The sequence below is a fragment of the Leopardus geoffroyi genome, chromosome B2 (assembly GCF_018350155.1).
Source record: "Leopardus geoffroyi isolate Oge1 chromosome B2, O.geoffroyi_Oge1_pat1.0, whole genome shotgun sequence".
Lineage (NCBI taxonomy): Eukaryota > Metazoa > Chordata > Mammalia > Carnivora > Felidae > Leopardus > Leopardus geoffroyi.
The window spans coordinates 41,441,623-41,583,411 of NC_059332.1; the positions used below are offsets into that span (position 1 = coordinate 41,441,623).

At 46.9% G+C, this 141,789-nt stretch overlaps 4 protein-coding genes and 1 non-coding gene across 15 annotated transcripts; 2 read left to right on the plus strand and 3 right to left on the minus strand.

Annotated features, from left to right (window-relative positions):
• The first annotated feature begins 901 nt into the window (after positions 1–901).
• Positions 902–41,857, plus strand: TTBK1 (tau tubulin kinase 1). Of its 7 annotated transcripts, XR_006717225.1 has the most exons (17): positions 902–966; positions 4,083–4,244; positions 9,096–9,243; positions 9,482–9,555; positions 9,730–9,870; positions 11,083–11,187; positions 11,609–11,674; positions 12,094–12,186; positions 12,272–12,397; positions 13,996–14,150; positions 15,071–15,326; positions 15,555–15,733; positions 16,678–16,791; positions 18,436–18,997; positions 36,277–37,862; positions 38,528–40,892; positions 41,254–41,857. XR_006717225.1 is itself a non-coding variant. In XM_045498304.1 (16 exons), exons 2-16 carry the CDS (start codon positions 4,137–4,139, stop codon positions 38,916–38,918), a joined length of 4,104 nt encoding a protein of 1,367 aa, XP_045354260.1. In that variant the 5' UTR covers positions 902–966; positions 4,083–4,136; the 3' UTR covers positions 38,919–41,857. The 7 variants fall into 7 exon arrangements, 6 of the variants coding, with proteins under 6 accessions (XP_045354260.1, XP_045354262.1, XP_045354264.1 ...); XM_045498304.1 differs by having other exon boundaries at positions 38,528–41,857; XM_045498306.1 differs by having other exon boundaries at positions 15,071–15,302; positions 38,528–41,857.
• A 7,711-nt stretch (positions 41,858–49,568) lies between these two features.
• Positions 49,569–55,602, plus strand: SLC22A7 (solute carrier family 22 member 7). Of its 2 annotated transcripts, none has more exons than XM_045498314.1 (10): positions 49,569–50,092; positions 50,736–50,839; positions 50,973–51,127; positions 51,248–51,416; positions 52,215–52,338; positions 52,703–52,812; positions 53,278–53,492; positions 53,666–53,774; positions 54,482–54,685; positions 54,895–55,091. In XM_045498314.1, the coding sequence occupies exons 1-10, from the start codon at positions 49,700–49,702 to the stop codon at positions 55,043–55,045; spliced, it is 1,734 nt and encodes a 577-aa protein (XP_045354270.1). In that variant the 5' UTR covers positions 49,569–49,699; the 3' UTR covers positions 55,046–55,091. The 2 variants fall into 2 exon arrangements, with proteins under 2 accessions (XP_045354270.1, XP_045354271.1); XM_045498315.1 differs by lacking the exon at positions 54,895–55,091 and adding an exon at positions 55,114–55,602 and having other exon boundaries at positions 49,583–50,092.
• A 291-nt stretch (positions 55,603–55,893) lies between these two features.
• On the minus strand, positions 55,894–59,594 carry CRIP3 (cysteine rich protein 3). Of its 2 annotated transcripts, none has more exons than XM_045498316.1 (8): positions 58,763–59,594; positions 58,417–58,511; positions 57,928–57,985; positions 57,700–57,831; positions 56,844–56,915; positions 56,616–56,719; positions 56,469–56,526; positions 55,894–56,294 (listed from the first exon to the last, which is right to left on the minus strand). In XM_045498316.1, exons 1-8 carry the CDS (start codon positions 58,803–58,805, stop codon positions 56,233–56,235), a joined length of 624 nt encoding a protein of 207 aa, XP_045354272.1. In that variant the 5' UTR covers positions 58,806–59,594; the 3' UTR covers positions 55,894–56,232. The 2 variants fall into 2 exon arrangements, with proteins under 2 accessions (XP_045354272.1, XP_045354273.1); XM_045498317.1 differs by having other exon boundaries at positions 56,625–56,719; positions 58,763–59,589.
• Positions 59,595–76,011: 16,417 nt separating this feature from the next.
• On the minus strand, positions 76,012–110,022 carry ZNF318 (zinc finger protein 318). 3 transcript variants are annotated; one of them, XM_045498310.1, is made up of 10 exons: positions 109,295–110,011; positions 106,619–106,770; positions 99,713–100,352; positions 97,303–98,745; positions 95,532–95,631; positions 93,327–93,631; positions 88,003–88,206; positions 87,444–87,543; positions 86,370–86,488; positions 81,652–86,079 (listed from the first exon to the last, which is right to left on the minus strand). In XM_045498310.1, exons 1-10 carry the CDS (start codon positions 109,748–109,750, stop codon positions 82,771–82,773), a joined length of 6,828 nt encoding a protein of 2,275 aa, XP_045354266.1. In that variant the 5' UTR covers positions 109,751–110,011; the 3' UTR covers positions 81,652–82,770. The 3 variants fall into 3 exon arrangements, with proteins under 3 accessions (XP_045354267.1, XP_045354266.1, XP_045354268.1); XM_045498312.1 differs by lacking the exons at positions 81,652–86,079; positions 86,370–86,488 and adding an exon at positions 87,796–87,893 and having other exon boundaries at positions 87,443–87,543; positions 109,295–110,022; XM_045498311.1 differs by lacking the exons at positions 81,652–86,079; positions 86,370–86,488; positions 87,444–87,543 and adding an exon at positions 76,012–76,839 and having other exon boundaries at positions 109,295–110,022.
• A 15,091-nt stretch (positions 110,023–125,113) lies between these two features.
• LOC123610071 lies at positions 125,114–125,270 on the minus strand. Its single transcript, XR_006718096.1, has one exon. It is a non-coding gene; the product is annotated as a U11 spliceosomal RNA (small nuclear RNA).
• Between the last annotated feature and the right edge of the window lie 16,519 nt (positions 125,271–141,789).

The following is a 141,789-nucleotide window of genomic DNA, read 5'->3' on the forward strand; positions in this document are numbered from 1 at the left end:
AAAGGATGGAAGGAAGGACCTGAGAGAGACAAAGTGCAAAGTATGTTCAGGGAATGCTGAGCAATCAAATTTGTCAGAAGGGTGGTAATAATCTCTATACGGTATTATTACCCATGTTGGGAAGACTATTTAATGTCATGATAAAGAGTGTGCATCCAATTTGTAAGCAATAAGAAATTTGCTTGACAGAATTTGTCAACAGATGGGAGAGAGGGCCAAAGACAGAGAGGGACAGGTTGAGCCAGGAGGTAAGGCCTATGTGTAGAGTGGTGAGTTCTAGGCAAGGGACGTGTGAGAAGAAATGGCGGACGGGGACTGTGGGAGGATGGATACAGGTGAGGGGAGCGGAGTTTAGAAGCAGGTAATATGAACACATGGAAGATGCGGTGCGGAAATCAGTTGAGGCTGATAGGGACAGGCAAGGAGTGACAGGGAGGGGAAAAGATAAGGGGTGATGGAGACAGGTGAGTTTTATGGGGACAAGTAAGGAGTGATGGGGCACTGCAGGGGTGGGGGCGGGGTGGCGGTCAAGTAAATGGCAATAACCAGTGAGGAGAACCGAAGAGCTGAAGCGGGACCATCCGAAGGAGAGCTCTAAGGCTGCCGGCGTGGCGAGAAGAGCGGAGTGGAATGTGATGTCAGAGAGAGGGCGGTGATGTAAGAGCCGGGCGGTGGGGTGGTGATGTCAGGGCTGGTGCTGATGCTGGCGGCGCAGTGCATTGTGGGCAGCTCCCCGCTCCGCCGCTGCCTCCGCCGTCGCCCGAGGAGGATCGGGGCCGGGCCGGGCCGGGCGGGGATGATCCCGGGCGGGAGGCCGCCACCGCCGCCGCCGCCGCCGGAGGGAGCGGGCCGCCCCGCGCCGCACTGAGCCGCCCCCGCCCCCGCCCCGCCCCGGCCCCGGGGGATGCGCCGCCCCGAGCCGCTGCCTCCGCCGCCGCAGCCGCAGCCGCAGCGGGCACAGAGCAGGTGAGGCGGGGCGGGGCCGGCGGCGGGCCGGCGGGGTCGGGGCGGGGGCTCTCCTGCGGGCTCCGCGGGCCTCGGGCCCGGCTCGCCTCCCAGCGCAGCCTTCCCCAGCTCCCCCTCCCCGCGCCGTGTCCGCCCGAGCCGGGACGCCCGCCGCTGGCCTACACAGCCTGGGCCGCATCCCGAGGCCTGGAACGGCTCCCTGCCCCCCAGCATACGCGCCTGCCTTCGCCAGCCGGCCCCCCAGAGCCTCTGCCCCTCGCTTCTCACCCCTGTCCCCGTCCCCGCGGCTTCACTCGGCTGTCACCCTGACAAGCCCTTCCCCGCTGCCTCCATTACCTCTCCCCCTTGTCCTCAGTCCCTGCGTGCCTCCCTGCCTGCCGCTAGCTGCCTTCCCAACCTCCTTACCCCTTCGGCGGTGCCCAGAAGCCTCTCCCAGGGTCCTGCCGCTTCCTCACCAGTCATTAGGATCGCTCACCTGCCTCTGTCTTACCCAACCCCCTCCTCCGATCCTGTCATCCCCCCCAACCCTTCCCTTTTTCTCTGCCTTCTTCCACACCTCTTTTCACCTGTATCCACCACCCCTCACTGGGCTCCTTCACCTCTCCTTACCTGCGCTCCCAGATCCCCACATACACCTGGCTCACACCTTGCGTAGTTACACATCAACACCTCTACTCACACACCATGATGAGCTCCCTCTCTCTCCCACCCTCCCTGGATGTCTCTCCTTCCCTGTCTCCCCACCCCACACCCACACCCCCACACACATACCCACACCCACACCCACGCACACAGTTGGCCTCACACTGTCTGACAGATATCCATAAAAACCTCTTCCACAAACCCTCTCACACGACACACCCATGCCTCCACACACCCAAAAGGTCCTGAGGGGGCAGTAACGGGGCAGCCAAGTTCCTCGTGGCCTGTTGTCCAACCTAGTCTGACTTGAACATAGTCCTTTGAGGCAGAGTGAGGATGGTGGACTGGGAGAGGCAGGGAAACCTCATTTATCCTCTGGTCTCCATTCTCCTTTTTCCCATCTCACCTGTTCCTTCTAGGCTGCCCATCTATAAACTGGGAGCTGCACCCAAAATTTTCTCATCAACCTATGGAATCCACCATTACAGAATGGAAGACCCACCAGAGGTCACCAGTTCAATCGCTCAAGGCTCCCTCCCTACTGGTTCAATTGCTTCTTCAGTCTTGTCCTCAACCTGTCTTTACCTTTATTCCAGAAGCCCCCATCCCCTCCCTCTCCCTTTATCCTGCCATTGCCCTCACTGCCCTATGAATTCCTGATGCCCCACATGCCACTTTGGCAAAAGGTGGGCAGAGGCCTATTTGACATCCCCACAGCTCTGATACTCTGAAGTTGGGTGGACTGGAGGATAGAGTCAGCTGAGTCACTTGAACAAGATAGGAAAAGAGTGACAGTGTCACTCCTCTTTTCTACATGTCCCTCACGGTACACCATGACCTGTTGAAGGTTGTTTCTGTGCCTTTACTATCCCACACTGCCCCCTGTAGCAGGATGGCTAGACACAGGAGCCTTGGGAAGTATCCTGTCCCAAGGAAAGATTGGTTTATGGAGTTTCTGCCCCATCCATAGATACCTTAGGCATTTTCCTCCTCTCCACCTCCCTTCCACCCCACCCTGTCCCCAGGTGGAGTAACTGCCTTCAGTCTGTGACTCTCCAGGATCATTGTGAGGGTAGAGCAATGTGCTTATACAAAGTGGGGGGGGGGGGAGGGGGGGAGAAGAAAAGATCCTGATTCCAATCCCGTATTGGGTTGCCAGAAATCTCAAAAAGTGGCCCCCTGCCTATACACATGCACATCAAAGACAGACACAAAACCACATAAGCACATGCAGACAGAGGTACAGGCACAGACACAAAGACACACACACAGACACATAAACACACAGAAAGACACACAAAGACATATACGTGTTCACAGAGGGACACATGCACAGATTCACGTGCAGACACGTATGCGTGCACACACTTACATTTCCCGAGATAACACTTGCTGGCTTTCCCAGCCCTCGCTCACAGTTGGGATGCTCTCCTTGATATTCAACTTCTACCTTTGCCAATGCAACCAGAGCTGTCTTCCTTCTTGTTGTTCCTGAGCAGACACAGAAAGGTGTGGTCAGAGCTCTCTCATCACATGCCCACCCAGACCTGCTGCTCCCTGTCATTCCTCCTGCCTCCTGTTAGACCCATCCCACTCCCTGTGGTCCCCAAGCCCCCCCCCCCCCCACTTCCCCAATTCAGCCTGTCTCTCTCCCTTGGAGTAGCTGCAGGGCTGCAGTCCCTCTAAAATCCATGTCATGAGTCCATCACCTTATGTTCACCCCACAGCTCACATCCTTGCTTTGGAACCATTAGCTGTCAGTGGGTTGGACTCTCCCCTGAGAAAGGTGTCTTTCTCACAGCTGCATCCTCCTCACTGGCATTAGCATCATCCTCAAGGGGCTTTCGTGTATCTCATTTTCTTGATTATCCCATGCCCTGGTTGATTAGCAGGTCTCCATCACTCTGGTGTGTGTCTCCCATGGGTCACCCCTTGGTCAGCAGTTCTCCCCTTTCAGACGCACAGCTCCATGGGCATTTGGTGGCACAGGGAAAGTGTGGGTGCCGGGGTCTCAGATCAAGTCACTCAGACTGGTCCTTCTCAGCCTAGGTGTCCCCTACACAAGCATGGGTCCTAGACTAGTATGCACCCCCTCCCCCCACATCTGCCCCCTACCCTCGGGGTCAGCAAGTTTCCTCCACATTAGTTAGCTAATCTCTCTTTGGGAAACGCTTTCCCCATAGCCTGTTCACATGGCATTTTTCTCTCCTTTTTTCAACATGTGTGTTCTGCTGCTGTTTTTCACATCTCCAGTTTGTAGTTTGTATCTCCCTTCCTGTGGATAGTATTTCTGTCTTCTCCTCTGACCTCCACCTGGGTGTTTACACAATGCTTCCCCCAGTAACCCCTAGAGCATCTGCCCACTGGGCCGAGGAAAGATGCCGGCCAGGAGAATGGAGCTGCCCTCCTCCATATCTGCAAGGTGGTCCTGGTCCGTAGCCTGCCCCACTCACAGTCCCTCCCCACTCCCCCAGGTAGATGGCCCCCCCAGGGCAGGCCCTGCGGACACCCCTCCCTCCGGCTGGCGGATGCAGTGCCTAGCGGCTGCTCTTAAGGACGAAACCAACATGAGTGGGGGAGGGGAGCAGGCCGACATACTGCCGGCCAACTACGTGGTCAAGGATCGCTGGAAGGTGGTGAGTGAGTGACCCGACGGGGCCAAGGGAGGGGTAGGGAGAGGAGGGGAGGAGAGTACCTGGAGACGTGTTAAAACAGTTGCCCCCAACTCTTCTACCCTGAGGGAGGTGCCCCTGAGCTCATTTGCATACTGCTTGCAGTCACTATTTTGGCGTACACTGGTGGACAATCGCTTTCTCCCAGAGCCCTCTCTCACCCCCTTCCCCGCTAGGTCACGTTGCTCCGGCCCAGCCTGGAACAACTCTTGGCTGGACGTCGGAGCAGGAGCTGCAGAGCTTAGTGGGGGAGGCGGGCGGGGTGGGGGAGGGGGCTCTTTCGTTGCCGGACCTTGGAGAAGGGCAGTGAGTGAGCATGTGTCCCTCCGCTTCCGCAGAGGACAGAGAGGCCTGGCTTCAGGGAAAGAGGCCCTGCGGGCTGCTCCCACCGCAGCCGCACTCCATCTTCTCCTTCCACCCTCCTCCCCTCACTGGTTCCTGCGGCAGGTGCAACACGCCGAGACTCCATCTCCCAGCGTGCCTTGCTCCTCCAGCCCAGGACTTCAGGCTGTTCGGCCTGCTGGGAGTTGTAGTCCGAGCCTCCTCCGGGTTTGGGCCTGGATGGGAGGGGGACACGTGAGGGGCTTGGGGAAAAGCAGTGTCTGGGGAGCGGGACCTACTGTAAATCAATCCCTGTCCCACCCACCCCCCTCTTTCTTTCCGTCGCTTGAGATTGCGCTGGGGTCCTCTTATTGTGGGGGCAGGATGGTGTAGGGTGGATTGCGGGGCGATGGTGTGTGATCTTGTGGGTCTGCGTGGCAGAGTGGGGAGCCTGGAGGCAGGAAGGGAGAACAGACAGGCCTACACTGAGCCTCTATGTGGGGGTGTGTGGGAGTGGAAGGAGGAGGCTCAGCTCACCTGAGCTGTCAGGCTGAGAGGAGAGTGGGGCCTGGGTGCTGGCCGGTTTCCATGGCAACAACCACGCTTCGGGCAGATCCCCTAGAGTCCCAGGGATAGGAGCAAAGGTGGCAGCGTTGTCATTGTCTCAGAAGTCTCTGGGACTGGGGAGGGCCAGGAGAGCTGAGGGAAGGCCTGCTTGGTCCCAGAGGAGGACTTCCTGAGAGGGAGAGTGACAGGACCGAAATTGGGGGAGGAGGAGCCAGGGCAGTAATCAAGGGAATGAGGGTCTGGCCAACTGAGGAGTATTTCTCCAAGAACCCTCCGGTCCCCTAACATGAGAGCCTAGTTTCTGACAGATTGGAGGCAGAAGGACATTTGCACTGAAGAGGTGAGAAAAAGATGGTGTTCACACCATACTGAGTTTGGATTAGAAGTTTGTTGTACTTTTGAGGGAGGGGATGGGAGATGAGTGGGGAGAGAAATGGCAAGAGGGAGTTGGGGGGGAGGGGCAAGCCCACAATCTTTGCCAGGCTGATCTCTCCAGGTCAGCTGCCAGGCTGACTCCCGAAGAACTAGAGAGGGTGGGGTGCCAGATGGCTCCCTTCAGCCATCTCCCTGTGAGGGGTGGGACGTGGGCATGAGGTAGAGCTCAGGAACCAAGAACAAGCTCCCTGAAGAGAAAAATGAGCTGGCTAGGGGAAATTGAGGGTCAGTGGCACTAGGTGGAGTATTTGCAAATAATAACATTTCACTTTTCTTGAGGGGTGCTTCTCAGAATCAGAATAGCAAATAATAATAATAATAAATGATAAAAGCAGCATTTGTTTTGAGCCCCCACTGTCGCCAGACACGGTGCATTATCTCAACAAACGATGGAGTAGATATTGTTATTACCCCCTTTTCACAGGTGTGGAGACAGGGGTAGGGATTAGCTAACCTGCCAAGTTCTTAAGACTGGGTGGAACCAGGTCTGTCTGACTGCTGGGTCAGCAGCCACTAAGCCATACTGCTTCCAAAGAATTAGCCCACCCAAGAATCAGGAGCACAGAGATGAAGGAGTCTTTCAGACCCGTTCTAGAACAACTCTTTCATTTTACAGAGGAGGAAAAGTGGAGGCACAGAATTTAAGAAACTCACGCCAGGTGACCCAGAGCTAGGCCAAGAAACCAGGTTTCCTTTTTCTTAAGTAAATGTTGGTCCTACTGTGTCATATTGGCCCTCCAGTTTAGGGAGTTCCTTTGACAGGGAAGGGGATCATGAAAACAACTAGGAGAGGAGGAATAGGGTCTGGCAAAGGGAGATTAAGAAAATATTTCTGGGGGCGCCTGGGTGGCGCAGTCGGTTAAGCGTCCGACTTCAGCCAGGTCACGATCTCGCGGTCCGTGAGTTCGAGCCCCGCGTCGGGCTCTGGGCTGATGGCTCAGAGCCTGGAGCCTGTTTCCGATTCTGTGTCTCCCTCTCTCTCTGCCCCTCCCCTGTTCGTGCTCTGTCTCTCTCTGTCCCAAAAAAAATAAATAAACGATGAAAAAAAAAAAAAAAAAAAAAAAAAAAAAAGAAAATATTTCTGTTAGCAGGCTTGGGCAGGGCTACATTATGACTTTCATGGGCCCTGGGCCCTTTTGCCTTCATGGACCCCTTTCTCTATAATAAAGTAGTAAAAATCATATTTTATGACTGCACTGGTATACAGAGGAATGAATTAATATTATATGCTACAATTTTTTGACCTTCTGATTTGAAATATTGAAATGTTTTTATGGCTCCCTGTAAGTATTATGGGCCACTGTGCCTGCTGTGCCCGATGGTTAAGTGGGCCCAGACTGTAGGGCCTGGGGAGGAGGGGTGTTAGGTGAATGGGTGGGTGCAGACACCCAGCTTGCCTCCCTGGGAGGTTCTGTAATGGGGTGGGGGGCAAGGAAGGGACCAAGGGAGGAGAAGAAATAGCCTCTTTGGAAATGAAGACGGTAGAGAAATACTATTGGCCACCCTTGGAAATTGGGGAGCAGGTACCAGAAATGTCTTGGCTGCCCTGAGCCCTCCTTACCACCTCCAGTGAGGATTTTGGAGTCTGGCAGATCTGGGCTTGAATCCCAGCACTCACACTTTTAATCCCTGTGCTGTCAACAGTTTCCTATGATATCGCGGTTAAGAGCGTGGGTTCTGCATCAGATTGCCTGGGTTCAAATGAAACCTGGCTTTGCTACTTACTAGCAGTGTGACCTGGGGCAGAGTACTTAACTCTCTGTGCCTTAGTTTTCCTTCTGTGCAAAATGGTGACTCTTATGACCTTCCCCACGTGTTGTCAGGAACCTCAGGGGATGAGCTGAGATGATCTCTGTGGGTTGGGAGCACAAAGCCTGAGATGTGATTATTGTTCCCTCCCCTCCCCGTCTTCCATGTTCATGTACAGCAAACCATAAAGGATTCTAGAAGATACTATCATCTCCCCTGATTTTAAAGTTCCCCAGGGGAAGACATGACGCTGCTTTCCTTGAGTCTGTATCTGTCCCCTCCTTATTCTGAAATTCTTCGATGAGTCTGACTTTTCATCTCAAGTAGAGAGAGATTCTGGTTTCAGACTGTTCTTCCCCCTTTCCCTTTTCCTGCGTCCTTTCTGAGCACGAGAGCCTTCAAGATGCAGCCAGACTTCCACTTTTTTTCTGAATCTTCCCTTCTTCCTTCTCTCTCTTCCTAGAGTTGTTTCAACTGTAACCTGCTGGGAACTCCCAGTCCTTGGCTCAGCCCTGCGCCCATCCCCCACTCGGTCCCCTTGCTTCAGCCACCATTAAACATTTAATGGGGTCTGAGTGCTGAATAAATGCTAAGGGGAGGGCTTGGAGATGCTAGAGGCTCAGAGTCCATTTACAGGCTGGCTGGTCAGAGCAGCCTCCGCCCAATCACTAGCAAGCCCAGCTGTGCTGGTGAGTTAACAAGCCAACCGGAGGCGAGTGAGGGTTCTGGAATGTGCTCAGCGAGGGCGGGCCACCCATGAGGTGAGCTGTACATCTTTTTTAAACCAAACAGGTCCCGACTTAGAAGTCTGCACCTTCTCCTTGTCCTTTATCATTGCCAGTAGCACACTCCAGGGATCCCGGGGCCTCTGACTTGAAGTGATTTTAATCCCTTCCCATAGCTCAGCTTTGCTCATCCACCCTTGCGAACTCTTCCTCCAACACAATTCTCCCCTCTGCCTTTTCTCACTGCCTGCCCAGGGATGCTGGAGGAGGAGGGCCTAGAGGGTCAGGTCTGTACTGCCCCATCCCCTGGGGGGATAGACAGACTCTCCAAACCTCCATTCGCGCCATGGTCCCACAGTGCCCCCTACCCCCAGGGGAGGCTCACTCTGATTTGAGGCATTTGACCAGGGGTCTAGGGAGTGCTGTGAGCTTCAGCAGCAGGATGGGCATTGAATACCCTTTGCTGAGTCCTCTCCCCCAAATACTTCTCCCCCGCATTACTCTCTCCCTCTAATGACACCTGTCAGGACATTGCCAACCCCAGGAAGGGCCAGCTTCCCTAGAGGATCCACCCTGAAGCTGGGAGGTTCTGGAAATTAGTTTTCCTTCTGGATGGTGGTTGTTCAATCTAGTTTGGGGGATGGGGAGAGTGTAATATTTCTTGTCCTTCCAGAAAAAAAAAAAAAAAGATTTATGGTGGCCCATGATGTCTTCAGAATCCTACACAGGCTCGTCTCCATGTCTACATGGGGTCAGAGGTCACATACCCTCTCCCACCTCCCAGCCTGACACCTAGCCCTGTGTGTGCATGCACATGCATGCATGGGCTGAGCTGTCTCTGGCACTAGGAGGGGAAGTGGGGACACAGGTGGGTGGGGCAAGGAAGGCAGACATAGGGTCCCCCCCTTCAAAACTAGCCCTACCCCCACCAACGAAGGGTATGACCCAGCAGTGTGTGGGATGAGGAGCTGCTCAGCCTGATCCCTGGGTTTCCTATCCCCCTCTTCCATCTCTGTAGCTGAAAAAGATCGGGGGCGGGGGCTTTGGTGAGATCTACGAGGCCATGGACCTGCTGACCAGGGAGAATGTGGCCCTCAAGGTGGAGTCAGCCCAGCAGCCCAAGCAGGTCCTCAAGATGGAGGTGGCTGTGCTCAAAAAGCTGCAAGGTGCGGGCCCTGGGCAGGAGGATGGGAGGGAGGAGGTGGAGCCAGGGGCTAAGGGAGAGCTGATGGGGATGGTGAGATGGAACCAGAGTCTAAGGGCGGTGATGGGGAGAGGGGCATGGGGAGGTGGTGGCAGAAGTGGTCATGGGACCAGGAATCAAGAGGGCACCAGAGACACCTTGGGATCGGAAGTGAGGAAGAAGGAGTGGGAGTTGGGAGACCCCTGTCTGTGCCCCCACAGGGAAAAGCCACGTGTGCAGGTTCATTGGCTGTGGCCGGAATGAGAAATTTAATTATGTGGTGATGCAGCTCCAGGTGAGTCCCTGTGGGATCCTCCCTCCACTTACCCCCCAAAGCTTGGGTTGGGGTTGTGACCCCTGGGGTGAGGAGTGGGCACAAGCCTTTGGGGACGAGGCTGGGCAGAGTGTCACGGTGGTGCCAGTTGGCATGACAGCTGAGCCTGGACCTCCCCCCTCTCCCCACCCTCAGGGCCGGAATCTGGCCGATCTGCGCCGCAGCCAGCCGCGAGGCACCTTCACGCTGAGCACCACGCTGCGGCTGGGCAAGCAGATCCTGGAGTCCATTGAGGCCATCCACTCGGTGGGCTTCCTGCACCGTGACATCAAGCCGGTGAGGGCTGCACCACCTGCCCTCTCTTCCAAAGCACACCCCCCCCCCACCCTCTCCCTCTGTGGGTCCCATGGTTTCTCCTCCAGAACAGTGGTTTGGGCAGGAGCAGCCTCTCCTACCTGTCCCTTCCTCCTGCTTTCCACCCCAAGCCCCTTCTCCCCGCCTGCCAGGAGAACACACCCCTGCCTGCCCCTTGCCCATGTCTCTCTTCTGTTCTTGTCTTCTCCCTTACCCATGCCCTGATTAGTCCTTGAAACTCAAAAGGTGCAGGGGTTGGGGAAGTACAGAGGAATTGATCAAAAGGGGTGGAGGGATGGGGCTCCCAGGTGGCTCCCTCGGTTTAGTGTCCCACTTCGGCTCAGGTCATGATCTCACGGTCCATGGGTTCAAGCCCTGCGTTGGGCTCTGTGCTGACAGCTCAGAGTCTGGAGCCTGCTTCTGATTCTGTGTCTCCCTCTCTCTTTGCCCCTCCCTTGCTCATGCTCTGTCTCTCCCTGTCTCTCAAGAATGAATAAACATTAAAATTTTTTTCTTTTTAAAAAAGGAATGGAGGGGCTGGGCTTGGTAAGAAATTCCAAGTAGCTGATTTTGTGGCATCTTGGATCCCGGTGTTGTAAGAACCTCCAATTTAATAAGGGGTAAAAACTGAGGCCCAGAAAGATTGGTTGAATGACCCAAGGTCAGACAGCAAGAACAATGCAGGTCTCCTGCTGCCTTACAGCAGGACAGTGACCCTAAGCCACACTGCTCTGCTGGGGAGTTCTAAGGATTGGAACCCCCAGCTGGGTTGTCACTTTGCTTTATGATCTTGGAGAAGCCCCGTAAGCTCTTTGGCTTTCAGTATCCTCATCTGTAAAATGAGGGTGCTCCCACCTGCCCCTCAGATGGGATGCCATGGCCTATGGCACATGTTGATGTTTTCTCTTTATGTTTATTTTTGAGAGAGAGAGAGAGCACAGGGGAGGGGGAGGGGAGGCAGAGAGAGAGAAGGGGACAGAGGATCTGATGTGGGCTCTGTGCTGACAGCAGAGAGCCCAAAGAAGGACTTGAACTCTGTGAACTGTGAGATCATGACCTGAGCTTAAGTCAGACACTTAACCCACTGAGCTACCCAGGCTCCCCAAAGCTTACTCTTAAACGCGTTTCTTGGCACGCCTTGAGGTGGGCCAAGTGGGGTTGAAGCCCCACGGTCACAGCCACTGTCTTTCCCAGTCAAACTTTGCCATGGGCAGGCTGCCCTCCACCTACAGAAAGTGCTACATGTTGGACTTCGGGCTGGCCCGGCAGTACACCAACACCACGGGGGACGTTCGGCCCGTGAGTATCGCTGTTCGTGGGAAACCCTGGCCCCCTCACCCGGCCCCTGACCTTCACCAATTTTTCCTGCAGCTGCCTAAGCAAGCCCGGCCCGTGTTCAATATGAGTGTCACCCAGCTCAGTCTACGCTTGGCCCGTCTCCTGGCTCCCTGGGCTCTTGGTGGATGCCACATCCACACCTTGTGATCTGGCTGCCTACCTTGGTCAGAGATGGATACAGGGGCAGGGAGCAAGGTCAGGAGGCAGGTGTAGGACTGGGGTTGGTGTGTCAGGCTTGCCCCTGACCAGGCCAGCATGGGGGTTGGTGGAGAGGGAAAGCAGTCAGGGTTAAAGTAGGCAGTTAGGCTCAGTTAGCAGGGCTGAGATGTGGCCCAAATCAGGGGCAGCGGGTGAGTGTCCTGCTGTGTTCTCCCTTCTACAGCCTCGGAATGTGGCCGGGTTTCGAGGGACTGTTCGTTATGCCTCAGTCAATGCCCACAAGAACCGGGTGAGTGGCAGAGCTGTGGGCCTGAGGATGCGGGGGCAGCAGGGCCCAGGTCAGGGGCAGAGGAAGGGGAAGAGGGTCGGGTGGGCAGCTGTTGAGGTGGGGAGAGAAGTATGGGGCAGGGGCCGGAAGCTGCCACGCCAGAGGCCATGAGTGGAACAAGATTTTGCGGCCATTTCTCCATGACTTTACCTTCTTCCTTGTTTTTCGGGATTCCCTCCTCTCTGCTCCCACCATCAATCTGTGTGGACACAAGTTTTGAGACTCATACTCGATGTGTGTTGGAGGATCAGGGATAGAGCCAGGGTTTGGCTGTCAGGGCTCCCTGAAGGGTCCCCTCCTTGTGAAGGATCAGCCCACGCTCCCAGGAAGGACCTGAAAGGTGTGGGTGACCCCCCTGTCGTCCCCCCCCCCACCCCCAGGAGATGGGCCGCCACGATGACCTGTGGTCCCTTTTCTACATGCTGGTAGAGTTTGCAGTGGGGCAGCTGCCCTGGAGAAAGATCAAGGACAAGGTGAGCCCTGTGCAGGTGGGGCTGAGGAGGTGGAGGGGGCGTGGGGTCGCTGGGGCTCCATTACCCTGTGCCCTGTTGCCTCCAGGAGCAGGTAGGGATGATCAAGGAGAAGTATGAGCACCGGATGCTGCTGAAGCACATGCCCTCCGAGTTCCACCTCTTTCTGGACCACATTGCCAGCCTCGACTACTTCACCAAGCCCGATTACCAGGTGGGAGCCTGCCACCTGGTCCCTGCACCCCCAGACATCTCTCTGGGGGTGACCATCCCCAGCAGCACCCATACTGCTGAGGCCCCACTCCCCTATTGGCTTAGCCTCGTGTATCTCCCCCCGGTCTTCCAACTGCATGAAACTGTTTTGTGGTCCTGTGAACAGTCTTCATGGCTAAGATTTCTTAACAGCTTACTCTGCTCTCAGTGCCTTTCATGCATTAACTCATTTAAGCTTCAAAACGAGCCTTCGGTGATAATGCGTGTTCCTTATGTTACTATTCTAACACTTAACGGTTAATGAAGCCAAGTGCTTTCGAGTACTTTTCACCGAAACTCTGCATTGTCCCCATTTCATAGATGAGGAAACGAAAGCCCGATAGCAAGGCCGTGAGCAGGGCTGGGCTCAGGCACATCTTCTGACTCCAAGTCCAGTGCTTTTTCCAAGGTGCCACCACCACACCCCTAGGGGACCCACTGACCCCGACAGGAGAATGAGGATACATCAGCAGTGTTCTGCCCAGGACCCACTATGTGCCAGGCACAAGTCTGCACACCACAGGGAGCATAGCATCGGGCACACAGTGGGCCCTTAGTGAAGTAGGCCCTGCCAGCAGAGAGAACCTGCCCTGTATTCTGGAGAGAGTTAAGTCAGAAGTGGAATGATCTGGGGTGCCTGGGTGGCTCAGTCGGTTAAGCATTCAACTTTGGCTCAGGTCATGATTTCACGGTTCATGGGTTCGAGCCCCGCATCAGGCTCTGTGCTGACAGCTCAGAGCCTGGAGCCTGCTTTGGATTCTGTGTCTCCGTCTCTTTCTGTCTCTCCCCTGCTTGCGCTCTGTCTGTCTCTCCCTCTCGCTCTCAAGAATAAATAAACATTAAAACAATTTTTTTGAAGAAAGTGGAATGGTCTGGGGGCCTCTGATGTTCTACAGGTGCCCACCGCCTCCAGAGCCTAGAGCCTAGAGGTTGTGGACAGAGATGCCTCACTTGGGCAATAGAAGGCCCTGCCCCCCTCCCCTCGCCCAATCCTCAGCCTCCTGGGGTTCCCCAGACCAGACAGCTGCGAGTGAGCGAGCACACGGTGTGCCGCCCCGTGCTGGCTGCTGAGGAATGCAGATCAGGAAATGTGTGGGTGGGGGAATCAGGGAAGGCTTTTTGAGCAGAGAGGATTGGTGGTAAAGGCGGTGTGGGCGGAGGATGCAACCTGTGCAGAGGCATGACCCCAGGTGGTGGTTTTGGGAAATGACCGGTGCTTCCAGGCTGCGGAGGATTCCTCCCCACCTCTACCCCCGCCCGCCCCCCCCCCATGGTGGAAATGGCAGAGCAGGCTGGGGATGGTGAGCAGGGGACAGATCTCAGAGGGCTTGTGTCCAGCCAGCGGGGCTCAAACCAAGATAGTAATTTGCGTACTGATTTGCATATCATGTGCATGTTTTCATTTAAAATCAATGTGCCCTTCTCCTTCCAGTGCCCCTTCTCGGCCTATCCCTGTCCTGGAAGGCCCCTCTCTTCCCTCTGCAATCCCGGCAACTGTCCTTTCCTCCTGGCTAGCCCCAGGGTCACCTCTCTGTCCTCCCGCCACCCCCACCCCTGCAGTTGATCATGTCGGTGTTTGAGAACAGCATGAAGGAACGGGGCATCGCTGAGAATGAGGCCTTTGACTGGGAGAAGGCGGGCACCGATGCCCTCCTGTCCACAAGCACCTCCACTCCACCCCAGCAGAACACGCGGCAGACGGCAGCCATGTTCGGGTGAGTCTTGGGAGGGATGACGGCCCAGTGGGGGGCCAGGTGACCTCTGCCTAGTGCTGTCACCCAAAAAGCCAGCCCTCTCCTCCTCTTCTCACCTGGACACATCTGGCTGTCTTTCCCATCCAAGGTGCTCAACAGTGGGGTTCTCAAACCCCAGGCGGTCCTGCCCCATCTCCACCTTCAATCTGGGGACAGGGTGCACATCCTCACTTGGAGTTTTTGACTTTACGGGGGAGTGGGGAGCCCTGAGTGAAAATACCTGAGCCCCCCCCCGTCTGTTTCTGTTGCTCACATGCATCCATTTAGTGAACATGTCTCGAGCCCCAGCACTGGGGCCTGTGGGGGCTCAGAGAAGAAACTTGCAGCCCCCGCCCTCAGAGTGCTCTTGGTTGGGTCTGGGATATTTGTAACGGATGGGTCAGCGATTTCAGAACCCTGTGGCAAGCACAAAGACAGAGGCACCTGGGGAGGGGCCAGAGTGAGGAGGGACACCCCACCCTGCCGCGGGGGCAGCCAGGGAGAGACAAGGGTAGGGGCTCCAGGAGAGAGACCCGTACCGCTCAAGGAGTTCCAAAGTGACTCCTCTTTACACCCATTCCTGGTCTAAATGAGGTCAGCCAGTGAACTGCGATCGAAATCTGGCTGGGCCTGGAAAGCAATGGGCCTCTTAAATTAACAGGATGAGGTGGTGCCGTGCCCGTCCTGGGCAGTCACATCTCCTTGCAGCCCTTTGCCAGACTAAGGATAGTCTAGTTGCAGGCTTTGTGAGCCAGGGATGGGGATGGGCCTAGGGACATCCCCACCCCTGCCGAGGCCTCTACTGTGCCTACTCCCATGGGTGGCAGTGATCTCCAGGGCCTGTGCTGGGAGGAGAGAGAACCCCTGCCAGCCTTGCCCATGGCCCCTCCTGGCCTCTCCAGGGTGGTCAACGTGACGCCAGTGCCCGGGGACCTGCTCCGGGAGAACACCGAGGACGTGCTGCAGGGCGAGCACCTGAGTGACCAAGAGAACGCACCCCCAATCTTGCCTGGGCGGCCCCCTGAGGGGCTGGGTCCCAGCCCCCACCTTGCCCCCCACCCCGGGGGTCCTGAGGCTGAAGTCTGGGAGGAGACGGATGTCAACCGGAACAAACTCCGGATCAACATCGGCAAAGTAACTGCAGCCAGAGAGAAGGACGTGGGTGGCCTTCCCCCGCTCCCACCCTGGTTCCCAACCCATGGCCCCCCTCCCGCTCCTCCTGTGTGCCCTCTCCCCAGCCATGTGCCCACCTGCCCTGTCTCCGTGGCCTTGCCCCATGTCAGGATCACCAGCGTCGACCTCCCTCAATCTCCTTCACCCTGGGAAAACCACTTGACCCACAGCCGCCCTGTCAGCCCCAGTTCATGGCACTCCCCTCTCCTGCAGACCCCTTGTGTGGTGGAAGAGGAGCAGAGCCGAGGTGTGGGGGTCCCCAGCTCCCCGGTGCGTGCCCCTCCAGACTCACCGACAACCCCAGTCCGTTCTCTTCGCTACCGGAGGGTCAACAGCCCTGAGTCTGAGAGGCTTTCCACAGCGGATGGGCGGGTGGAACTGCATGAGAGGAGGTAGGTCTGGGGCTAGGGGGACGGCCAAGGGCCTTCTGGCCCCCTCAGCCTTCACGTGGCTGGTCTGTAGGAAAGATGAGATGCAAGGTTGGGGGGCCCCAGGAGTGTTGAGAGGGTTATACTAGGGCCTGGGGTCAGACTTGGTTGGTTGGAGGGGGGCAGATACAGAGGCCCCAGCTCATGCCACAAAGGGATGTAGGGTGGAGGCATGCCACAGGAGTGGGAAGCTGGGTCCCTAGGCCCAGGAGGAGGCCGAGGGGTGAGGTGGTAGGTGGGTGTGCTTCCAGAACCTCTCCCTAGAGACTAATTACAGGTGCCTCAGAGCAGCTGACTAGGCTCCCTTCAGCTGTGGGGGAGGGCCCTGGGAGGAGAGCCCAGGGAGTGCTCAACTCCAAGAGTGGTGGATCAAGTTTTGGGGGTCAGGGCTCAGGGATCTGAATGTCACAGGGGGGGACCTGGTTGGTGGGAGGAGAGTTCAGAGCCAAAACAATCCTTCAGGATGGAGGAGGGGGCGGTGCGAATGTGAGGGTGGTCCATGGCCATCAGGGACCAGAGTCAGAAGCCTGGATGAGCTGTCCAGTGGGTGGGACAGCTCAGGTGGGAGAGGCCTGTGAGAGATGTCCCCACCCTCGTTGGCTCTGGGCGGGGCTTGACCTCACAGCAGGGCTGAGGTCTTCTCCGAACCAGGAAAGGGGTCTTTTCCCAAGGCCCAGCCTAGGAGGGCCCAGTGTGCCTCATCCCCATCTCATTCATGGCCCCTCCTCTGGCTTGTGCTCCAGACTGCACTCTGCCTCTGGGATGGGGCACGGCGCCCCTTTGGAGCATGGCAGTATTCAAGACAGGGGAGCCCTATACCAGTCCCCACGGCACCCCCAGGACAGAGGGATGTGGGCCCTGTGCTCAGGTGGCCAACAGCCCTCACACATACACTCACACTCACACAGGTTGGCCTCCCTGGGACTGAAGAACACATTTTCATCCATGGTAGCCCAGAGGGTTCAGGAAACAAGGAGAACTGAGGAACGGCAGTTTGGAAGGGATATCAGTGGAGAAGAGAGGTGGGAATGCCCCGAACAAAGACAGTCCTGAAGAGCAAACTGGTTTGATTCAGAATGAACACCTTGTTTCAGGGATGATGGGAAGAGGAGACGGCTGAGGAGAGATTTTCTGGAAGGGAAGGTTCAGGATCTCGTAGGCAGGGCAGAGGGTTTGGGTGGGCTCTGGGACACCTGGGAGCAGGAAAAAGTATGAAGCAGATGGGATTTGGATTTCCCTCCTTCTCCCCTTTCCTCGCCCCCCTTTTCCCCTTCAGCCTCTCTCTCCTTTGTGTCCATCAAAACAAACCATGCTCTCAGGAAAGGAAGCAACACCAGCCATTCGCATGGGAGCATCAGTGTAGGACCCTGGGTGGCCCACCTCAGGGATGTTTGTATTTAAAGCCTTATTAAATCAATACAAATCTTGCGGAGAGGGAGGAGTTGGTAGGTCCCACAGACCAGGGCAGGGGGGTGTTGAGAAAGCCCCACAGTGGCTCTGAACTGCACCCCTCTGTCTCACAGGCTCAAGGCTGCAGGAGAAAAAAAAGTCAGCCCCCTGCCCACAGCCTGAGCATGAGGGTGTGCACAACCCCAGGGGAGCTAAGCCTCCATGGTCCTCGGTGGGGGCACCCTGGCCTTTGTGTAGCTTCCTGCAGGCAGCAAAATCTTCACCTTGGCACTGGTACCCTCCCCTCCAGTTGAGAACCTCTGGAAGTAATGTGAGGTTCACAGCACAGTGTAAGGTAACAACGGAAGAGGTGTCCCAAGGTAGGATCACTGCCCCAGAGTGAGATGGGACCCAGTCCCTGGCTGGCAGGGCTCACGGCCTCGTGGGGAGACAGGTATGTAAACACACGTGCTCCACTCTGTGAGGACAGGGGCGCACAGACAGTGCTAGGAAGGCAAAGTAGCCCCCCAGGCAGGATGGAAAGGCTCCCCCCACAGGAGGTGACATCGAAGCTGCTTGGGACAGCAAAGGGTGGAAGGTCAGGCCATGTGGAGAGAGTGACATGTGTAATGGCACATAAATATGAGCACATGCGCAATTTGGGGAAAAGTCAGTGACTCTGACTTGGGTCCGGCTGGGAGAATGGTGATACTGGGCCTTAGTTTGGCTGCTTGAGTGCCAAGCTAAGCAACATAGACTTTGTCATTGGGGCTGGGAGCCACTGGAGTTTGCTAGGGGTGGTGAAACCAGCCAGCCAGACCTGGAGGTGGTGGTAGAAGAAGCTAGAAAGCTCATCTGCAAACTCAAGGGCCAGATGGGTGTGTTTGCCCTGGAGGCAGCCTCTGACGGAGTGTGAGCACTGGACCAGCAAGCATAAAGTGGGCCTTAGGGAGATTAAGTTTCCTGGCTGGTCCAGAAGAGAGTGTTCCTTGGGCACAGGAACCAGGTTTTATTTTCTGCATGTTTGTATTCCTGGAACACAGTAAGCATTCAAATACATGTGTTGAAAGGAATGAATGCATGAATGGATGAATGAAATCTTTGTGGGGAGTGAGGTTAGGGGGTGGTAATCTAGGAGGTGACCGGGCCTGGCCCAGGGTGGGAGAGATGCTGTGGTCAGTAGGTTCTAGGGGTCACATTGCACCTGGCCACCTACTCGAGTTCCTTGGAGATTTGGAGAGGCTTGGCACTGAGCCTCCTGTGGGCTGGCTTTGCAGGTCACGAATGGATCTGCCCGGCTCACCCTCGCGCCAAGCCTGCTCTTCGCAGCCGGCCCAGATGCTCTCAGTGGACACAGGCCACGCCGATCGGCAGGCCAGCGGCCGCATGGACGTGTCAGCCTCCGTGGAGCAGGAGGCCCTTAGCAACGCCTTCCGCTCAGTGCCGCTGGCCGAGGAGGAGGACTTTGACAGCAAGGAGTGGGTCATCATTGACAAGGAGACAGAGCTCAAGGACTTCCCCCCGGGGGCTGAGCCCAGCACATCGGGCACCACGGACGAGGAGCCCGAGGAGCTGCGGCCGCTGCCCGAGGAGGGCGAGGAGCGGCGGCGGCCAGGGGCAGAGCCCGCCGTCAGGCCCCGGGGACGAGGCATGCAGACGCTGGCTGAGGAGGACCCTCGGCAGATTCCAACCCAGCCCCTACCACCCCAGCTGAGCCAAGCTGATGGCCGGTCAGAGACGTCGCAGCCCCCCACGCCCGGCAGCCCTTCCCACTCGCCCCTGCACTCGGGACCCCGGCCTCGACGGAGAGAGTCCGATCCCACAGGCCCACAGAGACAGGTAAGGCTGGGCTTGCACCCACTCCCCACCCCTGGATGCCTATAGTTTTTGCCTGGAGCGCTCTTGATGTGCTCCTTGTGTGCTCTATGGGGGTTATTGAATAGCACCCAACAGTTGCAGGCTGTGATGAAGGTAGACAGATTTCAGGGTCCAAAACCATGCTTGGGGGACAGTCAAAGCTTCCAGAGAAGGCACCCTCAACGTTCTGAGTTGAGTTTTGCATTATGAGCAGTGTCAGCCAGGTGACAAAGCAGGAGAAAGGCCTCCCAGGCCAAGCAGACAGTGTGTACAAAGGCCCGGAGGTGGCAGTCAGAAAGCACTGTGCTGATTGCATGTTGCAGCAGATGAGGCTGAGGGGTAGGTCCCTGGCTCCATCCTGGAGGGCGTTGGGGCTGAGCTAAAGGGTTAGAGCTTGATTCTGAGGACTTGGTGAGCCACCCGAGGCTTTTAAACAGGGGTGTGACATATGTTTACCTTGGTCCTCTTGAATGATCCCTCTGGCTGCTGTGTGAAAACGGATTAAAAGGCACAGAACTGCCAGTAGGAAGGCCACACAGCAGGTGCCAGCAAGAGAGTGCCCTGGTGGCTTGGACCAGGGTGGGCACTCTGGACGTGGGGCAAGGTGGACAGAACCAAGAGGTGTTGGGGAAAGAACTGAGCGGGCTGTGAGCAGAGGGTTCCCGGCTGAGTTCTGGATGGACAGCAGTGCTGTCACTGGTGGTTTTGAAAGGAGCATGTCTCCTCTGAGGGGCTGAGGAGGGCCAAGGAGGTGATGCTGGAGGGCTCTGGGGCTGTGCCGCGTTCCACTCAGTCGCCCCACGTTAGGGGTGTGCACCAGGTGGCTCTGGGAAATCCAAGGAGCAGGGCCGAGGGCCGGGGTCAATTCTGCTGTGTGCTCAGATCGGGAGGCCGGGCCTGGGAGCATGTGGGTGCCCTGGAGAAGGGCAGCTCCAGGCAGGGCTATGTTCAGGCCCCAGCCCCACGTCTAGAAGAGAGGGCCTCTGAGCTGAGATCCCAAGGGGTGTGCGTCTTAGCTGTGCCCTGGATTCTGGAAAACTGGGGACTAAAAAAGTGGGAACTCTGAGAGAGGTCCTAGCCAACCTAAATTGGAGGCTCAGCCAGGGCAGAGTATGGGCTAGCATGACTGTTGTTGACATAGACATTGTGCCCATCAGGCCAGCACTGGGTAAGCAGAAGAAGCAAGATCGGTTTGCGATTCCACCTCGCTCCCCTCTCATTTTTTCCTGCATTCATTCATTTGTTCAATACCTAGTCATTCCACACTTGCTGAGCATGTAGCCTGTGGCAGGTCCCAGAGGCACCAGAGGTCATTTGCACCCACGGGAAGTGCAGAGTCTAGGAGGAGAGGCTGACAGTGGTGGTAGAAGGTAGAGAGAGCCCAGAATCCAAGTCATGAGGCCTAGATTCTGGACCTGGGCTCTCTGCTGGTCCCCTCCTGTTGACTGCAGGCCAGTTGGGTCTCAGAGAGGGAGCTGAGCTATCTGGGAGGTTTTTCTCACCTTCAGATTCCTTCCAGGTCCTGGGAAACACCCTTGCTTTGGGGAATTCCAGCCAAGGGGGTAAGGAGAAAGAGTTGGGGAAGCGGGCGCAGGGGACTTGTTCAGTCTCAGCCTTGGGCTCAGGTCCTGCTTGTGCTGTGGACAGGCAGTGAGTTGTATGTGTCTGGAGGGGGTGTTAAGTGTTTGGGGACTTCGTTTCCCCATAGTGCACGGCAGCGAAGTTGGTTAGCATTCTTTGGCTGCGTGTGTGCATTTCTGTATCAGCTCAGCTCAGGAGCACACATGGGTGTGGGTGTGCACACACAGTGGTGTGTCTGTGGAGCATGCAGCGGGTCTGCAAGAGCGCAGGGAGCCCTGGGAGCCGGGATAGCAAAGCTGGAGGGCTGATGATCATCAGAGCAAAAATTCTGGTGACAGTGACCAGAGATGCATTGCTCTTAATGCCTCCGTATTTCACGTGTGTCTTCCTCACAACAATTAATGCAAATAAGGAGACCTGACCCCCCCCCCCCACCTTCAAAAGGTAAGGAAACCAAGGCTGGGAGGGGCTAAGCCTTTAGCCCAAGATCACCAGGGGGCAAGAGGCAGAGCTGGGTGAGCGCTGTCTGAGGCCTGTGAGTTTAGGAGAGGAGCAAACACAGGCCAGAGAGAGCAGCATCATGTAGGGTCAGAGAGAACCGGAGTACTTATGTGTGTGAATGCACGTGTATGTGTTCACCCGCTGGCTGGGCCACGTCAGCAGGTGTGCCTTGGGCACAGCAGTGTTCACGGTGGCCTGTGTGTGTGTGTGTGTGCGGCTATGTGTGAGCACACGGGGTGTGACATGTTTTACCGAGTATTTCAGTACAGCACAGTCCAGGTGAAGGAGGCAGAGACCCTCCTCGTCAAGGGCAGAGGAAGACGGAGAAGTGGACTGGCACATTTGTTCCTTCTTTCTTGGGTCTGAAAGGAGTCCTGAGTCCAGGCTATGGGGGGGCTCCCAAGACTGGCTGCACACTGGAACCACCCTGCCACCTTTCTGCAGGGAATCCCCTCCTAGATCTAGCTTGCTCTGCTCTGCATCTGATGTGTGAACTTCCTCATAACAGTACTCCTTAAAGATACAAACACCTGCAGCACTGTGGGGAGCAGGGACGAGGATAATGTGGAACCAGGCGCAATTTTAGAGCATCTATTGTTCCTTGGTGTGAATGCCATGATATGTTAAACTTTCTCTTTACACACACACACTGCTTTCTTCTGCAGGGAATTTAAGGTGCAAATTAGTCATGGCTGGAAAGCTAAGGCCGAGGGGAAGGCAGCAGAGGGTGTGTGATTTGGGGGAGAGATGTTTACCATCCTTTGCCGGTTGTCTCTGGCTGATAACACAGCAGGCCAGCATTCTCTGAGTGCATGGACATTTGCTTGGCCGCCACTAGAGCATTTCTCTGCCACGTGCCAGGCAGCGTGCTGGGGGCTGGGGACAAAGATGAATAAGGCTTCACAGTTCTGCTCTTTCAGAGCCTGCAGTTCTCAGGCGTGGGTGGGGATGCAAAGGTGTGGACATGGGTGTTTATTGGCAAGGGCCATAAAGCGGAGAGCAGAGAACTCTTCTTTGCTAGAAGGGGGAGCCTGCCTGGGAAGCTGGGTGGTCTCGCAAAGGTGGCACTTCAACCGGGCATGGAAGGCAAGTGAAGGGCAGGAGCACGCTGGGATTAAGTCCTTCCGGAAGCTGCCACACTCTGGCTGGGGTGTTACACTCAGACTGCGCACGTGTGCTGCGAGGGGAGCTGTGGGCTGGTGTCTCTATCGCTTGGATGGAGGGCCCCGGACCCCTAACCCTCAGTGCAGCCAGGACCGCCAGCTCAGAAGGAGCTGGAAGGAAAAGCAGGGTGGGGCCAAAGACAATCCTATCAGAATCTTCTGTCTCCCCCTCTCTCTGATGGAGGCTCCATGTTGGGTCCCTGTGTCCCCATTTGACATCTATAAGGGGGCACTGGAACTGAGTGTCCTGGGCCCACCCCACCCCACCACTCCTTCAGCTTTCTGGCAGCTGGCCCAGCCCAGTCCTCAGGACCCACCAAAAGCTATTTAAACTGACTTCAGTCACAGGAAGAGCTAGGGGTCAGGATGGGAAAGGTCTGGTGACACCCCAGTCACCATTTCCATCCCCACGGGCCTGGGATGCACAGGCCCACTTTCCCTTTTCCTTCTCAGGGTATGAGGCCAAGAGGGCACAAACAGGATTCTTCCAGATATCTGTGAGGTGGCCAACCCCCTCCCACCGGCTGCCTTGTGGCTCCGCCTTGGAGAGGACTGGGGGAAAAGCCACTTTGGAGAAATGGTTTCTGTTTGCCTCTCCTACCAGTCCTCTATTCCTTTCCTCCTTCTCAAGAGTGACTTAAAGGATAATGGAACAGCTCACATGACACAGCATTTACTCCAAGGCAGTCCTAAGTGCTGTGCCTATTATAAACACCTAATCCTTATAACAACCCTATGAGGTGGGAACCATTATTACTCCCATTTACAGGTGAGGAAGCTGAGGCAGGAGAAGTGAAGTAGCTTGCTTGAGGTCACCCAGGTAGTGAGTGGTAGAGCTGGGATTCAAACGTGGATAGCCGGACTCCAGAGTCCTCCCATTCTGCTACATTTTGTTCACTGAGACCCTGGCATCCCGCTGTGGTACAGGCAGAGGGTGTGCAGGGAATGTTCTCTGGACCATGTCATGAGGAGTAAGGAGTACAGCTGGGGAGACAGATGGCAGGTAACAGTTGCAGAGGGGCCTTCCTGGGGGCGGGGGGAGGGCGGAGGACTCCTCAAGCCCAGAGGGAACTCTGAGCTCCCACCGGCTCAGGCAGGAAGGCTGCCCAGGGGAGGTGAGTGACCAAGGTCTCCGCAAGGAGACCGAGGTGTGAGAAGTGCCAGAGAGGAGGAGGACTGGGAAGGGAGTTGGAGGCCAGAGGCTAGGTTCTGAGGTTGGACGGGGCAGTGTGCACCCCTCCACCTGGCCGACCCTGCCCCCGCCCTGCCCGGGACGCCAGCGCCGCAGGGGCTGTGAGCGGTGGGTGGCCCCCGAGACGGAGCTGTCGAGTCTGTGCCTGACGCCTCTTTTCCCTCCACTCTCTTGGTCTCTTTCAGTTGGAGGAGGACAGACTCTCGGGGCACTCCCTCCCGCGGTACAGCCCTCTGCGACGACTGGCGTCCTCCGTGTTCTCCTCCTCCACGCTGGAGACCGAGCATTACCCTCACCCTGGCGGCGGCGGCTCCTCCGGTTCCCTCATTCAGCGCAGCCGCTCGGCGGAGAGCAGCCCCGTGCGGGCGCCCCACCGGCGCCACGCGCCCCTCGCCGCCGGCAACCACAGACTCGTGCCCTCGGTGCTCCGCATCTCGCGGTCCCAGCTGCAGCAGGTGTGGGCCCGCTTCACCCACAAGACCTAGGCTGGGCTCCCCCCCCTCCTGGAGGGGGCAGGTGGGGGGGGTGGGGAGCAGGCAGAGACCATGGTTCCTTCCCAGGTCGCAATAATCACACACTCACACACCCCATCCCATCCCCATCATGCAATACAGCCCCATATAACGTTGGCCCAAGGTACTGTAATGCCCACCCCCACCCCCCAACGTCTCCCTTTGCTTGGTGCCAGCCAAACGGTGCAGGGAGGGGTGGGGCTGTCGGTGCGCCTTCAGGGACAGGACAGAAGCACTGGGCTGGAGCCACTAGTGGGTCCAGAGTCCGGTGGAAAGCAAGGTGTCAGAGAGAAAAGGCATGCTGGGTCAGAGTCGGTCTGGCATGGAGTTCATTCTGTTTAATCAGTGACTTCTTGGCATGGCGGGGCCGGTTCAGCCCTGGGGGAGGGGGCAGAAGATTGAGACCCTCTCCTGTAATGTGTCTGTTTATCTGTGTGGGGCAAGGCATGTGGCCCTGTGTATGAGCTGGGGGCCTAGTCAGCCAGATTTGGGGCTCGGTAGAGAGTGCCTCCGTACTCAGTGATGTGAAGGGAAAGCAGGATTGTGATCCAGCGAGTCTTTCCCATGCCCTTGTCACAGAGGACAGAGCCCCTACCTCCCACATCTGACCCAGGAGGCCTGAAGCTCAGTCCCCTGTAGGCTGCCCTTGGCCCAGGGCATATGTGCCATCACCCCCTGGTGGGACTGGGTTGCCCAACTCGTTAGGAGCTGAGGATGGACGAATGGGGGCCTGGCGTCTTCCCCTCAGAGGGAGCTGGAGCCTAGGGTGAGGGGGCTCAATCTAGAAGCAGTGGCAGAGAGGGTGGTTGTTAAGGATGAGGCGGCACCTGTGAGCTCAGGACAAATCCCAGACAGCAGCAGCCCCACGAGTGTCCCTCTTAGAGGATGACTACTTCCTGTAAGTGCTCAGCCAAGCCAGTTGGCTCCCAGGGACCATGGTGAAGAGGGAGCACAGGGTAGGCAGATCACACGGGGATCTGGAGATGGGTGCCAGATTGCTATGCCCTTTCCGCTCATTTCTCAGCCCCCAACCTGTCACTGCAGGGACCCCCAAGATTTCCTTTCCTCATTCCTGCCCCTGTCAGCCAGCACCTCTGTTTCTCTGGGTAATGGAGTAGTGGTGGGGAGGGTGCCAGGAAGGGTAGTGCCTATGCCTATTTAGAAAGGGAAGGAAGGGTTGAGGCCTGAAGGTTTGCAAAATATTTATTGCAGTGAGACTGTGTTGGTGTATATGCTTGTGTGCACGCATGTACACTTGTGAGTGTGAGTGTGCTTACATATGAATATTTGGGCATGTGGCAAGGCTGCCATGGACAGGTGCTGAGGCTGTGCACTGCACAATTCCAGGGAGTACCATTTACATAGATCCTAATGTGAATGACACCCACTGAATTTGCAGTGTTGCAGCCCTATGTGTGTGGGTGTGTGTGAGTGTGCATGTGTGTGTGTTAGGGAGTCAGAAAAATATTTGTGCAGTCCTTGATAGTTTCCTATGTACCTGCTCTCATCCTGGCTCCTCTCTCTACCCCCTTTTCCCCTTGACTCTTCTTCCTTCCCAGGTCAACTCCCTTCACCTCTCCAGCTATTTCTGGTTGGAGTAGAGGCCTCAGCATCCTTGCCCCAACTTGGGGGTGTCATAAGTGGGTGGGCAGTGCTGTTTGGCTGAAATGTCCTCACGGCCGGCTGGCACTGTGTATAGCTCATTCACATGAGCTATACCCACACTCACTACGTTCTTTTCTCCAAAATCTGTTCTTATCTGAGGATGTCTGGGCCAAGAGCACCTTCCTAATCTAGGAATGAAAGCCAGACTCCTGCCCTAGTACTTGTGCCCCACTCCCACCTCATCCCAGCTGCTTACTTTTGAACCTCCCCAAGTTCAAGCCTCTGTTGCCCTCCAGTGTGTTTTGGGTGGCTCTACATCCTGCTGTGGCAGAGGGGAGAGGAGCGGCAGGGTAGACCCTTTGAAGAGAAAGGACAGAGAACACAAAGCACAAAGGTTAGGGGGTGGGATGGACAGTAGCCCCACTCCCGCCTTCCACATTCTGGCACTGCCCCCTTCCCTTCCCCCTACCCTCTGGCCCTCTTCCCATCTTCCCTAGCTAGTGGCAGAGGGTGAAATGAAGGGGAGTCTGTCCACCAGCAGCTCTGAAAGTCAGCAGCGGTGGGGGCAGGGCCCCTGCTATCCAGGGTTAGATGAAACCAAGCACTCTGTTATCCGGCATTCCCTTCCAGAGGGTTCTGCTACCTGACCCTGAGCACAGCTCCCACTCGGTGACCAGAACCCTGAGGTACTCTAAGATCCCAAAGTGCCTTGTGACTTATCAAAGATGATGGCACTAGCTTCAGCCTCTGTTTTAGCATTAAATATTTCTGTTTCCAAAGCTTTTGGAGGTGGGGAATCCTGTTAAGCATTCCAAAGGTGGCTGAATTTTCACAGACACCCCTCCCCTCCCAAACTGATACCTGTGGGAGAGGATGTGTCCTTTAATGTAAGATCGTGATTCAAACATTCTGTCCTTTAGGGGACATCCTTTTGGATGACAGAATGATTCAAACATTCTGTCCTTTAGGGGACCACCTTCTGTGGTGATGGGGAGAGTATTTTGTAAGCCATAACGCTCTGAGCCAACAGGAGGTGATCCTGATAACATTATTGTCTTTTGAGGGTGGCTCTGATTTCTGGAAAGAGCGAAGGCCATTTGGAACTACGTGTATTGGGTCAAGTTTATGCGCAGCTTGGTAGAGCCATGCATGCTTTGCGTGCATGAGTATAGTTGCTTGTCTGTAAGGGCCCAGGCTGGGTAGGGAAGTTGTGAGTCTGCGCTGTTGTTGGGCTCTTTTTCTGCAGGGTTTCCCAAAGAGGAGGTCACACACAGCTTCCCCAGGGCCAGCTTTGAAAAGAGGCAGCATTCTTTGCTGTACTTCCAAAATGGTGTCTTTGTACTTTATAGTCACACCCTGCATATAGTGATGGCTTCCAATTATTATTTTTAAATTTTATTTAATGACCAGTGGCACATAGTACTTTATTATGTGCCAGGCAGTGATCTAAGCAGTTCACAAAATTAACTCATTGAATCCTCATAATAGCCTAGGAGGTAGATCCCAGTATTACCTGCATTTACTAGATTAATCAGAATATTTAAGTTACCAAACATTAAAACACTCACCAATGCCGAATAACTGAGGTCTTGTTTGATAGGCATTTTAGAGCATTTTAGTCTGTGTAGTGGTCTATTTACTGTCCTTTCTGCTTGGCTCCTCCTTGCTCTACCTAAGAGGCAGGGAGTTGTCTAGAAGCCAGACTCTCCTCCCTTCTCCATTCCCACTTCAGTGTGGGATGGTGTCCAGGTGGGGATCACTCCAGAGTACCAGGGTCGGTTGCAGTGGCCGACCCTATCTCTCCAGAGACCCCACCCTCTCCATCCCACAACCCCAGGCATCCCAAAGCAGCTCTGGAGATTCAGAGGGTGGAGTAAGAGCTACAGTGAGAAGGCAGGTACTCAGAACCATGACCTTGGAGTATTTTGGACTGGGGTGGGGCGGGGGGAGGGGGTGTTCCTGGGCTTCAGGCTCACAGGGAAGGTACTGGCATTGGTTAGCACTGGCCATGGGGATTTGAGCTGTCACCAACTCACACCTCAACAGGAGCCAAGCAGTGTCAGAGAGAGGGCAGGTTTGGGGACTGTGATAAATGGGAGAACCATCCCCCCATCCTCAGCTCAGCCAATTGTTGCCACTATCTTCCAGTTTTTTTGTGTGTGAAATCTCCCAACTTTTAATTATTGGCATCTAATTTAAAAAAAAAAAACACAACTTTTTAAAGAAAAATCACTGTGAGCCAAACAAAACTGGCTTAAGGGCAGAGACTCTGAACACAGTTTGCATCCTCTGTGAGCCTGAGGACTCCCTACCCACCTCTTCTGTCCAAGGCTGCAGCACTTCAAGGGGGATGATGTTTCAGGAACTCAAAAATCAAGTGGGCTTCTAAAAGGAGGCAGCTCACGGCCAACCAGTGGGGAATGTGTGGCGTGTGCTATGTGTGCATGTCGGTGACCTCATGGTGTGTGTGCCTGAATGTGTGTGTGGTCCAGTGGGCTTGGGGTAAGTGGGGTCCTCCTGATAGGACCAGTATTTTCTCTGGTGGCACAGGACCCTAGGTCAGTGAAAAATACTCTAGTAAATTCTCAGTAATGAGTAAACACCCCCACACACTCAAGGCAGCTTGGGTCACAGCAATAACCACTGATCATTCATCCCAACCACTAGCATCCTGAATCCATCAATCTCCCTCTGCATTTTCCAGTTTGGGGGGAAATGGGCATAGCCGTGCCCAGCATGTGGGGGAATGATGGGACCTTTGAGCCATGCGTGTACATTAACCCTTGCTTCCCCAGCCAAGGGGGTTGGGTAGACCCCTCCAATCCCAGGAAAAAGTAGGGGTCCTCTCTGTAGAGGGTGCCGGGACCCTCCTTTTCTCTCCTCTGCCCTGCCTAGATCCCTTTTTCTGAGGAGGGGGTGGTGCTGTCTGCCCAGGTAGTGGTGATGGGGAGCCTGGGCCACTGGATGGCAGAGGAACTGTGGCAAATGTGTCTATATTGGATGGCCAGGGAAGACCATGCGTAGGGAGTGTGTGGGGGCCCCTGGCTGTGGGAGAATGCAGTATCCTCTGTTCTCTTTGGGTTGATTGGATGCCTGAGAATGGACCCCTAAGGAGAGCCTGAACACCACCCCACCCTACCCCAAACTCCACTAAGATTCCGACCCAAAGGGCAGGAATCTGCCCACTGCCATAGGCAGTCCTTGGTAACAAGGAGTGTGGCAAATCACTCTCCTTTTTCTTTTATGTTTACTTTTGAGAGAGATAAGAGTGTGAGCAGGGACAGGGCAGAGAGAGAGGGGGACAGAGGAGGATCCCAAGTGGGCTCTGTGCTCACAGCACAGAGCCCACCATGGGGCTCTATCCCACCAACCTCGAGTTCATGACCTGAGCCAAAGTCGGATGCTTAACCGACTGAGCCACCCAGGCGCCCTGCAAATCAACTCTCCTTAAGTTGGAGGGCATGTCCCCAAAGTTTGCATTATTCCTATTAGGTACAGAGGTGCCTCCTGGGACTTGTGGGTCAGCCTCTGAAAATTTTAAAGCATCCTTCTCCCTAAGGGAGAGGCTCCCAGCCTGAGGACCACATCCCTCAAATATCCCCAATGGCTCCCCATACCATCCAGTGGGCTTCCTAGCTCAGGGCGCCCCGGAGCCTGAGTGGACCCCTTCCCCCCATGTAAAGAGTTGAGAAGCAGTAGGGGAGGAGAGGCAATGAAGCCCAGAGGACTACGGGAACCTTTCTAGACCTCTCCTTTCACTTGGCTCCGCCGTCAGTCCCGTAACATACCGTCCCTTCTACCTGCACAGGCTTTGCGGGTGCGGGGGGTGGGGTTCACCTTGCCACAACTAACTGGCCCGCACACACACGCACACTCCATTGCTGCGCGCACATTTCATCCACTCTCCGGACAGCAAACTAGTAGCCCCCGGCCGGGAGAGCACAAAGATCGCGTTTCCGGGCACCCCTCGCAGGTTTATAACTACTGTAACGGGACCCCCAACCTCCACTTCCACTCTGTCCCCGCCCCCGGGACCTGCCCCCACACGCCCGTTCCCGCGGCCAGCGCGCCACGAATGTATGGTCCGTCTTTTTAGCTGCTACGCGCGCGACCAGGGTACCGCCCGACACCCCCCCACCCCCAGCCCCGCCTTCCACGTCGCCCCGCCTCCGCGCGCGCCCTCGGGACCTTCGACCCCTAGCCCCCCGCCGAGCTGCCTGCTGCTAAAGTACCCCTTCTCCGGGGTTAGCCCTCCCCGCCGCCCCGCCCTCGCGCCAAGTTTGTGTTTGCTTTCCCCTCCGCCGGCTCGCGGCCACTGGGTCCCCGACCCTGGGGCGGGGGCTCGCCCCTCAGTGCTTCCAGGGCTGGGGTGCAGACGAAGGGCTGGGAGGGGGAGCTGGCCAGTTCTCCCGGCTCGAAGGGCCCCCGTCGCCCCACCCCAGATTCCTGTTACCTCAACTGCCCAAAGCCACCCCCCCCCCCATAATTGGCCTTGCAATTGGATGCCAAAGAGCCCAGAGTTGAGGGGGAGACAAGCTTTGAGCCTAGGTCTCTCAGAGCCACCCAACACCCCCTTTTTACCCACGCCTCCACGTCTGTGTCTCCTGCCCCACCCCACTCCACACTGCGGGCCCTGGGGGTCCCCAAACATGCCCCCACTTCCAGCTCTTCTCCCTCCCCACCCCCGAAAATAAAACTCAGGGACCAACATCTGCTTCCTTTGCACTTGCTCTGTCGACCCCTCCCCTCACCCACACTTGGAGGGGCTTCCGTGGGGGAGCAGGCGGGGTTCGGGGCCCTAATGTTTGCCAGTATTTAGCAAGGAGAGGGCTGGCCCCTGCCCCCTGAGAGGTGGGACTGGTGGGATGGGGGAAGTTCAGCCCCGGGCCCAGCTGAGCCCCTTCCTTCCAGGGACCCAAGGATCCCCTCCCAGCGATGGGAGCTGCTTCCTAATCGTGGTGGGGAGGGGAGTGAGGGATGGGAAGGGGGTTGGGGAGAGGACCCTTCCGGAGGTCCCGAATTCCAGCCAGTTTATTCCTAAGCCTCCCCCCTCCCATCACATCCCCCCCTTTTGTACTGCAATAATACTGTATTATAAGCTTGCACTGTTCCCCAACCCTAGCCGCGTAAGCATGCACGAGAAACTCAAGACCACACACACACACACACACACACACGAAGATGGGACGCTTTTTTTTTTTTCTTCCTCTTTCTCTCCGGGGTGCGTCCTCAGTGTACATAGCGGCGTCGGGGGGGGGGGGGGGGGGGGGGGCCCGGGCCCGGGTGGAAAAGCATGCACTGAGCCCCCGCCCCTAGACTGCGAGTACTGTACAAATCCAACACTTGAAACCGACACGCACACGCGCGGCGCCGCCACGGGGGTGGGACACGGACACGCACCCACGCGCACACGGCCGCGCAAGGGCGGGGGTGGGGGGCGCCCCGCCGTCACGCGTCGCTGTGCGAGGGATCTTGTGCCTTTTTAAGTCCCTGTATGTTAATGCAGACAATCCGGAGAGCTTGTGTACTACCAAAACCTGATTAAAGACGCCTTCCAGGAACCTGCGCCTCGCTTGCTTTCTTTGATACTTCTTCTTAACCCCACCCCTCGATGCAGACCCCAACTCCGGGGGTGCCTGGCTGAGCAGAGGGCAGGAGCTGATCTTGCTGATTCTGGGATTGGGTGGGGGCAAATTCCAGATCAAGGGATCCAGCCCCACCCCTATCTCAGCCGCCCCTAAGACAAGGACCAATGGAGAGGGGGAGGGGGACCCCAGGAGGTTTGGGGCCTAGTTGGACTCTAGCAACCCTCACCCTGTCTTCTTTCATCTGGAGGAGTGGTTTGGGGATGGACCCTGGTCTCTGGGGCCTGAAACCGAATTGCCAACTTACAGGAAGAGGGATGGGAAGTAGGTGGGTGGGCACCTAAATCTGTTCTCTGTGGATCAGACTATTGAGGCCCAGTGCCTGTGCCTGCCTGCAGTGGGAAGGAGGCCAGGAAGCCAGCGACCTCTGTGAAGGGGCCATAGGAGCCTTCCCCTGCCCCTCTGCTCTGATGGGGGATCTGAGATGGCCCTGGCCTGGGGGAGAATGGTCTGTCCAGGGGGATCAGTGTAAGAGTGGATTGTGCAGAGCCTGGGGCGGGGGTGGGAGGCTGACGGATAGAATGTGGGTAGAGGGAAGACCGGGTCCATGAGAGGAGTGGGACTGGAAGAAGGAGGATTGCTGCAGAGAGAGAGAGAGTGCGTGTAAGAGGGGAGGCTCTCCCTCCGTCGTCCTGCACCCGGCTCCTGCAGGTCTGCTGTCACAGTGCCACACTTCACTCCTTGGGGCCTAAAGCAAGTGTGGGGGCAGAAGGGTAAGCTAGAGCTGCATTTCTTGCCCCTGAAGCATTTAGAATGTCCTCATGCTGTGAGCTCCGGGGCAGGCAAGGATGGGTTGGGAGCACTGAGACCTGGGATTCAAGTGTGCGAGGATCTGCTTAGACCCAGGGTAGGCAGCCACCTTCTCAGGTCTTCTTACCCCTCCCCGCCCCCAGATGAGCATCAATGGCCAGTGTGTCCAGGTGGGTGGCCCTGGGGTGGAGGAGTGCAGGGAGGGCCGTGGCTTGGCAGATGTGGTTTGAGAGTGGAAACTCGGATAGGTAGCTGAAAGGTCTGGGAAAGGCAATGGTGGTCAGAGTGCTACACTGCCCACTTCTCATCTCTGGTTCCAGGTGGGGGAGTTACGGCAATGGGGGCTCCCTGGGAGGAAGAGAGATGGGAGGTGTGCGCCAGCCTTGTGGGAGAGGGGTGGGATGTCCCCGTCCATCCCACAGCTTTGGTCACTCACCAGCCCTCCTTCTTTGACCTTGGGACTGTGGGCTGAAGTGCAGTGTGCAATGTCTGGGCTTGGCCAGGGTCCAGGCAGAGCTGCTCTCTGCACTCCATCTAGGGAATGGAGGTATGTAACCCATCCAGTCCCCGGCGTGGGGGGTCACTAGTGTCAAAGGCTGAGGAGAGCCTCAGCAGCAGGGAAAGATCAGAGGCTGGTTCATCCCTCCACTTTTCCTGTTGACTGGAATAAACATGGATTAGGACTGGGCTCTGAAGCTGGGGAGGCCACAGCCTTGGGGTCTGGGCTCAGACCCCAGCAAGGGGAGGGCTGGGACTTTCATTCTCTCTGAGGGTCTTAGCTCCAGTGGCCTGCCTCACCTTCTCCATGATTCACCCTTACAGTAGCAGCCTTTTGCCAAACTCCATCAGAACCACCAGGGAGATTTAAAATAGAGAGATTTCTGGGCCTCGTCTCTGACCTACAGACTAGGGGTGGGGGGTAGGGAATAGGACTCAGGGCTCTTTAGGTTTAAAAAGCACCCTGAGAGACTCCAGTGCCAAGCCACTCTGGAGAGCCACAATAAGTAAATTGGAATCATAAAGGGTCGCTGACCTAGGAAGGGAGTAGGAAAGTGTGAGTCCTCCCAGATGCTGAGTTCCCCTTGCTGACATCCAGCACACTTGCCGCCCTCTGAGCTGGAATGGGAGAGTGTCACTGCTGTCCCCCTCCCACGGTATCCACAAATCTACACGGCCAAGCACACAGAGGCTGTCTAGTGAACTCTGGCTGAATGAATGAGCACAGGATGGCATGGGCAAGTGGATGAATATTCACTGGGCTCAGGCATTCAGGAGAGGGTGGGGGAGGGTGAAGGGGACCTCCCACCCTCTGAGGAAGGAGGAACTTGAGCCCAGGCCTGTCCTTCCCAACATGGAGCCAGATGGGGAGAGGTGGAGGGACTCTGAAATGGAAAATCCAGTATGCCCAGGCCCTGGGTGGGCTTGTCAGTGATCCTTAGGGCAAGTCTGTCCCCGTTCTGAGGTTAAGGTTCTTCCTGCTAAAGGGCAGAAGGTCCCAGGTTTCCCTGCATGGGAGGGTGGGAGGCCAGTGAGGCGATGGAAAGAGTTTGGGGTTCTGGGCCAAGTTGGTTGATGTGCTTTGTGAAATGGGCTTGCCAGTGCCTCTCTCCAGGCCTCAGTTTCCCAATCTGACATTGTCACTGATGCCTGATTTCAGTTCTCATTCCTCCTCCCTCCCATGTAACAGAAGGGGAGGGCTTTGAGATGGAAGGAGAAGGTTCCACCTGTGATCATCTAACATGGACACTGTGAACAGAGGGTCTGTCCTATGGATGGGGCTTTTCTAAAGGCTAGAGGGAAAGGTAGTTGTGCCACGGACGCTCAAAGTGTCAAAGATGGGACAGGGAAAATAGGCAGAGGTTCTGCTGGGTGGGTGAGTTCTGAGCTAGACAGTAGGGAGACATGATCAGAGCTCCGTGTCTGTCTATAGGTACCTAGCACTCGGTACGGGCATCTACACCACGGTGGCAACTCACCCAGGGTCTCACAGCATCCCCCTCACCTCTGCCCTGTCTTTAGCCTTACTGTTGGTAACTAAACATGACAAAGGGCCCCAGCACAAGGCCTGGCACAGAACTAGGGCTTAATATTTGCTGAATGAATGAATGAATGAATGAATGAGAATAGTGTAGAAAAAGAAAACAATTGCTGAGGACTTCCAGCCTGGATGTGAAGGAGAAAAAGCTCTAAGGCCATCTGGTGTCTGGCTCAGACAGGGTGTGCAGGGGTCCTGCCTGGGGTCGGATGCTACCCCATCTTGCATGCCCCCAACCCTCATTACATCCTCATGGATGGTCTGATCCATGCAAAAGATTATGGCAGTTGAGGAGAGGAAAAGTCACAGCCTTGGGCAGATCCTCAGACTTGGGGATTCCCACCTTCCCCTCCACCAGCCTTTGGCTATTTGCAGAAACCTCAGCTGGGAGAGGCCCTCCTTTTCTCACCACCCTATCTCCCATAGGTGTGGCATCCAGGCATTTCTGGGCTTACAGAGGGAGGCAGTGATCTCCAAACCAGAGAAGCAGGGCAGGGGGCAGGAGGTGGGGGTGGGAGGGAGCTGATATTTATTGAGCAACTGCTATATGCCAGACCCATTGCTTATCTGATCTCATTTATGATCACAATCTCTGTGGAGTATGCATTATCCCAATTTCATTTCCTAATAGAGAGATTGCACACTCTGTGAAAACAAGGACCATATCTATCTTGTTCAGTACCTGATGCACAGATGCATAGGCTCTAACATGGTGGCCAGGACAACAGACATTCTAGGACTTCTTCTGGAAGGAAGGAAGGGAAGAATGGAGGAAGGAAAGGAGGAAGGAGGGGGGAGGGAGGAAGGGAAGAAGGGAGGAAGGGAGGAAGAAAGGAGGGGGGAGGGAGGGAGGAAGGAAGGAAGGGAGGGAGGAAGAAGAGAAAAACCCTCAGGGAAAACAAGTAGAAGGGAGGGTGATGATGCCTGCTTGGTGGGTGGACAGGAAGGTGTTTTGGAAGGTTGTTTTAAGCTGAGTCTTGGAGGAAGAATAGGTATTTGTCATGTGCCCAGAGGAAGTGACAGGGACTCAGGCAGAGGGAACTGCCAGAGGGAAAGACAGCAGTGTGAGAACCATCATACATTTGGGGAACTTCTGGTGGCATCAGCATGGCTGGAGCACAAGGCGGGGATCAGAGGGCGCTGATGGGAGTGAGGCTAGAACTGAAGGTAGGAGCCAGACCAAGGAGTGAGAAACAGGATTGTCATGTGCCAAGCCAAGAACTGGAACTGTTTTCTGAGGACTGTGGGGGCTCCTGTAGGTTTGTGCAGGTTTGAAGTGGAGAGAGACAGGATCAGATTCAAGTTTCAGGAAGACTACTGTAGCAGCTGTCGGAAGGATGGGTGTGGGCAGTGCGGGAGGGACAAAACAGGCCACCGGCTGGGGAACCACCAGGCAGATGTGCCCATGTGCTCTGCAGCTGCTGAGGTCCTGAGAAGGTGGTCAGGTCTTTCCAGTCCAGAAGGGAGGAGGCTAAGGGGAGATGTGGCAAGAGCCTAGAAAACCAAGAACAGGCCATCACCTTGCCAAGCCGGACAAAGCTTCAAAAGGGAAAACTTAATCAACTGGAAAGAAACTGCCCTTCGTAAGCTGGCTGTGAATTCCCGAAGGAAGTATGGACTCAAAACACACCTGTAGGGCTGGAAAGTTCTTGACTGACAGGAGGGTAGGGGGGCTGGAGCTCCAGGGGCCCAGCCTGCATTTTGGGGTGTGGAAGACCGCCGAACTTTGCCCTTGTCCTCCACAGCTCTGATGGCCCTGGTGGCCAGCTCCCTGGCTGCAGAGAAACTGTGCCCTACAAGGAGGCAGTGAGGGCTGACCCAGACACTTGCTGCCCCCCTCCAGACCTGATTTCCTCATCTGTCAAAGGGAGGGTTGATCTACATGGCGGCTACGATGCCTTGCAGCTGTCATTGTCTTCTACTGACTGAGCCCAGAGCTGGCCCTGGGTTTTGGAGGCAGGGAGAAGAGTGAGGGAGATGGAATATGGGAGACAGAGAAACTGCCAGGATCAGGGCCGGGGGTCCTCGGGGGAACTGGAGCATGCACATAATCCTTCATCAGAGATTTACTGAGCACTTACTAGGTGCCAGGGACCATTCTAGGCCTTGGGGGACAGAGCAATGAACAAAACAGACCCAGTGCCTACCCTCATGGAGCACACACTCTGGTGCACATGGCTGGGCACGTGGGCCTCCTAGCTTGTGGGCACAGCCCAGGTCTCCTTGGGCCCAGCAGGGTGGGTGACCTCAGCCAGTCCCTGTATGTGCCTCTTGCAGGTGTTCTCCGTGGCATCCCCGTTTGAGGTCAATGGTCTCCCACGAGCTGTGCCTCTGAGCCTGCCCTACCAGGACTTCAAGAAAGATCTCTCTGATTACCGAGAACGGGCTCGGTTGCTCAACAGGGTCCGGAGGGTGGGATTCTCCCACATGCTGCTCACCACCTCCCAGGTCCCACTGGCTCCTGTTCAGCCTCAAGCTAATGGGAAGGAGGAGGAGGAGGAGGAGGAGGAGGAAGAGGAGGAAGAGGAGGAGGAAGAGGAGGAGGAGGAAGAAGAGGAGGAGGAGGAAGAAGAAGAGGAGGAGGAGGAGGAAGAGGAGGAGGAGGAGGAAGAGGAGGAGGAAGAAGAGGAGGAGGCAGTGGCTCTAGGGGAGGTGCTGGGGCCTCGCAGTGGCTCCAGCAGTGATGGGAGTGAGAGGAGCACTGACCGGAGCCAAGAGGGTGCCCCTTCCACGCTGTTGGCTGATGACCAGAAGGAGTCCAGGGGCCGAGCCTCCATGGCCGACGGGGACCTGGAGCCTGAGGAGGGCTCCAAAACGCTGGTGCTCGTCTCCCCTGGCGACATGAAGAAGTCGCCCGTCACTGCCGACCTGGCCCCTGACCCTGACCTGGGCACTCTGGCTGCCCTCACTCCTCAGCAAGAGCGGCCCCAGCCCACCGGCAGCCAGCTGGACGTGTCTGAGCCAGGCACCCTGTCCTCTGTCCTCAAGTCTGAGCCCAAGCCCCCTGGGCCAGGAACAGGGCCAGGGGCCGGGGCAGTGACCACAGGGGCAGGAGGAGTGGCAGTCACCTCCTCACCCTTCACCAAAGTTGAGAGGACCTTTGTGCACATTGCAGAGAAAACCCACCTCAATGTTATGTCTTCCGGTGGACAAGCCTCCCGGTCTGAGGAGCTGGGTGCTGGGGGTGAGCCGGGCCTGGAGGCACCCTCTGACGGGAGGGTTGTGGAGGAGGGGGCCTCCGTGCCCCTGGAGAATGGCATCGCCCAGTCAGGGCTGGAGAGCTGTGTTCTGTCTGGACCCCCGATGGATAGCCCCTTGGAGGTGGCCACAGACTCACTGCCCAATGGCCCAGCCCTTGTTAACGGGCCAGCTCCAGCATCCCCGCTGGAGCCAGGCCCAGAGAAACTGGCCACTGTCTCCCCCAGCCGCCATGCCATGCCAGGCCCTCGCCCCAGGAGCCGGATCCCTGTCCTGCTGTCTGAGGAGGACACAGGTTCGGAGCCCTCGGGCTCACTGTCGGCCAAAGAGCGGTGGGGCAAGAGGGCCCGACCACAGCAGGACCTGGCACGGCTGGTGATGGAGAAGAGGCAGGGCCGCCTGCTGCTGCGGCTGGCCTCTGGGGCCTCGTCCTCCTCCAGTGAGGAGCAGCGCCGTGCCTCTGAGACGCTCTCAGGCACGGGCTCAGAGGAGGACACGCCTGCCTCGGAGCCTGCCGCCCCCAGGAAGGCAGGGCGGGCAGCTACCACCCGGAGCCGGATTCCCCGCCCCATCAGCATCCGCATGCCCACGCCTGCTGCAGCCCAGCAGTCCCCTGGCAGACCCCACAGCGCTGCCCCCGCATCTGACACAGCCATCACCAGCAGGTGAGAAACCGCTGCCAGCCCCAGGGTGGGCAGAGGGTGACCACAGAAGGCCTCCACCAGCAGGGGCCTCCCCAGAGCCAAGGTCAGGGCCTAGTGAGGATGCAGCTACACCTGTTCACCACCTTCCCCATTAAGTGTCTCTTCTGACTCAGGTCCCAGCCCTGTCACTGGGCTCAAGGGAGGGGCTACAGTGAACATGTCTAGAGGGGTGCCAAGGAGGCCAAGCTTGGGAAAGGTTAATAGGGGCCAGTGGAGCTCACATCACAGCCTCAGGTATGTCATGAGGCATTTGAAGCCAAAGGATAAAGGGCAGAGTAGTTGGGAAAAAACACGATTCATATCAATGTAAGCACGGGTACATTATAGAGTAGAATGTAAAATCCATGAGAATTTCAGAGATGAAACAGTGACGTCCAAGAAAGCCTGCAACAAGCTCTTGGGGAGCAGCCTGGGAGAGGGTGGACTCTAGAGGTCCCGCCCTGGAGGATGAAGCACCAGGCCTCAGTTTATTCACCTGTGCCATGATCTCCTCAGCCTCATCCAGCTCTGAAGACGCAGGACTCTAGGGCTCAGTGCCCAGAGATTCTGAAAATGTCTCTCCTTTTTTGTTTCTTTGCCCTCTTTTCTCTTGCCTTCTGCACCCCTCCATCCCCCTCCTCCCGCAGGCTCCAGCTGCAGAAGCCCCCAGGGTCGGCCGTTGCTGCTGACCTCCGCCCCAAACAGCCCCCCGGCCGTGGCCCGGGCCCAGGGCGAGCCCCAGCCGGCACCAGGCCCCCCGCCCCGCGAAGTCCAGGCCCTTCCACCTCCGCCGCGCCACGCCAGCCCAGCGCGTCCCCCCGGAGCCAGTCCCTGTCCCGCAAAGAGAGCTCCTCTCCCTCGCACCAGGCCCGGCCCGCAGGCCCCCCGCCCCGGGGCGCCCCGCAGGCCCGGGCCCAGCCTGATGGTACCCCCTCCCCGGGGGGCCCCAAGAAAGGACCCAGAGGGAAACTCCAGACTCAGCGCGCAGCAACCAAAGGCCGGGCGGGGGTCGCGGAGGGCCGGGCCGGGGCCAGATAATGACGCGCGAGGCTCTCCGCGGCCCCCCACCCTCACCCCGGCCCCCCATCCGCAGCCGGCCACACTGAAACAGCTCCCAGCACAGCCTTACGCGCCTGACGCGCGCCACCCGCGGCCCCAGCTTCCCGCCTGCACCCGCGAGGACGCGCGCCAGCATTCGCCGCGCCCGCCCGCCGGCCCGGCCGGAGGGGGACGCCTCGCCGCGGGGTGGGGGAGGGGGGGGGAGCGCCAGCCTCCCGGTACTCCGCCCCCTCCCCGTGACCCCTGCCATCCCCCTGCCGCCCTTCGGGTGGGGCAGGCTCACCCTCCGCCCCGGGGAAGGCTCAGCCACTTTTTCACTGAGGACTCCACTAATGGGGACGCCCCCTCACCCGCCAGGCCTCTGCTGCTCTTCGCGCTCCCACAGGGACCTCTGCTTACACCTCCTGCGGCGCCTTTTCCTCCTCCCGCCTTCTTCCAGCCCAAGCCCACCCACCTCCACTTTGAGAAAGGCAGCCTCAAATTCCGGAAGTGGAAGTTCCAGCCTCCCCACCAGGGACCAATACCACAACCTCCTGGAAGCTGTGGTGGTCCAAAAGGCCTCCTCTTCTCAGCTGCTAGGCTGGGGTTGGGGAGCTGGGATCCAGGGGCCATTGGTCTACTCAGGTGTGAGGGGGCAGATCTGACCAGCCCCAAAGTCCGCTCCATTCTGGACACCCCTGTGGAAGATGGTGGGCAGGTGATTGGGGGGGGGGGGGCTGCTCTTCTGCACCCCTAGGGTGCAAAGTCCTTCTCCCCATAAATTTGGGTGGGTCCTCAATGGGAACCAGAGAGCGTGTGTGGGCTGCCTTCCTGGGCACATGTTTCCCAATGGGAAGTTGGAGGGGGGCTTTAAAAAAGGTTTCACCCCCTCCCTTGGCCTCCTGATCTAGTGCTCAGGACCCCTCACCATCAGGAACTCCTTCTTGCCATCTAACCTCAATCCTGCCTGCTGCAGTTTCAGCCGACTTCCCTCTCTCCTGAGTTCAGTGGAGGTGGAGAATGGCTGTTTTTCATCTTCTCTGCACTGGCCCTTTAGAGATTCATGGACTCAGTTCTGGCCGGGTCACCCTGTCTGTCCTCCTGGGGTGGAGAGTGGGCTGGATCAGACCATCATCTGGCCTGACAGCTGGCCCCTGGACTCAAGACAGAAAGGCCCTTCTAAGTCCAGATGGTATGCTTGTGTGATGGGTCCAGCCTAAGTCCCCTCCTCCCCCAGCTAACCCTTCAGCCTGTCTCCTCTTGTCTTAACCCCAACCCATGCAGCTGAGCTGTCCCTGCAGAGGGTGAGGGCTGTGCTGCTCCATGAATGGATATGGGGCTTCCTCCTGGGTCTGGCTCCTGCATAGCTCATCCCACCTCATCATGAGCCTCAACTGCCTACATCTTGGCCAAGCAGCACACGGGCTGCAGAAGGGACAGCCGACCCTGTCTATCTGGGACAGGTCCCCTGCAGGCCTTCTCCATCCTCAGCACCCTCAGCCTCTGTCCCCTGGCCTGGCCCCTCTGTTCTTCTGTGAGTCACAGAGAACAAGGCTAGGCAACCAGGGGAAGAGGAAGAAAGGCCCCAGCAAGCCCCAGTGGTCTGGCAGCATCCAGCCACCATCGCTTAGAAGGATGCCCATGAGGAAGTTGGCCCTGGAAGCAGCCTGGTGGTGCCAGCTGAAGCCCCTCTTGGAGAGTCAGCAGGCTTGGGCAGCTGTTTCCACACCAAGGTGGTGGCTTCTCTGCAAACCAGCCCAGGGGAGGACTCCAGGGTGGACGGCCTTTGAGGTCCATCCCATGCTGACGCAGAAGCTCCCAGAACACTCAGGAAACCTCTCCGGACAGAGCCCTCTTTGTCAACCCAAGACCCTTCCAAGGCCTCTACTGCCCTCTGGGTCCAACAGAGGGGGTGGAAGAGGGGCCACTCCCTGCCACCTAGAGCTTCTCCGAATGACAATCAGCTCGTGCCAGGTGGGGACCAGGGCATGACCCCCGGTGCCCAGGTCCTGGGCCTGCTCCTTGCCACCAACCGAACCGTGAATGTAGGGCCCCCAGCTTCACTTCTGCCCCAGGACCAACAACACCCTGGTTTGGTGTTGGGAAGAAAAGGGGGCGGCCTGAGAGAGCCCCAGGCCCATCTGACCCCTAGCTTCACCCAGCACTGGAGCTGGGCAGAGACGCAAAACCCTGTCTGCTCTCGGGATTCCAGACCTCCCTAGGGCTCCCAACTGACCTCAGGCCTCTGCGTCATGGAATGTCACCAAGGTGGGGGAGGAGGGGTAGGGGTGAGTGTGGGAGGGGACTAGGGAACTGACTCTGCTCTTCTCCCCAGGAAGGATCCAGGGCAGAGGACACCACACCTCCCAGTGTCCCCACCCCCAGCTGCAGCCTCTTCCCCCTTGAGCATCCATCCCCTCCACCAAGCCCTCCTGGGTCTGAGCCCTTTCTCTATAAGAGTACCACACCATCACCACCGCTACCACCACCTCACCCCTTGAGCACTTCCCCATCATGACAAACCTGTGTCATTGGCTCAACACAGGTCTGCTCACCCCAGAACATGCCTCCCCTCCCAAGCCACACTGTGCACGAAGCGGGTGCAGGAGAAGGGCCATGTCCCATTCATGTGGGCACCCCCCTTCCGGGCTCCTCACAGGGGCCTGGCTCAGTCTTCTCAGCTCCGGGGATCAGCCCTGGTGGGCATGGAGTGGGGGGCAAGGAGGTGCCCTCCCCCTCCCCCAGGGAAGCCACTGAAGAATGTTTACATGCCAAACAGAATGTAACACCCTCCCCCACCTCTTCCCAGTCACTGCATGGCCTCTGCCCACCCTGCACCTGTCCACCCCCACCCCAACACCCTGGAAGCCGCTGTCATGATTAGATCGGGTCTTGGAAGGGAAGTAGCCATCACACCATTAAAAAGCCTGTGGACCTTTCGTTCTGTTGGCCTGGACTCTTCTTCCTTTGGGGAAGAGGGAAAAGCCTAGGCACTGTGGCTGGGAATGGGCAGGGGAGAAGAGTGCAAGTTGGTGGGCAAGTGGGAATGGACTGCCATGGAGGCAGATTAGATTGTCTCTATGGAGATGGAAACAGACGCTCAGGACAGGAACAGATAAAGGGTCACACAGGTGGAAGAGGGCTACTCTCTGTCTCTGATAGCAAAGCCTCTGCTCTCTCAGCAACTCTGGTTGTCTCTCCAAGGAGGCTCAGAGTCTAGCTTTGTGCAGGGAGGAAGGGAGGAAGAATTTGCATTGCCCCAAAGTTAACAGACACAAGTGAGTTTGGAAAACCATAAAGCTAAAAAGCTCACAGGCAAGGAGAAACAATGGTCATTATTCTAGAAAAATCTATGAAAATTATAAATGAATGCAGCCTATGACCTAGCATTGCCACTGACAGAATCATATTATGGACTCGTAAACTTGTGAAATTCCATGTGTCCAAAGTTACTCACTGCAGCATTTTCCATGGAGCTCCCCAAACCTCATCTGCTATCTCACACTCAAAACATTCTGGAAATGGGAGTTTTTTCATTAGATTCACACAAACTCATGTGGTATCAAAACTTGACAAGACCATTTATAGTCTTCATTAATTCCACTTATCATACATGTTTGCAATGGAAATATCAAGGTGTTTGATCCTATTAGGGTATTTCATAATATATGGAATACGCACTAAGTATGTATGTGTGTATATATACATACACACACACACACAAATATATATATATGTATGTGTGTACATATATATATATATATATATATATACACATAATTTTTAAAATGTGAATTCCAAAAGAATTCTCATCCCAATGGTTTGGATAAGAGACTGTGGACTTGTAAAAGCAAAAGTTCAGAAGCAATCTAAATGTCCACTAGTTGGGGCTGATCAGTACAGCATGGCCAGCCATATGATGGGGACCCTATCACAGTGTACTGGGAGGCTCTACAGTGAAGGAGGTGTAGACACTTTGTATACACTTAAGGACTGGTCTCCAAGACTAAGAATAGGTAAAAGAACCATGTGTATGATGTACAGCTATTTATAGATGAGTGAGGGATCTCTGGTTGCTTCAGGGAGGAAGGCTGTGGAGAAAGGGAGGCTTCACTGCAGTGTACTTGCGGTACCTTTTGTAGTTTGGACTCTGTGTTCACCAGGTGTAAAAATTTCCCCTAGGCAATACATAAACAATTTCTGTCTCAGGACAGGCTTCTGGCTGTGCTTAGGATCAGTGGTAAAAGAGACAGGTTCTGAAGTTCTACTTTACGACTCAGATGCAGCTCTGACATTCCAAAACCTGTGTAACCATTTCCTATTCCCCACCCTTGCCTCCTGGGATCCCCTTTCCTCTGACATGCATGCCAGGGGGCTCTAGGTCCTAATTTACCAGACTTCAGTGGGGCCCCCACATGCTTTCACCTTCCTTCTTGTTTAAAAATGTCAAAAGCAGGGGTGCCTGGGTGGCTCAGTCGGTTGAGGGTCCGACTTCGGCTCAGGTCGTGATTGTGCGGTCTGTGAGTTCGAGCCCCGTGTCGGGCTCTGTGCTGACAGCTCAGAGCCTGGAGCCTGTTTCAGATTCTGTGTCTCCCTCTCTCTCTCTGACTCTCCCCCGTTCATGCTCTTTCTCTGCCTTGAAAATAAATAAACGTTAAAAAAATTTTTTTTAAATAAAAATGTCAAAAGCAGGTCATATTTGTAGTATAAAAGTGAATGTTATCAGCATATAGAATAAAACAGGAAAGCCCCCTGTCCATGAATCTGATCATCGAGAGGTAACTCCTATAAATGGATTTTTTTAAATGTTTGTGTGTGTGTGTGTGTGAGAGAGAGAGAGAGAGAGAGGCAGAGAGAGAGCAGTACAGATCATACCAAGTGAGCTCTGTGCTGACAGCTTTGGTGCTGACAACAGTGAGCCTGATGAGAGGTTGAACTCAAGAACCGCAAGATCACGACCTGAACCAAAGCCGGAAGTTGGACGCTCGACCGACTAAACCACCCAGGCGCCCAATGGATTATTAAAAAAAAAATTTTTTTTTTAAATCTCTACACCCAACGTGGGGCTCAAATTCACAATCCCAAGATCGAGAGTCACATGCTCTAACCACTGAGCCACCCAGGTGCCCCAATGGCTTTTTCTTTATGTTTATAATAACTCTCTCCCTCCCTCTCCCTGTCTCCCTCTCTCTCCCCCTTCATAAATAGAAGAGCATATTATACTTGCTATTCTGAAATTATTTTTATGCCCAACGATATCTTAAAATACAGTTTTTAGTGTATTCACAGAGTCGTGCAACCATCACCACAATCAATTTTAGAACATTTTGATCACCCCAAAAAGAAACTCCTTATCCATTAACAGTCACTCCCAAATCTCCCCAACACCTCCAGCTCTTAGGCAATCACTAATCTACTTTCTGTTTCTGTATAGATTTGCCTATTTTGAACATTTCCTATAATACATGAAATACATTTCATACAATATGTGGCTCTTTGTGACTTCCTTCTTTCACTTAGCATTGTTTTCGAGGTTCATCCATTTCATGGCTGAATGATATTCCATTCTGTGAATAGACCATATTTTGTGTATCCATTTATCAGTTGATGGGCCTTGGGTTGTTTCTACCTTTTGGCTGCTGTGAATAATGCTGCTATTAATATTTGTTTATAAGTGTTTGTGTGGACATATGTTTTCATTTCTCTTGGGTGTATGCCTAGAAGTAGAATTGCTGGGTCATATGGCAATTCTATGTTGTTTTTTAAATCAATTTTTTTTAATGTTTATTTATTGTGTGTGAGAGAGAGTACAAGCAGGGGAGAGTCAGAGAGAGAGAGAGAGAGGGAGAGAGAGGGAATCCCAAGCAGGCTCCATGCTGTCAGTGCAGAGCCTGACACAGGCCTGGACTTTATGAACCATGAGATCATGACCTGATCCAAAACGAAGAGTCAGATGCTTAACCAACTGAGCCACCCAGGTGCCCCTGGCAATTCTATCTTTAACATTTTGAGGAATTACCAAACATTGCACCATTTTACATTCCTACCAGTAATATATGAGGATCCTCATGTTCTTTTTAATGGCTACATAATAGTCCATGGCATGAATGATCCATAATCTATTTAACCTACTCCTTGTTGATTTTTCATTAGATTCTCTCTAACTTTTCACTCTTTCAAGTAGTATCAAAGTTAACATACTGGCTCCAATCTTTGCTTATCTCTGCAAGTCTAGTGCTAGGAAAAATTCCCAGAATAATCAAATAGATGAAAAATGGTATCTTGCCCAATTTTTTATTTCTCTTACTATTACTGAGAAGGAAGGAAGGAATCCCATGATTACTCGTTCATTATTTAACATTCTTTCAATCATTCATTCATTCATTCAACTAATTCTTCAGGCCATTGCTGAGCTCCACATGTACCAGAAGCTATGCCAGACATGGGACATTGTCTGAGAATTGAGGCAAAGCATAGTGGGCTCTCAAGAAGGTGGTTGTAAATTAACTTTCATTTGACATGTGCTATGTGCACTCAGGCAGAGACTCCTAGCCCAGACTGGGCCCTTCAAGGAAGGGCCTCAGATGGATATGATTCTTAGACTGAATTTTGAAGGACAAACTGAAGTTGGCCAGATGACGAGGAAAGGACATTCCTGGCAGAGGGAGTAGCATGGGCCAGTTGTGGAGGAGTGAGAACTACATGCCATTCAGTGTGGTGGTTATAGGTGTGAACTGAGGGATAGAGAGAGGAGTGAAAGGTGGTGGGACTGTGCCAAGGAGGACAGCTTTATAGGGTTGTAGAGAATCCCTGCTTTCCCCATTCTCCAAGCCTGAGACCTGCTGGGCACACTCACCTCCTGAGGCCCAACATGACTGCCACAGCCTACATGATGCTCCATGGGTGAGGAGCTATGAGAGCTCTGAGGACATGGGCACAGAGAAATAAGTGGCTTCATGGAGGTTGTTCGGTCAGGGGCTAGAGAGGGGCCATAAGATCAAGGACATTGGAAGTACATTTGTTAGTAGAGAGAGGTCCCTTGGGTATACCCTGGAGAAAAGAGACAGGGTAGGAGTGAGGTGGGTGGTGCCATGCCTCTGATCATCAGACACTGGGGCCTGCTGAGACTTTCCCACTGGCTACTCAGGAGTCAAGGCCAAGCCAAGACTAAAGGACGGTCAGGATAACCTTCTGAGTCCTCAGAACATGTCATTGCTCATGGTGATGAGGTGATGGGGGAGGGGAGGCTACATGGTCATAGGAATGTGGCTATAGGTTAAAAGGGACACATGACACAAGTTCATGTTCATCACTCCAGGTGGCATTTTCTGCATTCCTTCTCATCCCATGTACCATTAAACCCAAAGTGGCATAACATTACCCATTACCACCACCATCAAATTTACCACAATTAATACCTCTATCTCCATTACCCACCTCTAACTCTATTACCAGCCCCATCATTACTCAAATCACAGATACCCTTCTCCCAAACTAGGCTCCGTCACCACCATTACCATCAACATTACCAGCCTCTGATGACAGAATGACTAACAAGAGAGATAAGATTCTTGCTCTCAGGGATCCTGTACGTCTTCATCATGACCACCACCACCACTTTCACCACCACAATACCATCACCATAGCCACGCCCACCATCACCTCCTCCACCATTAATACCACCACCACCACCATCAGTATCATCTACAATATAACCCTTGTAACCACCACTGCCTTCATAACCACATCAGTATTACTATTATCCTAGCCCCATACCCCTCACCCCTACTCCAATCATCCCCATCACCACCTTTTTACCATCAGTATTCCCATGTGATCACTATTACACCATCCCGTTACCATACTTATCATTAAATTGGGATCCCATCAGTTGGAATTCCACCGTCATTACCACCATCATCAATGTAGGAAATAATTACATGGGTTGCAGTTTAATGGTGCTTTAATAATGCTTTAAGGGAAACCCCAACTAAGAAGGGAAGGTCATCTGAGGTCACTCAATGTAGAGAGGGGAAAAGAGTAATAAGTCTGTAAGTGTAAGAAATCTGTATTGCAAGCAATCCCAAATGGGAACTTATTCTTCTCCAAATCCTCTAACAGTTCTAGCAATAATTTCAACGAAGGAGTTGCTATTTTTCCAGTGCACAAGGCTCCTTCTCCTCTAGTTTGGTATAAATGAATGTTTCCTCCATCTTGGCCTCTGAGCTCAAGTTTGGATTCCCAGGTTGGAGAGGGATGAGAATGGTTAAAAATTTAATCAAAACCAGCTCTTAACTAGTGGTTTAGAGCTGATCTGCCCTCTGGTTAGACCCTTGGCATTTCAAACCTTGCCTGTCTATTTCCATCATCTGCCTCCACACATCATGGTCACTGTCACCACCACTCCTTGATGACATGAGAGAGGAGAGTTGCCATACAGGGTGGAAGCAGGAAATAAAATGAAGACAGGAGTACAATTAATACCAAATCATTCTCTGTAGAAAGTGGCTGCATATTTAGATCTGAGTTTCCTAGGAGTCAATGCAAAGAGGGGAAGGTAACCACTATCCAACTATCAGCTCTTTCTCATATTAAGGCAGGAGAGAAATTCCCATGGTGGAGAAAAAAAAAAAAAAGGCACCACAGCCATGCCCAGACTTGGCTTCATTGGCTGTTTCCTTTGGCTATGAAAACTTCAGAGTATTTCCTATGAACCACGGGGGTGAGATGCCTGCAAAACTTAGCTCTTGGAGCTGCAAATGGTTGTGGTTATTTGTTTGTTTGTATGTATGTATGTGTTTGTTTGTTTGTTTGTTTGTTTGTTTTTAAAGTAGGCTCCGTGCCCTCACCATCCTGAGATCAAGAGTTGCATGCTCCACCAACTGAGCCAGCCAGGTGCCTCGATATTTTATATTTTTATATAAATAATATGATTATGAGGGAGGAACAAACAGGGTAGAAGTCACATGTAGGTGAGAGCAAGAGGGGCAGGGCTGTGTCACTCGTAAGCTGGTCTCCAGGGCAGCTTGGGCATCCACCAAGTGAATAAAAGCGAGGCCAGTGCTGCCCAGGGGACTGCAAGGAGGTGTGAGGTGCCAACAGGCTGGTGTATTGGGGGAACTGGAGGGAAGGGGGCATGGTAGGGAAGAGCCAGTGTGGGGCTAAGGGAGAGGGGCAATCCTGGAGGGGGGAGGGGAAGAATCACGTGGGTCAAATGGAGAAGCTGGACTTTCACCCTCCAGCAGTGGGAGCTTTGCCCTGGGACGCTGCCCTGTTAGCTTTGTGTTTCTAAATGTCCACTGTGGCAGGTGTGCAGAGGTGAGAGGGGTGAGAGGGGTGAGACTGGAGGCAGGAAGCCTTGTTCAGCTTGTTCTAACCCTCTTGCTAGACTGTGTGCTCCCTGAGGGCAGGGGCTGTGACAGGCATCTTTGTACTCTGCAGAATGCTTAGGTTATCTTACTGTTATCACCTCCTGTCACGGCCATTAGATCACTGTCCTCCTCTCATGCTGCCACGTTATTAGCACCACCCTTACCACACATCATGTCAGTGGGTGTTAGTTCCTCTCCCAGAGCTTTCTCGGGGAGCCCAGCCTAGTGCACACGGAACATCCTCAGTGCAGCAGCAGGTCAAAGGCCTGGGCAGAGGCAGGGATCCTGGTCCTCTTTCCAGTTCTGCTGCTGAGTCACTGTGTGGCCCCAGCAATGCCCCCGCCCCACCCCCCATCACCGTTTCCTTAGCTGTTCAAAATGAGGGCTACATTAAATTAGTGGTTTTCAAATTTTTTTTTTAGGTTGGGCCTTTTAGAAGCCATTTGCTTAGAAATCTGGAGCCCTGGGGAAAACAAATTTGACAACCTCCCAGCTCTGCCAACCCTGAGTTTGGAGAAGCAGATGAGAATAAAGCTGATATTGCTGGCCTCTGCTGTGCTTTTGCTGCAGGGGCCATGAATGGGAACTGAGTGGGGAAAGTCAGACAAATCCTGAGTCTTAGGCATTGCAGCTACCTATGGTGGGACCTTGGCAAACCGCTCTCTCTGCCCACTCAGTCCCCCAAGGGGAAGCTCCTGAAAAGAGGGGCAGGGGGAAGGCAGGAGGGACTATGTGTATGGGAAGTGGGACGGTGATAGGTCTGGGATCCTCCAGATTGACCAGGCTGCCCAGTGCAGTTCCAGGTGTGTCTCAGGCCAGGGCATAAGCTCCAGGTGGGGGCCTTGGGGTATAGGGAGGCTTTGTGACTCAGCAGAAAGAACTCTTCAACCTGGTTAGGGCCTAGCTCTCAGTCTTGAATCCTGAGGGTCCAGCCAAGCTGTGGCTTCAATACATAAGGCTGACCTAAATCTTCACAGGACAAAGGGCATTCCTGGAGAGTTGCCATCAGCCCCCAGGGGACTCCTCCTCTTAAGGACTCTTGGAGCTCAGTTGATCCTGGGGCTAGGGGCTCACTTCCTGCACACCTAGCTACCCCATCATGGCAACTGGAGGCTACCCCTGAGCACCAATATGTAAGTCCCAGAGCCATGGAGTCGGTGACCTCTGAATGGACGGCCCCTCACCCAGGCACTGGGCCAAACAGGCAGGGATCCCTGGAGACCTGGTGACCAGGGAGGGCTCAGTCCTGGCCCAGCCCCTGAGGGCTGGATTCTGACGGTAAACTTCAGCTCATCAGTCTACTTGCTCCCGCCTCCAGAGTCCAAAGGTCCAAGTGGTGGGTGGATTGTGCTGCACTGAACGCTACAGAGGAAGCCCGCACTGAGACCGGTCAGTGGGTGGGTGGGTGGCATGAGATTTGAAGAGCTGCTAGATCAGGTGGGAGGCTTTGGGCCTTTCCAACTGTGGAATGTGGCACTGCTGGCCCTGCCCCGAGTGCTGCTGCCCATGAACTTTCTCCTGCCCATCTTCTTGGCTGCTGTACCTGCCCACCGCTGTGCCCTCCCTGGTGCCCCGGCCAACTTCAGCCACCAGGACGCTTGGCTGGAGGCCCACCTGCCCCGGGAGCCCGATGGCACCCTCAGCTCCTGCCTCTACTTCAATCACTCCCAGGCCCTCCCCAACACCACATTATGGGGAGCGGGGCAGAGCCCTGGGCAGCTGGAGGGTGAGCCTTCCACAATGCCCTGTCCTCAGGGCTGGGAGTACGACCGCTCGGAGTTCTCCTCCACCATTGCAACCGAGGTACCTGAGCAGGAGATTGGGGGACACGTGAATGGGATGGGCCTGCCACTGCCGTGGGTGATTAATTACTGTGTGGGCATTAGACCTGTTACCTTACCTTACCTAATCTCAGTTTACCTATCTGTAGATGGGGTCTATGAATTTAAAGCACTGAGCTTAGTTCCTGGCTTGTAGTAAGGAGCCCATACACCAGAGCTGCTATTATTAATTAGGAGATGATTAAGGCAGGTAAGGGCTAAGATGGCTCTAGGGAGTTGGGGGAGAGCTGAGAAAGGTGTTCTGCAGTAGGAGAAGGAGACACAATAGAGGCCTCCTTCTTTCCCTTCTTTTTGGCCCCAGGTCTGGGATTTACATAATCCACCTAGAGGTGAGTGCAGATGGGGCAGAGTCTCTCTAGAGAGGAGCAGACCTGTTGTCAAGGTCAAGACCCTCCACGGAAAGAAGTTGAGGCTACAGAATTGGGGAAGGGCAAAGTCTCTTACCCCTCAAATTGGAGTGAATAGTTGAGGGTTTATTATCTGACACGGAGGTACCAATATGGAACAGTTGACCTCAGGAGACCGAGAGTCTGGAGGTGGGGGGGTTGGTGCTACCTAGAGAGGGCCTGTGCCCATGAGAGGCCCCTCCCTGTCTGTCCCTGCAGTGGGACCTCGTGTGTGAGCAGAAAGGCCTGAACAAAGCCACGTCCACCTTCTTCTTTGCTGGTGTGCTTGTGGGGGCTGTGGCCTTCGGATACCTGTCTGACAGGTGGGGTGCAGTGGGGGCCAATAAGGGAGCGGGCTGGGGCACCCTCTCCCACTGGTTGGGGTATGGGCCTAGTCTACCTCTGTCGTGGGACCTCCCCTCTACAGGGAACTGACTCTGCATGACCCCTGTGCAGGTTTGGGCGGCGCCGTCTACTGCTGGTGGCCTATGTGAGTTCCCTGGTGCTAGGCCTGGTGTCTGCAGCCTCAGTCAGTTACATCATGTTTGTCATCACCCGCACCCTCACTGGCACAGCTCTGGCTGGCTTCACCATCATCGTGATGCCACTGGGTGAGGCAGGCAAAGGACGGGCAGGGCCCAGAAGACTGGAGGGAGGCAGTTGTCAAGGGTGAGATTGAACTCATCTGGCCCTTGCTGTCTTCCTGTCTCTGGCCCCTGCCCTGGGCCCAGAACTGGAATGGCTGGACGTGGAACACCGCACCGTGGCAGGTGTCCTGAGCAACACCTTCTGGACAGGGGGTGTGATGCTGTTGGCACTGGTCGGGTACCTGATACGGGACTGGCGATGGCTTCTGCTGGCTGTCACTCTGCCTTGTGCCCCAGGGATCCTCAGCCTCTGGTGAGGACTGTGGGCAGCTCGGGAGTGGGAGATAGAGGAAGCCAGAGATAGAGTTCATCAGAGTCTGAGATTAGAATACAGAGTGACTGAGATATGAAAAGAAAGAAAAAGTCAGCGACCGAGAAACAGAAAAAGAGAGAAAGAGAGACAGACCAGTACAAAGAAGATGGCAGTGGGCATGAGAAGCAGAGAAACACATAGTAACATATTGAGAGACAGTGGAGAGACAGAAACAGAATCAGTGAGAGATAGCAAGTGGCAGAGACCAGGACTGAGGGGCAGATTCAGGGGGACAGATAGAAATGGACATGGGGGTCACAAGACAGGGATGGAGAGACAGGGCCAGCATAGGGATAGGGAGTCCAAGCAGGACAATAGGAAGCCAGGCAGGGTGGGCATTTCATTGTCTTCCAAAAATGAATTGGCTTTTGATGCCCCTTGGGGATTTCTGTATGTCGGTCTCTCCTTCCTCCTATGCCCTCCGGTCACTTATGGGAGAAGTGGGTGGCTGACGCTGGGGGCTGAGAATGAGACCAATCCAGTTGAACAGAGAAGGGAATCCCAGGCTGTGGAGGAACTTAAGCCTGGGCAAGGAAGTGTGGCAGGGTGGATTTTAAGTTGGGCTTTAAAGGATGAATAAAATTTGTCAGGTGAGGAGGGTTTGAGAAGGAGAGCACATTCCAGGTTGAGGGGACTGCATGAGCAAGAGCCTGGAGGCTGACAGGCTGTGGGGTGTCCAGGAGGGAGATGTGACTGTGGGTGCTGACTCTGCCTGAAGGGCCTCCTGCTGTCCCCCAGGTGGGTGCCTGAGTCTGCACGCTGGCTTCTGACCCAGGGCCGTGTGGAGGAGGCCCACAGGTACCTACTCCGCTGTGCCAGGATCAATGGGCGGCCTGTGGGTGAGGACAGCCTGAGCCGGGAGGTGAGAGTGAATGTGTGTGTGTGAGCACATGCAAGTCCATGTGTGTGGGGACGCGCACATGTGTGTGTGTGTGTGTGTGTGTGTGTGTGGCCGTCCTGTGTCAAGCGTCCCCTTCCAGGGGCCCACTGTATGTGCAGGAAAAGCTCCTGGCCCCCAGTGGAGAGTTTCCAAACTCATTGGGATGTCCTACCTGGCTCTGGTGGGCCACACCCTTGACTCGGAGCCCACCCGACTCAGCCTGCACGTGCATCCCCACCCCCACTATTGGAGAAGGGAGGAGGAACAGAGACCCAGAGAGATCAGTGTGCCTAGCTAAGGCCCACAGCCAACTCTGATGTCACAAACTCTCCTCCTCTCCCACCAGGCCCTGAGCAAAGTGGCTGCCAGAGAGCGAGTGGTCCGCAGACCCTCGTACCTAGACCTATTCCGGACCCCAAGGCTCCGACATATCTCGCTATGCTGCATGGTGATGTGGTGAGGAGCGGGGGATGGGTGGACAGAGAGGCAGACTCCAGAATGATGCTGAGTGTGAGTTGGAGGGACTGTAACCGTGCAGAGCAGGAGGACCAGCCTGTGGGGAGATGGGACACTGGAAGATCACAAGATGGAGCAGGCATCAGAAGCAGGGCTCAAATTCAGGTGCTGCCACTTCCTGCGAGATCTTGGACAGGTCACTTAACCCCAAGCCTCAGAGCCCCTTCTGCAAAACAGGACGCTGTTAGTTCCTACCTCACAAGGTTGCTGTGAAGATTAGGTAAAGACGCTTTGGCCACTGGCACGTGCTGCATACTCCTTGGGGATTATGAGGACAGGGATGGTGGTGGGCAGCGGGCTCTGGAGGCTGGGGAGGTGGTCCCTCTAAAAGGCCAAGGCTCCCTAGGAAGACAGGACAAGGGGGATGAAGAGGAGGGCCCCTGAGTGCATTGCGACCCCTTTCAGGTTTGGAGTAAACTTCTCCTATTATGGCCTGAGCCTGGACGTGTCGGGGCTGGGGCTGAACGTGTACCAAACGCAGCTGCTGTTCGGGGCCGTGGAGGTGCCCTCCAAGCTGCTGGTCTACCTGTCGGTGCGCCACGCAGGACGCCGTCTCACGCAAGCAGGAACGCTGCTGGGTGCCGCCCTTGCTTTTGGTGCCAGACTGCTGGTGACCTCGGGTGAGCCTCACCCGGAGGCCCCGCCCACTCATCGGAGGCCCCGCCTCCTGGCCCAGAGCTCCTGCCCTTTCGCGGAGGCCCCCACTCAAAGCCCTCCATTTGGGCAACCTCCCACCCTGGAGTTCTCGGTCTCGCACAAGGCCCGCTCACTGCCTGAACCCCTTTTCCTCTAGAGATGGGGTCTTGGAGCACCGCCTTAGCAGTGATGGGAAAAGGTTTTTCTGAAGCTGCCTTCACCACAGCCTATCTGTTCACATCGGAGTTGTACCCTACCGTGCTCAGGTGAGGGGAGCCTGACAACCTATGGGGGGGGGGCGGGGAGGGCTTGTGATCACGTCTCTTTACCAACCCCTCCCCTTCCCCGCCGCGCGCGCGCGCGCACACACACACACACACACACACACACACACACACACTGCAGCCCAGTTCCTCCCACCCATTCCTTATACCACACCCAGAATACAGAGCTAATCAGAGCCGTCTGCGTTTGCTTAAGTCTGGGAGAAGGCAGAGCATTTTATCTTTACTAAGTGACCCTGAGCGAGGTCACACTTCTCTGGGGCTCCTTTAAAATAAAACAGTCACAAAAGGCTCCATCTGTACCTCCCTTCCATTTACCACAGCCCAGGCAGAGCTGCCCTATGGGGTTGTCTCTGAAAGTAATTTCTGGGGCCCTTTCAGCTAGCTATTGGCAGGTGGGGAGACTTGCTGGTATCTGGGTATGCTTAGAAAGCCTTGCTCCTCCTCTACCAACATGACAGGGTCTGTAGGAGCTGCTGTCCCTCTTCCTTCCACATCACCCTACTCTCAGAATGAGGGTCCCTGGCCTGGGGACAGGTGGGAAGACCACCTGAAAGAAGCCTTAGCTTTCTTAGCCGTCTGGGGAGAAGGGGACACCAGGGCTTGCCAGCCCAGGATGGGGGAGCCCTGTGAGGCATGACCCTAAGTAGGTGTGAACACCTACCTTCCCCTATCCTCTTTCTGAACAGACAGACAGGAATGGGGCTGACTGCACTGGTGGGCCGGCTGGGGGGCTCTTTGGCTCCACTGGCAGCCTTGCTGGATGGAGTATGGCTGTCACTACCCATGCTCACTTACGGGGGGATCGCCTTGCTGGCTGCCTGCACTGCCCTCCTGCTACCAGAGACGAAGCAAGCACAGCTGCCAGAGACCATCCAGGATGTGGAGAGGAGGTGTGTGCACAGAACTATTTGTGTCTGTGTGAGCACATGCATGTGGGAATGGGTGCCCAGGTACCTGACACCTTAGGTAGGATTCAGAGAAGACCTGTGTGCACATTGTGTATCTGGTGCATATGTGCAAGCGTGCATGGGTGTATGGCCTGAGGTATGCAAACTGCATGTGTAAAAGTACACAAGTCCATATATGTATGTGTACACAGATGTCCAAGATTGTCCAGGAAGAGGTGGATGTGTGCACCCCTTCACGTATGCCTGCACATCAGAGATGCATACAAGCATGTGTGCCAGTCACTGGCAGAAGTATACATGTTTGTTTACCAGCAGCTGGGGAGAGGCATAGGCCAGCCATGACGAGGCAGGCTTGGGTGGTAGGCCCAGGGGCTAAATCCCACCATTGCTCATGACTCCTTCTTCCCCAGTGCCCTGTCTAGGCTTCAGAAGGAAGAGATGCCCATGAAGCAGATCCAGAACTGAGTGGTATCAGGGGCAAGCTCTCTACAGAAGTTCTGCAGCAGGGGCTGGAAGATTAGAAGGGCAAGCCCTGTGGCTGGGGCTACGGGCATCAAGTCCCCTGCCCAGGGCTGGAGTTGCCACCAGTTCCCCCTTCTCTGTGCTCATCCAGCCTTGACTGTTTGGCCTCCAGCAACTGGGCAACTTCCTAGAATGCAGTGGGCTGCTGGACAATTCTGGTACCCCTCTTATTCTGTAAATAAAGGTGTCCCGTGGGTTTGGGGCAGCAGTGAGGAGCTGTGGGATGAGCCCTGGATGGGAAGCCAGAGTCTGGCCCTGGGTTCTAATCCCAACTTTGCCACTGATTTGCTGTGTGACCTTGGGCATGTAGGTTTCCCTCTCTGGGCTTCAGTCTGTTCATCTCTCAAACGGATAATGAAGCCTCTTAGCAGACCTCACCACAGGATCTGTTGTCATGCTCAAATGAGATGTTGAATAATGTGTTTCTCCTAGAGATGGTGCTAAAGAAGGAATTGCCCTATGATAACTTCTGGCACCAACAGAGCTGGTGGGCATGCTGTCCACTCACTGTGTGGTGCTAGGAACTGTCCAGGACCAGGGTTCCAGGAGAACAGAGCTCTTTGTTCCCATGGCCGGCCCTATACCTCCCAGGTAGTTTGCAGGGTAATGCATCCCCCCTCCCTATACTTCCCATCCTCCAACCCATTGATTAGGCCTCATGCCCAAAGAAGCGTTGAAGGCATGGGAGCCAACATTTTATTGGAGAAGCCAAAATAAACACATTTTATAAGTACCTTGAAGTTATAGAATTTGCTAGGGAAAGGGATTGGGAAGGCTAGGAGGCTACCCTTTAAACTAGGGTAGCCTAGTTCCCCTGACCAGATAGAAATGGGAAAGGCAGGAATTGGCAGAGAATGTCTAGACCCCCTGGTCTACCATAGAGCCTAGGCCCAGGCCACCTGAAGCCCACCTTCTCCCTGAGGGGACTGAAGAATTCTGTAGCTTCCAGTAGGACCATGGAGGGAATGGGTGAGGTCCGAGTTAGAGTGACCTCTCCTGTGAGCATCTCATTTGGATTTTATCTCCACAGGATCATAGATGTAGCAGCCCACATCACCAATGTTCACACCTGAGAGAGAGAGCCCCATTACCAAGGGCCCTGGTGCTGGGGGGTGTTGGGCTGAGGGATGAAAGGAATTGGGAGGGGTCTGGGGTGTATTTGACCACAGGGAAATTTGCCCACACATCCCCACAGACCCACATGCCATACTTTAGGCCCACTGTCTGGGGTGTGGCTGCCCACCTTTGGGGCCAAACAGGTAGCCGTAGCAGGGGATGTGGCAGTAGGGGACGCCGTCATGCTGGGACATAAAGAGAAAGAGAGCCATCTCAGCTTGGCTCTCTTCCCATCTCCAGCCTCCCTCCTCCCAACACAACCACCCATCCCTACCCTGTTCACCTCAGCATGACTCCCAGCAGTAAGGGTCTTCCGGCAGCGCTGGCACCTCAGACAGGGTCGGTGCCAATTTCTGCCCAAAGACATCACCTTCTCAGCTGGTGGTGGAGACATTTGGTAGTTCTAGGGACAGGGCAGGGAGACCTGCCTACTTTGCACCACCTCCCTACACTTTGATGCCCATCCTCTGCCCCCCTCCCCAAGCTTTCCATTATCGCTTACCAAAATAGACAGGTTCTTCGCAGCCAGGGCACAGTGAAGTCTCTCCAGTGAATGTCTTCATGTGGGGATGGCCTTTAAGGGGAAGAGGCCCTGGCTAGGGCTGAGGTGGGGGCCATGCCTAAGCAGGGCCCACCAGCACTGGCCCACGCACATGGCTTCTTCCAAAAGCCATGCTCATCCCAGAGCCCCCCACCCAGGTGGCCATGAGTCTGCTTTCTTGGACAGAGCTCAGTTTCCTGTGGCCCCTCGTCCTGCCCCATCCCTATCTGCAGGAAGGACCACCCACTTCCTTCTCCTCCCAGGGGCTCAGGTGCCCACCATCCCAACCCTGTCAGCAACTCAATCCTCAGGAAACTTGAGCTGATACAGGAGCTGGCCAGGGCATGGGTGTCAGGTGTTGGGGAGCATGGTGTCATTGCCCACTCTAGGGGATGGGAGGGAGGAACAGGGAGAGGGGAGAAGTGGAAGAATATGAGGGGCTGGCCCTGTCTCAATGACCCCTCGCTCCTAGGTCATCCTTTCCATGGCCTTGGCCTGAGAGAGGCCCGAATTCCAGGTCAGGTTTGCCTCTGACTAGCTGTGTGACTGCACAAGCCACACACTTTGCTGTCTACACACTTTGTTTTCCTCACCTGTAAAATGGGGATGATAATGCCATCTACCCAATTTACCTCTTAACTCAGCAGCTGACATAAGGGAACCCCCCTCTCCCCCGCCAAAGTGCCATGGACAAAAGAAGACTTTGCCACAAAGTTGTAGGAATGTGAAGCAGAGGACTAGGTGGGAGACTGCCACCTGGTCCTTCCCTTTGTTCCAGCCTAAGGATGAGGAGTAGCTGGGGCCCAACTTCACTTACTTTTCTTGCCCTGGGGGAGGCCAGTCCTGGGCCTGGGGGGGCTAAAGCTGCTGGGGCTGAGGGGAGTGGTGCTGGCAGGGGTGGGAGTGGGGGAGTTGTAGAGGTAGGAGCCCACACCACCAATGTTCACCCCTGCAGAGAAAACAGGGGCAGTCAGCCTTGAGTCTCCAGCTCCCAGCCACAAGGAAGGTCCTGCTGTCCCCTGGCCTCTTCTAGGCTGGTACTTACCCCTGGGTCCGAAGAGAGCCCCATAGCATGGCTTGTGGCAATACGGCCTCCCGTTGTGCTAGGCACAAGCAGAGGAAAGAGGGTTGCTCAGGGCTAAAGGGGGGGGGGGGAGGGGTTCTCCTGTGTCCTACAGGCCTTCCCTCAAGTCCGGTTGCCAGGTGTATCTGTCCACTTGCCTGGTGGGGCTGGTGAGGCTGGGAGGGGTGGAGGGTAAGCTGGCATGCTAGAATTGCCACTGTGGACAGGAGAAAGGGCAAGAGCAGGCCAGAAAACAGCATTGCTTCTCTCCCCTCCCCACCAAAAGGCACCGGGTCCACCAGCACAACTCAGGCTTCCCAAGTCCTGGTTGGTGTGGGGCCCTCCGGGTAGATGGTCTTGGTAGCTGACTGCTGAAGTTGCCTTCGGTGAGCTTCCTGAGCGGAAACTGGGGACTGGTGCTTGGAGAACAGGGACAGACAGAGAGGGCTGTGCGCCCTGGCCAGGCCTCACCTCTGCATGCCCTCCTGGGGACAGGACGCTGTGGCAGCGCTCACATTTCAGGCAGAAGCGATGCCAGTTCTTGCCCAGGGAGCTCACCTTCTCCGCTGTGGGGGACAAGGTGGAACCGGGCTGTGGGGGAGCCAGGCCTAGCAGCGGGCGCCCCCATTCCCCTCCTCAGCCCCGCCCGCCCTGCTTCCTAGAGACTACGAGGAGTGTTCCCGGGAGGCCAGTTCCAACCCGCCCGAGTGCCCTGCTCCCGAGAGGTGGAAAGGGGGTCTGAGAACACACGGTCGCCAGTTCCTCGCGTTCTCAGAGGACGTCCCATCTCCCCCTCCCTCCTCAGCCCGGACCTCACCGAAGAAAACGGGTTGCTGGCAACGCGGGCAGGTCCAGCTCATGGCTCCGCGCAGGGAAGCTGGCGCCGCACACAGTAGGCACCACCTAGGGGGGCTCCGTTCCCGCCCCCTTCGCTGGCCCCTCCCATGACTCAGCTTTGAGCCTCATTGGGCTGGATCCGAGGCGCCTCGGCGCCTATTGGCCGTCAGAAATTTAGAACAACTCTACCTGGGAGACGGTTACTTCCAAAACTAAAGCCTCCGGCCGGTGGAGAAAATAGAGGGACTTGAAGCCAGACTGGAAAGGAAGATAGAAATGAAGACGCCTGGAAGGGTGGCACTAGTTTTTGGCTTGGTACAAGAGGAAAACTATCCAGAGTGTAGACGCCATGAAAACACTATTATTTCCTTAAAGTGAGGGGTCAGGCATTCTTTGAAATGTTTTAATTCAGCCTTGACAGTCTCGCAGGTGGTTGGTTAAGAGCAATGGAATCTGGGGAGCATCTCTGCTATTTACTCTCTGGCTTCAGGCAAATTACTTAAGCTCCTTCTGCATCTGTTTTATTTGTACAATGAGTATAATGACAAATCTCTACCTCATAGGATTGTTGGGGAAACTTAAGTAGGTTAATACATGGAAAGTGCCCAAACACTGCTTAGCACATAACTGCTATAAAAGTGATAGCTATCATTATGATGGATCTCATAATGAACTCAAGATTCTTTGTTTGGAAGCCTCAAAACCGGTATGGATACAATAGCTTGCTTGTGAGGGGCGCCTGGGTGGCTAAGTCGGTTAAACGACTGACTCTTGATTTCAGCTCAGGTCATTATCCCAGGGTGGTGAGACGGAGCCCTGCATTGGGCTCTGCACTGACAGTGAGGAACCTCCTTGGGATTCTCTCTCTCCCTTTCTCTCTGCCCCTCCCCTGCTCACACTCTCTAAATAAACTTAAAAACAACAACTTTTGCTTATGACATTATAATGCTTATTTTTAAAATTTTAAAGTAATCTCTACAGCTAATGTGGGCTCTAACTCACAATCACAAGATCAAAAGTTGCATGCTCTTCCTACTGAGCCAGTTGGGCTTTATAATGCTTATAAATTTAAAGCTATAATTCAGACACTAATTACATATTCCTAATTTTATTTTGAGGTGTCTTAGTATTTGTTAAAAGTAGCCCAGCAGCACCTCAAAGGACACTTCAAGAAAATCCACAGAGAATGGGAGTAAATATTTGCAAACATGTATCTGATAATGATTTAATAATCAGAATATATAAAGGACTCTCACAACTCAGCAATAAAAAGACAACCTGATTTGGGGTGCCTGGGTGCCTCAGTCAGTTGAGTGTATGACTCTTGGTTTTGGCTCAGGTCATGATCTTGTGATTTGAGTTCGAGCCCTGCATAGGGCTCTGTGCTGACAGCATGGAGCCTGCTTGGGATTTTCTCTTTCCCTCTCTCTGTGCCCCTCCCCTGCTCATACTCTCCCTCTAAATAAATAAATTAAAAAAGAGAGAGACAGGGGCGCCTGGGTGGCTTGGTCGGTTAAGCGTCCGACTTCGGCTCAGGTCATGGTCTCGCAGTCTGTGAGTTCGAGCCCCGCGTCGGGCTCTGTGCTGACAGCTCAGAGCCTTGGAGCCTGTTTCGGATTCTGCGTCTCCCTCTCTCTCTGCCCCTCCCCTGTTCATGCTCTGTCTCTCTCTGTCTCAAAAATAAATAAACATTTAAATAAACAAACAAACAAATAAATAAAGAGACAACCCAATTTTAAAACGGGCAAAGAATTTGAATAGATATTTTTCTAAAGATACACAAATGGCCGACAAGCACACGAAAAGATGCTCAACATTAGTCATTAGAGAAATGAAAATCAGGATCACAATGAAATATCATTTTAGACCTATTAGAATGGCTATAATAAAAAAGAGGAGTAACAACAAGTGTTAGGGAGGATGTGTCAGAATTGGATTCCTCATATGCTGTTGATGAGAATGTAAAATAGTGCAGCCTTATGAGAAACATTCTGGCAATTTCTCAAAAGGTTAGACAATTACCATATGACTCAGCAACTGCAATCCTAGGTATATGCCCAAGAGAAATGAAAGCAAAGCACGTGTCCGCACAAAAACTTGTACATGAATGTTCATCGTACTGCTATTCACAATAGCCAAAAGTCCATCAGTTGATAAATGGATAAACAATGTGGTATATCTGTGATAGAATATGATTTAGCCATAAAAAGGAATGAAGTACTGATGCACGCTACAACATGGATGAACCGTAAAAACATGCTAAAGAAGCCAGACACATAACACCACATGTTGTATGATTCTATTTGTATAAAATGTCCAGAATAGGAAAATCCATAAAGACGGAAAGTGGATTAGTGGTTGCTAGTGGTTTGGGGTGGAACAGTTGGGCATATCTGCTAATGAGTATGAGATCTTCTTATGGGGAGATAAAAATGATCTGGAATTGGTGGAGGTAGGTGCACAACCTCATGAATATACTAAAAATCAATGAATTGTATACATTAGAAGGGTGAACTTTATGGTGTGTGAGCAATTTCTCAATAACAATGCCTGAAGAGAACTTATTTTTTTAAAAAGGTAGCTCAAAGGGTCACCTGGGTGGCTCAGTTAAACGCCCGACTTCAGCTCAGGTCATGATTTCACGGTTCTTAAGTTTGAGCTCTGCATCGGGTTTTGTACTGACAGCTCGGAGCCTGGAGCCTGCTTCAGATTCTGTGTCTCCCTGTCTCTCTGCCTCTCCCCTGCTGTGCTCTCTCTCAAAAATAAATGAACATAAAATATTAAAAAATAAAAAGGTAGCTCAGCAAGTGAGGGGCAGGAAAGAGAGCTGATTACTGTGTGCCAATGCCCCAGCAGTGAAAAGAATACCTCGATGAAGTATTAGGTGGTAAAATTAAGACTTTTCTGGAGTAAACTTCTTTGTTTTGTCAAGTCAGCTCAGAAACAGCTGAAGGGGACTTTGTGCTAAAGTTATCCTTCAGCTGCAGTGCTCTGCTCTGCTGGGTAAGAGGAGTCTGTTTGTGTCTCAGGAGTCAGAGAACCCTCTCTGGACTTGAATTCCCTCAACTGGGCAATGGAATGGGACTGGTGTCTATAACTTCCACTTAACATTCCTGTTTCTTCACTTGTCTCCATCAGTACTTTTTTGCTTATAACACTTGTTTTATCCTCCTTGTTGAATTATAAAGGTGCAAGGCTGCACACCGTGAAACAAACTTTTCTATACATTTTCATTGTTTCTTGTTTTGGGAACTATTTCAAGATCCTTAGTTTTGTTTTTGTTTTTGTTTTTAATGTTTATTTTTAAGAGAAAGACAGAGTACACATGGGGGGAAGGGCAGAGAGAGAGGGAGAGACAGAATCCAAAGTAGACTCCAGGCTGTCAGCACAGAGCCTGATGTGGGGCTCAAAACTCACGAACCGGGAGATCATGACCTGAGCTGAAGTCGGATGGGTAGGGGAACCACCCAGGTGCCCCTAGAGTTTTGTAACTTTCTTGATGGGCTTCCTTTTACAAATTTGCAAAATATTAGTTTTAGTCTCCACCAATATTTACTCTTGTGTTTCTGCCTCTCTCATTCATTTCTTCTTAAAGAAGGCAGCTTAAGATTCATTGCTTTTTGTTCTCTATGGTTCTCATGGAGGTCCCACTTCAGGAGGCTGGGAGGACTTCGTTGTAGTTATTCTTAGACATTGTATGTATTCTCCTTTAGGAAGGTTAGCTTCATTTGTCCAAGGATCTATCCTTTGAATTTCCAGAGCAATCCTTTCCCAAGGCCCTGTAGCTCTTTGTGCTGGATCACCTTGGACACATGCCTCAGCCTCCTAGAGAGGTCTTTACCCTTGCATCCAGCACAGGGCCCCACACAAAGAAGCCAGTGTTGCAGTGTGAGCACCATGCTGCTTTCACACAACTTGCACTGAGTTGGGGGGCAAGTGCTTTGCTGCTCCTCTCTTCTGTGGCCTTCCTGTACTGTATGGCTGTAACAAACACAGTATGCCTTGTCTTTTCTATGTCAGTGCTTAGGAAAGACTAGTTGAAGCTCTTCCTTTCTAAATATTGGCCATCCATTTGTACATACAGTAAATCACAGTATTCCACTCTTCTTCCTTGCCTGGCTGCTATTATTCTGTCTGTTTTAAAAGGGGCTTTATAAAGAATGTTAACAGGGAAAATGAACACTTCTTGTAGAAATGCACTTGTTTTACTGACAGTGGCTGTTTTGAATACTTTGTGTGACTAAAGCCTCTAAAGTGATATTTTAACAAATACCACGCGTGGCTAAGTCCAGTTGAGTGTAGGTATTACCCATTCAGTTGTCAGGGTAGAGTTTGTGTCATCTAAGAGGCAGGTTCCTCTTTCATAAAGATGATTGTTCCCTTGGTGCTCCACCATTACACCCTACTTTTTTTCCTGCACAGACCGGTTACAGTATCTGTATACTTGTGTTACACTTATTTACTTGTGACTGAGACTCATCTGTTTATCTATAGCACCAAGTATAGTGTGGGTGCTCAGTAAATGATAGCTACTATTATTATTTTTTAAGATTTTTAAGTAATGTCTACACACAGCCTTGCGATCAAGAACTGCATGCTCCACTGACTGAGCCAGCCAGATGCCCTTTTATTTTTATTAAAATCTATCGCTAACACTTTTTACTTCATGTTTTCAAGGTCTATTGTTAGGTACATGTATGCTTTAGGACTGCTGTCTTTCTTGATATATTGACCCTTTAAAAAAATTTTTTTTAATGTTTATTTATTTTTGAGAGAGAGAGAGAGAGAGAGAGAGAGAGAGAGCAGGGTAGAGTCAGAGAGAGAGGGAGACACAGAACCTGAAGCAGGCTCCAGACTCTGAGCTGTCAGCACAGCAGGGCTCGAACTCACGAACCATGAGATCATGACCTGAACCAAAGTTGGATGCTTAAATGACTGAGTCACCCAGGTGCCCCTGAATTGACCCTTTTATTGTTGTTGTGAAGCTGAAGAAATAAGCTCTTCAACTCTAGGTGGTGGCGAAGATAATGGCCTCAAACACCTGAGGGCTGTCACATGGACAAGGCATTAGGGGCACTACTGAGACCCCTGGAGAGAGGTCACAGGGAAGCAGATTTGGATTCTGTCCAAGAAAAGAACCCTTTTGCAGAACCCAAACATGAGTGGATGTTTCAGACAGTAGTAAGCTTCCTGTCCCTGGACGTTATAAATAATGCTGGACAACAAACCAACTGATCGCCAGCGTTGCAGAAGGGATGCAAGCATCATACACAGGCAGACCTTCGGGGTTTCTTCACAATTTGACAGTACAGTATATGATTTTGTGATTCTATTCCCAAAGAAGAGTGTAAAATTTGTGTTAGCAAGAGAACACTGTTAAAATAGAGACAGCTACCACCTATGGAGTACCAGTCATAGGCACTGTACCTGTTATTCCTGACCCTACAACAGCCTGATGAGGGGTTTAAATGCTACATTATCAATTGTACATAAAAGGAAAGTGGCCTGGAGAGGTTAAAAGATTTGTTCAAATCATACAGACCCAAGACTCTCAAGCTCTAAAGCTCTTTCCACCCCCTGCTTCTAAGCATGGTTTCTGCTATGCTGCCGGTGTGTTTCAGTCTGAAAAGATACTACACCTGTCTGCACACCACCTCTGTAAAGATAAGAGGACCTATCCAGGTAAATAATGGGTTACAGGAGACAGGGAAATGTCACTGAAACTTTTCCATGGCTTCTCAGTACCCTCAAGGTAAAGTTTTTAACTTGGCTCTAAGGCCCTACACCTTTCCAATTCTAGCCATTTCTCCTGTTTCTCCCTCCAACCATACTAAATGAGCTTCTTAAACCTGCCAAATTCCTTCCTGCCTCACGACATTTGCAAATGCTATTTCTTTTCTGAGAACTTGCCTCCTTAAGATCACTAATTCCTCACTAATTCCTGCCTAACTTTAGGTTCCCCTCACCTACTCAATACCAGGCTACTGGCCCCCAGCACTCTCTCCTACAATATCCTGTGCTGGAGGGCCCAGGGGGTACAATTGATGATAACTGTGTTTTCCTTGCTTGAGAGTTCAACCACACAAGGGAAAAAAGACAAATGGAGACTCATGATAAAGTCTACATTGGTAGCTTAGTGGGAGAGTAAAACAGGTCTGACAACTTCCTGCCACCTTCCCCACTCCAGTCTAGGCTTTGTCTACTCATTAGTCTGTGAGCTCCATAAGGGCATGGACCAGGAATGCTTTGTCAACCACTGTGTATGTTTCCAATACCTCGCTCAATCTCTGATACACAGTGCTCAATAAATATTTATTGGTGAAAGAATGTTAAATGTTATATACAAGTCTCCCTCAAAAAATGGGTAGATGAGGGCTAGTGAAGAGATGTGGAGTTAGGAGGGGACTGGTAGGAGTTGAAAGTTTTGGTACAACAAAAGCCCTGGAGCAAGGGAAGCTTAAGTGCCGAGGAGTAAGAACTCAGGAGTTTCTCTCTTAATATTCATGAGGATCAGCGTGTATGATACAAACCAGAATATGATTTAAGCTGATCCTGATTATAAATACTAGGTAACTAATAAAATGAGAACTGAAAATTTGCTTTGGCAGCAAACCAGTTCCACTAATTACAGTCATTCACAAGAACTTACTAACTAAACTTAATTAGTATGTAGCACAATTATGTCTATCATTAAATATATGGCAAATGAGAGAATGTGGCAAAGTGTTATGTAAACTGTAAAGCACCATACAAACTTGGCTGCCATATTGCAGTGGGTTTTGATTACAACTATAAAGTCCACTTATTTTATATCTTTGTAGATTTGTTCAAGTATATGAGCACATGCTTGACTTTTAAGGCATTATCAAAAACTTTGTTCCTAGATGACTCTTGAAAGGTTTCATTCAGTTCTGGCATGTTAATGAAAAATTAGTCTTACCTCTTGATCATTGTGTTTCTTAACCTTTATTTCCCATAACCTGTGTTCTCACTCCATATTCTGAATATCCCCTCCAGCCAGTAAACTTTGTCATTTATATTACTTTAAAAAAATAGAAACATATACACAAAACAAAAACAGACTGAAATGCTTTCTTAAAAACACACCAGCAAGTCTGACCTTTTCCTTTGTTTTCCACTTGTCATTACACAAACCTGGAGAGCCCCCTGTATACAGCTACTTGTGGTTAGCTGCTTAGGGTTATTAAGTGGGCTAGATTTTGTGATTTAGTGGCATCAGCTGTGCGCTAACTCAGACTGAAGATTGTAGGAAAGGACCCTCTAATCCTTTACCACAGTTGCCTTCAATTTATGCTCGTGAAGAAATCAACAACAGCTTCAAATGGTGGTTTTCCATAAAAAGATGAATTTGGTTTCTCAAATATCACTTCGAAATGTATATTTCATCTCAAAGTATATAAAAATAACTATATCCAAATAATTTGCAGCATGAAAAATGTATTTATATGCTGGAAACTGAGAAGAAAACAAAAAGAGTGAAACTTGGTGGTCAGCCTGCTATAGACCTGATATTCATCGGCAACTTCCTCATCTAAGGTGTGGTGGGTAATTTTTTACAATATATAAGAACAGTCCTTCCAGGTCATGAGACCATGTTAATGAAACTAAAATAGTTTAATCTTATGAATTCAGAAAAATGCAAATGCTTACCTTTTTATAGAGGAGTTTCTCAGTTCCTCTATGAAACTCAAATTCAGAGAATCAGGAGTCAAGTTCCAGGCTCTTCCCACTCCAAAATGATTGGCTTTTCCCCTTCTTCTCTGGGACTTTTGGAAGAGGCAGAGCTAGAACATCTTTATTCATAATCTCTTACCACCACCACCCTCCACCAAGGACAGGGCAATAATTATCATATCTTGTGGGGACAAGAACTTGAGCATCCGTATTGTGATAAAAAGCCACTAAGAGAAAGGTTACAAACGTAAAGACAGCACTGAATCTTTGCAGCTCTACTGAGGACATTTTATTTTCTATTTAGAAGCATTTCCTTTGGGGGTGCCTAGGTGGCTCAGTCAGTTAAGCATCCAACTGTTGATTTTCACGTCAGGTCATGATCTCACGATTTGTGGGTTCGAGCCTCATATTGGGCTCTGCACTGACAGCGCGGGGCCTGCTTGGGATTCTCTCTCTCCCTCTGTCTCTGCACCCCCCCTCAAAAATAAACGGGTAAACATTTAAAAAAAAAAGAAAGCTTAAAAAAAAAAAGAGAAGCATCTCCTTTGAGGAATCTCACCTTCCCCCATTCCACATGAATTCAACTTAGTCTAGATTGTTCTATAGGGTAGAGCCTGCCTTTCCATGGTGAGCTTATGAGCAGGGCCTGGTGTGAGTACTTCATCCACCTGGCCATAGTAACTGTTCAGGGATAGGAATGTGGACCAAGTCACACTTGTCTTCATCCCAGAGATTTTTGGTGTTATTAGGAAAAATACATTTTTCATTTTCTAGATAGAAACCTATAAGGACCATGGCAGCTTGAGACTGTAGGGACTATCCTGCCCCTGAGTGAAGAGAGAATGAGGCTAAGCAAAGCTGAGGGAAAGGGGAAGAGAGGGTCCTAATGACATCTCTGATCTCCTGGATATAACGCTGCCCCAGTTTTCCAGTTACCAAATAAATTATCCCCTATCCATTTTTTTCTTAAGCTTGTTTGAGTTAGGTTTCTGTTATAACCAAGAGTCCTAATTAATATAACATGCATCTTTACACAGGTAGAAGTGCCTCTTCTTGTACTTAAAAATTACGTCATGTTGTATAAAGTTCTGACACTGTAGATACCTTTATATACATGTTTTCTTAATACATGATTTTTAGGATAACCATGTAAGAAAAAAGACTAGACAATGATATATTAAAAAATGGATCTTAGACAAGTTATCCAATTAAAAAATGGGCAAAGGATTTGGAAAGTTTTCCAAAGAACATATACAAATGGCCAACAAGCACATGAAAAGATGCTTGACATCTTTAGTTATTAAAGAAATGCAAATAAAAACCATAAGGATATATCCTTTTACATCCACTGGGATGGCTGTAATCAAAGAACAATAACAGAAAATAACAAGCGTTGGGAAAGATGTGGAAAAAAAAAACCCTCCCACTTCTGGTGGGAGTGCAAAGTGGTGCAGCTGCTATGGAAAGCAGTTCAACAGTTCCTCAAAAAGTTAAATATATTGTGATGTCACAGAAATGGCATGGTAGAGAGTTACAAGAATCAGTCCTCCACTGAAGCTATCATTAAGCTGGCAAAAACTGAAAGAAGCAACTTTTTCAGAACTCAGGAGTCTAATAAAACTTACAATGGAGTCTAACCAGTGGGGTGCTTAATGAAGGAAGCAGCTATTAAATATCAGTAACAAAACGTGGCATTTTTGTTTACCTGTCTACCATCCCCTCTTCCCCAGTTTGGTGGTGGCTGTGGGACAGTGGCCCACATTCCTAGTGTGGCTTGTTAGTGCCAGGGGAGGATATATGCATCCTTGCTCTCAAAAGATTGTGGCTGTAAATTCTGCCCTGTCTAGTGGTTCCCCAGGGGACCCATGCTGAGTCTGACCTCTTGTTTTGCCCGCTCAGGTTGAAGCAGATTTCCAAGTAGCATCTGTTGAAAGTATTTAAAGACATATATACTACTGGTGGTTACCTAAAGCAAGAGATGGAGAATGGAATAAGCAGCAGATGGATTTAAAAGCCTGACAAGTAGGAGCATGAGGAGAAGCTACATGGGAAAATAAGGACTCTGAAGGGTTATCATGTGATTGGGGAAACCCAGCATGAAAGTGCATGTTCAGAAAAGAACTGAGAGGACCCTAGACTTGCACCTTTGGATGATCTTTGGGCTCCATGCAATCAGGAGGTGAAGGCTAAGGCAGAGTTTCAGACAAGTTGGTTTAGCACTGAACTAGTGCCCCAGCTCAGAGCCAAACTACAAAAAGCTGGTGGTGGTGGTGTTTTCACTCCAGGCATTTAAGGAAATTTCTGTCAGGTCACTGGCTGACTACTGAGATAATGAAACAGTTTCAGTAGTCACACACAACAAGAAATACAGTCTTAGCAAAAAGAGTTTGGAAAAGTTAATAAACAAATGGATGACAACAGTCTTCAATAATCAACAGCAGCAAACCCTGGGAGGGCGATCTGATTCCCAGACTGACACACTGTAATATTCAAAATGTTGTTTTAAACAAAAAAATCACAAGGTATAAAAAGAATAAAGAAAGTATGATTCATTCACAGAAAAAAAGTTTATAGAAGCCATCTCACCAAGGAAGTTCAGATGTTGGACTTAACTAGGCAAATATTTTAAACCAAGGTTTTCAATATGCTCAAAGAGCTAAAGAAAAAAATAGGCAGGGCCACCTGGGTGGCTCAGTTGTCAAGCATCTGACTTCTGTTCAGGTCATATTCTTCCAGTTCATGAGTTGGGATTCCCACATTGGGTGATCTCGAGCCCCACATCTGGTGAACACAAGCCCCAATTCAGGTAAAACATAAGCCCTGCTTCAGGTGAGCCCTGCTTCTCTCTCTCTCTCCCTCTCTCTCTCTCCCCCCACCTCCCTCTACCCTTCCTGGGATTTTCTCTCTCTCTCTGCCCCTTGCTCACACTTTCACTCTCCCCCCCAAAACAAAACAAAACAAATAACAATAGACAAAAACACTAAAGGAAACTAGGAGAATGAAAAAATGAATAAAGAATACTAATAAAGAGAAATTATTTAAATTTATATTATTTTAATATACATTTATTATCATAATATTATATAAGAACTAAATAAAATTCTAGAGCTAAAATGTATAGTAGCTGAAATGGAAAACTCACTACAGGGATTCAAAAGCAGATTCAAGCTAGCAGAAGAAAAAAATGAGTGAACTTGAAGATGGACTATTGAAATTATTCTGAGTAGAAGAATAAAAGACTCTCAACCAATATTCTATATCCAACAAAACTATCCTTCAAAACAAAGGGGAAATTAAGACCTTTACAGAGAAACAAAAGCTGAAGGAGTTCATCACTAGTAGACCTGCCTTACATGAAATGCTAAAGGGAGTCCTTTAGGCTGAGATGAAAGGGCACTAGGACAATAACTCAAAACCATACAAAGAAAGAAATCCAGTCAAAGAAAACACATAGGTAAATATAAAATCCAGTCTTATTCTATATGTGGTTCGTAACTCCCCTTTAGTTTCTCATATGATTTAAAAGGCCAATGCCCAGGGGTGTCTCAGTGGCTCAGTTGGTTAAGTGACCAATTCTTGGTTTGAGCTCAGGTCATGATCTCACTGTTTGTGAGCTCGAGCCCCGCATCAGACTCTGTGCTGACAGTTGTGGAGCCTGCTTGGGATTCTCTGTCTCCCTTTCTCTCTGCCCCTTGCCCCTGCCCCTCCCCTGCCATCTAAAATAAATAAACATTAAAAAATTTTTTAAATAAAAGGCAAATGAATAAACATTTGAACAACACTGAACTAAGTAGTCCTAACATACAGAATACTTTATCCAAAAACAGAATACACATTCTTCTCAAGTACACATGAAACACTCTCCAGAATAGATATGTTAGTCCACAACATATCTAAAAAATAAAACTCGATACATTTAAAAATACTGAAATCATACAAAGTCTCTTCTCCAATCATAATACAATGAAGCTAAAAATAACTGAAGGAAAACTGGAAAATTCACAAAAATGGAAATTAAACAACACACTCTATACAGTAACCAATAGGTCAAAGAAGAACTCACAAGAAAATAATAAAATACTTTGATGAATTCATCAAAATGTTTTGATGAATGAAAATAAAAATACAACATACCAAAACTCATGGGATGCAGTGAAAACAGTGCCAAGAGGGAAATTATAGCTGTGAAATGTTTTAAAAAAGATCTTAAACAATAACCTAACTTTACAGCTTGGGGAAACAGGAAAAAAAAAAGAGACAACTAAAACTAAAAGACAGTAGGAAGAAAGAAATAATAACGATTAGAGCAGAGATAAATGATATAGGGAACAGAAAAACAATAGAGAATCAATGCAATCAGTCAAGAGTTGGTATTTTGAAAAGACTGACAAAATTGGCAAAACTTTAGCTAAATTTACTTAGAAAAAAAGAGAGAAGGTGCAGATAACTAAAATCAGAAATGAGGGACCTGGGTGGCTCAATAGGTTAAGCGTCTGACTCTTGATGTTGGGTCAGGTCATGATCTCATGGTTGTGAGATTGAGCCCCACGTTGGGCTCCATGCTGGGCATAGAGCCTGCTTAAGATTCTCTCTCTCTCTCTCTCTCTCTCTCTCTCTCTCTCTCTCTCTCTCCCTCTGTTCCTCCCCCACCCCCAAAAAGAATAATGGCTTTACTAAAACTGATATGTAGTTGGACAAAAAATTAAAAAAATATAAAATCAGAAATGAAAGTGGGACATTACTGCTGACCTCCCAGAAATAAGAAGGTATTATAAGATAACCCTATGAACAACTGTGTAATTAAGTAGGATTTATCCCAGGAATGTAAGGGTGGTAAAACATAAGAAAATCAATCAATGCAATACACAACATTAATATAATGAAAGAAGAAACCCCACTCATAATCATCTCAATTAAAACATAAAAAGTATTTAACACAATTCAACACCTTGTCATGATAAAAACTCTCAGAACATTAGAAACAAAAAGGAATTCCTTCAATATGATAAAGGTCATTTATGAAAAACCTAGAGCTAACATCACAATGGTAAAAAGCTGAAACTTTTCCCCCTAAAATTAGGAAACAGACAAGGATGTCACTTTTACCATTGCTTTTAAACATTGTACTAGAAGTTCTAGCTAGAGCGATTAGGCAAGAAAAAGAAATAAAAGATATCCAAATTGGAAAGGAAACAGTAAAACTATCTCTATTCTCAGATAACATGATCTTATGTATATATAATATATATTATACTATATTAATAATATGTATTTATTTTTTAATATTAATACTATAAAGAGTCCACACACACATTCAGTCAAGTTTCAGGGTATAAGATCAACACATAAAAGTCATTTGTGTTTCTATACCTGCAATAAATAGTCCAAAAGGAAATTAAGAAACAATTCCACTTACAACAGCATACAAAAGAATAAAACACAGAGGAACAGGGGCGCCTTGGTGGCTAAGTTGGTTGAGCATCTGACTTCGGCTTAAGTCATGATCTCGTGGTTTGTGGGTTCCAGCCCCACGTTGGGCTCTGTGCTGACAGCTCAGAGCCTGGAGCCTGCTTCAGATTCTGTGTCTCTCTCTCTACCCCTCCCCCACTCACACTCTGTCTCTGTCTCTCTCTTTCTCTCTCAAAAATAAACATTAAAAAATTTTAAAAATATATATTAAATTAAAAAATACAGAGAATCAAATTTAGCCAAGGACGTGAAAGACAAACACAAAAAACTATAAAATATTGCTGAAAGATATTAAAAAAGACCTCAATAAACAGAAAGGCATCCTATCTATGTTCATGGATTGGAAAATTTAATATTGTCAAAATAGCAATGCTATCCAAAATGATCTACAGATTTAAAACAATTCCTATCAAAATTCCAATGACCCTTTTTGCAGAAATGAAAAGCCAATCTTCAAATTCATATGAAACTGCAAGAGGGCCCGAACAGCAAAACAATCTTGAAGAACAAAGTTGGAAGACTCATACTTCTCAATTTCAAAACTTACTACAAAGCTACAGCGATCAAAATAGAGTAGCACTGGCATCAGGACAGACATATAAACCACTGGAATAGAACTGAGAGTCCAGAAATAACCATATATCTACAGCCAATCAATTTCAACAAGAATGTCAAGACCATTCAATGTAGAAAAAACAGTTTCTTCAATAAATGGTGCTGGAACAACTGTATATTCACATACAAAAGAATGCAGCTGGACCCCTACCCCACACTATACATAAAAGTTAACTTAAAGTAGATCAACAACCTAAACATAAGAGTTAAAACTAAAAAATTCATAGAAAAAATTGATGGGTGAATCTTCATGGTCTTGGATTTGGCAATGATTCTTAAATATTACACCAAACCAACAATAAAAGAAAAAATGGATATATTGGACTTAAAAAAAATTAAAATCTTTTGTGCATCAAAAGAACAAAGTGAAAAGACAGCATACAGCATGGGAGAAAATATCTGCAAATCATGTATCTGATAAAGGTCTAGTATCCAGAACATATAAAGAATCCTTAAAATTCTACAACAAAAGGGTGCCTGGGTGGCTCAGTCAGTTGAGCATCTAACTTTTGATTTCGGCTCAGGTCATGATCACAAAGTTGTGAGATGAAGCCCCGCGTTGGGCTCTGCACTGAGTGTGGAGCCTGTTTAAGATTCCCCCCCCACCTCTCTCTCTCCCTCTCTCTCTCTCTCTCTCCCCCCGCCCCTCTCCCCCACTTGCACTCCCTCTCTAAAATACATACACACATACATACATACATACATACCATTCTACAACAGAGAGACAAACAACCCAATTAAAAAATGAGCAAAGGGCTTGAGTAGACATTTCTCTAAAGAAGATATATAAATGGCCAAATAGTATATGAAAAGATGTTAAATATCATTAGTTATCAAGGAAAGGTAAATCAAAACCACAATGAAACACTAGGATGGCTATAATATATAAAAAAGGAAATTAACAAGTGTTATGAATATGGAGAAATTGGAACCATTGTATATTGCTGAAAGGGATGTAAAATGATTCAGGTGCTATGGAAAAGTTTGGCAGTTCCTCAAAAAGTTAAACATAAAAATAATCACCCAGCAATTCCATTTCTAGTTATATACTGAAAAATAGTGAAAACAGGTACTCAAACACATACTTATTCATGAATGTCCATAGCAGTACAATTCACAATAGCTAAAAGGTGGAAATAACGCAAATACCCATCAATGAATGAATGGACAAACTGTGGTATACACATACAATGGAATATTATTCAGCTATACAAAGTAATGAGCGACTGATACGTGCTACAAAATGGATGAACCTCAAAAACATTATGCTAAGTGAAAGAAACCAGACAGAAAAGGTCACATATCCTATGACTCCATCTATGTGAAATAACCAGAATATGCAAATCCATAGGGACAGAAAGCAGATTGGTAATTGCCAGGAGCTGAAGGGAGGTAGGAATGAGAACTAACTGCTTAATAGACACAAGGTTTTATTTTGGGGTGATGAGAATGTATTGGAACTAGACAGAGGTGATGGTTTACAACATTGTGAATGTGCTAAATGTCACTTGTTTATCTCACCTCCATAAAACAAAAACAAAACCAAACAATACCTCAGATAGCAGTCAAGAAAAGTGGTTACATTTCTAAAATGTGTGTGTGTGTGTGTGTGTGTGTGTGTGTGTGTGTATAATGTTTATTTATTTTGAGAGAGAGTGCAAGCAAGGGAGGGAAGAGAGATAGGGAGGGAGAGAATCCCAAGCAGGCTCCACATTGTCAATGCAGCGCCCAATGCGGGCTTGAATGAACAGTGGTTACACTTTTGAAAGTGTAGTAACTGGATGAGGACATGAGAGGGGCTTCAGGGGTGTTGGTTATATTCTATCTTTTGATTTGGTTGTTGGTTACCTAGGTGCATTCATTCCATAAAAATTTTTGAGCTTAACACTTGTGATGTGTGTGCTTCTGTTTTCTATATGCACCTTATACTTTAATATAAAACTTCATTTTTAAAATGTTAGAGAGTTGGCCATAGGACCCAGGATATACTCAAGAGAACTGAAAAACTTGTGTCTGCAAACACATGCATACAAATGTTCATGGAAGCATTAATCATATTAGCCAAAAAACAGAAATAACCCCAAATCCTGTCAATTGGTGGATAAACCAAATGTGGTATATCGACGAAGTAGTGTATTTTTTAACCACAAAATACAATGAAGTACTGACACACGGGACAACGTGAATGAAGTTTGAAAACATGTTAAATGAAAGAAGCCAGACACAAAAGACCACACACTGTATGACTCCATTTATACAAACTACCCAGAATAGGTAAAGCCACTGAGATGGAAAGCAAATTGGTGACTGCCAGCAGCTTTGGGGTAGGGAATAGTTGGGAGTGTCTGCTAATGGGTATTTTTTTTTAGGGGGGGTGGTACAAATGTTCTGGAATTAGATAGTGGTGATAGTTGCACAACCCTGAATATATTAAAAACTACTGGACTGTATACTTTAAAACGGTGAATCTTATGTTACAAAAAATTTAACGTTATATGAAATATATTTCAACAAAAAGGCCTTAAGTATCTTATCATTATAATATGTGTGAACTCTAGCATATCAAATAAAAGTTCAGAGGGAAAATATTACTCTAAAAATGTTCCCTTTCTAGGGGTGCCTGGGTGGCTCAGTCGGTTAAGTGTCCAACTTTGGCTCAGGTCACGATCTTGTGGTCTGTGGGTTTGAGCCCCACGTCAGGCTCTGTGCTGACAGCTCGGAGCCTGGAGCCTGCTTCGATTCTGTGTCTCCCTTTCACTCGGCCCCTCCCCTGCTCACATCTGTCTGTCTGTCTGTCTGTCTGTCTCTCTCTCTCAAAAATAAACATTAACAAATTAAAAATTTTAAAAATAGTAAAATAAAATAAATAAAAATGTTCCCTTTCCCCCTGCCCATCCCCCAGATCAGCACATCTTAAAGGTGGACCTCAGATACCACTGGAGAATGCAAGCAGGAACAGTTAGGAATGAAAGCTGTGACCAAACACCTGATTGTCCCTGAACAGAGGAATGTGGTAGCTGATGAGAAACAGATCTTGGGTTGAAGCAAGGGAGAGAAAGTAGAAAGTGGTGGTGACAAAGTGTTGGCAGCCCTGGCACCAGAGTGCTTTCCATTGCTTCATCCACAGGGTCATACCTTAGGAATGAGTAGTCCTTAACTGACAGAAGCTCAACAGCCAGAGGCCCTGAGATACTTTTTACCCCTTATCCCCTTACTTCTTATTCCTTTGGTGGCTTTGGTTGTATATTATGCAGTTCTTTGTACTTGTAGTGTTACAAGTATTCCCAAAACTTACCCAAACCACAGATTTATTTGGGTAGTAAATTAGACCTCTGGGACTCTAAAAATGCCTGGGTTTACAAATCATGAACAAAAGTAGGCTAAGAGTTTTAAGGGCAAATCTGGATCAGGGGGAGCTCAGATTTAAATGAATCTCAGAGTTTAAAGGACTTAAAGGTCAGCTAAAATTTTATTTGATTTTGGTTTTCTTCCTCCACAGTCCCAAAGTGCAAAAAGGAGTAAATAAAGTACCTACTAGCATTTTAGATAGAGAGTAAGGGGTTTCCCTGGTAGTTTGAAATGATGCTTGCCTGCTTCTGTGTACTAGATGTTTCAGTGAGTGTAGGAGAGGTAGTAAGTCTGAATGAAAACTGGTAGACAGCGGTCCTGAAGTCAGAAATCCTGAAGTCAGGATTTTTCAAACACTACCTTTTGTGATTGTCTCCCCATCCCTCTGCCTCGTTTGTCCATTCATACCCCACTCCTCTAAGGACATGCCAAATTTTTACCTTGATTCTTAAATGGACAAGAATGAAACTGAGACAGTAGATGTTCTACTTGCTGGGAACACTGGGGCCCCCGGATCCAGGACGGATGAGAAGATCTGAACTCCACAGCTTTAACGTAAGTGTGGCACAAAATGAGAGATGGAAGTTAGGAGATAATTGGAGATGAGGAGTGGCAAGTTTAAAATATACATCTATATGCCTATCCTTATCTCGTCCCTATTCTACTGCTACAAAAATACAGACATACATACTTGCTCACCCAATTCACCACTTCCTGGCAGTTAAAAACACAGGGTCTTCTCCACAACCCATTCCTGCCCCAGCAGTCATACCCACCTTCTGAAAGTCAGACCTTAGAGGTGACTACCTACTGGCCCCAAGGGCGCTCATCATTTCTTTGGTCTCTGTGGCTTCTATCCCTGCCTCCCTGAGGCAGAGATGTCTTCTGCAGTCCTTCCTTCTGGAAATCTGAAGACTTCTGCAATTGCTCCTGAAAAGAAAGGAAGAGAGGTGGGCAAAAGTCAGTAAACATCTTCATAATCATCCTTATGTAGGTAGGCTGTTGGAGAGCTGGGTGGAACTTTAGCAGGGGCAGAGTATCAGAGGAGATGAAAGAAAATACCTCAATATGCTTGACTTTCCCTCTTTGCCATCTTTCTCCATATCCTCTATCATGTAACTCTGCCTCTACTTTCACCCTGCTTATTCACTTCCCTTAAACATGCTCATTTCCATTGTTTTCTACAAAACACCTTTCTCTCCTGATCTTCCACCAGTGGAATGGACAAAAGCCTATAAAGCTTTTAATCAATACATCTAGATATGAATTAACTTTTATCCTCTTGAATGCAGCAAAGACTTTGTGGTATCTTTTGTGTACCTGCATTAAAGTAAGCTTTGTGAAGACAAGTAGCTCACTTTATAGTATTTTATGGCCAAATGCTTGTATACTTGGAAATACATAAACAGCTAAACAGAGGTGGGGGCAAGAGGAAAAGAGAAACAAGAAAAGAATAATATTCTTCAAGAATGGAGGCTGAAGAATGTACATTGCCCAGCCTTGATGGGAATACAGGAATTTAGGGAGTCTTGAAGGAAAAGCAGCAGGACCTATTTATAATGATAGAGAACTGGTAAGAGGAATGAAGACAGGGATCCACTGAGTGAGAGACACGTATTTAAAAATACACACACAAAGGAAAAAAAAAAAAAAAACCTGGTCTACAATTCCACAGCACCAGATAACCCTTACTGACATAAAGTTACATATTTTACGTGTGTGTGTGTGTACTTATTTTATATGTGCGTGAAATATTTATATTTTATATAAAATGGTCAGGATGTTGAAACAAAAATAGAGAGTAAGAAGTGAAAGCATCCCTCCTCCTTCTACCAACAGCAAACTTTTTGCTTTTTTTTTTTGTTTCCTTCCGGAAATCAAATGGCAGCTTGACTTAGTTTTTATGAGGTGACAAAGAGGATGTTGCGCCAAATCAGAGATGTGGGTTTGACTGACTGACTTCAACGCGCCTATAAAATCTGGCTGGAAGGAGAAAGGTAGCCATCTGAAAATTAGAGTCCAAAAGTCTTTTATTGGTAACTCTAAGGTCAGTTTATCCCCATTACTACCCTCAATTTTTCTTCTAGGAGCTTCAGGGGCAGTGTGTCCCTCTCCTGGCCAGAATGCTGTTCAAATGAAGAGGCCACTGGCAGCCTTGATATGCATTTGCTGTTATAGACAGTGCTTTGTATACAAAGATCCAGGACAGAAGCAGTCTTTTGGAGTGCTAAGTACCCAACAAATACAATCAGCAGTTTGCAGCTTTTACCCACTTATAAATTGCTGAGTATTCAAAATCAGTTAACAAAAAATAGCTACTATTACCACATTGATTCTTTTAACGAATTTTTATTGAGCACTCTTATGTGGGTCAGGCAACTGTGCACTGGGAATACAATCGTGAAAAAACTGTAAGCAAAGACAAACTTCTTGCTTTGGAGAGTTTATAATCTAGTTGTGGGGGAAGGCATATATTGATCAAATAAACACATAAATGTAAAATTAAAACATTAATTGCTACAATGAAAACATACAGAGTCCTCTGAAAGTGTATAAGCATTGAGGGCAAACCAGGATGGGAGTGATTTTTTTTTTTAAATGATAGATTTTCATTATCAGTTCCAGTGCTTGGCTTATCAATGAACAGTTACCATATACAGAACTTTTTTGGTTAAAAATTCCATAAACGTTATTACAAAATTAAACTCTAAAGAAATGTGTTCACAATCCCAAACTATTTTCATTTGTCCATGTTCTCACAAAATTGTTAATAAATGAAGACCTTGCTTAGGTTCTCTCTTATCTCAAGCTTGGCAGGTATGTTTTGTTAAGGTGAAAACCAAGGTTTAGGGATATTTATTTTCTTTTTTATTTATTTTTTTATTTTTTTTAATTTTTTTTAATGTTTATTTATATTTGAGACAGAGAGAGACAGAGCATGAACGGGGGAGGTCAGAGAGAGGGAGACACAGAATCTGAAGCAGGCTCCGGGCTGAGCTGTCAGCACAGAGCCCGATGCAGGGCTTGAACTCACGAACCATGAGACCATGACCTGAGCCGAAGTCGGACGCCCAACCGACCGAGCCACCCAGGCGTCCCGGGATATTTATTTTCTACATAAGCTCTAGATCCAACATAGGGCTTGAACTCATGGCCCCGATATCAAGAGATGCATACTCTACTGACTGAGCCAGCCAGGTGCCTCGGGTATATTTTTTAAAAACCCATCTCACAGGGTGCTTTGATGGCTCAGTTGGCTGAGCATCCAATTTTGGCTCAGGTCATGATCTCATGAGTTCAAGTACCATATCAGGCTTGCTGCTGTCAGCACAGAGCCTGCTTCAGATCCTCTGTCCCTCTCTCTTTGCCCCTCTCCTGCTTATGCTCTCTCTCTTAAAAATAATCATTAAAAAAAAAAATACCCATCTCACTTCTTTATAGGCTGTCTCCTCTCTGAACATGCCTCTGACTTTTTATTTTTTAAACACATACTTAATGTCCCTATAGGATGCCTGTTTTTGTATGTCCAACCATCCCTGCTGCCCAACGCCTCACCATTCTTCCGCAGGCCCTGAATCTGGCAGTTGATAAATGGACATATGTCCTGGCATGCTTTGGTACCAAAGCATTAGCTAGCTTTTTGATTTTAATTTTTTTAGAGATGAAGCTGTATTAGGTAAAAAGGGAATACTTACCACAAAGATTAAGAGTATTATTTGCCCTGTGAATAGGAGGAAGATGGCTTACGAAGCAAAAGGTCTCCATTCACAAAGCCAAGTGGAATTTGGGGGGGTTATTTACACAAATTAGGTAAAATTAGGTTTGCCCAAATTTAAACCTAACTACTGATAATTTGTTTTCACAGTTGAGAGATTCCAATAAAAACTTTCTGATGTTTGCAGAATATTAAAATAGTTATCTCTGACACCACAAGCGACATATAAAGATTAGGGCCCACTCCTTGCATGTGCCTGTCTCCTAAGGCGAACATTTATTCAGTGCTGTGATAGTGCTGAATAAAAATAGGCCCTACTTTTAGATGCTGGCAACTGGGTTAGAGTTCTGCCTTTCCTATCACAAGGCTTCTCTGGATGGGCTCAAAGCTAGATCCTACTGATCAAAGAGAAAGCCAGCAACACTTCCTGCCCAGACTACAGAATCCTAAAGGCTCTCCTTCTGCTAGTTCAAGGCAGATATGAAGAATACTATTGTTTCTTACAAGGAGGAATCCACTCACTATTCTAGAAAAAGCCTGAAGTTATCAAGTACAAGAAAATAATTCAAAGTACTCCAGCCACAGCTACTTGAATTAGTTCTGTACTGCCTAGATTTTGCCTCTTTTCTCTTCCCTACTGTTCTCCAGTGTCCCTCTCCTAACCTAAAGAGGAAGATTCTGACTCCCTCAGATATAGAATAAGGGTAAGAGATCTGGACAAGATTAACCCCTCTCCACTCTAAACCCAACCATCTGTCCCCAAAGGGAGATGAACTCACTAAGTAATATCTCGCATTTTAAACTCTTAGGTTCTCTGATTCCTGTAGATAGGCTGCCAGAATAGGGAAGGAGTAGGTCTCCAGAAAAACAAATACATCTCTGAAGCTCACCTGGGTTTATGTTCATCTAAAGGGCACCTTCTGAGTCAGTCTATGGTTTCTGGGCCAGAAAAGTGCATTAAACTCAAGCTTCAGCCTAAAAAGCAGGCCTAGGAAGACTACTAGGGATGGCATGACCCTGGATACATTTGGTGCTGCAATGGAGATAATGATCCTCATCTTAAAGGAGGGGAAAAAAAATCCCTGTGGCACAGGGGGTGTGGTAACTTGTCCAATATCACAGCAAGGCAAATGGCTGAGGAACATTCAAGGACTTAACTCTCCCAAATATGTGCCCTTTCCACAACATGAACAACAACAAAGGCCAGGACATCTTCTAAATAGACATTAGTCAAGGCTTTAGAAAAAGTAAATAGCCTCCCCAAACTCAACCTAGGATTCTGCAGCTCTGCACACAAGTTAACAGGGAAAAAAAATTCCTAGGAAAAAAGATCAGCAACTTTGCATTATTTTTGAGGGAGTGGGTAGAAAACAAGACTCTGAAGCCTCTGTTGAGCCAGGTTATAAATTTCTGACAACAAGAAAGTAAAGAGGAAACTGGGACAGAGATCAGAAAATCTGAGGACTGGGGGGATGGTTAAGCACCCGACTTTGGGTCAGGTCATGATCTCACGGCTCGTGAGTTCGAGCCCTGTGTTGGACTCTGTGCTGACAGCTCGGAGCCTGGAGCCTGCTTCAGATTCTGTGTCTCCCTCTCTCTCTGCCCCTCCCTTGCTCATGCGCTGTCTCTCTCAAAAACAAACATTAAAAAAAAGAAAAGAAAAGAAAAAAATCTGAGGACTAAGCTTTCTGATCCCCAAGAGCACCTTCAGCAAGAACATCAATGTTCTATGGGGAGCTCAGCTTCCAGAGCACAGGGAGAGCCAATATAAGAGTTTATGAAAAGCTTCACAATAGGAAGATACCAAAACCAGACCACTATTGCCTACTCACTACCCACCCAGGTAGCACTGGGCACAGACTACATTATTTAACAATCTGACATGATGGAAGCAGCCCTAACAAATGGGGGGGAAAAAACGACTGGGAGGGAGGAGATAGACAACAGGACGGCAGGAGTTCATTGTTCTAGTTTTCCTGTGGAGTTCAAATGTGTGTGGTTTTCAAAACAAAATCCAGAAAGAAACATGAGGTTAATGCATTTATTCCAAGTAATTAACACATTAAAAATAAAATTAAACTTGTCCAAGCCAACTTATAAATTCTTTAATCTTTTGAACAAAATGTACAACCCCAAACATCACACTATGGTGGAAATAACTTGGGAAAGGGAGAGGTAGAGGAAAGAACACATATGGATTGTGGAACAGAGAATGAGTCCAATCCCAAAACAAGTTTCAGCTCTTCTACCTCTTCAGAACAGAAATGGCTGCTACACAATTTAACACAAAATGTTACTGGATCACAATACAATGAACACAAAGGCTGTTTCAAAAATAAAAGTGACCCAAAAAGCATATCTGCTCCTGGCATTGAGCCATGAATAAGCCTTACCGATTTGTCGTCTTCCAAAAGTGAACCTGCTAGATTTTCTTCATTTATTGAGGCTATTTCCAAACGGGTTTGTGGGTTAGCAGGACCATTTCAAGCAAAGGCAACAGGATAAAGGAAGTGTGGGGTTGACATGGCACAAGGAAGTAAACAGTAAACAAAAGAGCTACTCACGCTGCATTTCAAACAATGTTAAGGCAGGCCCATCCAAATGGAAGCCTAAGAGATGAACAATCCTTCCTTCATTAGTAGTTTTCCATTTCAGTAGGCTTTCTGGTGTTTCTCCCAGAGATCCATCAGCTGCCCAGGAAATTGGGTAGGAATACAACATAGCAATCGAAGTCAGCTCTCTGTCTCCCTCCTCCCCCACATTCCAGAAATGGCAGAGTCAAAGCCAAAATACAATCAATCAAAGCACACTATGTGGTGAGCCAGACAGACATTTGATTTTAATGACAAAGTAGGAGAAAGCAAATTGGCAAAAAATAAAAATAAAAATAATAATAATAATAACAGAAAAATACTTTTTTACAGATATGTATAGAAGTTATGACTGATTTGTCTGGTATCTTAAGAAAAAAGGAAAAAAAAGGAAAGAGGTAAACTTTTGGCTTCCATGAACATTTACTGTAAGATGCTTACTGCATCTCTTGGTGTAGGTTCCAGATGAGATAGCCAACTAGTCCTGGATCATCTGGGCACCTGATTTCTAGAAGCCAATTTGATTCATCCACAAGTAGCTCTGGATGTGTACTTTTAGTCATGAACACTGGATTCTGTGTGGTCCTGGGTGGCAGCAACTGAAGCTTCTTGTGCAGTTATTTCCTGAGGGACCATATTGCCTCCAACTATTTGCTCCCTTGTAGGAGACCCTGAAGCCAGAGATTTTGCCAAATTCAAAGGGTGGTCAGTGTCCTCATCTACTTGAGGAATTGCTAGATGTGTGATGGATACTTTCGGTATTTCTAGCTGTAGTGGTCCTGTCTCCGGGGAACTACACTTAGGAGGGTCACCTGGCTCAGAAAGAGGAGAACATATCTTCTCTTTTTGAACTCCAGATGTCCGTGTGACAAATTCAACAAGGTCTGGAAGGCAAGGAGATGGCCCAAGGCCTGCAGGATTAATTGTTTCCGATTCCAATCTGAGTGAATCTTGTTTCTCTAATTGAGAAGTTTCTTCCACTTCTTCAGGCATCATTCCTCCTGCTAATAGGTCAAGTGCTTGGTGTGTTCCCTCTAAGCTCCCCAAACCAAGGTTAACATTTTCTATAGGAAGTCCAGTTTTCAAAATGTTAGGGGTGATCCTTCCACTTCTGGGATTAGAGGACTTTTGTTCACCTTCTGCTCCAAAGTTAAGCACCAGGGTTTTGGGAGAATCTAATGGAAACTCAGAAAAGGATGGGATTGGTTCCAAGTCAGGGAGAGTGGAGGGATTACATCCTATAGGTGACATAGAATTTTCTTCACACACTTTCTGAGACAGGGCATTTGGGGATCTATGTGCTTGGTCTACCCGAGTATTGCAGAAATCAACACCCATATCCCCCAGGTTCCCCAGGGCAGCAAGCTCTTCTACTTTTAAGTCTGTAACTGCAAAGTCTTCTAAGGCCTTGCTTTCTATTGTCACTGTTAATTCTGGATGGACATCTTGTAGCTCCAGGGTTTCTGTTTCTGGTTTCTCCGGGCTCTCCCAGGTCTCTGACTTATTATTTTCATCCCAAACAGTCAGTTCATAAATCATTTTACCCTGCAAGTCTTTTGATCTTTCTCTCTGGAGTTTGAGGCTTCTGTAACTTGTTCTGGAAGAAGATTCTGGAGCTGAATTTTCTAGCCACTCTTCATTACCAGTTGAAACTCCTTGTTCCTGTGCACTATCTGTTAAACACATATCTGATCTGGCTGGGGACTGGAGAAGCAATTCCGGAACAGAAACTTTCACAGGTATATCTTGTGGGTTCTGGAGTAAAGACCTAGCTTCTGGTGGAAATGAGTCCATTTTTGCCTTTGTGGAAGAGAGAGCCTGTGCACTCAAGTCACTCACTACTTTACTCTGAGTTTCACTTACTGTCATCAATTTCCTGGACTGTTCAGCCTTTTTGTCAGTCATTTGCAACTCAGACTGTTCTATTTCTCCCTCCCATGTACATCTGTCCCCACGGTTCAAATTAGAATCCTCTATGCTATTGGGCCCAGCACTGATACCTGTTTCCTCTCCTACCATCCCTTCAGAAAGCTTTGGTCTCTTTTCTCTTAGTTTATTGTTTACCTCTACCTCACTTTCCTCACAATCCTTAGATTTGTGGAGCTCTTGAATTTCCTCATCCTGGTTACCAGAGTCTATAAGGTGGGTTTCTACCAACTTCTGAGATTCCATGATATGACAGTGCATATCTGACAGCTGAGGGGCTGGCTCTACACCTGGTGGTCCTGGTTCTCCGAGATCAAGCTCGATTTTTCCTCCTGGAGATATATCCCTATTAGTATCACTCTGGAAGGAGCTAGAAGTCCACATGGCCAAAGTATCTGTCTTTGGGGTAATAGTTTCGTAAGGCCTGCTTTGGCACAACCTTGTCAGAGGCTGTAGGAATCCATAGCCACTGCCTCTGTTTTCTGAGTCTGTGTGTTCTACAACTGACCATTTCCCTAGGGACACCAGAGTTTTTGCAGTGGGCTTTTCAGGAGCAGAGATCAAACTTCTATCTGGAGGCAATCCCTCTTGGGATGTACTGTTGTTCAAAGTGGAAGTGGAAGAGGTGTCTGAACTTTCGACTCTAGAAAGATTGCTATTTTCCCCATTGGCCAATAGACCGCCACTCAGTTTAGTCTCAGGGGCCCCCTTTCCACCACTACTGTAGAATATATCATATAGGTCCTTAGCATTGGCTGTGGCTAAGCATGAATTTCGCTTTTCCAATTTTTTGGCTTGTTCACTGAACACACTTGAGAGGGGAGGTGGAGGACGCACTAACACAGAGAAGAGGGTCTGGTCTCGGTCACTCTCACTCACCCCAGGAGCTGTCTCATCGGAAGGAATGGCAGCTGGCTGTGCCGACGCCATGATGGCTACTGGCAACACAGGATTCAAAATGTTAGGACCCAGGAAGCCAGGGCTGAGAGTGTGAGATACAGCTGGGTTTGATTTGACTGGAGCCAAGACAGCATTTGTCTGAGCAGGAGATGGAGAAGCTAGATGAGGTATAACTGGGGGTGGCGGAGGTGGTGGCGGAGGGGGTGGTGGAAGAGGTGGTAGCACTTGTTCAGGTATATGGGATGGTTCATTCTTTTCAGCCAGTACCATTTTTTCCTCTGGAGACCCTTTTAGAATCACCTCTTCCCCACCAAATGCTTTGGAGATGATATCAGGAGGCAAGAGAAGATCAGCTGAAGACTCTTTAACCACTGGCAGAGGCTTAGCAGTAGTTCCAGAGGACTTGATGGACAGAAAGGTGTTAAGAGGAGCTGGCTTGCTCACTGTGGCTGAACCTGACTTGCGGAGTACTGTGGATGGGATAGGCAGGTTGGGTCGGATCTTAGTCTGGGTTGAAGTTGTCACAACGGGCATCCAAGGGCTCGTATGTGCAACAACTGTTTTCCCAGAGAGCTTGATTTTGATGGGCTTTGCCTTCCCAGCCTCAGCTTTCCCATCCTCTTTGTCCTTACTGTTTTCCACAACCTCTTCCTTAGGAATACTGGGGACCATTGAACTTTTTTCCTCCTCTTTTTCTGGCTTCTTCCAGCTGAATTTCCCAAAAGATGTTGGTGATTCCTTCTTTACCTCTTCCTTTAATTGCAGTTTGATGCTACCCTTCCTTTTATTTTCAGCCTTTTCAGGGGAGTTCCCACCCTCAGAGAGTTGGTCCTCTAATTCCTCAGAGACTCTGTCATCCTCTTTTACTTCCTTCAAGACCTTTGCCTTTTTTTCTTTCTTCTCCTCCTTTGGTTTCTCACTAAGTTTGCGCTTTAGCTCGTTCTGCCGTCGCCGTTCTGTCTCTAGGACCACAGCCAAGCCAGCTTGGCGGTCTAGATTCCGCCGCTCCTCATACAATGGGTTTTCAACCACATATTTCTGGGAAGAGAAAACATAAAGGCTCAACAACTGGTCAAAATACAGTAAGAAAGAAAATCTTGGCCCTGCTACTACTGGAATTCAATTGGTAGAAACCCCTAGAGTCATCTTCTTCAAGGATATAGATGGTTCTACCAGGTCAGCATCTCTTATTAAGACTGACAAGAACTTCCTAGAGATTACACGGAATTTGAAGTATTAACAACTTTTTCTGGCTCTGAAGTGGTTTGACAAAGTCAAAAGGATTACTGGAGAAAGTAGGAAACTCCACAACTACTACAAAGACCAACCTTGTATTTCTCATTGTGTTGGTGACCCTTCACATGTTGCTCTCCGGAAATTGGATCCCCCAAAAACTCCTCACAGAGCTGGCAGTAATATCCAGTGATGGGAATCAGAAACTCAGACCCTGGAAGAAGTAGAAGTCAAGAAAATAAGTCATTCCCACCCAGGACGTCAGTAAAGGAAATCCCACTTCCCTTTGCAGTAAAAAAGTTAATGGTATATAGGACCTTACCCACTTTCCAGTCAGAAGTGGCATTTAGATGAATCCAAATGGCACAGTTTTCCCAATTTAAAGCTTCAACTCAGGACCTCTATCCCTTCTACCTCTTGGGAACACTAACTGGTTAATTCAGGAGTTTTCTGTGCCAGAATCACTTCTGTTGTTGACTCTCCTCAAACTCCAACTACCACTAAGCATTGTAGGATGCTAGCTCAGTACCATTTGTATGAGGATCTCTCATGTTGGTATTAATGACTCAGGAATCTACCTTCTATAGATCTAAAGGATGGAGCAGCATTGACTACTTACAAAGGTAAGAAATTGAGAAGTAAAAAGACAAAAGAAACTTTCTACTTCTCAACTTATCCCCAATAACAACTATTCAAAAATATTTTCTGGTTCTTAGTTGAAAAGGCAGTTAAATTACCATACCTTTTACTGTTCTTTATTTACGTGGACTCTAAATAAATGAGATTTTAGTGCATAAATCAGTGACGAAAAAAAGTATACATATATTAAAAAAAAATGTTTTTAAGTAGGCTCCATGCCCAACATGGGGCCTGAACGCATAACCCTGAGATCAAGAGCTGCATGCTCTACCGACTGAGCCAGTAGTATGTGGTATGTATATGTAACATGTGTTAGAATTTTGGCCATATGAGTAGAGAGCATTCTTGTCTTACAGATCTCTATTTCTTTAGACTCTAGTACACTGTTTTGCACATAGAAGGCATTCTTACACCGTTGTTAACAAAACAGTTATGTCTCATCCTATGCTGCTTCCTAGTACCTAGTTCAGGGACACCTCTTCTTTGGCTAAATGTAAGGAAACTACAAGTGGAGCCAGGGGGGAACATACCTTTTGCAGGAACAGTTATCTTGTCAGTACGTTTTACAGCATCTTGCTTGGCCTCACTCTGGGTCTTTGAAGCCCAAGGTCTGTTGTAGGGATCCAGTGTCTATTTGCAAGAGGCAGAGGTGCTCACATAACAGCACTAAAACTCAATGACCCCTTTTCTTTCCTTTTTCTCCCCCACACCAGGGGGGACCAGAAGCCCCCAGGTACCCACCCCCACCCTCTCTGCGAACTGTTTAAACGGAAATCACCTGTGGAAAAGGTAAACACATGTTAGAGCAAGTACTAGCAATAGATAAAATGAAACAAATAATCAGGTACTCAAGGAATCAAAAGAGGCAGAAGCCTCACTTACACTTGTCATGGTGTTTAGTTACAGGCAGGTCCCCTGGACTGAGCCCTGGGGATGGTGTCTCCTTTGTTGGTATCTCTTGGCTCTTCAGATTGGGGCTCCTGCCCATATGAGAATGTTTCATTTTCCAGCTTTGTAATGCAGATGGGGGTATAGACGTTTGAGGGGAAGAAGGGCGAGAATGGAAAGAACAGTGGGCATGATACCTACCTGTGCGTGCTTCTTATTGTGCATATGAGTGAAGAAGTCAAACATGGTCCCACAGATGGTGTTGCAGTCTTTGCACCAGTGATTGCCAGCATCATAATACTCATAGGCAGCAATGGGCTGATCAGAATGCTTAGTAGCTGGCTGGAGGCTCTCAGCAGGCTTGGGGCTCTTAGTATGGGAATTCTCACTGTTTATTTTGGATTCCTAGAGGGAAAACACCTGCACTCAGAAGGAATTCAAGGTAGTCTAGACCTGTCTTCTCTCAGAAAAAACAAGCAGCTTACCACTATAATAGATACAGGGCCATATGACCGTATTTCCAGGGCCTAAATCTATATAAACCAGGGAAAACCCGAGAAATCTGTCTGCAAGGCTCAAACAGAACTAGACTCCATAGTGCTGCCTTACCAGGGAGAATACATCATAATGGCAATATATTTACTTATGTATCCCAAAATATTTAGAAAAATACTCAATATTATGGAAACACTGGCTGCCTCTGGAGAAGGAAGTAGAGAACAAAGATGGACAGGAGTCTTTTTATTATATACCCTTTGGTAGATGTTGAATGTGTTCTCTATGCAATTAAATATGTTAAATTTAAAAATCATAATGACAACTACGAAGAAAAGAAAAAACAATATGGAAAAGGTAACTGACAGGTTAAGCAAATGCAGAAAACAAGTCAAAGTCACATCCAGGGACACAAAACTGGAGAGCAGGGTGGGCACTGTGCACAGATAAAGCAGAAGTCATCTACATGGAATGACTTAAAAGAATCTGGGTAAAATATTTCAAACTGCCTAAAATACCATCTTTAGAATTTAACACCTTTGAGTTAATGTGAATCCTCTTTTAAAACATATCAACTCCCCAGATTAAGTTATCAGTAATAAATACTTTAATATGAATTCATGTGTCAGCAAGCTGGGAATAAGGTACTTAGGAAGTGAGAATCTTGGTTAATGTTGGGGAGTGAGGCACAGAAAAAAATAATTTGGAACACAGGGAGGGTAAGTATGAATGAGGAGACAAGGTCAGAGAACTAGGCACATGGGTTAGTAGGGAGAGGAAGAGATAGGCTGGAGAAAGGGAAACAATTAGGACTTCAAAGAGAATCTTTCCTTATTAGAGTCTTATTCAAGAGTCACTAAAGAGGGGTGCCTGGGTGGCTCAGCTGGTTAAGCATATGACTTTGACTTAGGTCATGATCTCCTGGTTTGTGGGTTCAAGCCCCTCATTGGGCTCACTGCTGTCAGCGCAGAGCCCACTTCAGATCTTCTGTCCCCTTCTCTCTATACCTCCCCTGCTTGTGTTTCTCTTTCTCTCTCTCTCTCAAAAATAAATGAACATTTAAAAAACTTTTTTAAAAAAGAGTCACTAAAGAAATCACACCCAGCAGGTAAGGGATGGGTTCGTGTATACACTGCTGGCAAGTACTGACTGGCGCTATCTTTCTGAAAAATAATCTAGGAATACATATTACATATCTCAAAATTCTTCATACCCTTTGACCTAGCAATTCTACTCCTTGACATTTATCCAAAGTAAATGATTTTGTCAAACAGGAGGTGATTTGACTGGTTAAATAAATTTTGGTATCCATACAATAATTTCAAATTAAGGTTATTTAAAATATTATAAGGGCACCTGGGTGGCTCAGTCACTTAGGAGTCCAACTCTTGATTTCAGCTTGGGTCATGATCTCATGGTTCATGAGATCGAGCCCCGTGCAGGGCTCTGCATTGACAGCATGGAGTCTGCTTAGGATTCTCTCTCTTCCTCTCTCTCTGCCCCCCTCTCCACAATTAAATAAACTGTAAGAAAATATTTTAAAAATAAATTATAGAAATCTATTTATTAACATGGCAAGATGTTCATGATATACTGAAAAAGCAAGTAACTAAATACATTTGAATAATCAAAAAGGCTATGCAAATAGGACACAATGTCAAATATCATCTTATCCAAACAACTTTCTGTAACTACTCATATTCCTTTATCCTGTTTTCTTTTTTTTTTTTTTTTTTAAGGCATTTATCATTGCCTAACCTGTACTTGCTTTTGTATTATCTTTTTCTATTTCATGAGAGTTAGGACCTTGTCTATATAGTTCATTGCTATACTTCCCTCTATCTAAAATAGTGCCTGTCACTTTCTTGGGAGATCAATAAATATTTGTTTAACGAATTATAAACAGAAAATGAATAGCTGGAATAATATACACCAAGGTATTAATGACAGTTGTCTCTAGCTAGATGAATTGTGGACTTGTGTGTGTGTTTATTTTTACGAAATGAATAGAAAGAAAACCTCAAGCCAGCTATGCATTTTAAAGTGAGGCAAAAACAGAAAAAATACCAACCAGAGGAAGGAACATCATTCCCTACTATTGAAATGAATACTGACTTGTAACATATCCATATTAGCTTCAGTGAAAATGAAGCCAAATTCAAATCAAGATGACAGGCCATCACGGGGCTGGTGCATAAATGGACCCCAAACGATGTATAAGTCAACTATAAAGGGTCAGAACTTTTAAGTTCTTCTCCCATCAAAGGCCCTGAACTCAATGACCCTGGTATAAAAAAGAGCATAGTCCATGGGGCGCCTGGGTGGCGCAGTCGGTTAAGCGTCCGACTTCAGCCAGGTCACGATCTCGCGGTCCGTGAGTTCGAGCCCCGCGTCGGGCTCTGGGCTGATGGCTCAGAGCCTGGAGCCTGTTTCCGATTCTGTGTCTCCCTCTCTCTCTGCCCCTCCCCCGTTCATGCTCTGTCTCTCTCTGTCCCCCCAAAAATAAATAAACGTTGAAAAAAAAAATTAAAAAAAAAAAAAAAAAGAGCATAGTCCTACCTGGTTGAAAAGAGGACTCTCCCAGGAAGGCATAGAAAAATTAGAGCTTGGACGATAGAGGATACAGAATATCCTCTTCTCTACCTCCCCAACATTAACTGAGCACCTACAATGCCCTAGACAAAGTGGATACCATGGGAAACACAAAGATAAATGAGTTTTACTCTTTTATTCTCAGGAAGTTCTTACTTAGTGGAAGAGACAGGCATGAGAACAGACATGATCTTAATTAAGTTTTAAATAAGATAGAATGAGGGGCGCCTGGGTGGCGCAGTCGGTTAAGCGTCCGACTTCAGCCAGGTCACGATCTCGCAGTCTGTGAGTTCGAGCCCCGCGTCAGGCTCTGGGCTGATGGCTCAGAGCCTGGAGCCTTTCTGATTCTGTGTCTCCCTCTCTCTCTGCCCCTCCCCCGTTCATACTCTGTCTCTCTCTGTCCCAAAAATAAATAAACGTTGAAAAAAAAAATTAAAAAAATAAAAAAAGAAAATAAGATAGAATGAAATAAATCTTATACGGTAACCATAATACATTATGAGAGAGCTCACTACATATTTAATATATTAAAGAAGGGGTGGGGTGAGGCACCTGGGTGGCTCACTTGGTTAAACGTCTGATTTCGGCTCAGGTCATGATTTCATGGTTCACGGGTTCAAGCCCTGTGTCAGGCTCTGTCTTGACAGCTTAGAGCCTGGAGCCTACTTCAGATTCTGTATCTCCCTTTCTTTCTGCCCCTCCCCTGCTCACGCTCTGTCTCCTCCTCTCTCTGCCCCTCCCTTGCTCACTCTCTCTTGCTCTCAAAATGATTAAACATTGTAAAAAATAAACTAATTTTTAAAAGTTTATTTTATTTATTTCGAGAGAGAACATGAGTGTGCACACAGGGAAGGGGCAGAGAGAGAGAGAGGGAGGGAGACAGAGAATCCCAAGCAGGCTCTGCCCTGTCAGTATGGAGCCTGATGCATGGCTCAAACTCACAAACCATGAGATCATGACCTGAGCTGAAACCAAGATACAGCCACTTAACCGACTGAGCCATCCAGGCGCCCCAAAAGTTTATTTACTTTGAGAGAGCGTGCATGTGAGCAGGGAAAGGGCAGAGAGAGAGAGAATCCCAAGCAGGCTCTGTGCTGTCAGCGTAGGGTCTAATACAGGGCTCTATCCCACAACCCTAGGATCATGACCTGATCTAAAACCAAGAGTCAGACACTCAACCAAATGAGCCACACAGGTGCCCCAGCCAGTATGAAATTATAATGAGCAAGGGGAAAAAGAAGCATGAAATGAGGCTGAAGAGGTAGGTAAGGGAGTATTACAATCACTGGCTTATACTTGGAAAAAGGATTAAGAGTATAGCCATATGAGCAAAAATTGAAGGGGGCTTGAACTTGGATGGAAACAAAGATGGTGAGATGGATGAAACTGAGATTTACTTTGCAGGGAGAACTGAAAGAATCTGGCATTGATTTTGTATGGAGCAGTTAAGGAAAAGCAGCCCTAAGAAAGCTTTTCAGGTTGTTGGCATGAAAACTCTTGGACACTGGGGCCCCTGAGATGGGTTAACAATGAAGGCAGAAAAGAGGGAGGTTGAGCACATCATTAGTTTGTTTAGTTTAGTTTAGGGTATGTTGACTTTGAAGTGTCTATGAGACAATGAAGTAGAAATGGTGAGTAAACCATTGGACCTCAGGTTTGGATCTCACCAGACTCCTTTGAGTTAGAATATAAAACTAGAAGTTGTCAGCATGGTATTTCGGCATAGACCTGGATGAAATGACCTAGGGAAAAAGCAGAATTCTGGAGAACTGGGCTATGACTGATTCCTGAAGAACTAAAATATTTAAATATCAGGCAAAACACAATAGGCAGCAAAGGAGACTAAGCAGCAGCAGCCAGCATACTAGGAAGAAAAGAAATGTGAGAGAAGCCAAGGGAAGAAAGCATTTTTAGAGAGAGTGCTTCCCTGTATTAAATACTGCTTTGAGAACTAAAATGTATTCACTGGCTGTGCAGCATGGTGGTGACCCTGTTGCTAACCATGAACCCACGAAATGGTATACATAAGTTACAAGAAGATTAGAAGCCAGGCTGGAGTGGGTTAAGCAATAAAGGCTAGAGCAAGAACATGGGGGGCCCTGAATGCTGAGGATTTGGGATTCTATTCTGTGGGCAATGAGAGCTGCTAAAATTCTGAAGTAGAGTCCCGTTGTCTGACCTATGCTTTACAAAAATAACTTCAACAAGAGTAAGAACAGGTTGGAAAAGGAATCTAAGAAAATGGTTAGAAGGCTTCTTTAGGAGCCCATGGAAATAAAAGATATAACAGAAACAGAAAGGGGCACCTGGCTGGCTCAGTCAGTAGATCATGCAACTCTTGATCTTATTGTTATGAGACTGAGCCCCACACTGGGCATGGAGCCTACTTAAAATTAAAAAAAATTTTTTTTAAAGAAATGGAAAAGTTGAATTGTTACCTTGCTATTTGAAGAGGAGCTTGAAGTTGATGACACTTTTTCTGGGCTCTTAGATTTTTCTGCTTTCCCAGCCTTCTCTGTAGTCTCTTTACTGTCATTTGAAGACTTTTGGGATTTATCCAAAATGTTTATTCCCAAGATCTGAGCCACTTTGTCCAGTTCAGACTGCTTCTTTTCTGCCTCTTCTGCTTCTTGTCGAAGTTCTGCAATGTCCTTCATGATGTTATCCTGAAGCCGACTCACCTCCACCAGGAGTGGGTCTTTGTGGCCATCCTTCTCCCTTCGTTTCTTGCGCAGCATTTCTCCTGAGCAGACGAATGTCAAAAGAAAGAAACACAACGAAAGTAAGACAGGTCATTTTTCTGTCACAAGTAGTAATCTCCCAAGAGTCTATGGTCAGAAAATCTTTTCCCTTACAATTTTCCTTTATAAAGGCAAGAAAGACTCTCCTATCACATGGGCTAGTTTAGGTGAAGCTTCTATGGAGGTAAAGGATGAGTGATTACATTATCTCTTATGTAGGAGTTATTAGCTAAGGATCTACAAGCAGGCTTCAGGAGATCCATGAATCCCCAAAATGGTATATATAAGTTTATGTGCATTTGTCTTTATGTTGTTAACTATGAATCCAATGACGGTCTTCTTCAGAGAACCAAGGAATTATTCAGAGGGCGAAAAGAATTCAGTTACATATTTGACTTTATCTGATTTAAGGACCCTTTACCAGTACCTACACTGAGTGTTAGGTTTTGCCTCAGGTTCACCTAATGTTATCTCCTATTCCAAACAGAAGGTCCTCATGAAATAATCTTCACAGGATTAATAACTAAATTTCTTATCCATAAACAGTCCAAATCCAAACAGAAGAAAGTGTATCTTCTCTCACTCTCTATTATTCCAAGCTGTCATCAAACTATAATATTTAGAAGCCTTATTATGTTCTTTCCTCAGTGTGCACGTGAATTCCTAAAGGCACAGATGAAGAGATGGAATCAAGAGGCATCATGGAACATCTTTTTGTGCAAAAAATAAGGAAGTACTTAAAAAATGATGGAGACATATCAAAGGACACAGGAGACCCTTTAAGGGCTCCCACTGGCCAAATCTGGGGCAATTTGGGCATGAAAATAAATGACAGTATATAATTATAACTTGTTAAATGAAGAATCCATGACTTCACACCAATATAAATGACCAAGAGATGGGAGAGGAGGGATGGGTAGGAAGCTCTTCATCCTAGTAGAAAGTCAACTAATAAAGGTAGAAGGAATAATGAGATTAGAAAATCACTATTTAACAACCATCATAACAAATGATTTAGGCAAGAATCACCAATGAATGCTCAACTAGTGAGAGGAAATTTGAGGACTGACTAAACATTTACACAGTCTAGAAGTATCTCTCCTATAAGTTACTAATTATAAAGGGTAAAATAATAACTTTGCAGCAAAGAAATTCCTGAAGACACCATCTTAACCAAGTGATCAAAGTTGACATCACCAGTAATGGGACAAATTAATACATGATACAAACTCAGCATCACTTCTGTGATGCTCTTGTCAAAAATGGATAACCTAAATTTAATCATAAGGAAACATCAGACAAACCAAAATTAAAGGACATTCTATAAATATGTGACTTCTTTTCTACAGTGTCAATGTCATGAACTATAAAGATCCAGGAAATGTTATAGGAAAAAAAAAAAAAAAGAGTGAAAGAAATGACAACTGAATGCAACGTATAATTTTCCATTTTCTTTTGCTTTAGGGCATTATTAGGACAGCTAGTGAAATATAAATAAGATCAGTAGACTAGTAGTACACTATGGTTAATTTCCTAATTTTGACAAGTGTACTATGGTTATACAAATGAATGCTTTATTGTTAGGAGATACACAATGAAGTTATTTAGGAGTTAAAGGAGTATCATATATAAAACTTAAAGAATTCAGGAAAAATCACACACATACACACATTGAAAGGAAAAAAAGGATATAGAAAATATGGTAAAATGCTAATAATCATGGAGAATATCTGAGAATTTTTACACTATTACTGCAACTTTTTATGAGTCTAATTAAGCCAAATTTTTTAAAAAGTGAGGCTTCAGATCACTGAACTTATCTGAGAGTCCCCACAGTTCTCCATTTGGGTCTCCTACTCAAGTTACTACAAAAAGGCACTTATGCACAGGAATGTCTGATACCTTGTTGTTTATGAAGCCGCTCCAATTCAGTCCTGAGGTAGTACATCTTTTTTTGGCGAGCTTCCCGGTCACTCTTTAGCTTTTCCCTCTCTTCAATAACCTGCAAAGTACATAATAGTGTCCTTCAGCCTCCATCATTCTCCTTTTTCTACTACTCTCTTCTGTAAGTCCTCATGCCAGATGATACCTGAATCCAAGGACCCAAATGTCTACACAGAGAAGTTCTGACTTTATAGCAAAGTTGGTATTTCATTCTGATCCAAATTCCAGAGTAGAATTATCCTTTTCAGAACTACACTGCCCAGAAAGCATTATTTTTATGCAGGAAGCACTGTACTATTAATGTTAACCTAAAGGCACTGACAGCAACTATTAGACAGTGGTTCTGAGCTCAAAGGGAACCATCAAGAAGTGAACTAATGAGTGTTACAGGTGACACATTGTGTTAGTTGCATTACATACATCAATTTATTTAATCCTCATGACATTATCCTTGTTTTACAGTAAGAAAACTGAGGTTGTGAAAGATAAAGTAACATATCCAAGGTCATACAGTAAGAAAATTTAAAATCCAGGTATATTAGATAGATAGATAGATAGAGAGATAGATAGATAGATAGATAAAATCCAGGTATATATAGCCTAAAGCACAAGTTTCAACTGTATTACTACTAGTTGATGGAAAAAACAAATATAGTTTGTATATAATGGACTAGTGTGGAAAACCTGTATATTATCAGCCCTGACTTAAGTGCTAGGTTCTTGAAGGAGAAGTAAAAGGAAAGCACTCAATCTCCAAACAGTGTCTGTACAGTCTCAGGTTTTGTCTATATTGAACCTTTCCCTCCTCTTTTCCAAAAGACTTCAACAGAACAAAAGACTGAAGCTCAGAGTATCTAAATGCAATAAAAAGAGGTGATTTTTGTTTTCTCAAGAATCAGCTAAACTTCTTTTAAACTGGAAAAAAATTGACCCTCTAATTTTTCCTTTCCTTCTTTTTCTTTAGGTTTTAATTACTTTATTAGCAAACCAAATTTAATATATTACATTTTTACGCCCCTAAACAAAGTGAGACATTAGTTACTAAGGACCTTTACGTTAAGAATACGCATTAATTTTTCCATTTGAAATTCTGCTATTCTGTATTCCTCATCCCTAATTTTTACCTGCTGTTTTAAAATATCTAGAATTATTACATCATTACCCCAGTCAGTTCCCTTCCTATACCTGAGAACCCAATGAACTTTGTAGTATAAAAACTACTGTTTTTTTTAAGTGTCAAAAAATATGTTGTATTCTTGGACTCTAAAACAAACCAGAAAAAGCAAAGCTGATTTTTTAATTACCAAGCAACAACCAGGTATTAGCTTTTAACCCACATAATCACTACAGGAAATGGATCCAAAATTCACTAAGATGAAAACACATTTACTGATCGTCCTTCACCCAATCCAATTTTGGTTCCTCACTCCCTGACGAGGTCATATTGAAAACTTCAAGGCTCTCAACTCCTACCCATAGTATTCCAAGGCCAATAATTCTGATAGAGAAATAAACTTAAAAAAGAAGTCAAGAAATCACAGTGGGACCTAGGGCTAGAATTTAGTTTAGTCCTAATGAGAAAATGTGAGAAAAACAGAGGGAGTATATACATTACTTAGAGTGAGGACAGCAGCCTCCAAAAACTTAAAAGGGCCTTACGCCCTCTGAAAGGCAAATACCAATTTATGTTAGAAGACTCAGGCACAGGATGCCCAAAGCTAATATTCACCTTCTGCTTCTGGGAAGCACGGTTCTTCTCATCAGAGATCTTCTCCGGATTATATCTTATGAGTGATGGGATGGACACCTGGACAGGCACTTGAGCAGTAGGAATTGAGCCTAGCACTGACTCCTCCTGCTTGGGCTCATCAGGAGTCACAGTGGGGATCACACGGAGATTGGGACGGCTACGAGTAGGCTGTTTGGTAACTGGCATTACCCTGTGTGGTTCAGGTAGAGAGTGGTTTGATGGTTGAGAGGCAGGGTACATGGGCCACCTGGAGGCTGCATATGCCATGTAGTGCCTATAGGCATCAAAGGAAGCAGGGGGAATGGCAGGTCCCTGATAGTTAGGAGGTATCCGAGCTGCAGCAAACTGAGAGGCCCTTGGCATATGAAACTGTGATAAAGAAGCAGGATGTGGAAGTCTAATTGGGGCAGATGGGGCTGATGGTAACATGCATCTGACTGCCACAGATGACTGAAACCCACTGCCAACCACCTCTGGTCCTGCAATATGACCCACTGAATGGTCAGACTTTAGAAATGGGGGGCTGTTTTTTGTGAGCAGGTAAGGGTCTACAGGGGAGACTGGATGTGGATGGGACACCTCTGGGGAGTGGGTATTGCTATGGTGTGCCTCTCTGCTCTCCAGTCTGTGAGGCTCTGAGGAGTGCCGATCAGCTGAGAAATGGTGGTCAACTGAGGAACAGCGTTCTGCTGAAAAGTGTCGGTCAACTGATGGACGGCGGTCAGCAGAGGAACGTGATGGTTTCTTGCCATGAAGTCGTTCCTGAGTGCGTGCGGCCAGTTTACTAATCTCTGCTACCCCAATATCCAGCCCTATGGTCTTGAGCAAGTCATGAATCTTGGCATATTCTGGATTGGTGTCTTCTATTGATTCTAGTTTTACAGCTGGAGCTGAAGAGGGCAGGGAGCTTGCCTTCTGTCTCATGACTTCATTCTCAGAGCTCCCAAGGGGCTTTGGTGGAGATTCTGCCTTTAAATCCTCTTCTTCGTCCCCATAGAGAAATTTCTCCTCATCCTCAATGTCAGGGAAACTACGGCGCCTTTTTTCCTGTGTACTGGTAGAATCTGCCAACATGCTCAAAATGCGGGAAAAACCACTGCCATCCTGGCTAGCTCTCTCATGGGGCAGCAAGAAGTCTGTGTGTCGTTCAGGCCCCTCAGGCTTCATATTCAATTTTTCCTTGTGGCACAGAAAACTTCCAAACTTCTCTCTGAGAGGACTGTTGTCTTTGGGCATCCCAGGGAGGGGACCCCATTGATAGAGGTTGCCCTGAGGTTCTTTCAAGGTAGTCTCTACCATAGTCCCCTTGTTTTCAATTTCTGAGGCAAAAGCAGCAATAGCACCACTTAGTGGAAGAGATGGGTGACCAGAGTAGACAGGGTGATCCTGGCTGGGGCTGGTATTGCTGGAAAAACTCTCAAGCTGTAAAGACAGACACAACTGATTTAGCCTCTATATAGAATCTCAGAAAACTAGTAACTGAGACAAATACTTAAATAGTTGGTTCTTCTTGAATAAATAGGGGGATGCTAAGTATGAATGAAAGGGAGGTACAGTATCCTTAGGCGGGTTCAAGATTTGGGTCTCCATCTCTCCAGATGTTTCTGCTGTAGCAAGGGGAAACAGGAAATAAAGTAGATTGGCATGAATCTTTACCTTTGCCCATTTCTTGTACTCCTTACCAAGCAATACGAATTCAAAAGGATTTTAGAGATATACTCTAGCTTACTTGTTTCTTTTCTGTGGGTCCCTCAAAGTGGGGGAAAAACATATAAAAGTGGAGCCACATTGAAGTGAGATAAGGAAACTCTGAAACCTAACTGATCAACCTCCCCTTGCTTCCTTACATGCCCTTAGGTACTTCTTCAGAAACTTTTAGCTCCTAGGAGAATAGCTAAAAACTAGCGTTCATGCTTGACCATCTTTTCAAAGATGAGGAAAAAACATCAGGGCCCAGTAACTTGTCTAAAAATCACACAGCATGTAGTGGCAGTGGGATCAGAATCAGAATCACCTGGTTTCTGGTCTAGTGCCTAGTGTCTACTCATAAATCTTTTCTCTAAAGAGAAATGAGGAAAATTCAGATCATCTACTCTCTTTGCCCTTCAAACTTCACTTCCAAGAAACCCATATTCAAAGATTCCTTGAGGGCTATCCAATTTAGAGAAAAAAACTTTCAATAAATACTCTCCAAAATGTTTACTTAGCCTAATATATGACAATAGAAGCCCTCTACTGATGCATTATGAGGCCTACAGTTTACTCTGGAGAATCTTGGAAGATACTATATTACAAAGATACCATTAGGGACACAACCCTCAGGAAAGTAACCAAGTTTTAAGATATTAGAGGGACTAGCAAGAGATTCTAGAAGAAATGCAGCAGAGACCTGAATGGAAGGCTCCATGTCCACCTCAATCCGTTTCTTCAGAATTGACTTCTTGGGCATAGCGGATACTTCCTCAGGGCGATGTAAAGAATACCCTGGCTCTGGTGTTGTTAGGACACCTGATAGTCCAGGAATAGAACAGCTAGTGTCACCACCATCAACTCCCACTAGCTCCTGACTCAAGCTCCTACTTCGTTCTTCCTCTTCTTCTCGTTTTCGCCTGGCAAGGTCCAGCTCTCGAAACTCAGGATCTAGAAACCTAGGGCTTGGGCTTCGTCTACGCTGTCGATAGTTGCGGGTCCCTGATGAAAAACCTGAGTGATCACCGCCCATGCCATGTATCTTCTCTGTGTCATCATAACGGGGCCGTTTGGCCTCCCGGCTCCTTTCCTCAGGTCGTACAGAGTAGGAGCCTTTGAGTTTATCTCTATTCCGCTCTGTTCCCCGCAACAGCTCATCATGACAACTGATATGGGGACTATAATCAGAACGATGCAAGAAAGTTTCTCTTGTCCGGTAGTCCTCATCAAGTTGTCCCAAGAAGGGACTGAGAGGTCCCTCCTCCCGAGAAATATATCGTTCAAGACCTCGAGAGCACTGGGAACTTCGAGTGAAGACTGAATCATCAGTCAGGTCATCCCTAAGGAAAGAGACAAGCATCAGTGAATACAATGGACTTGGAAAGAGCAAGAGCAAACAAGCCTCTAAGAGGCTGACATTTAGCAAGGGGGCTACAGAATGCTTAGGACAAAAGACAAAAATCATGAAATCCAAGAACAAATCTATGGAACATTTCTTCTCCCTTTCCCCTGGGCACAAGCAGCTTCAATCTCTAACCAAAGGGAACTATTACTATCTATCTAGACAGAACTTTTAGGCTAATCTCTTTGACTAGACTTTGGGGATGCAGAATATCACGAGAGGGTCTGGGAGATGTGAAAACATCACTACCAGACTACAAAAAGTGTGGGTTACACAATTCCACGCTAGTTTAAATTCTAGCTCTTTGCTATCAAAAGTGTAGTTTCAATTAGCAGCATGAATATTACCTAGGAACTTTTTAGAAATGTGGATCTCAAGCTCCATCCAGGCCTACTGATTCAGAAACTGCATTATTTTAATAAGAGCTTCAGATGATTTGTATGCACTTTTAAATGTGAGAAATGGGAACACCTGGCTGGGTGGCTAGGTCAGTTAAGCATCCAACTCTTGATTTTGGCTCAGGTCATGATCTCATGGTTCATGAGATCAAGCCCCGCACTGGCTCTGGTGCTGGGTGGGGTGCCTGCTTAAGATTCTCTCTCTTCCTCTCCCTCTGCAACCCCCTCTCAAAAAAATTAATCCATAAATGAAATGTGAGAAATATCAGGCCAGGTCAATAATTTTCAAGCTGTGTTCTACAGAGACTCTTAAGAGTGCTTAGGAGATGCCTAAAGGAAGGACATGCTAAGAAAGCAGAGCCTGCATGGCTCTGGGCCTTCCACCTCACTGAAATCATACTGGCCCCAACTTTTACTGTTTGTTATGTAAAGTTCTGTGTAATATACCATTTGGAAAAGAAGTATTTCACTGTGGGGAAGATTTTTTTTTTAAACTACTGGGCTACCTAATTGGCACGATTTTCTCACAAGTTTTAGAAGATTCTCCAATGTTCTGTTTTGCTAGGTCACATATTAAAAACCATAAAATCCCTTTACAGCCTGTTTTGTTCTCTCTTTTCTACTTTGCTTGGATATCCACAAGCACTCTGCTAATCCTGGGTCTATGAAAGAGTATGGAATGATTTGGCTCACTATATATTTTTATTTTCATAGAAATAAAATGGTCTTTAAAAAAAAAAAAGAAATAAAATGGTCTTGGACCTTTGTGGCACAAAGATAAAAATACAGGATGGGACACCTGTCCTTTCAGCTCAGAGCTCTTTATCACACAAAATCGTCCTAATCTTTTTGGGTACTATGGTCACAGAGTTTCTACTGTCCAAAAAAGAAAATTTCTGATTCAATCATAGATAGAAATAAAGATCCTCCAGCACTCTAAGTAATCTGAATGAAACATTTACATGTCATGGCACCTGTGTGGCTCAGTTGGTTAAGCATCCAACTCTTGATTTCGGCTCAGGTCATGATCTCACAGTTCATGAGCTCAAGCCCTGCATTGGGCACTGTGCTGACAGTGCAGAGCCTGCTTGGGATTCTCTGTCTTGCTTTCTCTCACCATCCACCCCCTGCCAACTCCTGCTTGCACATGTGCTCTCAAAAATAAACATTTTTTAAAAATGTATGTGTCATTCACACTCCACTCACATTGGTGTTTTCTAGTTTCTAGTATGTACTTTTGTGTTTTGTAGAGTTTCTGAGAAATAACTTTTCTTTGATTTTGTTTTTTTTTAGTTGCTTTCTCTGGGACTGAGCAGAACACCAAAGAGTTGCCTTTTCTAGAACTTTGTTCAAAGTTTTAGACCTGGGTAACAGCTATAAATAATTTTACGAAAGACTATCATAGATAAACTTTATCACTTCCTCTAAAAGAATGCCACCCATGAGAATCCAGGTTCCTGTTACCCACCTCCTCCCCAAGAATCTGGGGAATTTTGAGGTCTCGATATAGTATAAAATAGGAAAAATGGGAATGAACCAAGGATGATCTCTGAAATCAAACATAACTAGAGTAATATATTTTACTCTATGGGTTTGTCAGCCATGAACACGCCTATTTCCAGGGAGGAAATGTCCATGAGCCACTCTATTACTACAACACCATCTACCATGAAAAAGTCTCTGATTGTATTAGTGTAGAGGAAAAAACACAGGCTCCATGGGGAGTGGCAAATTCATCCATACTTCCATGTTCAGCTCCCCACTAGAACTATTACATATCACCACCAAATGGCATACTAGCTCAAGATCTAATCTAGCACTAAATATCAAGAAACTAGAAATAATGAGATGACTCCCAGACAGTATCAATCCAGACTTGTAACCTTCAGCAAAAGAAGGCAAAAACAACACAATGAAAAAAGGTATGTTAACAGTTAAAAGAATAAACTGTCATATGTATATCATGCATATATATCATGCAATACAGAAATCATGGATTTCTATACAGGCAGAAATCAAGATGCTTATTAGAAGCTCATGTCTTCCTTCCCCAGGTCTCCCAAAGGATAAGAGAAAGAACTGGCTATGGTAAAAGTGAGCCCTAAAAAGGGTCCCATCCTCTGTAGCTTAGAATAGTCCAGGGACAGACTCTCTCTGAAAGTTTTAGTTAAGTCCAACTCTTTTCTAAGGTTTTAAATAGTATATAAGGTCTATCTATTTAAAAAACTGACAGGGTGCCTAGGTGGCTCAGCCAGTTAAGCATTCAACTTTGGCTCAGGTCATGATCTCATGGTTTGTGAGTTCAAGCCCCTCATCAGGCTCTCTACTGACAGTGCATAGCCTGCCTGGGATTCTCACTTTCTCTCTCACTCAAAAATGAATAAATAAACTTTAAAAATAAATAAATAAGTAATTGATTGTTGGATTGCTGGATGGGTACATGGGGCTCACTGTATTATTCTACTTTTTTTTTTTTTTTAAGCTTCTCATGAATTGGTCAGCATCTCATCTAGCAAGTAGATGGGAGCTCCCTCTCTGTACTTTTGTATTTATGAATTGCATTAAACAAGTAAAAAAACATATAACATATACCCACATAAAACTTTGTACACCAATGTTCACAGCAGCATTATTCACAATTGCCAAATAGTGGAAACAACCCAAATTTATCCATCCAATCATCTCTGATGAATGGATAAACAAAACACATACAATGACATATTATTGGTAACAAAAAGAAAGGAAGTACTATTATATGCTACAACATGAATGAATCTTGAAAACATTATGCTAAGTGAAAGAGGCTAGTCACAAAGGACCATATATTGTATGATTCTATTTATATGAAATGTCCAGAACAGGCAAATCTAGACAGAAAATAGATTAGCAATAAGCTATCGTGTGTGTGTGTGTGGGGGGGGGGGGGGTTAACTAATAGCTAAGAGTGCAGGTAATAAAACTTTTCTAAAATTAATCGTAGTAGTGGATGCACAACTCTGTGAACTCAGTGACTAAAAGTCACTGAACTGCACACATTTTTTTTTTCTTTAAATAGGTTCCATGCCCAGCATGGAGCCCAGTGCAGGGCCTAAACTCACAACCCTGAGCTCAAGACCTGAGCTGAGATGAACAGTTGGGTGCTTAACAGACTGAGCCATCCAGGCACCCCTGAACCATACACTTTAAATGGGTGAATTTTACGGTATGTGAATTATGGCTCAATAAAGCTGTTAAAAAATGTATACGATTAAGAAAAAGAAGAAGAAAAAAGACCCTGTAGAGTCCAAACTTCCCATTCTTCTGCTGACTCCCTAAAATGCCTGAAGAAAGCTCTTTGCTTCTGTCTTTTCCCTAAGGCAAATCAGAAAGAAAAAATTCTGCTCCTTCAACCTAAGTCAGGGCAAGGAAGAGTTAAGATAAGAATTTTGTGAATGGAACGTGCAGACTACTTTGTTAACAGGGTAAACTGAACTCACATCCACAAGTCTTTAGAAGCTTAAATTAGAGCACGTGCTCTCTCTCTCTCTCAAAATAAATAAACTTTACAAAAAAAATAAATAAATAAGGGAAGAGAAAGATTATCAGGGTCCCAGGAAAAGTTTATTTTTAAAAATTTTAAGTAATCTCTACACCCACAACCTGAGGTTCAAACTTAACACCCCCAGGAACAAGAGTCTCTGGGAATAAAAGTGGCATGCCCTAGTGACTTAGCTAACCACATATCGCCAGGAAAAAAATGTAAAGCACCTACATACAAAGGATGGAAATGGCCTGTTTCATTAGCTGAATTGGATACACTGTCAGGAGACATCATGAGAACGCCAGTGGTCCTATGGCCTGGTATTACTGGACAGTAATTATCCACACAAACCATATAGAGAAAAAATACAGGGGACAAAACAATATAAAGAATGGGTTGCTACCTCTTTTTATTATTATTTTTTTCCTTAAGTAATCTCTATGCCCAATGTGGGGCTTGAACTCACAACCCCAAGATCAAGAGTTGCATGCTCTACCAACTGAGGCGCCCCCGATAGCTCCTTTTAGAACCTTAGTCTCATTTTCTCTAAAACAGACTTGTCTCTCTGAAACACATGATTCTGGGAAGACAATTACTATCCCAAACTCCCTAAAAGGCAATTTTTAATTTTTACAACTTAAAAAAGGACAATTCACTATCTGAAGCACACGTGCATAACGAAGCTTATAGAAAGGGGAGGTGACAAGAGGAAATGCTATAGTTATCTCAAAACCTTAACAAGGAAGGAAGAGAGTCACACCTGACACCACCTACTCAATCATTTCCCAAAATAGAAATAGCCAGAAGGGCAAGAGCTTTTGCCTCAATTAAGGGATATAGTCACATAACTTAAAGCGCTATATTCAGAAGTTTCTTTTTTTTTAATATATTTTTTAATGTTTTTAGTTTTTTTTGAGAGAGAGATAGAGCATGAGTGGGGGAGGGGCATAGAGAGAGGAGACAGAATCTGAAGCAGGCTCCAGGCTCTGAGCTGTCAGCACAGAGCCAGACGGGGGACTCAAACTCGTGAATCACAAAATCACAACCTGAGCCCAAGTCGGACGCTTAACCTACTGAACCACCCAGGCGCCCCATGAAATTTCTGTCATATGACACAGAACTCTCCCGCCTTGGTCTCCCACATCAAATTGCCACTGGAGCTTTGAAGTAAATATCACCAAAGAGTAACACTGGTCTTCAGACTTCCTGCCCAGCCGTCCCCCACCTGTCTGTCTATGCTCAGTGTACCACTACATGGACAGTCTCAGTTTGAAAGAATATTACATTGACTTGTTGCTACTGCTAATCATTTGTGAAAACTCCCAATATGCTGGGCAGAGGCCACAACAGACATGGTTCCCAGCTCTCAGAAAGCACTTTCCCTGTACTCCCATTCTTATTTATTTACTTTTGTGAGGAGAAAAACACCTAATGTGATTAGTTAACTTCCCACGTGGTGAGGTTCCTAATACCTAAGATCTACATTTAATACTCTGTGGAGTGTATTTGTCTGCCCTCAACATTCAATAGTTGTAAAAACTGAAATTAAACATTTTTAAAGAGCTTTAACTTTTCTACTAATGCTTAATATACTTAATATACTGAATTTAGATACATGTTAGATATGAATTTATCTAAAACCTTTCTGAATCTATATTTCAGCCTGACCAAGCTGAAAACGCCATTTAAAAAAGATTTCCTAGGGGCGCCTGGGTGGCGCAGTCGGTTGGGCGTCCGACTTCAGCCAGGTCACGATCTCGCGGTCCGGGAGTTCGAGCCCCGCGTGGGGCTCTGGGCTGATGGCTCAGAGCCTGGAGCCTGTTTCCGATTCTGTGTCTCCCTCTCTCTCTGCCCCTCCCCCGTTCATGCTCTGTCTCTCTCTGTCCCAAAAATAAATAAACGTTGAAAAAAATTAAAAAAAAAAAAGATTTCCTATTTTGTCCAGAACTTTCTTTTGCAGAAAGGATCCTAGTTCCAGTATTTTAGAATCCTTATCATCTCAATTGTTTACGTTTATGTCCTGTTTATGTCCCCTCAGCCTTCCCCTTTCTAGATGGACCAGGATGACATTCTAAAGTCTTTTCTTCTATGTAATTCTTTCAGCAACAGAGTCTACGTCAATACACTCTTCCCACTTAGAAAGCCTTTGCCAATGCTATACTTTGTACTGGACACAGGGTGTAACTTCAGGGCTGGCACCACTCTTTCAAATACATTATTCAGAAAAAAGCAACTTTTCTAGCTTCAAGCACTATTATAGTGTGCCCTACCCCAAATGAAGCCTACCTGTCCACGTCCTCCAGATTATCCACTGGTGACCCCAGTCGATCACTAAGCCGCCGCCGTTCTGGTATGCCAACACAGAAATGGTCATTGCCAACAGTGATTCTTAAGCTCTGTTCCAAAGAAGAGTCAGAACGCAGACCAGGAGAGCGTCTCTACAAAAGTAAAAGATAATGTAATATTCTATAGGATCAAGACATCCCTATACCCAAAAATGTACTCCTCAGAGGTCATAAAATTGTCACCCAAAAAGGAGAGAAATGACTATGGTAAGATACTACTCCAAAAATAAAGCATATTTTTAAAAATTATCATTTTCTTAGATGAAAGACCATACTTCCAAGCCTCCCAATCAGAGACCTCTCATTCTTTCATTTACTAGTACTGGGCATGGGACTAAAAGAGTAAATCGAGTCTGTTTTCAGAATCTATACATTTCTGGTGAAGTAAGCAAATAACAGGTTTTGTGTGTTTTTTAAAGTACTTCTGATAGCAGTAAGTGTTATAAAGTCATTAAAAAGTGATAATATGAAAGAGATTAGAGAAAAGGAACTACTTCAGATAGGATGGTTAAAGATGGCTTTTTCTGAGGTGATATTATTTAACCTGACCCTTGACTGATGAGATGTCAGCCTTGCAAACAGATGGAAGTATGTTTCTGGCAAAAAGAACAAGCTGTGGAATGAGCTTAGCATGTTCTGAGTAACAGAAAGACAGCCAGTGTGACTGTAGCAAAGTGACAGAAGACAGGAAATTTGGATTTTATTCTTAGTGTAGTAATAAACCACAGAAGGAGTTCAAGCATTAGAGTGATATGATCTGACTACATTCTTCCTCCAGATGCTTGCATTGCTCCTACTCTCATCTCATTCAAGTCTTTATTGAAGTCACCTTCCCAAGCCTTCCTTGGCTACCCTATTAAAAATGATGAATTCCTTTCTGTTTTTGTTTTTACTTAGTACTTAATCCCATTTAATATGCCAAAATATTTTACTTCTCTTATTGCCTGACTCCCCCTGGTAAAATATAAGCTCTACAAGGGCAGGGGTTTTTGACCGTTCACTGTTGTATCCCCAGTGCCCAGAACAGTGCCTAATATGGTAGATGTTGAATAAATACTTCTCAATTGTATAAAATGAAGATTAACAAAAATTATCTTGATTGCTAGGTACAGAATAAACTAGGTGGTAACAAGAATGGAATGTAAAGGAAACTAAGGCAATAATCCACTCAAAAGGCAATAGGGCTTAGACTAATGGCAGGTGGACAGTTTAGGGGATGTATCTTGGAGGCAGAGCTGACATGTTGACACATGGAGTGAATCTGACAGCTTAGACTTGGGAGAAGGGAAACCATCACTATTTCTAGCTGAGCAATGGGTGATGTCACTGACTTGAGAAGAAAAGCTTGGAGCATTGAAGAAAAGGGAGGCTGTGGGAACTAGTATTCAATTTTCTTTGCTTCCTCTGTAGAACTTCTTGCTTCCTCAGACTATAGCTGCTCAGCTGTGAAAATCTTAACATAGTGACAAGTCAATTCACCTAAGACCAGAGTACCTAGAGCACGTCAATACTCTTAGAGAGCCAGCAGAGAAAACAGAAACTTTGTCATGGGGTTTTTTAAAAAAAAATTGATGAACTGAAAATAAAAACAAATTCCAAAACACCAGTCCCAGGCCAGAGGCAGTTACGGTGAGAGGTCAATATTATGTCTAAACTTCTATCTTTTTTAAAAAAGATTTTATTTTTAAAGTAGTCTCTCCACCCAATGTGGGACTTGAACTCATGACCCTGAGATCAAGAGCCCTATGCTCTACAAACCCAGCCAGCCAGGTGCTCCTAAACTGAACTTCTTAACCTCATGTCCCATCCCTTTAGCAGGGAAACATAACCGTTAAAATTATAGATGGTGGGAACCGGGTACGCATGGACTGAATCACAGCTACACCACTTCTTAGTTGTATGACATTTTTTAAAGTTGCTCAAACCTCTCTGGATACCTCAGCTATTCAATAAGGCAAAATTTTAACTTCCTCGCCTCAAAGGGTTGTGAGTGTTCAAAGGAAATGTGTAAATGAAGGTCGAAGCATAATCCTGCCACATAACTCAATAAGTGGTGGTACTTATTAATGACTGTGGGTATGCACAGTTCATTTCGGAGTAGCGCCAATTTGCTAACAGTTTACACTCTAGGTGTCTTCGCTGATGAGGTTTAGGCAACCCTATCTGGCCACAAAGACATTTCAGCTTCTTTTCTAAGATCCACGGGGCAGCTCAGGTCTAAGGGGATACCAAACCACGCAACTCTGAGGGAAACATCGACTACTGAACAAGTACCAGGCACACAGTTTGGAGGACATTCCCCTCGCCCTGGCAAACTTTTCCGCATCTCACCCAGAGTGAGACAAACAGCCTATTCCTGAAATGATGCACTGCCTCCCGAACGAGGCGCCCGTCTGGGTCCCGAGTCCGTTATTGTGTAAAGCGGCTCCCAGGGCTGACGGGGAACCTCCAGGTTCGGACGTCGCCGAGGGAGCCCGAGGGGGGGTGGAGGGCCTTCGATCCTGGGACTCTGGCCTGGAGGCCTTGGGGCGCCTGTGCTGCGGGCGTTTCTGAAAGCGGGAAGCCCGGACGAAGGGGCTAGGGTATAGAGGGAGTCCCGGTCGAGGGGTGGGATTACCCGGCTGCCGCTGTCGCCTGGATGGTCTCCACGGCCGTCCCGGGCGAAGTCCGCGCGGGACTCCCCGCGGCTGCTGCCTCGGAAACCGGCCGGGCCCGGCGGGAAGAGTCGTCGGCCCCGCGGCGGCGACGGGGAGCCGCGACGCGCCCGCGGCGGGGAGGGGGAAACGCGACGACCCCGCGGCGGGGACGGCGAGGCCCGGCGGCCGCGGGGCGGGGACGGGGAGCCACGGCGACCCCGCGGCGGGGACGGCGAGGCCCGGCGGCCGCGGTGCCCTGAGGGCGAGCGGGGACGGCGAGCCGGGTTCCGAGACGAGGAGGAGCTGGAGGGCAGCGGCGAGGTGCGGCGAGCCGGGCCTGAGGAGGAGCCGGAGCTGCGGCCGGTGCGCGGGCCGCCCCCGCCGCTCTCTTTAGGCCGGTGCGAAGAGACGGAGGAGCGGGCGCCGCTGCGGTACATGGCTCCGGCAGCAGCAGCCACGGCGGCAGCTCCGACCGGGGGGCGCCCTGGACGCGGGGCCCCAGCGCGCCGCCGCAGCTGCAGCCACGGCCGCCACGCGCCGCCCCCGCAGCCAGAGCCGCCCCCTCCCCTCGGCCCCGCGCCGCCGCTGGGGCCGGCCGAGCGCGCGGCCGCTGCTGGCGGTTGGAAGCGCGAGCACGCGTCCGACACACCCCCCCGCCCTCCGGGGCTCCCCGCTCCTCCACTCAGGGAGCGGCCACAAGAGCCTGAAGTGGGGAGGAGCGCAGAAGCCCGAGCGAGGCAGGGCGAGGGGAGGGGAAGCGGACGCGCGACCTGCGCCCCGTACGCTCCGCCTCCGAACCTGCAAGATGGCGGCGGCTGAGCCACCCACTTCCCCGTCCCCCGGCGACCACGTGACTTCGGGAGCCTCCGCGCAGTTAGGCCCGGGCGGAAGAGGGGATTAGCGGGAGCTGAACTGGCTTTTCTGGGGTTGCTCGAGGCGTGGGGTGACATCTGGTAGCATCTTCGCCCTTCTCCTGTCCCCCAACCCTGTTACTTTATGTGGGGACGATAAATGGTTATAAGTGATGGGAATATAAATAAACCCAAAACGTTAGGTATGGAGAAGGTTATGGCACGTAGTGACCACCAACGCCCCGGACCCCACAGAAGACGCATCATTTTACTTTCCATTTTATCTGATCTCTGTCGATTGAAGTTGGGGGCGGAGAAATGCGGAATGGGGACGGGTCTGGGGGGCGAGAGTCAAATCCAAAGCAGACATCAGAGTAAATTGTTCTTTCAACCAGAATACATACGGTCATGGGGAAGGTCTCATTGCCAAGGGGTCCATATCATGACAGGAAGACTGGAGAGTTTTTTGAGCGATTCAGATCCTCCAATCTATGACCAGAATTTTCCTGGACACCTGACTGTAGTAGTCCCCAGTCTCAGGGCCTGCATACTTAATACAAAAGTCAAGAAATCACCACATGAAAGAAGAAAAACCATGGTCAAAACAGAAAAAAAAGTTGACCTTAACCAAACTCTTCCAAACAAAACAATGCTTTTGACAGTTTTCATCTATCAGCTAGAAACACAAAATGTGAAATTGGTATGAGAATTAGACTTCTGATTCCCAAGCAAAGGCAGAACAAAAAATTTTAAACATGAAAGATTTCTATCTTCTAATTTATATATTACAACATTAAATTTAAAATATATCCAATTTCATGATGTTTGCTTATATCATAGCTCTGTAAGAATAAATTTCTTACTAGTTAATTTCTCTTGCACTCAGCTTAGTTCCCTCAACATTACAAGCTTGCTCCCAATAGGCATTTGAATTTTTGATTCCTGACTTTTGGGTTTCATGGCTTAAGGTCTTCATCATGTCAAGGTTATTAATGTATTCCGCATATTTTTTAACACTTGAATGATTTTGTTTTCCATATTTAGTTTATCTGGGATTTTACGTGTGAATTCCCCCATAATCAATTCATTAAGTTAAAATTTAAAATTACTTTTCACAGATAACCAATTTTATTCAAAACATGAGTTGGGATTACCTGTATAGTGGGAAGTCAGAGTGAGGGAGTGAGTTACCCAGCTAATGAATGAACCTTGCCAAGGGTTCACCATCCACGACTCCGCCCATTTTCTTTTCTTTTAGTTGTGTAATTTAACAGTAAAGAGATTTTGTTAATGGGATTTCCTTGTGAAAAGAAAACAAAATATCAGTGTTGATGATGGAAGTAAAAGAAAGTAAAGCAGTCTGAGAAAGCAATGGCTCTTAAACAGAATATATGAGTTATTCATATATTATTCGTTATTCATATTTCACATATTATTCATTATTACTCATGAATTCATATTATTCATTATTCTTATATTATAACCATAATATATGAATGTAAGGTTTTTGTACAGTTTAGAACATATTTCATAATGTGTGCTGTGCAGTAGAGACCTCTACTCAGAGATTTGATTATACCAGCTAAGTAGCATAAAAGACTTGTCAGATTGAAAATGGGGAAAATTCCTGCTCAGACTATAACCTAAGGCCCGTTTTTTTTTTCAATATATGAAATTTATTGTCAAATTGGTTTCCATACAACACCCAGTGATCGTCCCAAAAGGTGCCCTCCTCAATACCCATCACCCACCCCCCCTCCCTCCCACCCCCCATCAACCCTCAGTTTGTTCTTAGTTTTTAAGAGTCTCTTATGCTTTGGCTCTCTCCCACTCTAACCTCTTTTTTTTTTTTTCCCTTCCCCTCCCCCATGGGTTTCTGTTAAGTTTCTCAGGATTCACATAAGAGTGAAAACATATGGTATCTGTCTTTCTCTGTATGGCTTATTTGACTTAGCATCACACTCTCCAGTTCCATCCACGTTGCTACAGAGGGCCATATTTCATTCTTTCTCATTGCTAAGGCCCGTTTTTTAAAACAATAAACTTTAAAACTGCCTCTGAACAGCAGACAGTCCAGGTAAAATATCATAAGAATGTATAACTGCTTCTATGTATGAAATGTCTCTGAGGTACAAGTCACAAGACACTTAAGCTTAAGTTGTCTTCCAGGAACTAAGAGGCCCACTTTCATCCAGTTCAGACGGGTCAAAACCTTCCTCCTGGGCCCGCACAAATCTCCATAGGTGACATTTTGATGTCAAGGAGCCTGAAATCTCCACCCCCTAATCTTGTCAATACCCCATCTTTGAGCATGTGATATATGAAGAAGCAAGATGATGGACTGTGCCTGCATAGATCAACAATTCCCTGACCTTTATCTCACCCTCTCTAGCTTCCAATCATATCCCCCCACACTGTCCCTAAAATCCCATAAATACTCAAGAGACCTTTTTTTCAGGAAAGGTGATATGAGACCTGTTCTCCGTCTCCACGCTTGGCTGCCTTGTGAATAAATTCCTTTCTCCGCCACATATCTGCAGGTCTCAGTGATTGGCTTCTGTGCATAGGGCAAACTGAACTGGTTAGGTAACAACTGAAGGGTGACAGTCTATGTAAGTTAAATTGCCATATAAAATAGTCCAGAGAAGGGGTGCCTTGCTGGCTCAGTCAGTAGAGCATGCAACTCTCAATCTCAGACTTGTGAGTTCAAGCCCCCATATTGGGCATGGAGCCTACTTTAAAAAAATAAAATAGTCCAGGGAAGATGATTTTAGTCATCCCTGGGTTGGTGAGATTCAGAGATCTGGGAGACTTTAGCAGGGCTTATTGATAATCTGTGTTTCCTCTCATTTAGGGCACAAAGAAAAGGACATTTCCTTCCTTCTTTCAGAAAGGGGGTCACGTGACTATTTCTATCCACTATAGACTGAATGGAAGCACTTCCAGGCTCTATCAGGAAGGAATGGTTATAAGATTTCCATGCTCTTTCCTCCTTTGCTGTGGCAAATGAGGAAGCCACATGTTACAGATGGTACAACCTGTCAGCCTAGGTCCCTGAGTGACTGTGTAAAACAGAGTACCACCCCCAACCCTGAGTTGAACGTACACTATGAGCATGAAATGAAGCTTTGTTGTGTAAAACACTGAGATTTTGAAGGATAATTTACTACCACAGTACAACCTTGACGAATGTGACCATTATGAAAATGTTTTTTTGGTTGTTTTGTTTTGCATCTGTATTTTCTGACTCTATAAATTAAAAATTAAAAATTTATAAAAATTAAAAATCTATAAAATTGTTTAAAAAAATAATTAAAAATCTGCCAGAGAGGTGTGCCCTGTCTTTGTATTAGCCTAAACATGAATTTCAGTTACTCATGTTTTTGGTGGGATCTAAATAAACATGAAGAAAAGTTAAAAGATGTTCACAGACACTTGGAGTCAATACATTTTATTTATTTTTTTACACTTGATCTTAGCCATAAGACTGAGAAGCAATTACTATTACACTTTTTTAAGATTTTATTTTAGGGACGCTTAGGTGGCTCAGTCGGTGAAGTGTCCAATTTCGGCTCAGGTCACAATCTTGTGGTTTGTGAGTTCAAGCCCTGCATCAGGCTCTGCCCTGATGGTGCTGAGCCTGCTTGGGATTCTCTCTCTCTCTCTCTCTCTCTCTCTCTCTCTCTCTCCCTCTATCTCTGTGACCCTCCCCCATTCATGCATGTGGTCTTTCTCAAAATAAATAAACTTTAAAAAAATAATAAAGATTTTATTTTATTTTTATTTATTTATTTTTGAGTGAGAGAGAGAGAGAGAGAGCGAGCAGATGAGGGGCAGAAAGACAGGGAGAGAAAGAATCCTGAACAGGTTCCACCCTGTCATTGTGGAGGCCAAGACAGGGCTCGAACTCACAAATATGGAGAACATGACCTTAGTCATAATCAAGAGTCAACGCTTAACCAACTGAGCCACCCAGGTGCCCCTAAAGATTTTATTTTATTTACTTAATTTTTTAATGTTTATTTTTGAGAGAAACAGAGTGTGAGCGGGGGAAGGGCAGACAGAGAGGGAGACAGAATCCAAAGCAGGCTCTAAGCTCTGAGCAGTCAGCACAGAGCCCGACAGGGGCCCAAACTCACTAACTGTGAGATCATGACATGAGCTGAACTCAGATCATGACATGACATGACATGACTGAGCATGAACTCAGTCGCTTAACTGACTGAGCCCCCCAGACGCCCCTAAAGATTTTATTTTTAAGCGATCTCTACACTTAGCGTGGGGTTCGAACTCACATCCCAAGATTAAGAGTCACACACCCCACCAACTGAGCCAGCCAGACGCCCCTGGAGTCAATACATTTTAAATCAGGATTAGTTAGGGGCACCTTGCGTGGCTCAGTTGGTTGGGCATCAGACACTTGATTTCAGCTCAGGTCATGACTTCTTGGTTCATGGGATCCAGTGGGCGAAGTCAGGCTCTGTGCTGACAGTTTGGGATTCTCTCTCTGCCCCTCCCGCTTCCCCACTCACGCCCACACACTCTCTTTCTCAAAATAAATCAATAAACTTTAAAAAATTGATAAATTAAAACAAAATAAATCAGGGTTAGTTATACTCTATATCAAATTCTCCTCTTCAATCCTTCTCCCATACTGAATAGCTATTTTTACCAAGGGATTTGGCCTCCATGGTGTAAAATTGCAAAACTCTTCTGCTTCTCCTTCACATCTGCCTTACGCATAGTTCTTTCCATGTCCCGCATGAAACCTCTTGCAGATTCCTTCACTTTTTAAGTATTTTTCAGTCACAAGAATAGTCTCATTGCAGTAGTGAAAATGTTTTGTCCAGGGTAACAAGTACCACTCTAAACCTCAGTTTATGAGGTTCTCCCATTCCCCAGCTCTTGCCTGCTACAGATGGGAAATTTGCTGTGATGAAGGGAGGAATGCCAGGCTTCTCCACATCCCTGCCTTTACTCCTCAGTGTATATTGCTCCTCTCCCACTGGCCAGCTGCTGTTTCTGAACTGCCCTCCTCCAGCGTTTGGTGCAGGAAAAGAATGGATTAGGGGGAAAGGGCCGTCTTTCCTGGGTGGTGCAGAATACTGTTATCTTTGAAAGTTGGTTTCCCATGCACGTGGAGGATTCACAAATGTTGGCTCTTTCTCTTGTATGTCACCTTTGTGGGCTTTTTTATGGCTCTCCTGTTGGGACCGCAGTGATGCCTCTTCTCTGGTTGACTGCCTGTTACTTTTCTCCCCACAGTCCCTGGCCTTCTAGAGATTCATCCCACATAAAACTCACTCTCCTGGGGTCCCTTTCCTCTTTGGGCACACATCATGGGAAAGATCCTTTCATTTATTTGCTTGTTTTAAGTTTTTATTTAAATTCCAGTTAGTTGTCATACAGTGTAATATTAATTACAGGTGTACAATCTAGAGATTCAACACTTACATACAATACCTGGTGCTCATCACAAGTGCACTCTTTAATCCCCATCACCTATTTACCCTGTTGCCCCATCTGCCTCCTTTCTGATAACCATCAGTCTGCTCTCTATAGTTAAGTGTCTGTTTCTTGGTTTGCCTCTCTCTCTCTTTTTTCCCTATGCTCCTTTGTTTTATTTCTTAAATTCCACATGAGTGAAATCATGTGGTATTTGTCTTTCTCTGATTTATTTTGGTTAGCATAATACTCTAGCTCCATCCATGTTATTGCAAATGGCATGATTTCATTCTTTTTTTATAACTAATATTCCATTGTACATATACACCATATCTTCTTTATCCATTTATCAGTTGATGGACATTTGGGCTGTTTCCAAAATTTGGATGTGATAGATAATATTGCTATAAACATTGGGGTGCATGTGTCCCTTTGAATTAGTATTTTTGTATTCCTTGGGCAAATACCAAGCAGTGCAATTGCTAGATCATAGGGTAGTTCTATTTTTAACTTTTTGAGGAACTTCCATACTGTTTTCCAGAGTGGCTGCATCAGTCTGCATTCCCACCAACAGTGCAAAAGGGTTCCCCTTTCTCCACATCCTCACCAACACCTGTTTTTTCTTGTATAGTTGATTTTAGCTATTCTGACTAGTGTGAGGTGACATCTTATTGTAGTTTTGATTTGTATTTCCCTGGTAATGAGTCTGTTGGACATCTGGATGTCTTCTTTGGAGAAATGCCTGTTCATGTCTTCTGCCCATTTTTTAATTGGATTGGGAAGGATCCTTTTAAAATGATTCCATGTTGGTTTCTTTGTGGGGACACTTGGCCCACCGGACCACTTATGCATCTTTGCCCTGCTAACAAGGGCAGTGCAGTTCACTCTCTATCCCACACACCTTACTTGCCATGTCAGTCAGCTGGCATCTTGCTTTTGAACTTCCTCAGGTGGGAGTTAGGATATCATTCCCTATGGACTTCCAGACCCCAGGAGATATATGCCAAACATTCTGAGAGGTGCTAGTGGAAGCCTCTGAGTCACTTGGCCTTAGGCGAAGGGAACAACCCTTTTCCCTCCCCAGAGTGGCAAAAAGGAAATTCAGAGCCCACAGGTAACTCCCAACACAATCCTCATTCTCATATACAAACTGTAGAACATTAGTAAAGCTGGCCAACTGGATCACAATCTCTTCCCATCTCCCTTTGAGGTGGATGGTGGGGGAAGGGGGTGCCTGGCATCTATTGTGTTCCTTTCTGCTTTTGAGGCCTTCGCTGAAACTCCAAAGACAACAGGGAGAATCTAATTAACATCCTGTCACAACTGCTGTCTGTCACCAGTTCAAGAAACTCTTACTAGACCCCCAATGAAAATGGTGAAATGGGTACACACACACACACACACACACACACACACACACACACTGCAGCAGACGTATAGCAATGACAGATAAAACCTGAAAAGGGAAAAGACCTAGACTTTAAGACACAATACACATTCCTTGTGAATATGTGCAAATCCACAAACTTCTGAGGCTTTGAAATAAGTCTAGATAGAAGTAAGGGTAGCCATCAGAGATTTCACTCCTGTGTGTGGAGATATAAGTGCCTCCCAGGAAGTGGAAGACCTGGGCCAGGTTTTCAGCTTGAAGCCAAGGACACTCCAACCCTATGTGCAACCTGAACACAACTATTGCCAAACCTCTGCTTGGGGCTATAGCTTTATGGGAAGCTGTGTGCCAAGTAAGCGGGAGAACAAAGTTGTTGAGTCTTTAGATGAGAACTGAGCTTAGGCACTGCCTGTTCAGTGAGTGGAATGGCTGTACCTTTATATCACCAGCTCCTATATGCTAGCAATAACCAATTAGAAAATATGATTTTATGTTAAACATGGTGGATTCAATCCATGCATTATCACTATTAAGTCCCTAAACCCCTCTAAAATGACAGTAAATGTTTCATTTGTCTGTTTTTTAAGGTGTATACTCCTACATGCAACCTGTAAATGTGAGGGAGATAATGCTCCATGGTGTGGAATTTTGACCAGTGGGAGACAAGAGCCTGTGAATAATTTATCTCCATTTCTTCCATTATCTCACCTCTCCCAGGATGGTTTTGAGAAGCCATTATCTCACCTCTCCCAGGATGGTTTGTTTATTGAGGACACGGTGTCCAGATCCAGCAATCACTTTCATTTAGTGGCCGCCAGGTATCTGATGAAACATCCTCCTGTTGTTTCTCCTTTCTTTCCTGCATCACTCTCCTTGTCCCTCACACCTGCACCCTGGACTCCCTAATAATACAATGAGGCTCTGGTTTAGGGGGAACCAGGCTAACACAAATGACAACAAAAAGAATGATATACTTGACTTCACCACAATGAAGAATTCCTGCTCATCAAATGGCACCATTAAGAGAATGGAGTTGGATGGGAATGCAAGCTGGTGCAGCCACTCCGGAAAACAGTATGGAGGTTCCTCAAAAAACTAAAAATAGAACTACCCTATGACCCAGCAATTGCACTACTAGGCATTTATCCACAGGATACAGGCGTGTTGTTTCAAAGGGACACATGTACCCCCATGTTTATAGTAGCACTATCAACAATAGTCAAAGTATGGAAAGAGCCAAATGCCCATCGATGGATGAATGGATAAAGAAGATGTGGTATATATATATACAATGGAGTATTACTTGGCAATCAAAAAGAATGAAATCTTGCCATTTGCAACTACGTGGATGGAACTGGAGGGTATGATGCTAAGTGAAATTAGAGAAAGACAAAAATCATATGACTTCACCCATATGAGGACTTTAAGGGACAAAACAGAGGAACATAAGGGAAGGGAAACAAAAAGAATATAAAAACAGGGAGGAGGACAAAACAGAAGAGACTCATAAATATGGAGAACAAACTGAGGGTTATGGGAGGGGTTGTGGGAGGGCGGATGGGCTAAATGGGTAAGGGGCACTAAGGAATCTACTCCTGAAATCATTGTTGCACTAGATGCTAATTTGCATGTGAATTTAAAAAAATAAATAAAACAAGTTCAAAAAAAAAGAAGACATACAGATTGCAAGTTTGTGCATAAAACAATGTGCAAACATCAGGAAAGGTAAAGTAACAGTACAATGAGATAGCACTAGAAAACTATTAGAAAGGAGAAAAAACTGAAATTTCAATTACTGGTGAGAACACAGAGTAACAGGGGCACTCATACATTACTGGTGGGAATATAAAATGATATATCAAATTTAGAAAACATATATACTTTCAAAAAATAGGTGTGTACATGTTTAAAATTGTTATATCATCTTGGAAAATTGACCCTTTCTGTCATTTTTTAATATCCTTTTTATTCATGATAATTCTCCTTGTTCTAATGACTATATTGTCCTTATACCCATTGTAGTTTTTTTTGGCTGTTTGAATAGTATATCACTTTTACTTTTTTTACTTAATATAATTTTCCTTCTTAAAATATTAATCATATTCACATAACATGGTTGAATACGATTTTCTTAATCCACCCTGAAAATCTCAGGCTTTTAACTTGTATATTTAGATCATTTTCATTAAAATCATTGCTAATGTGAAAAATAAATAAATAAAAATAAATAAAAAGTCAGTATGGCTCTAAATCATACACTGATATATACAGAAACTTAATACAAGGAAAGAAGCATTTAATATCACTTCTGAGATGCCCTCACTGACCATCTGTAATAAATTAGATTCCCCTTGCTGACATCCTTATAATATCTCCAGTATAATTATAATTGCTTGTTTAATATCTGTCAGCTCTGTGAGACTAATGGCCATGTCCATTTTGTTCAAACTTGTAAAATATACATGTAGCACAATACCTGGTTTATAGTAAAAAATACATATTTATAGTCAATAATTTTGTAATATATTTACTGTGGTGAGAAATTGGAAATGTGTGAGCTGCTAAATCATTATGTTGTACACCTGAAACTAATTTAATATTGTATGTCAACTATACTTCAATTAAAAACAAAAAATAAAAATAAGTTTAAAAAAAGAGAATGGAGTTGGAAAAGATATGGTACACGTAAAAAGGACTCGTATATACAATATATAAACAACAGTTAAAATACAAGAAAAAGACAGACACCTCGATCAAAACATGGACAAAATATTCAAGTGCTCAAAAGTGGAAATCCAAATGGCTAGTAAACATGTAAAACCTCACAAATAATCATGAAAATGAAAAGTAAAACCATAATGAAATAACACTTTACACTTACTAACAGGGCTAAAATTCCAGATGTTGGTGAGGAGGTAGAACAAAGGACATGCACATACACTTCAGATGGGAGTGTAAGCTGGCACAGCCCCTTTGAGAACAGTTTGGCATTATCTGCTAAAGTTGAAAATGACTATTTAATTCTATTCCTAAGTATATATCCTAAGAAAATCATGTGCAGGTATACTGAGAGATGTGTGTAAGAATGCTCACAGAGGGGCGCCTGGGTGACTCAGTTGGTTAAGGGTCCAACTCTTGATTTAGGTTCAGGTCGTAAACTTCTGGTTGTGAGCTGTCTCCTAACAGTGCAGAGCCTGCTTGGGATCCTCTCTCTCCCCCTCTCTCTCTGCCCCTGCCCCACTCACATTCGTTCGCTCTCTCTCTCCCTCCCTCTCTCTCAAAATAAATAAGTAAACTTTTTTTTTTTAAAGAACCCTCACAGAAGCTTTATTTGTAATAGACAAACAGTCCACATATTCTTCAACAGCAAAATGGATTCACTTTGTATGTTTATAGAATGGCATACTATACTGAGTTGAAAATGAACGAACTGCTTAATTCAATAACAGAAATAAATCTTAAGAACAATATTAAGCCAAAGAAAATAGATACAAAAGTACTACATACTGCATGATTCCATTTGTAAAAAATTTTTTAAACTGGCAAATTAAACTATAGTGAATAGGAGTGCATTCTTAGGTGGTACATTATAAAGAAAAGTAAACTGAAAACCCTAAGAATCAGCATGGTGGTCATCAAAAGTGTGGAAGGCGCTGTGATTCAGGAGAATGGAGAGGGGTCTTTTGGGGTGTTGGCATTGTTCCAGATCTTTACTTGGGTGATTGTTTTTCCACAGATATCAGCTTTTTCATAACTTAGTAAACTGCACATTTATGTTTTACGCACCTTTTATGTACCGTATGAAAATTTTTACAATATAAAAGGGTTAAAGAGAGAAGACAAAACTGTAGCCTATGAACTTTGAAGTCCAGATGGTATTATTTTTGTGCTAGCAGCAATTTATGTTCCTCAGATGTGGTAGCCAGCCTCCAAGATGGCCTCCCATGATCTCTGTCTCCTGGTATTCACATCCTTGTATAGTCCCCTCCTATATGGCAGTAGGTTTGGTCTGTGTGACCAATAGAATATGACAACTTATAAAATAATTTAAAAACTAACATTAATAGGGGCACCTGGCTGGCTCAGTCTGTGGAGCATATGACTCTTGATCTCAGGGTTGTGAGTTTGAGTCCCACATTGGGTGTAGACATTATATATAAATAAAATCTTTTTAAAAAATGAACACTAGCAACAATATGAACAGCTAACACAAATGTTTATGAAACAGCTAACATTTACAGCAATGTATCCCAAAGTGTAATATATACACCTGAAGTAATTCTAGAGATTTATGTAAAACAAACTTTTATATGTTAATAGACAAGTGTTTGCTTAATTGATTACAAAACGGCTTGCTGGGGTGCCTGAGTGACTCAGTCAGTTGGGCATCCAACTTTGGCTCATGTCACGATCTCACAGCTTGTGAGTTTGCACTTTGGATTCTGTGTCTCCCTCTTTCTCTGCCCTTCCCCCCCCCCCCAAAAAAAATAATAAAACATTAAAAAAATTTTTTTAATGGCTTGCTGAAGCATCTGAGTGGCTCAGTCAGGTGAGTGTCAGACTCTTGATTTCAGCTCAGGTCATGATCCCAGGGTTGTGGGATTGAGCCCCACATTGGGCTATGCACTGAGAGTGGAGCCTGCTTAAAATTCTCCCTCTCTCTCTCTCTCTGTCTCTCTCCCTCTGCCCCTCTGCCCTGCTTGTGCACTTTCTCTTTCAAATAAATAAATAATAAATTTAAAATGGCTTGCATATAAAATTTATATCTTCATAGATATTGCTAAATTGGAGGCAAAGTAAAAAGAAGTTAAGGTGATTTTTTAAAAGTTTATTTATTTATTTTATTTAATTAACTAATTTATTTACATAATCTCTATTCTCAACCTGGGACTCAAACTCATAACCCCAAGATCAAGAATTGCATGTGGGGGACCCCTGTGTGACTCAGTTGGTTAAGCATCAGACTCTTGATTTTTGGCTCAAGTCATGATCTCATGGTTTGTGGGCTCCAGCCCCATGTTGGGTTCCATGCTGTCAGCTTGGAGACTGCTTGAGATTCTCTTTCTCCCTCACTCTCTGCCCCTCCCCCACTCACATGTGTGCTCTCTAAATAAATAAATAAATGAATAAACATTGAGGCACCTGGGTAGCTCAGTCAGTTGAGTTTCCAACTCTCGGTTTCGGCTCAGGTCATGATCTCATGGTTCACGGGATAGAGCCCTGCATCAGGCTCTTCTCAGGTGGAGACTGCTTGGGATTCTCTCTCCCTCTCTCTCTGCCCCTTTCCCTCTTGCATTTTCTGTCTCTCTCTCAAAATAACTAAATTAACATTTAAAAAATGAGTAAACATTTTTTTAAAACCTACTACCAAAAAAAAAAAAAAAAAAAGAGTTGCATGTTCTTCAAGTGAGTCAGCTGGGCACCCCTAAGGTTGACTTTTAATGTTAAGGAAACTGTAATACTATGGTATTCTTCTTTTTTTTTTTTTTTTTGGTTAAAGTTTATTTTATTCATTTTTGGGTGGGAGGGAGAGAGAGAGAGAGAGAGAGAGAGAGAGAGAGAGAGGGAATCCCAAGCAGGTTCCAAGCTGACAATGCAGAGTGAGACATGGGGCTCAATCTCGTGAATCATAAGATCATGGCCTGATCCTAAACCAAGACCTGGAGCTTAACCGACTGAGCCACCCAGGGGCCACCAAAATCAATTGTATTTCTATATACCTATGGAAAGAAACTAAAATTTGAAAAACAGGCCTATTTTCAATAACTTCAAAAAATTCCAAGTACTTAGAATAAATCTAATAAATGAAGTATAAAATGTCTTCAGAGAAAACTATAAAACATTAATAAAAGTAAGTAAAGAAGATCTAAATAACTGGAGGGATATACCATATTCGTGGACTGAAAGACTCAATATTGTAAAAATGTTAATTAACTCTTCCCAAATTGATCTATAGATAGAGTCGATGTAATCCTAACATATTTTTTGGTAGGAATCAACAACTTGATTTGAAAATATGTATGGAAACACAAAAGTTGAAGAATGGCAAAAGCACTTTGCAAGAAGAACACTACCAGATATTAAGACTTATCAGAAATCTACAGGGGCGCTTTGCTGGCTCAGTTAGTAGAGCATATAGGGTCATGAGTAAGAGCCCCATATTTGATGTAAAGGTTACTTAAAAAAAAAAAAGATTTATCAGAAAGCTACAAATTAAGATTGTATGATATTGGCACAATGAGACAAATAGATCAATGACTACAATTCAGAGTCCAGAAACAAATCCATGCTTGTTTTAGGACAAATTTGTCACTGCAGTGCACTGGGAAACAGAAGATATTTTCAGTTAATGGGCTGGGTCTGCTGGGCATATAACTACAGGAGAAATAAATGAATCTTGACCTTTATCTAATACCATACACAAAAGTTAATTCCAGATTGATATTATCTACATGTAAATTTCAGATTGTAAAAGGTAAAACAATTAAGTTTCTAGAAGATGACATAGGAGAATATCCTCATGACTCTCAATAGGCAAAGAAAGATTTCTTAAATAGGACACAAAAAGCACTAACTGTAAATGAAACAACTGGTATATAAGACTATATTAAAAATGGAAACTTTGGTTGCTCAAAAGACACCATTAAGAGAGTGAAAACATAAGTCATGGAATGAAGGACAATATTTGCAAAGCATCCAAGAAAGAGCTTGTACTAGTATAAAAAACTTGCACATCAATAAGAAATATATAGGCAATCCAATAAAAAAAATGGGCAAAGGACTTAAATAGTCATTTAAGAAAAGAAGCTCTCTGATGGCCATTAAGCATGTGAAAAGGTGCTAAACTGTCTTAGTTATCAGAGAAATGGGAAAAGATACACTGTACTAAACACTTATTAGGTTAATTAAAGGATTAATACGGCCCCCTCATACAGGGCTGGTGGGCATGTAAATTGGTACAACCACCTGGGAAAGCTGTTTGGCAGTATTTACTAAAATTGAACATTCTCTAGGGGCGCCTGGGTGGCGCAGTCGGTTAAGCGTCCGACTTCAGCCAGGTCACGATCTCGCGGTCCGCGAGTTCGAGCCCCGCGTCGGGCTCTGGGCTGATGGCTCAGAGCCTGGAGCCTGTTTCCGATTCTGTGTCTCCCTCTCTCTCTGCTCCTCCCCCGTTCATGCTCTGTCTCTCTCTGTCCCAAAAATAAATAAACGTTAAAAAAAAATAAAATAAAATAAAATAAAATTGAACATTCTCTATGACCCAGCATTTCCTAAGCATATGCCCATCAGAAATATGCACATATATGCATCAAAAAAGATATATGTACAGGGGTGCCTCGGTGGCTCAGTTGGTTAAGCATCCAACTCCTGATTTCAGTTCATGTCATGATCTCATGGTTTGTGGGTTCATGACCCACATTGGGCTCTGTGCTGACAGTGCGGAACCTGCTTAAGATTCTCTCTCTCTTTCTCTCTCTGCCCTTCCCCAGCTCACACACGTGCTCTCTCTCTCTCAAAAATAAATATATGAACATTTAAAAAAAAGACACATACAGAAAAATTCTGGAAATGGATAGTGTTGATAGTTGCACAACATTGTGAGTATACTTAATGCCTTTGAATTGTACACTTAAAAATAGTTAAAAAGTTAAATATTATGTATGTTTTCCCACAATAAAAATGACATACAAAAACGTTCTTATGGCATTATTTATAATAGTCGAGATTTCAACTGTATAATGAACACATTGTAGTATATTCATACAATGGAATACCATATAGCAATGCAAAAAATAGACTATAGTTATATGCAATAACTATATGAATTTCACAGATTCATTGTTGCATCAAAGAAGCGAGACACACAAAAAATACAAACTGTATGATTTTATTTATACTGGGTTCAGAAAGCAGGCAAAATTAATTATGAGGTTTGAAGTTCAATGGTTACATGAGGGGGGCTTCTGGAATCCAGAGAATGTTCTATTTCTTCACCAAGATGTGTTCACTTTGTGATAATTCATCAAGCTAAACACTTAGGATTTGTGCACTTTTCTGTATATAGGTTTCAATTTTAAAAGTTTGTAAAAAGGGGCACCTGGTTGCCTAGTTGGTTAAGCACTTGACTCTTTTTTTTTTTTCTTTCAGAACCAATGATCACAAGCTGCCTGGGTACCAAAAAATTATGCTTCTGAAATCTCTTGATGTCAATTCCGCACAAAGAACAATGGAGCTGCCCTATGTGTGCCACTCATAATAGAAGCCCTTTTTTAAGCATCTGACTCTTAATATCAGCTGAGGTCATGATCTCACTGTCATGGGATCGAGCCCCTTCTCACACACTGAGCAAGGAGACTGTGAGGATTCTCTCTCTCCCTCTCTCTCTGCCCCTCCCCCTCTCTCTATCTCTCACAAAATAAATAAATTTTAAATAAACAAATCAACCAACCAACAAATAAATAAACAAAAAGTTTACAAAGAGGAGATGAAGACACAGTCCCTGCTCTCATATAACTTAAGGTCAAGATGAGTTGTATGAGAGTTGTATGTTTATTAATAAACAAACAAACATAAAATTACAACCGTGATAAGTATGATGAAATAAAAGGCATAGGATGGTCTGAGAACATATAGTAAGGAGATCTGACATGGCCAGAGAAGTTAAAGAGGGCTTCCCAAATAAGTGATGTTGGTGTTGAGTTCTGAAGATGAAAAGGAGGCAGAAGTGGAGGGTAAAGCCTTCTAGGCAGAGGGAACCCTTTATCTGGGACTTCCCGATATTTTCATTTTTCATTGTCCTTGGCTCTGTCCACTCTAGTCACCTAGTCAGTCTGTACCTATTCCTGCTCAGGACTGAGGGGAATAATTTCTTTTCTTTTCTTTTTTAATGTTTATTTATTTACTTTTGAGAGACAGAGAGCGCAAGCAGGGGAGGGATAGAGAGATAGAGGGAGACACAGAATCCGAAGCAGACTCCAGGCTCTGAGCTGTCAGTGTAGAGCCCGATGAAGGGCTGGAACTCACAAACTGTGAGATCAAGACCTGAGCTGGAGTCGAACGCTTAACCGACTGAGCCACCCAGGTGCCCCAGGACTGAGAGGAATAATTTCTTGACACACTTGTAACCCATTCCTGACATGAGGTTTGGAAACAACTTGCAAGTTACACAAATTACAGAGCTTTTTTATTCTTGAATGGTTTGAGAGTAAATTGCTACCTATTGCCCCACTGTTTCTGAGTACTTCAGTAGGTGTTTCCTAAAGTAAGGACATTATCTTACATAACTTCCATACAATATAGATTAACATTGATAAAGAACAACCACTTAACTTGCAGACTCTGCTCAAGAGCCTCTGGTTGTCCCCAAAAGATCCAGATCATAATCATAACACTGCATTTAAGTTTTATATCTCTTTAGTCTTATTCATCAGGAACAGTTCATTTCTTTGCTTGACATTCATGACCTGACTTTTTAAAAGATTATAGGCCAGGGCACCATGGTGGCTCAGTCGTTTAAACGTCCAACTTAGGCTCAGGTCATGATCTCATGGTTCGTGAGTTCAAGCCCCACATCAGGCTCGACAGTGGTGATGAAGAGCCTGCTTGGGATTCTCTCTCTCTACCTCTCTCTGCCCCTCCCCCACATTCTCTCTCTCTCTCTCTCTCTCTCTTTCTCAAATAAATAAATAAACTTTTTTAAAATTTAAAAAAATAATTAGATCTTTAAAAACAAAAAAGATTAGGGGCGCCTGGGTGGTGCAGTCGGTTAAGCGTCCGACTTCAGCCAGGTCACGATCTCGCGGTCTGTGAGTTCGAGCCCCGCGTCGGGCTCTGGGCTGATGGCTCAGAGCCTGGAGCCTGTTTCCGATTCTGTGTCTCCCTCTCTCTCTGCCCCTCCCCCGTTCATGCTCTGTCTCTCTCTGTCCCAAAAATAAATAAACGTTGAAAAAAAAATTAAAAAAAAAAAAAAAGATTATAGGCCAGTTATTTTATGTGTCTCAATTTGGTTTTGCTGGGATTTCCTTGTGGTTGGATTCACACTATATATCATTGGTAGGAATACTATAGAAGGGATGATATGTTCCTCTCATTGCATCCCATCAGGTGGTGCAAGACTTCAAATGTTCCTTTATAGTGCTGATAAGGTGAACTTTCCCATCACCTGAGGAAGGTGATATCTGCCAGGCTTATCTACTGTGCAGTTTCTCTTTTTTTAGGAATTTGTTAAGTATTTTGCATAGAAGCATTTGAAACTATAATTGTCCTGTTCATTATATAATCCATTCATTCATTTATATCACTATTGGCTTATGGTTTTCGATTATATTCAATGAACTGTAATCTGTTACTATCATTATTTATTTTGATCCTCAAAGTGTCTTCAATTTAGCTAGTGAGAGCCCATTCTATGTTCTTTTGATGTATTTCCATTACTCTTTGAGTACTTCCTTTTTTGGGGGCACAACAAAATGTTCAGCCTATCTTGTACTTCCCTTCTTTCCAGTGGTGGAGTCAGCCATTCCTGCAAGAAGCCCTTTCAGTGAGAAATAATACTTAGAATCCAAGATCTATGAAGTTGGTGTGTTCGTTGCTATAGGAGTGTTGCCACTTCTTGGCCTTCTCAGTGCACAGAACTAGAAAATGTATATATATGCGTATACATTTACATATCTACCTATCTTATTTATCTTATCTTTTTTTAAGTTTATTTATTTATTTTGAGAGGGTGGGGGGAAGGGGCTGAGAGAGAGGGAGAGAGAGAATTCCAAGGAGCATTAGCACTGTCAGTGCGAAGCCTGACTCTCAGTTGGAACTCACGAACTATGAGAACCTGAGCCGAAACCAAGAACTGGATGCTTAACCCACTGAACCACCCAGGCTTCCCTTCATTATCTCATCTCATCTTATCCTATCTATCTCCTTTTTAAAAAAAAAATTGTTTAATGTTTACATATTTTTGAGAGACAGAGACAGAGTGCTAGCGGAGGAGGGGCAGAGAGAGAGGGAGACACAGAATCTGAAACAGGTTCCAGGCTCTGAGCTGTCAGCACAGAGCCCTATGCAGGGCTCAAATCCATGAACTGTAAAATTATAACCTGAGCCAAAGTTGGACGCTTAACCGACTGAGTCATCCAGACACCCCTATCTATCTCCTTCTTGAATAACATGGGTTCACAATGATATCTCTAATTACAGTATGACTCCACAGGGCTCCATCTAGTTTCCTCCCTTTCCATACTTGCTTTTCTCTTCTGCAACACTGAGAAACTTGGATCCTTAACGACTTTACTTATTTATCAGCCTTTCTGCTTGTAACCAGTCTCCCATTGCTATCACCACCCCTTCCCTTGTGCAGATACTCTTTTCTCAATCCACTTGGACTCTGACACCCTGTGCCAGGCTGATGTGTGAACACCCTCCTATGACATCCTACATAGGGCCACCACATTCTTTCCCTTAGGGGCTCTAACACCAATCCCAGGCTACCCTTGCCTGGACAACCTCCTTACCTTGTTGCACACGACAAGCCCAGTGATTCTTTCTCTGAGTAAGTTCCTACCTAACATCCATGCCACCTTTATGGGTTGAATTGTGTCCCCCAGAAAAAGCTGTTGGAGTCCCCCCCCCCCCCCCCGTACTTCAGAACGTGACCTTACTTGGGGATAGGAATGCCCGAAATACCACCAGATTATTTGCTTTCAAATGGTTAATTTTTTGTTATGTGAATGTTACTTCAATTTAAAAAGAAAAGACAATAAAGGAATTAAAAAGGCAAATATTTAGGGACAAAAGGAGTAAGAGGACTGGTGAGAACAGACTGGAGATGCTGACAAAATTTAGGAAAATGGAAAGTAAATGGTGATGGGTAACTGACTCAGCAAAGCAGAAACAGGCATGCAGGGAGGTAGCCAAAAAGAGACCCGATGATTCATACACACAACTCTCACGATCCTAGAGACCTCAGGTACCTCTGATGGTGGGAGGGGAGGTGGTGCTGAAACAGTAAAACTGGGGTTCAAGTTGGTATAATGAGTAGTTGGACCCTTTGACCTCTTCCTCTAGCCCACGTAGCCAGACGGCTGCACCTTCCCTTCCCCAACAGTTGGGAGCAGTCTCCACAGTAGAGCAATCTCCACAGCAGAGCATGGTGATGAGATAGTATACTGAAAAACAGGACAAAAGTCTGGCAAGACCTTCCAGTCCTTTTTTTAACCAGCTTCCAGAATGCAGGCAGGCATGAAGCCTATATTCCTAGCCAAGAGACTGGAGGACTCTCCCTTGAAGAGATCGAATCACCCCCAGAGAAAATGTCTATAGACACCAACGTTTGGGGCACTCTGCAATGATACCGACTTGCCCACAAGCCCACACCATGCACCTATAGTTACTCAGCTTCTTAGTGCCTCTCTCTTAAATACAAATGATAGCCAAGGATCACCCATTGAGAACCACCTATAGGCTAAACATCAGGAAAAAAAAAAAAAAAAAAAAGAAAGAAAGAAAGAAAGAAAGAAAGAAAGGAAAAAGAAACTCAAATGGAACAGAGGAAGTGGGCCAAAAGAAATTTAAAACTAAAAATAACAATATCCCCCAAAAGACATGAGATGATATTGCAATCATGAACCAAGAGAAATGGACTATAAAAATGAAATCATAGGGGCACCTGGGTGGCTCAGTTGGTTAAGTGTCTGACTTCAGTTCAGGTCATGATCTCATGGTTCGTGGGTTTGAGCCCCACATTGGGCTCTGTGCTGCAGCTCAGAGCCTGGAGCCTGCTTCAGATTCTGTGTCTCCCTCTCTGCGCCTCCCCTGCTCATGCACGCGCATATACGGGGTCTCTCTCTCAAAAATAAATAAAAACATTAAAGAAATGAAATCAAAAAGGGTATTTGAAATTAAAACATTATTGGGCAAAATAACAATTTCAATTGAAGAATAGAATTTAAGGACAAGAAAATCTCCTAGAAAGTGGGACAAATGTGGGGCGCTTGGGTGGCTCAGTCAGTTAAGCATCTGACCTCAGCTCAGGTCATGATCTCACAGCCAGGCTCTTGAGTTTGAGCTCAGTGTTGGGCTCTGTGCTGACAGCTCAGAGTCTGGAGCCTGCTTTGGATTCTGTGTCTCCCCCTTTCTCTGCCCCTCCCCTGCTTGTGCTCTGTCTCTCTGTCTCTCAAAAATAAATAAATAAACATTAAAAAAAAGTGGAACAAATGCCAAAGAGATGGACAATGGGGAAAAATAAGACTATAAGATTAGATAATCAGTTCAGGAAATCTTACATCTATTAGAAATACCAGAGAGATCAGAGAAAAGGGAGGGGAAGAAATTATCAAAAAATATAATAATAATAATAATAATAATAATACATAAAAATTCCCAGAACTGAAGGATGAGTCTTTAAATTCTAAGGCTCTCTGAGTTCCCAATACAATGAATCTAAAAGACCCATCTAAAGAGCACCAGAAGTTTCAGAACGCTGACAATAAAGAGAATATCCTACAATCTTCCAGACACAAAAAGAGGCCATGTATAGAGAGGTTAGGGATCAGAGTGGTATTCGGCTTCTCAGTAGGTACAATGTAGCAAAAATCCTGAGTGAAAGATTATTTTCTTCTTTTTTTTTTTGTTTATTTTTGAGAGAGTGAGAGATAGAGAGTGAGCGGGGGTGGGGGGCAGAGAGAGAGGGACAGAGGATCTGAAGCAGGCTCTGCACTGACAGCAGAGAGCCCGATGTAAGGCTCAAACTCACAAAACATGAGATCATGACCTGAGACAAAGTCAGATGCTTAACCAACTGAGCCACCAGGCACCCCTGAAAAATGATTTTCAACTTAGATCTGACACCCAGCTAAACTATCTGTGGTAGCTTTGCAAAGAGGGCTCCCAATGAACTACACTTCCTAATGATTATACCCTTGGGTAGTTCCTTCCAACTCTAGATGCAAGCTGATCTATGACTCACATTAACCAATAGAACATGGTGGAAACGACACTGGGCCAGTTCTGTTCCTGGCCTTTAAAAGGACTGGCAGTTTTGACTTCCTTCCTTTTGGAAAGCTTTTGCTTTGAACAGCCTAAGGTGCTACACAGGAAGTCCAGCAGTCCACTGGAGAGGCCAATCTATGTGGAGTGAGACTACAGAGAGAATGAGAGAAAGAAAGAGAGACAGATTATAAGGAATTGGCTCACATAGTTATGGATGTCCAGAAGTCCCAAGATCTGCAGTCAGCAAGTTGGAAATCCAGGACACCCAATGGTAGAGTTCTAGTCCAAAATGCCAGCAGGCCAATGTTTCAGTTGAGCCTGAAGGCAGAAAAAAAACTGATGTCCTAGCTCAAACAGTCAGGCAGCTGTTCCCTCTTACTTGCAGGAGGATCAGCTTTTTTGCTCTAGTTAGGCCTTCAACTGATTAGATAAGCCCACTCACATTAGAGAGTACAATCTGTTTTACTCAGTCTATGGATTCAAATGTTATCTCATCCAAAAACACCCTCACAGACACAGACACAGTAATTTTTGACCAAATATCTGGGCATCTCATGGCCCAGTCAAGTTGACACATAAAATTAACCATCACAGAGATTTTGTCATTAGTCAAAGTTTATCTGTCAGATGCTCTCTTCCCTTAGAATGAGGTATTTCCCAAGGATGGTCCCTATTATAGTTTATCAGGCCCTTGCCACTGGTTCATCAGACCACTGGCTAGAATCAATCTCAAAAGTAGACATAGGTTGGATCTCCTTTAGATTATTAGTGGTTATATGAGCTAAGTTCTGAGGAATTAATAATTATACCTCAACTTTCTTGTCCTCAAAGAGCTTACGGTCAAGTTAGGACCAAGAAATAGTAGCTTGAGAAATTAAATTATAATATTCTTCATATGGTATACCATAATTTGTTGTGCTCTTCACAGTGATTTATCCTTCTCTGGAAACTGCCTCCTCCAAAGAGATATGTCATTTCTAATCATGTTGGTGCTCTATAGTCAGAATTGACTGAAACATAGGTAGATATCTGATTTTAGTTAAGCTGATCATTTAGTCTCTCCTGGGAGTTTTAACAGTGAGAGACACCAATGCACAGAACTGTTACAAGCCGAGTCACATCAGTGACAATGGTGTAAATAACTCCAGCTGCTTATATTCCAGAAGTTGTGCTGGCTCCTTTTCTTCTCAAGATCTAGCTGTTAAAACTTTAGTTAGATTTCATGAGATAAGTCTGGAATTAATCCTGGATGACTCTTTTCTAATACCACCAAGCAATTCTCCAATTCTCAGTGGACACCACCTAGATGTCCTACAAATTTAACTCAGTTCTAACACTATCCACCTGGAGATGATGTCAAATCTCATGGGGTCAGGGCTCCATCCCACAAGACTGCTCCTACCTCATGGGGCACCTGGGTGGCTCAGTTAGTTGGGCGTCCGACTTCGGCTCAGGTCATGATCTCATGGCTTATGAGTTTGAGCTCCACGTCCGGCTCTGTGCTGACAGCTCAGAGCTTGAAGCCTGCTTCAGGTTCTGTCTGTCTGTCTCTCTCTCTGCCCCTCCCCCTCTCAAGCTATGTCTCTCTCTGTCTCTCAAAAATAAATAAACATTGGGGTGCCTGGGTGGCTCAGTTGGTTGAGCGTCCGACTTCAGCTCAGGTCATTATCTCACAGTCTGTGAGTTCGAGCCCCACATCAGGCTCTGTGCTGACAGCTCGGAGCCTGGAGCCTGCTTTAGATTCTGTGTCTCCCCCTCTCTGCCCCTCCCCTGCTCATGCTCATGCTCTGTCTCAAAAATAAATCAAAACATTAAAAAATTTTTTTAAATAAATAAATAAACACTAAAAAAAAAGAGAGACTACTTTCACTTCAGATGCCATTCACAAGTCCAGGCTGTCACCTGTGCTTCTGACTGGCTGTAACTCAGGGGGTCCAGTAACCCCCTCTTCAGATTAGATAATTTTTTGGAATTGCTCGCAAAGATCAAGGGAACACTTACTTACATTTACCAGTTTATTATTTTTTTTAAAGTTTATTTAGTTTGAAGATGGGGGGGCGGGGGCAGAGAGAAAGGGAGAGAGAAAAAATCCCAAGCAGGCTCCTCACCATCAGTGCTCAGAGCCCAATGCAGGGCTCAAACCCATGAACCACAAGACCATGACCTGAGCTGAAATTAAGACTTAGATGCCCAGCTGACTGAGGCACCCAGGCACCTGCATTTACTAATTTTTTATAAAGAGTATTATAAGTAATACAGATGGACAGCCAAATGAAAAGTTGCATAACAGTGAGGTCCAGAAGGGTCCTGGGCAAAAGAAGTTGTGTCTTCATGGAACTGGGGTGCACCACCCTCCCAGCATGTAGATGTGTTTACCAACCAGGAATTTGATCAAATCTCATAATTAAAGAGTTTATAGAATTTAAGCTGCAGACCTTCTCCTTCCTTTTCCCAGAGGTCAGTGGGTGGGGCTGAAAGTTATAACTTTCTAATCACTTGGTCTTCAGATGACCAGCCCCATTTTAAGGCTATCTGGGGGTCCCACTCTAAGTCACCTTAGCATAAAGTCAAGTGTGCTTATTGGGGCTCCTTATGAATAGCCAAAACACTCCTATCAGGAATTTCCAAGGGTTTTAGGGACTTTGTGCTAGAAACTGGGGGAGAAGGCCAAATATATTTCTTATGACACACAACAACCTAATAACCTTCTGTATTAGTCAGGGTTCTCCAGAGAAACAGAACCAACAGGATGTAGATATATATAGAGATTTATTTTAAGGAATTGGCTCATGCAGTTGTGATGGCTTGGCAAGCCCAAAGTCTGCAGGGGAGGCCAGCAGGCTGGAGACCCATGGAAGAGTCTAAAGGCCGTCTGCTGGCAGAATTCCTTCTTGCTTGGGACGTCACTTTGTTCTATTAAGGCCTTCGACTGATTGCATGAGGCCTACCCATATTACGGAAGCAATCTGCTTTATCCAAAATCCACCCATTTAAATGTTAATCTCATCCAAAAAACACCTGCACAAAGACATCCAGAATAATGATTGTCTAAATACCTGGGCACCATGGCTAAGCCAAGTTGACACATGAAATTAACTATCACACCTTCTAATTGATTCCAATTCCATTTTTAGTTTAACTTAGCTCAAATTGGTACTGTAATTTGCAAAAAGAAAAAAAATTAAATATCCCTGAATTGTTGAAACTCTAATCATAATAGCTGCCAGGAACACTGTTATGTTTTGAGATCAAAACATAACACAGTAAGATACAGTCCCTCTCTTTGAGAAGCTCATAGGGTTTGGGGGGTGTTTTTTGGTTTCTTTCTGTAGTGTTCAAAATATCGTAGCTGAGGAGCAGGAGTGCAGGAGCACTTGGCTCCAGGGGTCCCAAACACATCAGGTTTGGCCACTTGCCACTGACAAAATCCAAAGGCAAAGGGATGAGTAGTGGTGACAAGACAGGGGCGCTTGGGTGGCTCAGTCGGTTAAGCATCTGACTCTTGGTTTCAGGTCATGATCCCAGAGTGGTGGGATTGAGCCCTATGTTGGGCTCTGTGCTGAGTGTGAAGCCTGCTTAACAGTCTCTCTCTCCCTCACCCTCTCCCCCTCCTCTGCTCCAACTCTCTCGCTCTCTCTCTCTAAAAAAAAAAAACGGGGGGGGGTATTTATTTCAGTAAGGCCCACCCCAGGAAGGCCCCAAACTGGCATCTCAAAGACTGTCTCCAAAGTGCTAAAAATACTTCCTGGTTTATGTAAGAAAAATGTGGGACAAAGGTCAGTGGGTACATGCAGGTGGGCAGGTGGATTATGGTCTTGGAGTCAGTCACACAGGGTCTTGCTGGCTCAGGGCAGTCCTTATTGCTTGAGGGGTAGTTTCAGTTCCCATCAGGGGATGCTTTGCCCATAGGGTCTTTTGCCTGAGTTATGTAAGCTGGAAAGAAGAACTTAACCAGTTAGAAAGTACAGACTGAGGTCAAAATGGGGGTAGTTGAAGTTCTCTTTCATTATCAGTAAAAAAACACATGGGGCACCAGGTGGCTCAGTTGGTTGAGCATCCGACTCTTGATTTCGGCTCAGGTCATGATCCTGGGGTTGTGGGACTGAGCATCGGACTCTGTGCTGAATGTGGAGCCTGCTTCAGTTTCTCTCTCTCCTTCTGCTCCTCTCCCCCATTCATGCGCTCTCTCTTTAAAAAAAAAAAAAAAATCTTGAGGTGGTGAATCATTAAGTCCAATTGTTGCAAACAGGAGTGTTGTATATGGAGACCTCTTTGAGGACTGGGACGTCAAAGAAGGCTACACTCCTTTGTCCTGAGAAAAGGTTACATTGCAATGTTCTTGGTGATTCTCTGGGCACCCAAGAGACAATCTGGCTTGAATGCTGGACTTTTAGAAGGAAGCAGGCAAACACGCATTTGGAGAAGAGCTTGGTCTCAGTCTGGTGAAAAACCCTGCATCTCAGTGTAAGGAATTTAGAATTTTCCCTGTTAGTAGTGGGGAAGTCTTTGGACATTTCTGCCTGATAAAATAAAGTGATCTACCCTTTCTGTGTTTTAGGAAGAGGAAATTGGTAGGTGTGAAGAGAGAGGGGGAGGGATAAGGCAAGCCGGGAGGCTGTGTCAATCAGGGTGTTTAGCTATAAGTGAGACGTCTCAACTCTGGCTAACTTAAGCAGAAAATAAAATGATTGAAAGTAAATTGTGCAGTTCACAGTGTTGATGGGAAAGGCTCAGAAAATCCCTCCTGCTGCCTATTATCCACATGCATTCTTCTCTTATACTTAGTCTTCCAGAAAGTAATTCTATTTAGCAACTTTAGATATTCCTTATACAAATGAAATCACCCACTACCTCCTCACAAAAAGACAACTTCAGGTTTCAGTAGTCACTGCATCCAGCTCCAAGTCCAGTGTCTGGTGATGCCTACTTCCCTCCTAGCTCTGTCCAGGCTCATCCTGGTATTTCTGTAGACTAACTTGTAAAGTTATCAATCACCATTTATGGCATTTATGTTTTCCAAAAAATGGGAAAGTAGGGGGCCTGGGCTGGCTTGGTCGGTGGAGCATGTGACTCTTGATCACATGAGTGATCAAGCCCCATGAATTCGAGCCCCATGTTGGGTGTAAAGATTATTTAAAAATATGGGAATGCAAGCTGGTGCAGCCAATCTGGAAAACGGTATGGAGGTTCCTCAAAAAACTAAAAATAGAACTACCCTATGACCCAGCAATTGCACTACTAGGCATTTATCCACGGGATACAGGTGTGCTGTTTCGAAGGGACACATGTACCCCCATGTTTATAGCAGCACTATCAACAATATTCAAAGTATGGAAAGAGCCCAAATGTCCATCGATGGATGAGTGGATAAAGAAGATGTGGTATACACATACAATGGAGTATTACTCGGCAATCAAAAAGAATGAAATCTTGCCATTTGCAACTACATGGATGGAACTGGAGGGTATGATGCTAAGTGAAATTAGTCAGTCAGAGAAAGACAAAAATCATATGACTTCACTCATATGAGGACTTTAAGGGACAAAACAGAGGAACATAAGGGAAGGGAAACAAAAAGAATACAAAAACAGGGAGGAGGACAAAACAGAAGAGACTCATAAATATGGAGAACAAACTGAGGGTTATGGGAGGGGTTGTGGGAGGGCGGATGGGCTAAATGGGTAAGGGGCACTAAGGAATCTACTCCTGAAATCATTGTTGCACTAGATGCTAACTAATTTGGATGTAAATTTTAAAAAATAAAAAATAAAATTTAAAAATAAATAAATGCTTAAAAAAATAAAAATAATAAAATAAAATAAAATAAAATAAAATAAAATAAAATAAATAAACTTTTCTTAAAAAGTGGGAATGGAGGGGCACCTGGGTGGCTTAGTTGGTTGAGCGTCTGACTTCAGCTCAGGTCATGAGCTCAGACTCTTGAGTTCAAGCCCTGCATCAAGTTCTGTGCTGACAGCTCAGAGTCTGGAGCTTGCTTCAGATTCTGTGTCTCCCTCTCTCTCTGCCCCTTCCCCCACTCACACTCTGCCTCTCTCTCTCTCAAAAATAAATAAGCATTAACAAATACATTTTTTTTTAATTTTTTTTTTCAACGTCTATTTATTTTTTTTGGGACAGAGAGAGGCAGAGCATGAACGGGGGAGGGGCAGAGAGAGAGGGAGACACAGAATCAGAAACAGGCTCCAGGCTCTGAGCCATCAGCCCAGAGCCTGACGCGGGGCTCGAACTCACGGACCGCGAGATCGTGACCTGGCTGAAGTCGGACGCTTAACCGACTGCACCACCCAGGCGACCCAACAAATATTTTTTTAGTGTAGGGGGTGCTTGGGTGGCTCAGTTGGTTAAGCGTCCAACTTTGACTCAGGTCATGATCTCATGGCTCCTTAGTTCGAGCCCTGCGTCTCTATGCTGACAGCTCAGAGCCTGGAACCTGCTTTTGATTCTGTCTCCCTCTCTCCCTGCCCCTCCCCCGCTCATGCTCTGTCTTTCAAAAACGAATAAACATTAAAAAATTTTTTCTTTAAAAAGTAGGAAAGGAATTAAAAGAAAAGAGAAATTAGTTTAGATAGATAAGTATATTTAGGAAAAATTGAGGAAGGAAATATGGGTAGAGACTCCAGTTCTCATTTCCATAACTGATTGTAAGGCTGTGGGTATTTATAACTTTTGCCCTCTCTGATTGGTCCATGTTCTCCATGCCTTTAGGCAGAACTTCCACTGGCTATTGCTTTGTACCCACGGTGTGTCCCAAATCTCATTTCTGAGGGATCCAAGCCCTCGGTGGTCCTGCTTATACAAGAGGTTGAAGGAGTCCTTCATTAACTTCTTGTACTGGGTGTGACTGTATAAGGATGTACCCCTGGGAACTCTCTGGGTCCCATCCATATGCCGCTTGACCCCTTTGTGTAGTCAAACTTATTTCTCCTTGAAAATTAGGATTAATGATTATAGACAACACTGTAACCTTTACTTTTCCCTGTTGACCCACTGCAATGAGGAGTCCAAATGGCCAAGTGGCAACCTGACTCTCCCTATTGTGCCAACTGGTCAAACCTTTCCTCCTAGCAGAGCTCAGAGTTGATGATGTGGTGGGCAGAATAATGGTCCCCAAATATGACCACATCTTAATTCCTAAAACTTATGAATAGTTAGGCATCCACGTCTTAATTCCTAAAACTTATGAATATGTTAGGCAAGGTTGCAGATGGCATGAAGAGTGTTAATCAGCTGACCTTGAGATGGGGAGAGTATCCTGCATTATCCAGGTGGGCCCAATGTGTTTACCACATAAATGAAAGAAAGAGGCAGGAGATTCAATGTCAGTGATAAAGCATGAGAAAGAGTTGACCAGCCATTGCTGGCTTTGAAAATGGAAGGGAGTCATTTCCATAATTTGGCTATTGTAAATAATGCTGCTATAAACATAGGAGTGTATGTATCCCTTCAAATTAGTGGTTTTGTATTTTTTGGGTAAATACCCAGTACTGTGATTGCTAGATCATAGGGCAGTTCTATTCTTAACATTTTGAGGAAACTCCTTACTGTTGTCCACAGTGGCTGTACCAATTTGCATTCCCACCAGAGGTGCAAGAGTTTCCTTTTTCTCCATATCCTCGTTGATACCTGTTGTTTCTTGTGTTGTTGATTTTAGCCATTCTGACCGGTATGAAGTGATAGCTCATTGTAGTTTTGATTTGCATTTCCCTGATGATGAGTGATGTTGAGCATCTTTTCATGTGCCTGTTGACCATCTGGATGTCATCTCTGGAGAAATGTCTGTTCATATCTTCTGCCCATTTCTTAATTGGATTATTTGTTTTTTGGGTGTTGAGTTGTATAAGTTCTTTATATATTTTTGATACTAACTCTTTATCAGACATATCATTTGCAAATATCTTCTCCCATTCAGTAGGCTGCCTTTTAGTTTTGTTGTTTCCTTTGCTGTGCAGAAGCTCTTTATTTTGATGTAGTCCCAATAGTTTATTTTTGCTTCTATTTCCCTCTTGCCATTTGCAATGACATGAATAGAGCTAGAGAATATAATACTAAGCAAAATAAGTCAAAGAAAGACAAATACCAAAAGTAGAACTACCCTATGACCCAGCAATTGCACTACTAGGTATTTACCCAAAGGATACAAAAGTGTTGTTTCAAAGGGGCACATGCACCCCAATGTTTATAGCAGCACTATCAACAATAGCCAAAGTATGGAAAGAGCCCAAATGTCCATGGACTAATGAATGGATAAAGAAGATGTGGTATACATATACAATGGAATATTACTTGCCAATCAAAAAAAAAAAAAAAAAGAAATCTTGCCATTTGTAACAACATGGATGGAACTAGAGGGTATTATGCTAAGTGAAATAAGTCAGTCAGAGAAAGACAAATATCATGACTTCACTCGTGTGGAATTTAAGATACAAAACAGATGAATATAAGGGAAGGGAAGCAAAAATAATATAAAGACAGAGAGGGAGACAAACCGTAAGAGACTCTTAAGTATAGAGAACAAACTGAGGGTTGCTGGATGGGTGTAGGGTGGGGGATGGGGTGGGCAAGGGACATTAAGGAGAACACTTGTTGGGATGAGCACTGGATAGTATATATGTAAGTGATGAATCACTAACTTCTATTCCTGAAAGCATTATTATACTATATATTAACTAACTTGGATTTAAATTACAAAATAATAATAATAAACAAATAAATAAATAAGCCTATGGAATAAGAACTGCTATTTTGGTAATACCCAAATGGTAAGTATGGTGGCATTAGCTTCTTCTTTTCTTACTGTTCACCAGCAGTGTTACAGGATACATGCCATTTCTGCTGCATGATATCAAAGAGAACAGATGCTGTAAATTCATATTCAGTCAGGGCACAGAAAGGAGAGTTCAGAATGTGTGCATAACAAGAAATCATTGGTTGGTTCTGGTTCCGCTGTCAAAATGTTTTGGTTTTTGCCTTCCTATTCTCTCTGACTTTGTTTTCATTCAGCTTTACTTTTTTGCCCCACATTCCTCCTCAGACGAAATGTCTGCTCATTTACATTTGTAATGCTGCAAATTTTTGAATGATATGCTTAAGTATCAAAAAAACAAAAGAAAGACAAGTACCATATGATTTTACACATATGTAGAATTTAAGAAACAAAACAAACAAGCAAAGAAAAAAAGAGAAAGAGAAACCAAGACACAGACTCCTAATTATGGAGAGCAAACTGATAATTACCAGAGGGGAGGTGGGTGGAGAGATGGGTGAAATAGGTGATGGGGACTAAGGAGGGCACTTGTCATGATGAGCACTGGGTGATGTATGGAATTGTTCAATCATTATACTGTACACCTGAAACTAATATAACACTGTATGTTAACTACACTGGAATTAAAACTAAAATTTAAGGGGCTCCTGGATGGCTCAGTCAGTTAAGCATCCAACTTTAGCTCAGGTCATGATTTCATGGTTCGTGGTTTTGAGCCCCTCATTGGGCTCTGTGCTGACAGAGCAGAGCCTGCTTCGGATCCTCTGTCTCCTTCTCTCTCTGTCCCTCCCTTGTGCTCTCTCTGTCTCTCTCCCTCAAATATAAATAAACATTGGGGCACCTGGGTGGCTCAGTCAGTTAAGTGTCTGACTTCGGCTCAGGTAATGATCTCAGGGTTCAGGAGTTTGAGCCCTGCATCGGGCTCTATGTTGACAGCTCAGAGCCTGGAGCCTGCTTCAGTTTCTGTGTCTCCCTCTTTCTCTGCCCCTCCCCCGCTCATTCTCTGTCTCTGTCTCTGTCTCTGTCTCTCTCTCTCATAAACATTAAAAAATGTAAAAATAAACATTTAAAAAAGAATTAAATTTAAAATTCAATAAAGAAAAAAGAAAAAAAAAAGAAAATGGAAGGGGGCCGTGAACCAAGGAATGTGGGCACTCTCTAGAAGTTGGAAAAGGCAAGAAAACAGGTTTGCCCCTAGGGTGTCCAAAAGTCATATAGCCACAATGACATTTGATTTTTGCTCAGTGAGAACCATTTCAGACTTCTGACCTCTAGAACTATAAGATAACAAATGGGTTGGTTTGGGCCACTACGTTTGTGGTGATCTGTTACTGATGCAAGTGTAATTTTAAGAGGCACCCCTTGTGAATTATGGGCATGAGAAACATAGCTCCATTATACTTGCTCACGTTCAGAGCACACAGCACATTGTATAGAATAGCACTCTAATATTATGAATTGCTGTCTTCTGGATGGCAAAAGAACGAAGACTTCAATAGGTCCGTTGTATAAGGCCAGCTGGAATACATGAAAAGACAAAGGAGTACCATAAGGGTTAAACTGTGTCTTCCAACTGCCCTACTTCATTCACTGTGAACTCCCTTGGTCAAAAGCAGTGATGTGTGGAATGTCAGCTTGATATATAAGGCATTCCATAACTTCTTGGATGGTGGTGTTAGCAAAAGTACAGTAGGCAGGGAAATCCAAAATAAGTTTCTTCTATAGTGAGGACATATTAGTGCTCCCTCCATGCTGGAAGGGGTCCAAGTTGGCACTAGCCAGCTTAGTTTTAGCATGGGAAAGTCCCTATTGCTGAGCCCTTGCAGAACCAATCATCCCAAGACCACTTTGTTCATGAGCTCATAGAGCAAGCTCTGGAGTAACTAGGGTGGAGGCTGGACACCATTCACAGACTAGGTCATGTTGTCTACCTGATTGTTTAGAGCTTCTTCTATAGCTGGGACACAAATATTTTCCCTATAGTAGAATGGTGCGCTCAACACACATTCCAAACTTCTC

Coding starts and splice junctions, on each gene's coding strand:
- SLC22A7 (XM_045498314.1), top strand. CDS start 49,700: ATGAGATTTGAAGAGCTGCTAGATCAGGTGGGAGGCTTTGGGCCTTTC. Junction 51,417..52,214: donor CCAGGGATCCTCAGCCTCTG/GTGAGGACTGTG, acceptor GCTGTCCCCCAG/GTGGGTGCCTGAGTCTGCAC. Junction 53,493..53,665: donor CAGACTGCTGGTGACCTCGG/GTGAGCCTCACC, acceptor CTTTTCCTCTAG/AGATGGGGTCTTGGAGCACC.
- CRIP3 (XM_045498316.1), bottom strand. CDS start 58,805: ATGAGCTGGACCTGCCCGCGTTGCCAGCAACCCGTTTTCTTCG. Junction 57,832..57,927: donor GGCTCTCTTCGGACCCAGGG/GTAAGTACCAGC, acceptor TTTTCTCTGCAG/GGGTGAACATTGGTGGTGTG. Junction 56,916..57,699: donor CCTCCCCCAGGGCAAGAAAA/GTAAGTGAAGTT, acceptor TTCCCCTTAAAG/GCCATCCCCACATGAAGACA.
- TTBK1 (XM_045498304.1), top strand. CDS start 4,137: ATGCAGTGCCTAGCGGCTGCTCTTAAGGACGAAACCAACATGAGTGGG. Junction 9,871..11,082: donor TGCACCGTGACATCAAGCCG/GTGAGGGCTGCA, acceptor TGTCTTTCCCAG/TCAAACTTTGCCATGGGCAG. Junction 12,398..13,995: donor TCACCAAGCCCGATTACCAG/GTGGGAGCCTGC, acceptor CCACCCCTGCAG/TTGATCATGTCGGTGTTTGA.
- ZNF318 (XM_045498310.1), bottom strand. CDS start 109,750: ATGTACCGCAGCGGCGCCCGCTCCTCCGTCTCTTCGCACCGGCCTAAA. Junction 95,632..97,302: donor GTGCTTCCCAGAAGCAGAAG/GTGAATATTAGC, acceptor TGTACTTTGCAG/GTTATTGAAGAGAGGGAAAA. Junction 86,489..87,443: donor GATAACTGTTCCTGCAAAAG/GTATGTTCCCCC, acceptor TACTTCTTCCAG/GGTCTGAGTTTCTGATTCCC.